Source organism: Brassica napus, chromosome A9 (assembly GCF_020379485.1).
Source record: "Brassica napus cultivar Da-Ae chromosome A9, Da-Ae, whole genome shotgun sequence".
Classification (NCBI taxonomy): Eukaryota; Viridiplantae; Streptophyta; class Magnoliopsida; order Brassicales; family Brassicaceae; genus Brassica; species Brassica napus.
The window spans coordinates 13,549,974-13,659,973 of record NC_063442.1 but is presented as its reverse complement, the minus strand read 5'-3'; the positions used below and the strand labels follow the sequence as shown (position 1 = coordinate 13,659,973).

General features: G+C 35.6%; 14 protein-coding genes and 1 long non-coding RNA gene across 18 annotated transcripts; 10 read left to right on the top strand and 5 right to left on the bottom strand.

Annotated features, from left to right (window-relative positions):
* Positions 1-2,869: 2,869 nt before the first annotated feature.
* LOC106362934 (TIR domain-containing protein-like) lies at positions 2,870-6,056 on the bottom strand. The gene is made up of 2 exons (XM_013802757.3): positions 5,348-6,056; positions 2,870-3,624 (listed from the first exon to the last, which is right to left on the bottom strand). The coding sequence occupies exons 1-2, from the start codon at positions 5,827-5,829 to the stop codon at positions 3,312-3,314; spliced, it is 795 nt and encodes a 264-aa protein (XP_013658211.2). The 5' UTR covers positions 5,830-6,056; the 3' UTR covers positions 2,870-3,311.
* Positions 6,057-8,356: 2,300 nt separating this feature from the next.
* Positions 8,357-9,277, bottom strand: LOC106366685 (nucleoside diphosphate kinase 1). The gene is made up of 3 exons (XM_013806346.3): positions 9,076-9,277; positions 8,937-8,985; positions 8,357-8,834 (listed from the first exon to the last, which is right to left on the bottom strand). Exons 1-3 carry the CDS (start codon positions 9,124-9,126, stop codon positions 8,488-8,490), a joined length of 447 nt encoding a protein of 148 aa, XP_013661800.1. The 5' UTR covers positions 9,127-9,277; the 3' UTR covers positions 8,357-8,487.
* Positions 9,278-10,780: 1,503 nt separating this feature from the next.
* On the top strand, positions 10,781-13,753 carry LOC106363872 (transposon TX1 uncharacterized 149 kDa protein). The gene is made up of 4 exons (XM_048740352.1): positions 10,781-10,919; positions 11,015-11,185; positions 11,263-13,140; positions 13,230-13,753. Exons 1-4 carry the CDS (start codon positions 10,781-10,783, stop codon positions 13,751-13,753), a joined length of 2,712 nt encoding a protein of 903 aa, XP_048596309.1.
* A 96-nt stretch (positions 13,754-13,849) lies between these two features.
* LOC125578065 lies at positions 13,850-14,869 on the top strand. The gene has a single exon (XM_048740351.1). It carries the CDS (start codon positions 13,850-13,852, stop codon positions 14,867-14,869), a length of 1,020 nt encoding a protein of 339 aa, XP_048596308.1.
* A 5,048-nt stretch (positions 14,870-19,917) lies between these two features.
* LOC106364362 (ankyrin repeat-containing protein At5g02620-like) lies at positions 19,918-22,355 on the top strand. Of its 2 annotated transcripts, XM_048740610.1 has the most exons (5): positions 19,919-20,556; positions 20,760-20,909; positions 21,011-21,450; positions 21,580-21,914; positions 21,996-22,355. In XM_048740610.1, the coding sequence occupies exons 1-5, from the start codon at positions 19,923-19,925 to the stop codon at positions 22,195-22,197; spliced, it is 1,761 nt and encodes a 586-aa protein (XP_048596567.1). In that variant the 5' UTR covers positions 19,919-19,922; the 3' UTR covers positions 22,198-22,355. The 2 variants fall into 2 exon arrangements, with proteins under 2 accessions (XP_048596566.1, XP_048596567.1); XM_048740609.1 differs by having other exon boundaries at positions 19,918-20,556; positions 21,580-22,355.
* A 10,521-nt stretch (positions 22,356-32,876) lies between these two features.
* On the top strand, positions 32,877-40,719 carry LOC125578064 (uncharacterized protein At4g15970-like). Its single transcript, XM_048740350.1, has 4 exons — positions 32,877-33,107; positions 33,215-33,583; positions 35,206-35,497; positions 40,459-40,719. The coding sequence occupies exons 1-4, from the start codon at positions 32,877-32,879 to the stop codon at positions 40,587-40,589; spliced, it is 1,023 nt and encodes a 340-aa protein (XP_048596307.1). The 3' UTR covers positions 40,590-40,719.
* Positions 40,720-45,736: 5,017 nt separating this feature from the next.
* Positions 45,737-47,866, top strand: LOC125578063. The gene has a single exon (XM_048740349.1). It carries the CDS (start codon positions 45,737-45,739, stop codon positions 47,864-47,866), a length of 2,130 nt encoding a protein of 709 aa, XP_048596306.1.
* A 3,327-nt stretch (positions 47,867-51,193) lies between these two features.
* LOC125578258 lies at positions 51,194-52,574 on the top strand. Its single transcript, XM_048740623.1, has 4 exons — positions 51,194-51,332; positions 51,515-51,802; positions 51,892-52,110; positions 52,203-52,574. Exons 2-4 carry the CDS (start codon positions 51,587-51,589, stop codon positions 52,560-52,562), a joined length of 795 nt encoding a protein of 264 aa, XP_048596580.1. The 5' UTR covers positions 51,194-51,332; positions 51,515-51,586; the 3' UTR covers positions 52,563-52,574.
* Positions 52,575-56,930: 4,356 nt separating this feature from the next.
* LOC125578259 lies at positions 56,931-58,610 on the bottom strand. 2 transcript variants are annotated; one of them, XR_007316359.1, is made up of 6 exons: positions 58,262-58,610; positions 58,131-58,176; positions 57,867-58,044; positions 57,700-57,732; positions 57,549-57,611; positions 56,931-57,405 (listed from the first exon to the last, which is right to left on the bottom strand). It is a non-coding gene; the product is annotated as an uncharacterized LOC125578259 (long non-coding RNA). The 2 variants fall into 2 exon arrangements; XR_007316358.1 differs by lacking the exon at positions 57,700-57,732 and having other exon boundaries at positions 58,262-58,491.
* A 2,271-nt stretch (positions 58,611-60,881) lies between these two features.
* On the top strand, positions 60,882-63,162 carry LOC106362935 (uncharacterized protein At4g15970-like). The gene is made up of 3 exons (XM_048740622.1): positions 60,882-61,135; positions 61,243-61,611; positions 62,393-63,162. The coding sequence occupies exons 1-3, from the start codon at positions 60,908-60,910 to the stop codon at positions 62,897-62,899; spliced, it is 1,104 nt and encodes a 367-aa protein (XP_048596579.1). The 5' UTR covers positions 60,882-60,907; the 3' UTR covers positions 62,900-63,162.
* Positions 63,163-66,082: 2,920 nt separating this feature from the next.
* LOC106366687 (protein CHROMATIN REMODELING 4) lies at positions 66,083-75,819 on the top strand. Of its 2 annotated transcripts, none has more exons than XM_013806349.3 (11): positions 66,083-66,487; positions 67,042-67,445; positions 67,550-67,651; positions 67,759-68,442; positions 69,013-69,108; positions 69,204-71,816; positions 72,095-72,252; positions 72,397-72,511; positions 72,608-72,684; positions 72,993-73,527; positions 73,636-75,819. In XM_013806349.3, exons 2-11 carry the CDS (start codon positions 67,116-67,118, stop codon positions 75,592-75,594), a joined length of 6,669 nt encoding a protein of 2,222 aa, XP_013661803.2. In that variant the 5' UTR covers positions 66,083-66,487; positions 67,042-67,115; the 3' UTR covers positions 75,595-75,819. The 2 variants fall into 2 exon arrangements, with proteins under 2 accessions (XP_013661803.2, XP_013661804.2); XM_013806350.3 differs by having other exon boundaries at positions 66,107-66,487; positions 67,762-68,442.
* Positions 75,820-76,535: 716 nt separating this feature from the next.
* On the top strand, positions 76,536-81,563 carry LOC106366690 (copper-transporting ATPase RAN1-like). The gene is made up of 9 exons (XM_013806352.3): positions 76,536-77,128; positions 77,752-78,360; positions 78,615-79,044; positions 79,129-79,454; positions 79,534-79,592; positions 79,667-80,009; positions 80,137-80,319; positions 80,575-80,832; positions 80,934-81,563. Exons 1-9 carry the CDS (start codon positions 76,799-76,801, stop codon positions 81,402-81,404), a joined length of 3,009 nt encoding a protein of 1,002 aa, XP_013661806.2. The 5' UTR covers positions 76,536-76,798; the 3' UTR covers positions 81,405-81,563.
* Positions 81,564-81,605: 42 nt separating this feature from the next.
* On the bottom strand, positions 81,606-84,925 carry LOC106366688 (probable LRR receptor-like serine/threonine-protein kinase At3g47570). Its single transcript, XM_048740629.1, has 2 exons — positions 82,195-84,925; positions 81,606-82,099 (listed from the first exon to the last, which is right to left on the bottom strand). The coding sequence occupies exons 1-2, from the start codon at positions 84,923-84,925 to the stop codon at positions 81,738-81,740; spliced, it is 3,093 nt and encodes a 1,030-aa protein (XP_048596586.1). The 3' UTR covers positions 81,606-81,737.
* Positions 84,926-99,067: 14,142 nt separating this feature from the next.
* Positions 99,068-101,697, top strand: LOC125578062. The gene is made up of 9 exons (XM_048740348.1): positions 99,068-99,217; positions 99,294-99,561; positions 100,050-100,140; positions 100,215-100,339; positions 100,624-100,733; positions 100,811-100,863; positions 101,005-101,155; positions 101,249-101,428; positions 101,506-101,697. The coding sequence occupies exons 1-9, from the start codon at positions 99,068-99,070 to the stop codon at positions 101,695-101,697; spliced, it is 1,320 nt and encodes a 439-aa protein (XP_048596305.1).
* A 2,401-nt stretch (positions 101,698-104,098) lies between these two features.
* LOC106364364 (FT-interacting protein 3-like) lies at positions 104,099-106,989 on the bottom strand. Its single transcript, XM_022691763.2, has one exon. It carries the CDS (start codon positions 106,930-106,932, stop codon positions 104,650-104,652), a length of 2,283 nt encoding a protein of 760 aa, XP_022547484.1. The 5' UTR covers positions 106,933-106,989; the 3' UTR covers positions 104,099-104,649.
* Positions 106,990-110,000: the final 3,011 nt, after the last annotated feature.

Below are 110,000 nucleotides of genomic sequence, written 5' to 3'. Positions count from 1 at the left end.
AGGGTTTAGTATTTACCCAAGGGTTTAGGGTTTCGGGTTTAGGGTTTAGAGATTAGGATTTAGGGTTTAGTGTTTTCTTAAAAATATTTTTTTTGTAATTATTACTATTTTTATTTTTTTATCTTTTTATTTTTAAAACATAATATAACTTGACAATATTTTGTTTCCTTCTATAAAAGATATCAAATTTGAAATAACATAATTCTATTGGTTGGTTCTAGGTTCACCCTAGGGGGTGAACCCAAGAATAAGTCTTATATTTAGGGGTAAATATCGGCTTGATTAATACAAATTAACTTATTTACTTGTTTGAATATAATCAATAATAACACAAATTACTAAAAAATAAATTACTTGATTGAAGTTGTCTTTTGTAAGTATTTAACATTCCTTTACTACAGTTTTCACATTGAAATCCTACTATATAAAAGGAGCTATTTTGGAGGCTTCTAAAGTGTGCCACATAGACAGAAAATTCCTGGCCAATAAATCTACCAGCTCATCTCAGACTGGACTGATATCCATGTCAATTACGAAGCCCAAACAATTTATTTAAATCTCAGTCAATACTAAAGTCAGCCCAATATCCGTTTACGATATATGATACCAAGAAACTAAGAAGCTCATTCTATTTTATGAAATTACATGCTTTTGTTTAGTCTTTCGCCACAGTGATCGGATGCGTGTTGAATCACAAAGCTTCTCACGCATCCCATTATTATGCTATTTCAATTGAGGCTCTTAATGTTGTTCTAACTTATATTTAAAAATAAATTTTATTAAATGTTATAGATTTTACTATTATCTTAATAAAATTTAATATAGATTTGATATATATTATATCAAATTGTATAAAACTAATAAAAATGATATAAAATTGTATAATTATCAAACATTTGGCCTAAACAATATTTTTAAAATTTTATAGATATATAAGAAACTAAATATCATACGATTAGATATTTAGATGTTTAAAAATTACCTATTTTTAAAAGCTTTAGTAATACAAATTGTATAATTATATAAAAATAATAATATTACTAAATCTAGAATGTTATATATGAATATATATTTATTTTATAGATGATGCATAAGATATTACCAACATTAAATAAAATTATCCGTCTCATGTTTATTTTTTTAATTGTAGAGATGACATGTAGCAAAATGCCCAAAATGACCCTAATACCTTAGATATATAGAAAATATAAAAAAATTGAAATATAATACAATAATTATTTGTAGATAACTGGTACGTTTAACTTTATGGGACAAGGAGACGTCTAATTTCAGGGAGTTAAATTGCATATTTACCAGGAAAAACCAAATCGTAATCATCACAAGTATCATTCTACGGTTACATGAAGGTAATAAACTAAACATAAAGTTTATGTCAAACTAAATGCTTACAAATATTTCACTTTTTTAGGGAAACTATCACTCACAACCACGCCTGGATCGCGCTTCTACTTTGACAACGATATTAATATCATGCAACGCTTCCAAAAGAGGAATAAATTGCTATCCTAAGCCTCATAGCAAACGACACCAGTCAACTTTTTTAAAATTTACGTTACAGCTTTCTACGTCAATTAAATAGGCACACTCAAATACTATTTTCTCTTACGAATATTAAATTCATCAACATAATTTATTATTCAAACTTACTTTAGTTTATAAAAAAAAGTGATCACCGCTTCCAACGTCTTCGCATTATAAAAGAAACAAAACTTAACTTACACTTTCAGAAACTTTAAAACTTCCAATTTTAATTAAACTGTTCTTTAATTAAACATGTAATCCGTGCGAAGCGCGGACACGGGCTCTAGTTCAATTTAAACACAAAGTCAAGGGAAGATTACTGCATTACTTTTCCCTTTGAATTTTAATATCGTCATCCCTAACCGGAATAACCCTAAAACAACCATAACCGCAACATTTGTATACTTGACGTATGAATGTTTGAATACTGATGTAACATGTTAAGATGAGAGTATAAAAAACAAATGTTATAAATATGTATAAAATTCCACTTCAGTGTTGTAATGCATTATCTTGAGTTATGTGTTCTCTTGTAGGCCGTCCAAGAAAATAAATATGAGGAGCTCTTTATCGTTAATACTTTTTTTTTTTACTTGTACACTAACTATAATCATTCTAAAATATATGTTTGTTAGTGTCGTCGTATGTACACATATATGTCTACATAAGAATATTAAAATTTATCAGACAAATAGGTTATACATTTTTACATAACATATATATATAAGTCCAAAACTCCAATCGGTTTTTTGTATGCAGCTCGTCCAATTTTTTTGGGTAAGTGTAGGAGTACTAATGCTAATATGTTAGTCTATATTTGTGAGTGACATTTTGTGTAATTAGGTCCAATCGGATAAACATGAAGGTTTTCCTAATACGTTAATGTATTTTTAAATTCACATTTATAAAAATTTTACGAAATCTATGAAGATATTATACATATATATATCAATATCTTCATAAATTTTGGAATATATAATATTTATTCATGAAAATCTTCCTAAACTCAAATTGAGGACATATTCAAAAAATTCTTCCTACACTTTTTTTTAAGAAAAAAAAAACAGATCTTTAAAAAAATGTGAATTTTTTTCTAGTTAATTTATTTAATTAGTTTTTTGAACACTTAAAATTCAGCTGTTCCCGGCGACTCGAATATATTTATTTATTTATTTAATTATTTAAATTAAATTTATTTAATTAAATATATTTATAAAGTAGGATAGGGGTATTAAATCTTGTAAAACCGAACTGAAACCGTACCGAAATCTAGATTAAACATTCCTAGTGTAGAACATAATTGTCAATTATCTTTTTAATAAAACTTATTTTAGTTATTTTTATTTTCATGCTCTTTTGTGAGATATTTTTTTTTGCTATCCTATTTTTAGGGTATTTCTCATTTAAAAAAGACTTATGTTAACTATAATTTTTAATTAAACATATACAAAGCCCATAAACAAAAAAATTGCCCAAGGGCCGTGGAATTTTGTAAAGCTAGCCCTGCGTATGTTGACCAAAGAGGTCCAAGATAGATGCAAGAGCTCCCATAGTGAAACTGGTAAAATCCTATCTAGCTTTTGTTTTTTTCAACACGATCATAAACCGAATAAACACTTTATCAAGAGAAAATCAAAACAACAGGGCAACATGCACGCATCTCTTAATTTCCCTAATGCTCAAAATCACACAAACCAATGAAAATGTAACAAAGTAGAGAATAACACACCGATGTACAACAAAACAGCCAACCTCATGATCTCTAGTAATCAAGGATCAGGTGCTCGTCTGTTTTGTTGTGTCAATGCACAATGTAACTGGTATAATACAACAATCGCAATTGGGAAACCTACTAACCACTTTGCAGTGCCGAAAAAGGTCATATCTGTGAAAAGAAGACGAGCTATGAAGAGTCTAAAGAGAAAAGCCACAAGAAAAGCAGAAACAAACACTTCTCCATTCGTCAATTTTGAATGCATATCTTTGTGCAACCCTAAGGGCAAGGAGAATCCCGCATCCGAGGCTATGTTTAGCTCCTTGTTAACCTCCCTAATGATATCCATGGCAATAGAGATACTCGAGCTGCACAAACAAGTCAAAGAAACCGATGAGTACACATGTATGCATTATTAGACAACAAATATTTTAATGATATATACTCCTCCGGTTTTTAATACTCAACATTTTAGGGGAAACTTTTTGTTCCAAATTAAATGATGTTTTTTTAACTTTTAATGTAAATTTTTTAACAGATATATTATATGACCAATGGTCAATCTTTTTTATTATATGTTAAATTGTAGTTAGGTGAATAACTAATGATATTATTGTTTAAAAATATTAAAATTAAATATTTTCTTAATTTTTGTGTTTAATTCTAAAACATCATCTATTAGAAAACGGAAAAAATATTAGCTTAGAAATTTGTTAGGTAACTAGTAGATGATGCTAGTACTAGAACTGATTTGGAGTTTAGTACTTTGTCACATTAATGTTTTTACTATTCCATTTGTTTTGTCACACAAATTAAAAATAGATAAATGTTCAGTTTTGGTTTTATTTAATTATAAAAATTATATATAATTTATTATTTTCTTAATTTAAATAGGGTAAAAGAGTTCAACTAATGAAAAACTGCATTGAAATTATAAAATAATATTTATTTTGTAACAAAAAAATTAAGAGAAATTTTATAGGAAAGCTTTTTTTAGGTTTTTGTCAAAAAAATAGTCATCAATGAAAAAAATGACCAATATAAGTTTTATTAAAGAATAAAAATGTATTTTTATCCTAGGGTTAACTAATCTAGACTTAGAGTTTAGAGTTAAGTGGTGGAGTTTTGGAGATAGGATTTCAAATTTTTAAAAATAAAAAATAAATATTAAAAATTTCAAACTAAAAAAGGTTATTTAGGTCATTTTTTTTAAGACTATTTTTGTGACAAAAACTTAAAAATAGCTATTTCAGAGAATTGCCCAAAATTTAATCTATCATTATATATACTTTTGAGTTTCTTAGGAAGATATATATTATTATATTACATGCATACGATCTTCATGTGGATATAACTTTCATCATAGATTAAACGTACTGATAGCCAATAATAATCATATTAGAGATATTGACTAAAGTGTCACATGAATATTAGAATAGAAATTCTCTATGATAGTCATTTTTAAGTTTTTGTCACAAAAATAACTTTCAACGAAGAAAATGACGAAAATAAGTTTTATTAAAATATAAAAATATATTTTTAACTTAGGGTTAACTAATCTAGACTTAGAGTTTAGAGTTAAGAGATTGGTTTTTCGGGATAAGGATTCAAATTTTTTAAAAAAAAAAATTAAAATAAAAAGATGTTATTTTGATCATTTTCCTTTTTGAAGGCTATTTTTGTGACAAAAATTTAAAAATGACTATTTGAGAGAATTGCTCATATTAGAATAATTGAATAATAAAATAGCAAATAAGCGAATTTATTTATTTTATTTTTAAATTTGTACATATATATATATATATTTAAAAAATCATAAATGTGAATGATTAATAATAGCATAATCTGTTTGAAAAAAAAATAGCATAATCTGTTTTTGAATACATGAAATTATAAAACGTATTACACTGATTATTATGAAGCTTTTTATAAATTATAATAGAATTACAAATCATTATAGAGTTGAGCAAAAGATTGGTTTTAAGAGCAATCAATTGGTCAATGAAAAAGCTGATAAGCATTATAAGTGATGATTCATTGTGTCGGTTTTCCAGCAAAGAAACGATGGTTAATTATAGATTAGTTGTATACCTTTGTGTTTCCCACGTCAAACTGGCCTCCATTCTTGAAATAGTCATCACCGACGTTTCCCATCTTTGAACCCTAAAAGGATCGTATTTGTATTTCGTATATCTTTTTCTCAGCTCCATGAATCGATCTCCAAACTCTCCCTCAAAGTTTCTCACGTCGTTCTTGCTCACGTTAAAGAAGATAGGAATTACCAATAGTTTGTTGTTGTTTGCTCGTTCCTTCATTTTAACAAGCTCGTCCAAGCACCACTCTGTCTCTGGATAAGACGGTGAGAAGATAACGAGCGCGATTGTTGACTCCTCGATGCAGGTAAATATACGGTCTAGGTCTCTTCCCCACCAGTCGTCTCTGTCCATGAAAATGTTGAGTATCCCTAGATCGGTCAAGCCCGACACGAGATGTTTGATGAAATCATCAGGCAACTCGGTTGCGCCTGAATTGAGAAACACTTGAGGTGGTCGTGGTCGTGCTGGATCCACCATTGAGCGTTGGTCAAGGAAATGAGACGATGTTAATTGTGTTTTGGAATTGCTTCTGAATTAAACGGAAAACAAAACTAATAAATATAGTACACGAAGACTTTGGGAACTTATGTGCACCTGAAAATAATACATCAAATATTTTTTTCCGATTATAATTCCTTTTTGTAATTTCCAGCTCATTAGCAATAAAATATCGTAAATGTTGGTATATTGTAAAACCATTCACTGCTGGCAGGGTCTACGCTCCACGTCTTTAAGTGATTTCTCTGTATGAGCCAGTTGTTATCAAATTAACTAACAAAATGATACTTAATTTCTGTGATTTATTTTTAAACTTGTTTTCATTTTATAACATATATTAAAAGTACATTAATTTTTTATTATATATAATTTTTTTTGTGAATAACATTATTTGACAAATTGAAACTATAGTAATTTATTTGTTCTTCGGTCAAAATTATAAAAAAAAAAGTAATTTAACTAACCAAGTGGTGGTAGTTTATTGGCAATCTCTTGGGGTTTGGTGTTACCCACATCAGTTCTGGGTTCGATTCCCACACGAAACTAAATTATTGTCATTTGGCCAGTCTGGACTTGGGCTTCGGTTCAAGAGGTTTACATGGTGGATCATAATAGATGTTCGGTTCACCCCCTGGCATTAGTCGGAAGGTATTTCAAGCTCGGGCCAGACAGTGTGGTATCCAGTCCACTATGTAACACTAAGTGCGTTCCTCCCGAGACCGACCAGGTAGCCGATAAGGTTTAAAAAAAAGGTAATTTAATTGTTCCAAAAAGCTATATAATTTAAACTCAATTATATTTTGAAAATTATAATTATTAATTAGTAAGATTAGATAAAACATCAAAAAATATCTTCTAAAAAAAGGAAAATTTGAATGTATAACCAAAAACAAACTATATTTCACCCAATAACCCTTTCACTCTCACTCTTCCTTCTTCCTATCTCTTTTTATCTTCTTACTACTACAAAACTAATATTTTCCTCCAATATAGTCATTCAGCAAATTGACCCAAAAAAAATTTCAAAACATTATCTCTATGACTGAAAAGAGAGTTCCAAAAAAATATAGAAATGCAAAAAAAGAAAAAAAAAATTGTCTCTGATTCTTTGCGTTTACGTTTGTTTAGTGTCATTATAACATAGAAACGTAAAAGCAAATGCAAGATAGACAATCATATCCTAAATCTATTGTTTACCATTCACCACTCGCTTTCCGCAGCTTGGCTGATTTTGCAATGACTGAACGACCCAACAGAAAAGAACTAGGGGAAACACGACCTCACCAAGAACTACTGTAAGAAGGCAAATCAGACTGAGGGAATGTACAACATATGTAACCAGTCCTTCGGTTATCGCCTCCAAATGATTGCGTTTTACTTCAGCGCAAGTTTTTCCACTCTTGGAGATATCTTATAAAGGTTTCTTAACCTCCTTTCATGATTCAACTTACGAACCTACTCTGATAGCTGTCGTAGTTTTACAACAAGATAAATAAATGGGAAAATGCGTGGAATATATCCAATTAAAGTCCAAATTAGCTGAATGTTCATAATTATGGATAACCCAAAAAAGAGTAATTTTTTGACACTGTACGGACAAAAATACCCTCATACTTTATCGAAAACAAGTAACTCTAGATTTATCAGCTAAATATTTACATAACAGGTAACAATCTACATACCAACTAACATATCAACTAATAATTTCAGTATCATCTAACAATCTATGTATCAAAAAAAAATATTGACTAATAAATCATATATCAGTTAATGAAACTATTAACAATTAATTAGTTATCTATCAAATAGCCCCAAATATACATGTATCGATTAAGAATCTATTAAAATTTAAATAATATCAGGTAAGTAATAAAATACCTACTAACGTATATATTATCTAAAAGTTAATTGTGAGTCGAAATTGAAAACATTGAAATTGGGGTGAGATAATAAGATTAGCATTATGGGTGTCAAAAAAATCAGAATAAAAAAAATAAAGATTTGTGAATTAGAAGATGATTTGAAGAATCTATACGAGAGATAAAGAGATTAGAACACATTAGAAGAAAAAGAGAGAGAGAGATAAGAGTATTACAGTTATAAAAAATATTAAAAGGAAACAAGAGTATATGACAAATTATATGGGCTTTTAAGTGTATTTTTACCAATTTCTCTAAATAAATACCAGATTGCACCAAAAAAGATACATACAAGAAGGCTCTCCATAATTCTGACGGGCATATCAAGCTACTTTTTTATTTGTTCAAAGGGATTAAGGGAAGATCAGGCTACTTATCGGTTACAAATATTGATAAATATAATTTGTTGTTGGTTGGTATATGATATTCACCTAAAACAGAGTAACTTATGTTCCAAGTACACAATTCCTAGTGCAAAATAAAAGATGTCAGCTCAGATATCGATGATACAACTGAAAATGAAAATAGATAGGCTTTCTTGGTCGAAGAGAAAGAGAATAAATGAGATTTTCAAACTTAAAAACAAAGATTCAAGATAGGTTTTCATAGATTGCCACGGAAGAAGACAAGTAACAAAGCTAACAAAAAGAACGGAGAGACATGTTTCGATTCATAACCAAAGGATAAAAAGGGTAACAAACAACCACAAAGGGTAGAATCATTCGTAGATCCAAGAATGAAGGCTGCTCTGCCAGTTGACAGGTCCGTCAGGGAACCACAACGCAGCTTCCTTGTTAGCACTCTCCACTGAGTCGCTCCCATGGATCACGTTCCTGCCAATGTCAATAGCATAATCGCCCCGGATGGTTCCTGGTTCAGAAGCAGCAGGGTTAGTTGCTCCAATGATCTTCCTTCCTGTCAAAACAACGTTCTTCCCCTCCCAGATCATTGCAACGACTGGACCAGAGATGATGTAATCAACAAGGCTACTGAAGAAAGGCTTGGCAGACAAATCTTGGTAGTGTTTCTCAGCAAAAGGACGGTCCACAGTGATCAGCTTTAGACCTGACCATGCCACCAATCAAAACAGCTATCATCGAATACAAACCTAGCCAGAAGATATATTATCTATTCCATTACTAAGCAGAGCTATAGAAAGTTATTTACCTTTCAAAGTAAAACCCTTCTTCTCGAATCTGCAGATGATTTCACCGACCTGAAGATGGAGCAGACATAATGTCAAAAGGTAAAACAAGTTTCTCAAGTTACATAGCAGAAACAATGAAGAAGATTAGTAGAAACGTACCAGACCCCTCTGGACGCCGTCGGGCTTGATCATGATGAAAGTTTGCTCCATTGTCAGATCTTTGTAGCAGTAAACTCGTCGGCGATACCTAGACGCAGTGAAGAGAAGACAGAGATTTATATAGGAGGAACCCTAAATGCAGAGAATATGCGCTCTCGATGCAGAGGGTTGAGCCTGATGGGGGCCTAAAGATATTGTTTATTTTCTACAACTTCATCAATCATTTATTCAAAGGCCCATAAAGCCGAACTTGAAACTAGAACGTTAACATGTTTGGGCCTTTAAACCAAACGCCATTAGAGAAAATTATCAATCAAAAATGCAAATTCATAACAAAACAAAATATTATATTTCAGTTTGAATTAGACATAGGCGTTCGGTGGTCCGTTCGGTTTCGGTCCATATGATTTAGATTTTTGAATTTTCAGTGTTATGCTCATAAGTACCATTCAGTTTTTATTAATTATCGGATCGGGTTCGGTTTCGTTTCTTCCGGATTCGGTTCAGACCGGATTTAACCAATGTTTAAAATCGTACAGAAATATATTTTTAAAAACTTCGAAAATCAACCCAAAAAAATTCAAATTATATAAATTATTTACAAATTTAATTAAAAATTATTTAAACTATCTAAAGTAACTAAAAGTATTCAAAATAACAAATAAAACAAACTACTTAAATATTTTGAATAATCTAAAATATCTAAATCACCTTAATATATATAAAAACATTAACATATTTAACTAATTTCGGATATCTTCGGATTCTAATTCGGATTTCGGTTCGGGTTATAACAAAAGTCCAAAAGTATTAAGTTCATAAGTTCCATTCGGATATTTTTGTAAAACAGTTCGGGTTCAGTTTTGATTTTTCCGATTCGGGTTAAAGTCGGTATACTTCAGGTTGAGTTAAAAACGCCCAGGCCTAGTTTGAACTGTTCACTTTCTTAGGCGAAGGATAATAATCATTAGGCCTAGGAGAACATATGATTTGTGGAGGAGTTAGTGACGTTGTCGCTGTAATTATTCATTTTCCAAACTCTGAAAATTAATACCATATCCATATTCTATAATACTATACCACAATGTTTATCTAAACAGTATAGGATCTGACTGGTGACCATTCGGGAAACAAGAGAAACAAATAAAAAAAAAATGTTCACGAATAAAATAACATGAATAAAAATGAATAGTTGTTCCTTATTAATTTTAACAAGAAATAATTTTGTTTTTTAATTCTCTACAAAAAAAAGGAATGAAAGAGAATGAGAAGAAATTATTATTCCTTGTAAATGGTGACTGTTTTTAAGAATGTTAGAGAATGCATTATTCCTCACCGTTCTCTAGTCACCATTCATACCCATAGTCTTTTGTATTACTGGTTAACGGTGTTTAACACATTCATGACCATTGTCGATTATCAATAATCTAGTATTGATATGTTTTTTCTTGTAATTTCTTAGTCTTGATCAATAAATATAAATTAATTGATTCATAAAAATGAATTAGAACATCAAAATATAATACATGTTCCTTATAGTAAAATCGTATTATATTTCTACATCACTAAATAGAATAGAACACCACAAATATTACATCGTAGAAGAAGAAGAATCACGAAATGAAAAAAGAGATATGATTAGTAGAGAAGATGGTTTAGTCACAAAAAATAAACCACCGCGTAAGATGGAAGAAGAAAAAAAAAGATGGGAGAAGGTAAAGAGATGACGAATGGTGGTGGTGGAAAGAAAATGGTAGTGACGGTGGTGGTAAAAGAAGATGGCGATAATGATGGAAGCATGATAGTGGCGATCAGTGAAACAATCAGTGACGACGGTGATAGAAGTAAGATGGTGGCGATGAATGAAACAATTGATATGGCGGCAGTGGTGGTGATGTTACAGATGCAAGTGATTAAGGCGTGAGTGGTGATGTTACAGATGTTACAAATACTACTCATCCGCGTGATCCGGCGTCTCGGGCATCCTCTGTTTGCTCTGATGCTGAACCTGACTCCTCGGATACTGATTCGTCGGGGTCTGACGAGGAGGAGGGAGAGATTCTGGAGTATGTAAAGGACCCAAGCTTCAAAATGAAGAATCGACATTCGGGTAGAAATAAATCTCGGGGCAAGGCCCCATCAAATCTTTAAGTATGTGTACAGACCTTTTTTGTTGGAACGTGCGAGGGTTTAACAAGTTTAGTCACCGCAACGGTTTCAAGAAATGGATTCGTAAAAATAAACCATTATTCGGAGGTATTATAGAGACCAGAGTCAAGCAACCTAAGATTGGGAAACTTGTAGCTTCGGTGCTCCCTGGCTGGTCTTATGCGGATAACTACTCTTTCTCGGAGCTTGGGAAGATCTGGATTTTATGGCACTCAAGTGTGAAGGTTGTGGTTCTTGCAAAATCTCTGCAACAGATCACTTGTGAGGTCCATCTCCCAGACCTGCCCGAACCTCTTATTGTCACTATTATCTATGCAGCAAATAGTTCCTCTCTTAGGGTTGTGCTCTGGGCTGAAATTGAATTGCTCGCTGTGTCTCCTTTGATTGAGGGTAAGCCGTGGTCTGTTTTAGGGGATTTCAACCAGACGCTGTCACCACAGGAACACTCCGCCCCGAGGTCCCTCAACATCGACAAGCACATGCGTCTTCTTAGCCAATGCTTAATTCACTCCGACTTGGAAGATCTTCATTTCAGAGGTGAGGTTTTCACTTGGTGGAACAAAAGGAAGACATCCCCGATTGCTAAAAAGCTTGATAGAATTTTGGTGAATGATCTTTGGTATGAGTCTTTTTCGGACTCCTTGGCTCACTTTGATAACCCAGACTTCTCTGATCATGCTTGCTCAACCATCTCTCTCAAGCCGAACCTGCTGAGAAAGAAAAAGCCTTTCAAGTTTTATAATTTCTTGCTTCAAAACCCGGATTTCGTTCCCTCTATGACAGAGATGTGGTACTCTTTTAATGTTAGAGGCTCTGCAATGTTTATTCTGTCTGAAAAGCTTAGACTGCTGAAAAAGTTTATCAGAGACTTCAGTAAGGCAAATTACTCAGAGCTGGAAAAAAGGGTCAGTGAGGCTCATGCTCGGCTTCTGCTCAGGCAAGCTGCAACCCTACACGACCCTTCACCTTCTAATGCTGTTTTGGAACTCGATGCACAGTTAAAGTGGCAGGACTTGGCAGCGGCCGAGGCGTCTTTCCTCCTACAGCGATCAAGAATTTTATGGCTGGGCAATGGTGATGCCCCTACGTCTTATTATCATCGTATGGTCAATGCTCGTAAAGCTATTAATCACATCCACTTCCTCACTGATGATAATGGCGTCAGATATGAGAATCATTCGGAGATTGAGAATCATTGTGTGGATTACTTCTCGAATATTATGGGTAGCGACATTGATCAGCGAATGTTTCAGCAAGATGACTTGAACCTCCTATTTGACTTTCGCTGCTCTCCAGAGGATCGACTTAGCTTTACAGTTGAGTTCTCCACTCAGGAAATCAAGGATGTCTTCTTCTCTCTCCCTAGAAATAAAACCAGTGGCCCGGATGGCTACTCAGCCGAGTTCTTCACCGCCTGTTGGCAAGTCATTGGCCCGGAGGTCACTGCTGCTGTGAGGGAATTTTTTAGATCAGGGCAGATGCTTAGACAATGGAATGCAACTACCTTAATTCTCATTCCAAAGGTGAACAACGCATCTTCGGCCACTGAATTTCGTCCTATCTCTTGTCTGAATACCGTCTATAAAGTCATCTCGAAATTGATCTCCATCAGACTTATGGCCGTTCTCCCTAGAGTGATCTCTCAGGCTCAATCAGCTTTCATGCCTTCACGTCTGCTGGCTGAGAATGTTCTTCTGGCTACAGACTTGGTTAAAGGGTATAGTAATTCGAATTCTGAGCCAAAAGCCATGCTAAAAGTGGATCTTAAAAAGGCTTTTGACTCAGTAAGGTGGGATTTTATTATTGGCATCCTCAGAGCCTTATCAATTCCGGAAACGTTCATCAACTGGATTTACCAATCTATCTCGACGGCTACGTTTTCGGTCTCCATCAATGGTGCTTCTGCGGGATTTTTTTTAATAGCACAAGAGGTATAAGGCAAGGAGATCCGATGTCTCCTTACCTGTTTGTTCTTACCATGGAAGGCCTCTCTCGACTACTCTACTCAAGGTATGAATCTGGCTCAATTGGTTACCACCCTAGAACTTCTGAAGTCAAAATCTCGCACTTGATGTTTGCCGATGATGTTATGGTGCTTTTCGATGGCAAAGCGGATTCACTTCATGGTATTACGGAATGTCTCTCTGATTTTGCCTCCTGGTCCGGCCTCTCCATGAATATTAGCAAAACAGAGTTGTATCACTCGGGTCTAACAGTTGCTGAAACAAATGATATCTCGGCGTATGGATTCACTGCTGGGTCTCTTCCGGTTAGATATTTGGGGCTTCCCCTCATGAGCAGGAAACTCCGTATTGCAGAGTATGAACCGCTAATCAATAAACTCCTTGCTCGCTTCCGGTCATGGTCTGTTAAAGCTCTATCTTTCGCTGGAAGGCTGCAATTAATTGCCACTGTCATCTATGGAACGGTCAATTTCTGGATGTCGGTTTTCATCCTTCCTAAGGGTTGTATCAAAAGGATTGAGTCGCTCTGCTCCAGATTCCTGTAGTCCGGTAACACTGATACTAGTGGCAAAGCTAAGATCGCTTGGACTACTGTCTGTCTCCCAAAGGCTGAGGGGGGACTAGGCATTCGAAGTTTAACAATGTGGAACAAAGTGCTCTGCCTCAGATTTCTTTGGCTGCTTTTTTCGGACAGTGAATCGTTGTGGGCAGTATGGAATAGACGTTACAATTTACAAGGTAAGAGTCTCTGGACTTTAGAGATTTCCACTTCGAACTCTTGGACTTGGAATCACTTGCTAAAGTTGAGGGAGCTTGGGATGCAATTTGTTAAACCAATCCTTGGAAATGGCCACAGTGTGAGCTTTTGGTATGATGCTTGGACCCCTTTCGGAAGTCTTATTAATTTCTTAGGTCAGCACGCGCCGCGTCAGCTCCGAGTCCCTCTCCATAGTACTGTGTCTGAAGCGTGTAGTTCATCTGGTTGGAATATCGCCTCGCCGAGATCAAACAGGGCTCTAGAACTTCATACCTATCTCACTACCATCCCTTGCCCGACTTTCTCTGAGGTGCCTGATTCATACACGTGGTGTACAACTTCTAGGGAGGAGCCGAAGTTTAATGCATCAAATACTTGGCAGGATCTCCGGCCAAGGGAGCCGATTCAGACTGCATCAGACCTCATATGGTTCAAGGGAGCAATTCCGAGAAACAGTTTCAACATGTGGGTAGCCAACATGAATAGATTACCAACTAGAGCAAGACTTGCTTCATGGGGCCTTCCTGTCCCTACTGCTTGCTGCCTTTGCTCTGCCTATATGGAAACAAGAGAGCACTTGTTCTTGTCTTGTAGCTACAGTACTTCAGTTTGGGGGCTATGCATTGGGACGCTAAATCCTCCACCTAGGATGTTTAGCACCTGGTCTGAGCTACTCTCCTGGATCAGAGGCAATTCTCCATCGGCTCCTTCTTTGCTAAGGAAGTTAGCGGCTCAATCCATCTTATATCATCTCTGGAAGCAAAGGAATAATGTCCTGCACAACCACATTGTATTACCGCCAGAAGCGATCTTCAGAATCATAGATAAGGAGATGCGAAATACAATTACGGCTAGAAGAGGGAGGAAGCATTTTCTCGATCTAATGGCAAAATGGATGCGTTGAGATGAGATGAAATTTTGGCAATCCTTCCTTGTTACTACCTTGTTTTTTCTTTTTTTTGCCAAGGTGTAACAAATCTTAGATCTTATTTTGTAAAATCTGAACCTTCATTTTAATGATATTTACCTTTTAGCAAAAAAAAAAAAGGCGAATCAAGAAATGGAGTGATAGGAGATGACGCGTAAAGGACAGAAAAACAATGAATACATGATATACGCATTATAGTCTAGCCAATAGTTATAATTAATTTTCTAATTATATTTTTTATGATTATTGATGCCAATTTCTCGTTTTTATAAAATTAAACTACAGTTTTATTTTTGCAAAGTGGAAATATTATTTACACTATAAAAAGGGAGTACAAATAACCAAAATTAGCTAAGCCTGCGGAACATCAAATACATAAAATAAAAAGAGTAGACATTAGTTCTGTTTTTTTTTTAATAGTAGACATTTTTTCGATAAAATATCCAGTAACTGATATTTTTCTATCGATTGACATGTCCATAGGTCAGGAGGTAGAGACCTCCAGTATTTTATATCAAACAGATTGTTCCCAAGCTGGCAAGCTCGATACTCTTTTCTGAAATGTTTATGATTCTTGTAACCAAACATGGCGCCATTCCATGGTCAAACTCTCTGTTGGAGAGCATATAAGAAACCCAACCCATCTGTTTGATCCAAAAATGGTGTTTATCTTTGTGATGTTTGTTGGAATCAATCAAATAAAGAATCTAAAGATAAAAGCTTAGATTCTTGAAGTTTAGGAGAAATCTCAAAAGAATCAAATAAGAAATGAACATCAAAAGAGTTTATTGATTTAAGATTGTATTACATGTAGGATTACAAGTGTAAATAAATCTAAGAATCTATAAACTCTTTGTAAGAAGTGTTCTAAGTCTAAAATGGAGAAGAAGAGAATCTTTTGATAAAGAGAGGTATCTTCTCTATTTATACAAGGAAGAAGCTAGGGCTTCATAGTAAAATGGGTCTAATTTATTGTCTAATGGGCTTGAGGTAGGATGTAAATCCACCCCCAACAATAAGTCCCCCCAAGTTCGTAGAGAGAGATGAAGTCGATCTCTGTGAATTTTACGAATAGGGTTTATTAGACAATAAACTAGACACATTCATGCCTATGATGGTTTAGGCGAGTTTACTTCGAACTTGTGCCTAGTAAAAGGCGAGTTTGCTTTAAACCTGTGCTTAGTGAAAGACAAGTTTACTTGACTCATGCTGAGACAGAGGCGAACTTACTGAGTACTCGTGCCTAGTAGAAGGAGAGTTTCTGTAAACTCATGCCTAGTCAAAGAGGAGTTTTTGTAAACTCGTGTCTAACAATAAGTGAGTCTAATGCAAATTCGTGCCTAATAAAAAGCAAGTTGAATTTAAACTCGTGCCTAGTAAAAAATAAGTTTACCGAACTATTGCCGACCCGAAGTCTCATGTTGAGATAGTGTGTGCCGAGCAAGTTGTTGGCTTGTGTGTTTGTCAGGCTATGATGACGTGAGAAAGCGCCGGCTTGTGCTGCTTCCGACAAACTCGTAGTTGAGAGCCATCTTCCGAAGCATGAGGACATATGGTGGTGGCAACCGTTTGTTGGCTCTGTTTTTCTCTTTGGCTCCGAAGTCTCGTGTTGAGTGTGCCGAGCAAGTTGTTGGCTTGTATGTTGCTGTGACCGAACGTATATCTCGTGCCACTTCGGAGCCTATGAGCTCGTCTTTGAGGTGGAGAAGAAACAAGCATCTGAGGTAAGGATCACGTAACTGCCGAGATTGATCTCAACTTATGCTTGCTCACGGTGGCTTGTCCACAAGAAGGCTCAGTCTTTCACGCTCCATAGTGACAACGAGCTCATCATGAGATCATCAGATTTCCTGTGACCATAAATATAATATGGTCAAAGCGTGATATACATATGTAAAGTGATGTTTAACATGTATATTCACGAGAAGAAAAAGCTAGACAATTAACACGTTATGAGACAAGGCGGAGCTCATAATAAGAGGATGATGATCCAGTGATTATTTAGCAACGTAACTTCTACATAATATATGTAGGTTTTTAAGGTTCGAAAACTTATCTTCGTTTTTTTTTTAATGTGTTGGCAACTTTGAAGAAGATAGCATCGTGACGTTGGAGATGAATTGACTAGCCTTGTTGGAATCACGTCATGCTCAAGACGTCATGCTGTATGTGAGGCAACGTGAAGCTCAATGTTTGACTGCGCATCTCGTTGTTTCTTTCCTCATGACTCCCATCATCCCCTGAGCTTATTCTTGTGTTTGAATAAAACGCCTTTGTATCAGTTGAGATACTGATGCTATGATCTGAGCAGAGTAGAAACTTTGAGAGCAAAGCAGGAGCCCGAGTGTAAACAGAAAGCTCAAGTGCTCAGCTTCTTGTGATGGAGACGTGATGACGTTGGGGCTTTCTCATATCACGCCTTGATCCCAGCAGGTCGCAAGCTTGGTCGCAAGATGAGGCCATAAATGTTCCAAGGAGGAGGAGATCGTATGAATCCGAGATCAAGCACAGGCTGAGTTCGGCGGGTGATTAAACTCGAGATGTGGCGGTGGAGACTGAAGCATCACGAGGTCGCAAGGTCAAGCTCGTGAGCTTCGCCAAGAACAAGTCTTGAGCTTTGTTGCAATCTATCAGGATCCAAAGACAATCATGTTCTTGTTCAATCTCGTTATGGTATGAACAGCAAAGCTTCGCCTTTATCCAAAAACCACTATGGTCTCTGTTGTAACTTGCGGGGAGCTTGGTGTCGGCATGATCATGACCAATTGATGCTTCTCCTCGTCATGGAGGAACTCTCCTCCTATTCTATCGCTCGTGCCAAGCAAGTGATGACCGTCCCGAGTACTGGACGTAGATAGAAGCCATCTCGGAATCCTCCATCAAAGCCTCTTCCATTACTGGGCACGAGCTTCCTTGTCGGCAATGTCTCACCATTTCCATCTCGTTTTTGTTCTTGTGAAGATTGCGCCGGTTGCGGCATGCTCGCAAGTAACAAAGTCTTGCTGTCCCCGAGCTTATCTTGGTGTGAACTGTGCTTCACTTAACTCCCAAAACATGTAGAACTCGGTAGTGAGATGGAAATGGTGAGATCATGTCTTGAGCTCGTTGCAATCTTAACTCGCGACAGTTGATGCGTCTCGTTTCCATCCGAGTGATGATCAGAAGCTAAGCTCTTTACCTCCGAGTGTACTCAATCACAAGTTAAGACACGTCTTGGGACAGACATCAAGCGTGGACCTGCTGAATTCAACTCGAGCAAGCTTTTGAAAGACAGGTCGTTATCTAGACGTCTTCCTCCGTCTCCGGAGTCGTAGCCGATCATCACTTGACCGATGCGAGAAAGCAGAGACGGCGAGTCCCGAGTCGTAGCCGACCATCTCTTCTCCTAAAGTCAAAAATATAATTTTTTTTTTATTATTCTCATTCCTCTCACAGATTAAGCATGTGTATGTTATTGCTATGATTATAAATCGAGATTTAATAATGAGATGAGATTGTGAAACTTATCTTTTCAAAGATGATTTCAATACTCGGCTCTTGATGAGAGTCCCGTCCCCCACAAAAACAAAGCTTTCATGAGAAAGCTTCATCCTTTATCTTGAGATGATGAAATTAGATCTAGGATTCTCTCAAATTTGATATATTTTGAAGAAAATTTTCCTTTCCCTCTCTTTCTAGCGCCAATTGTTTAATCAAAAAATAGATTTACATCCTACCTCAAGCCCATTAGACAATAAATTAGACCCATTTTACTATAAAGCCCTAACTTCTTCCTTGTATAAATAAAGAGATACCTCTCTTTATCAAAAGATTCTCTCCTTCTTCATTTTAGACTGAGAACACTTCTTACAAAGAGTTTATAGATTCTTAGATTTATTTACACTTGAGATTTCTCCTAAACCTCAAGAATCTAAGTTTTTATCTTTAGATTCTTTATTTGATTGATTCCAACAAACATCACAAAGATAAACACCATTTTTGGATCAAACATCATCTGCTTCTAAAATCGATGTTGCCCCTGAACCTTTCCCATACCTGAAGCAATATTAAGACGCCGTTATCATATATACCTCATTATCCAACCAACTCCCGTCTCCTCTCAGGCTCTCACTCACTTCGACTATGTGCCTTTAAAGAGCAGCATTCAGATGGACAACAATGACATTTGAATCATTAGTTAGTTGTTCAAAGGAGAAGAAGAATAAACGGGTTTTGCAGTTTGTCATTGTAATTTTTGTAATTTTTTGTTTCTTTGTTATATAGCTTTGCACATCTTAATTAATTTGGGGAATAGGCTGATATTGCAAATGTTTCTTTTCCTTGTAAGTCCATAGTGTTTTGTTCCAAATTGGTAGTAATGAAATAAAAATTGTTACTAGACAATTCCTTTAACTTTATTACTTATTTTGCATTGCATCTGAATATGATCCTTTGGAGAAACAACTGTAGTTTTTTTTTTCTGAAACGGGTTTCTCTAGGATATTATATTTCGAGTTCAAATGGGATTAAATTGCTTTAGACTTGTTCTTGTTACACGATATTTCTGGTAGACAAGAAACCATTGACTTTCTTCCTGCCTTACTACTTTCTGGTTTTATATTCCATGGTACCTGATCTTTCTGGAGCCATATTATTATCTTTCTTAGAAATTCCTAAAGAAAAAGTCAGCTAGCTAGCATGCGCCAGGTTGTGGAATGGAATTATTCCTTTATAGTGTATGATTATTAATTTCCTACAGTGTCAATGTAAGTAACGAGCGTCCCACTCCCTCATTGTTGACTTAGTTGCTTATTTAGCAACCATGGAGGAGATAGCCTGAGACGGTTTTTGAAGGTAGGTAGCCAGTGAGTATTATGCATTTTATCTTTAGCTTGACACTCAATTAATAGGGAGAGCTGAAGAATTCTATGTTCTAACTTGGCTAATTCTAGACTTCTGATTTTTGATTGGTGAGTTTCTTGACTTCTTTTTTTTTTTTTTTGGTGCTGCCAGAACACTTGTAGATCCTTACTGAGTTCGGCCATTAGAGATGAACAATTTGGAAAGAATCGATCCATCTCAAGAAATTGAAGGACCACGTCCAGGTGACTCAACTGAACCTATAACAACGAACATTCAGGGAGCTGTGAGAGTGGACATTCACATTGCACTACCAAACACATCATCACCCAGTCAAATTTTCACCCCTGGAAGAGAGGATTATCTGAATCTCTGTGTTCCTCTGTATCAAGCTGCTCTGAAAGGTAAATGGAAAGATGCCAAAGTAATAATTGATAAGAACAACCATATTGTACGTGCAGCAGTTACTCGTAATCAGGAGACGACTCTTCACATTGCTGCTGCTACAAAGCACAAGACATTTGTGAAACATCTGCTTAAAGAAATGAGTAAAAGTGATTTGGCCCTGAAGAACAAAGATGACAACACAGCGATTTGTTTTGCCGCTGCCGCGGGAACTAAGAAGATTGCTGAAATGATGGTCGATAAAAATGAAGATCTTCCAATGATTCGAGGCAATGGAAAAGTGACTCCACTTTACATGGCTGCTTTGTTTGGACATAGGGAGATGGTTTTGTACCTTTATGACAAGACAGACTTTGAAAGACTAGGTGCTTCCGAGCTTGTTGATCTCTTTCATGCAATCATAGGAGCTGATATCTATGGTAACTCTTTTTTTTCTTTTTCTTTTTTCTCATTGTGTTGATTTATTTTATTTTATCTTGTCTTTTTGTTAAACAACCTCTGTTCGTATCATGCAGTATTAGGCTTAGAGTATTAGCATTTAAAGATATTTTTGTTCAATACTTCTAATCCCTTTTTACTGTCCTGTGAGATATATGACACATGTGTGATTTCTCTTAAACAGATGTTGCTCTGAGGATGTTTGAGTGGAAGCAGTCGTTAGCCACTTCGCAAAATAGTAGTAGAGAGATTGCTTTGCACTTAATGGCCCGGAAACCTACAGCAATTGGCCGTGAGAGACAGCTCAATATCTTTAAGAGACTAGCAAACTCCAGTAAGTACATAAATTTGTAATACCCCTGCCGATATAAACACATTTAGTATAGGAAATAATCACACATGCTCTTTTGAACTGCTCACATTTCACTTATCTAGTTTTTGAAGGTCTCTTCTTTGAGGATAAAATGATGGCTTTAGCTCATCAACTGGTCGAGAGAATGTGGAAATTGGTTGTGAAGGAACCTGAGCCCATAGTCTCAGAATTACTTAGGACACCAACGAGGTTACTCTTCGATGCTGCATCATCAGGGAACGTTGAGTTTCTAGTGATTCTAATCCGTGCATATCCTGATCTTCTATGGAAAGTAGATGAGAAGAACCAGAGCCTGTTTCACATTGCTGCACTAAACCGTCATGAAAGCATCTTTAATATCATTTACGAACTTGGTTCCATCAAGGATTTGATAGCGGCATATAAGGAGGTTTCAACTAGAAACAATATGTTGCACCTCGTAGCTAGCTTGCCTCCTCCAGGTCGTTTGCAAATAGTGTCCGGGGCAGCACTTCAAATGCAAAGAGAACTTCTTTGGTTCAAGGTAATATTAATATACAGAATTTCATGTTTCAAACAAAAAAATAATAATAAAAAAAATACAGAATATCTCAAGTTTTGGTTTAGCGTATCTTACAAAACAAATAAAGGTATCTTCTCTCTTGCATTGTAGGCTGTGAAAAAGATTGTCCCTCATTCATACATCAAGGCTAAAAACAGCAAAGGAGAAGTGGCACAAGATCTCTTTACAGAGCAACACAAAGAACTGCGAAAAGAAGGAGAGAAATGGATGAAAGATACTGCAACCTCATGCATGCTCGTCTCAACTTTGATAGCCACTGTGGTTTTTGCTGCGCCTTTTACAGTACCAGGCGGGATTAATGACACAACCGGGTTCCCCATCTTTAAGAATAAGCTGTGGTTCAATGTTTTCCTATTGTCAGATGCAGTTGCTCTTTTTTCTTCATCAATTTCAATAGTGATTTTCCTCTCTATCCTCACTTCAAGGTACGCTGAAGATGATTTTCTGGTATCGCTACCCTCGAGACTAATGTTAGGGCTGTTAGCCTTGTTTGTCTCCATAAACAGTATGGTCATATCCTTCAGTGCTACACTGTTCTTGATCCCAGACTGGAGTTTTGCATGGAACCTTACTCTCCTCATCTGCCTTGCTTTCATCATCTCTCTGTCATTTGCTCTGCTACACGTTAAGCTTTGGTTCGACACTCTTCGCTCCGCCTATTGGTCCAAGTACCTTTTTCAGTCACGAAGCCGGAGATTATATCTTTGAAAGGTCTTGCCTTTACTTTCCTTGAAAGGGCATATATGGCTTTCTAGAATTTCAGTTTTATTTGGTTCAAGATAAAAGTCTATTAAGACGTGGTTCCATACAAGACCTGGTCCTGATTATGAATATGGCAACTTGACTGATTCATTTTCTGTTTTGCTTTTCTTCTCTTGGACGTAATTTCCATGTTCTCTCGTCTCTAATAAATAAATCATGTTCTTAAACTTATACTCGTCCCTGGACGGCAACTCTTAACAAAGTCAGAACAAGCTAAAGAATGGAAAGTAACTTGGCTCCCATCTTGATGAAAATAATAAAAACACATCAATGTATTACATAGAGCATCAATGCTTTTTTTTTTTTGACTAAATAGAGCATCAATCATCAATGTATCGAAGGTTCCTTGCTTTTTTTTTCTGTTGCAACGCACTACTCGGATGTGTTCGTCCTTGACTCGTTGTCAAGGTGCAGTATCAATGAAGAAAAAAGCATGTCTTTGGATGAATAATAACATGTATGAACAGTAGAGGAGATGAAAAGTAAAATATTTACTTTTTTTTTATTATGTAAGCTGATCCCCTAGAAGTCTTTCCCACGGGAAATTTCAAAAGAATTAACACCATGAAGTTTATTAAGTCACAGTTATTTTATAGCTGATCCCCTAGTAGTCTTTGGCTTTCCTATAAAGTTAAAACTATTTTATAAACTATTGGAACCACAGTTATAAACATGAGGGGAATTAAGTTTCTCTCTCTATTTTCTCTTTCCAATATTTTCCTAGTCATCCCTTATATATTAAAAGATAAACATTATAATAAATGTGTTCACACTAAAACTTCCTCTCCTTTCTAAATGTAATAACCATATAATTTACCCATTTAATGTCATGTAGTAATGGAAAATCTAATTAATGGGTATACTTGGACAATAATCCAAGTAAAATAAATGCCACTAATAACGATATATGAGTATACTTAGAAAATAATCTTATTACAGTAGAACATCTATAAATTAATACTCGATAAATTAATAATTTCTATAAATTAATAAATTTTACTGGTCCAAACTTGAGCTGGTTCAAGATTTAACACAAATCGATAAAATAATAAGATAATAATTTTTATAAAAATTCTATGTAAATATATGGTCTCATTAAAAATATAAATTAATAATTATATGTATACATATTTTATATAGTAAAAACCAATTATTATATTATTATTTTTTATATCCACAATGGAAGTATTTTTTATATTCTCTTAACACTTAATATATTTTTGATAAGATTTAGTAGTATTATATCTAAAACCACATTTAAGATCTATGCAATATATATTATATACTCCAAATAATATAATAAAATTAATATAAATGTCCAATTTCAAAAAATAACAATTAATTTCTACACACTAAAATCAAATATTTTTCTTATCTTAGAATAAACATATCTTAAAATAAAAAATCTAAATAAAGAAACTTTTATAAATTAATATCTCTATAAATTTATAAAATTTCAAAGTCTCAACATTATTAATTTATAGAGTCTCAATATTATTAATTTATAGAGGTTCTACTGTACTATAAATGCCTTCAACTTTAAACTGTAATATTATTTTCTCAAGATGATTTGGTAAATCAGTTATTGCTCGACGTTATTTATTGCTGGACGATTAGGGGATGCACGTTATTTATTTCTCGGCGTTTTTAATTTTTAATTATGTTATAGAAAGCTTAATAATGACAAGAGAGGTCCATTGTAACAAAAAATGTAATCCTCTAAATATTAATTGATGAACATTTGAAAAGATGTAACCTCAATTTTGTAATAATTAAAAAATACCTCTTGCTTATTTGTCAATCAATTAGGTAGTTAATTAGTCATACGTGTCAGCCGCACATTGAAATTGAAAAACATGTTGGTCCAATTCAATTTTTATATCTCACTATAAACATTTAATACCAACTATATGATATTATATGATATTAACTAAAGAAATGTGTTTATTTATTATATATAAAAGTTACATAATTATCTAATGTGATTATGATATATATATAGTAATTAATAATTTTAAATAATGAAGATTTGCTAATAATTTGTATGCATTCTATCATTTTTGTTTAATTCTTGATTATTAAAATAAATTACAAAATTACATTAATCATATATTAAAATTTTTTATTCTTTTGTATATGTTATATTTTGAATTTTTCAAAGCGAGTATAAATTACTAAAACTGTTAAAAGTCTCACATAAAATTTTGTGATCAATGTTTAAATTATTTTCTATAATAAGATACAATGATAATAAAATCATATAAATAAATAATTTTATTTTAATAGGTGTTTATGTTAATATATATATATATACTTCATATCGTTTAAATTTAATTATATATCATATACGATAGATAAGAATGATTGTTTTGATTTATTTATTCTAAAATGATTGCGAATAAACAAGAGCGGTCATTTGATTTATATGTGCAAGCCAATTTATTACATAATAGTAACTGATTTCTTAGTTATTTAATATATAATTATTATTTTATTATTTCATAATATACAGAAAAATATAAATAAGTATTTACTCTGCACAAGGTGCAGATCTTAACCTAAGTATGTATCTCTTTAATAATTTTGAATCTTAAACATTTTCTAAATCTCATGCCAAAATAAAAGAAAGAAATGAGAATAAACTCAAAAGTCAATATTTATATCGAGCAATAACCAAAATGATACAAAAAGGAGAAAACTATCGAAGATAGATAGGATTGGCACGTGAACGTAAACTTCTCATAACTATAATTAACTTTTAAATTGCTAAATCATGATATAAAACCGAGCTGATATAGTTTCATTGTAACCAAATAGTAGGCATGAGATTCTTCGGCCTAAACGTTAGGTTTTTATGCGATAAATAATGTTTTGACCTAAAATATTTTTAAAAATGGGATCAGTTCATTGATATACAAATTATGTAATTAACAAAAAAGGTTTCAAAAAATTGTTTAAGAGCCAAATATATTATTTTGATCAATAATATGATTTTTTTTCCATACGATATTTCTTAAATAATTTTCATATAAATTTATCCCGCGTAAGGCACAAATCTTATCCTAGTTTCTCTAGTAAGGTATAAATTTTTTAGTTTCAGTCTGTGAGAAGCTCTGTGGAGATGACACCTCTGCACTGATTACAAAATCATAACTTAAAAATATTTCTCTTTTAATATATAGGAGATATTTTGAATAAGTCCAAAAATGTAATATAACATAGTAGAATAAATTTTAGGTCTAAAAGACTAAAACAAAAATTAATTAATAGAATAAATTGAACCATTTCATATTTAAATGACAACTTTTATAGAGATAAAATTAGTACTCTAAATTAATAAGATAGATATTCAACGCTTGAACATGAATGTGTTCAAGCTCTGACCTCTAATAAGATAGACAAGTTAAAAGTCTATTAAGACGTGGTGTCATACAAGACCTGGTTATGGATTTGCCTATGGCATCGGGACTGGTTCAGTTTTTTTTTTGTTTTGTATTTCTTTTCTCTTGGACATAATTTCCATGTTCTCTCGTCTCTTTTAATGTCTGTCACTAAATAAATAAATAAATCATGTAGTTATATTTATACTCAGGCAACTCTTAACAAAGTCAGAACAAGGTAAAGAATGGAAAGTAACTTGGCTACCATCGTTGAAGTTCTTGAAGAAATCAATGAAAACACATCAGATCATGATCCATCTCTTCCTTCGGGAGGAAATACTTCCAGAAACGTATCACGTAGACGTAGAGCATCATTGTTTCGGAGGTTCCTTGCTTTTTTCTGCTGCAGTGCTACCACGATGTCCATGTCGAGGAGGTGCAGTATCCAAATTGTTCATTCTGAGTCGTCTTCCCCACCATCAAATGAATCCAGCCCTAATGCCCAGGTAGGTCCAATAAGTGTTATTTCTCTCAGTGACGAATTGTACTTGTCAGCATCTGGTGAATCAATTTCAGAGCAAGACAAAAGAAGCATTCAAATCCCCGCTTCTAAAGGGTCTGATTCCATACAAGCTGAAGACTCAACACCACAGAGTTATAAACCCGCAGATAAGTCGAGTTTCGATGAAACAATTTTAGAACAAGACAAAAGTAGCCTTCATTACCCTGACTCTGAAGGATCTGATTTCATGCAAAGTGAAGACTCAACACAACAGAGATCTGTACTCTCAAATGAGCGTGAAACAATTTTAGATCAAGACAGAAGAAACATTCAAAGCCATGCTTCTGAAGGATCTGATTCGATGCAAAGTGAAGATTTAACATCACAAAGCTATGTAACCTCATATGAACTGAGTTTAGGCGATACAGTTTCAGAAAACATATCAGGTCCCGGTTCTGAAGAATCTGATACCACAGAAAGTGAAGATTCAACATCACAAGGCTATGTAACGGCAGATGAACTGAGTTTAGTTGAAACAGTTTCAGAACAGAACAGAGGAAACATTCCAACCCCTGCTTATGAAGGATATGATTTCATTGAATATGGAGATTCAGCATCAGTTATCTATGTAACTGCAAATGGATTGACAGAAGACAGCTTCCGTCAATTCCCCTCTTCTCCACAATCAATTGAATCAACATTCCCTCCGCAAAATTCAGCTCCAGGAACTATTAGGAGAGATCGCGGACTTAGAAATGTTTGCACTAACATATGAAGACATTAAGCCTCTGGTTGTTCGCTCATCTGGAAATTCAATGCTGTATTTGGATAATGTCTTTGAGTAGTTTTTTTTTTCTTTTTTTTTTCTATTTTTGATTGTGAATCTGGACAATGCAACTTACTTTCTTTTGGTTAATCTTTACAATTTATTTTATCACTTTCATCAAAACTATTTTACTTTCATCAGTTTATGGTTTATCGTGTTTTTAAATCTAATGTAAAATAATATGAAGAATTACATCCTACATCCATCAAACAAATTATAATTCATCTACTAACTAAAAACTCTGTTTTTTCAATATACACTGTACACATTATAGATTATTGCCATATTACCTTTGCAACCAACCGGTGAAACCTGCTGACAAAAATAATTAAAAAATATATAAAAACTTTTAGCCACATCTTCTAATCCATCACCACTACTTCCACGTCTCTACTCCACCATCTCTTTCCAGTGTCTCTCTTTCTTCTTCAGATTATCAAAAAAATCATACATTTTCTTCTGTCACATAATTTTTCTCTTTCAATACTTCACCAAAAAAACAATCAATTCTAAAGAAGAGACAACGATGAAGTCATAGACGGTGAGCACACACAACAACTCTTTCATTTTTTTAAAATCAATTGATTCTCTCAATTATGCTTTTGTTTTCATACTCTGTTTTCGTTTCTGTTTTTGTTTTAAAGATCCAGTGGTAAAGAACAAACAGCGATGAAAGCGTAGACGGTGCACACACAAAAACTTCATTTTTCTCCTTTTTTTTTTCTTAAATCAATTGATTCTCACAATCATGATTTTGTTTATATATTCTTTTTTCTTTTATGTTTTTGTTTACAGATCTAGTGGTGAAGAACAACGACGGCGAATCGGTTAAAGCATCATCGTGTCAGGAAAAAGAGAGGAGATAAAGATGATCTCTATATATGGTGGTGAACGAAATGAATATGTATCAGCCTATCTAAAAAAAAAAAGAATTGAAGAAGATGAATTCGCCGTCTATACTATATTTGATGAAATGAATAGTATAGTATATATTTTTAAGTATAGCTACTTATGTACAGTTACCATACTATTTGAGACATATTTCTATACTACTCCTTAAAAATGTAATAATATGTCATGTTTTTAAATTTGATAGGTCTCTTCTTTGTCAATTTGTGTGATTGATTGTAATATGAAATTCATTTTTCGAGTGTAGGACAAATTTGATTATTTGGAACATTCGTTTACTATACTACTTAGAATATATGGAATATAAGATATGTAATATGCTAACCAAGTAAATGTGATTTCAAGTGTTAAATATTGGAAAACAATTTATAGATTGTATTTGGGTTTATAGGTTTCTGCCTAGAGTTTAGATTTACTAAGTAAACGTTTCGGTATAGTAAACTATATTATATACATTCTGTTTGGGTTTATACTTCCTTGATTAGGGTTTAGCTTAATCTATTTATTTAGGTTTAGGGTTTAGGGTATATTTGGATTAGGGTTTAGTGACTAGAATGTAAGGTTTAGTATTTAGATGGTGAGGGGGTATGGTTGGGGTGTGCATTAACTTCTTTCATGCAATCATAGATATTTTATAATTTCACCAATATGTACTATGTTATTTATTTTGTTCTATTCTATTTGAGTTTTGTGTTTATATTTGGGTTTAGGGTTTATATTTGAGTTAGGGTTTAGTGATTAGAGTTTAGGGTTTAAATTTACTAAGTAAGGGTTTAGGTATAGTAAACCATATTATATATATTCTATTTGGGTTTATATTTTCTTGATTAGGGTTTAGCTTAATCTATTTATTTCAAGTAAATGTGCTTTCAAGTGTTTAATATTGGAAAACAATTTATAGATTGTATTTGGGTTTATATGTTCCTGCCTAGGGTTTAGATTTACTAAGTAAGGTTTGGGTATAGTAAACCATATTATATACATTCTATTTGGGTTTATATTTGGGTATATAGTAAACCATATTATAAACATAATGTACTATATCCACCATATAGTATAGTGGTATGAACCTGGGTACACTTGATATTTGAAAACGTGAGAAACTGTTTATATCTTGGATGTAGGTTGACATATCCAGATTAGATTAGGGATATTCAGTCCTTAAAGAATAGTACGCAAGACATTGTAACTTTACCATATTACATCATCTACACATTTGTCAACGTTTCTTTTTTAGTGGAGAACGACATCATTATATTTACACAAATGAATGGATTACACCATTTATCAAACTATTGTTTTTCTATTATCCTCTACATATTTACTGAAACAATAAAACATATGTGGTTTGTATGTGTATGATGTGACTTCATTTAATTTGGGTGATGTGGTTTGTATGTGTGTGATGTGGTTTCATTATTAGTCATATTTAATTTAAGTGATGTGGCATTACCTTCTTACTTTTATTTGCTACTTGTATGAGAGAGAGTTATAACCGGATGAAAAGAGACATAATTGTTACTTATTTAATTATGTCAAAATCATAAGCATGTACTTAGTTTCACTTATGATTTAGGTTATTCAACAAATAAGCCCAAATAATATTGTGTAAAATTTATTTTAAAATGTCTTAGAACTTCTTGTCTGTACCAGGAAAAAAAAGAAAAGAAAAGAAAATTACTATGATTTAGTTCTTTCAAATCAAGTTGGCATCGGTTACTTTTATTACTATCCAAGATAATAAACATTACAATTCGGTTAATATTACACTATTGTAATATTTTCTAAGGTTAAATCAAGAAAAATATGGATCACATTCTCTTCTTAACACCAAAATTGACTGTCAATTAATTTGGGTACGATTAGTAGCTCCACGATCATAATCAACATTATGTTTAGAACATAAAAACTAAAAACGATTAGTAGCTTTTGATTTTTCAGATTATTAAGCAATGTTATTTAAATGGTGTAGCAATAAATGGCTGTATAGTATAATTTTGTCTCTTTAATGCTAAACAAATCTCACATATTTCGCTCCTAGGTCATCTAAGTAATCAACATTATAATGAGGAGGTTTCCATGCTTCTCAGCACCCCACGTCACTATTTGTAGACTCCACTTTTAAAAAAAGTGAACAAATGACAAGCTCATGGTTTAAACTCAGGTTATTGACGTATAAACACCAACATTTATACCACTAAACTAAAAGATACTTTGTATATTGATGACCGAAACTAATATATATTTATGAAGGTCGAAAACCCTTGCTTCTTCGGCTTCCTCTGAGGGTCGGGCCTACAAGTATATTATTGGTTTATTTTTAAATGAGATTCATCACGTTATATGAAAAAAATCTCAACTTTGCAACAATTATAGTTTTCCCATATTGTAAATTGTCGTCGTTTAACATGAGTTATGATTCTTTTCATCATTGTCTTAGACAAGTCTGAGTTACAAAATTACGCCGTGTGTCTGTTCGTAATCTATTTTTTCCTGGTGAACTCTTCATCTTCCCATCTTAAATTGCTTGATCATAAATGTTTCTGATTTGTACCCCTCTGTAAACCCTATATATATGATTCTCATCTTTGATGAACACAATCTGCATCTCCACAAAACTCATTGATTCCTCTTATCTTTAACCATCTTCTAGAAAATGTCTCTCTCTGCCTCTCCAGTTCCTCAAACCGGCGTCCCCAGCGTCTATCACTCAACCTTCGAGTCTATCCGTCTTGGTAGTAGTAGTAGTCAGAACACAGTCTTTGGCCTCCTCCGCTTTTGGAATTCCCTAAACTTTAAGAAAGACAAGGAGTTTATGGGAATCAAAGTTCTCTTCCTTGATGAAAAGGTACGTTAATTTTTGATCTATCACACTTATTTAACATAATTGTTTTTAATTGATTTCCTCATTCTTTTTTGAATAATATTATTTGTAGATTCTGTGATTTATGGTTTTATTCCCGCTAGACGTACTAATCATTACATGTCATCTTTGAAAGCCTGTTCCATTGTGAAAGTCGATCGTTTTGAGGTTGCTAGGTGCTCAGGCATGTACAAGATAACTGATCATCCATTCCTCATTCGTTTCATCTCACCAACCATTATTGATGAAGTTATCGCGGGTGCTCCTCAGACAATCTCCAGTCATAGTTAGATTGTTCGACAATCTCCAAGTGATTGCAAACACAAACCTAAAACTCTCATGTATATTATCATATTGCATATGAGTTTATATTATGTTTCGATATCATAACTGATATTTAAACTCGCAGATATGGTTTGGCAACACCGAAGAAACAACTCGAGTCGTTATATGGCTCCTCATTGATCTGTAAGAAACAATCAACACACAATTCTCTTTATATTACTGTATATATTGTGTTAACATCAATAATCAAAAATATTTTCTACCCAAGATATGTGTCGTCTATTTATCTCCCTTACTTATCAAATTAATTTTACACAAACTTTTATTTTACAACTTAAAAGAAACCACAACAACCCAAACAATCAAAACACCAAAAACTAGAATCCCAAAAAGACGAATCATTAAGGATCACCTATTTTTTTTGTCTAAACTTACAAATAAACTTCAAAACAACATACCAAACCAATCATCTTAACTAAAGCTCAACGACACAATACATTGAGTCAGCTAAACAAATACAAACTACACGGCCAGCTATTTAACAATTTACAAACTTACTTTCATAGATGCTTACGAAGAAAATGAAGATGACAACCAAAATCAGTGAAATTACCTAAACAAAAAAGTAGAGTAAATTACAAACTCTGATAAATACAACTAACAATGATTAATTTTTGTTTACATATTACCCATCAAATAAAAGAAAAACAAACACAACCACACCGGGAGATACAAGAGACAATCCCGACATATACAAAGGCGACAACAACATCTCCAACTGCTCACTCCTCTGGTCTTATGAAAATAGCTTACATGCCCAGTCTCAATAGGTCAATGTTATTGTCTTCTTATGAGAAATACATATATTCGTTAAAAACCCATTAAAGCTCAAATACTCAGAATTATCAGTCATTTTATAGTTATTTCTATAAGTCTTCATGTATTTGTTTAAATGTCGGGTAAAAGAAACAAATTTAAAAAAAAACATATAACAAACATAATAAGGATAGTAAAAATTACTTCCTCCATTCCTAAAAGATCCATGTTATAGTTTTTTCACACTTATTAAGAAAATATTTAAAATTGTATTTTCCAATACATTGTTTTTTTAATTAACTATTCTCAATAACTTTTAACCAATGAAATTTTATTAAACACAATTGTATTTTTTGAAAAATACAATTTTTCATTAACTAATGTCTTGAAAATGTAAAAAATGTATCTTTTTGAAACAAATTCTTTTTCTAAAAAAATGGATCTATAAGAAACAGAGGGAGTATTACTTAATATACACAATCTACACAACTAAACTGGAGAAAAAATATCCAGAAACAAAAGGTACTCTCAACAACCTTATTATAATTTATGTACTCTCAACAGTATAAAAAACAAATTAAAAAGACAAACAAACAATAAGTCTCAGTGACATAACAAGCAACACCACGAACTATATCAATCACATTACTAACACAGTTTAATCTTTCATAAGTGGAGAACAATGCATACACATTCATCATCACAACTCTAACCCAATAACAATAAAAAACTTGAAAACAATGATCAACCCAAAACGCAAAATTCACAACTACAATAACCCTATCAAATACAAAAACTCTGTTCATAATTCCGCGCTTGCGCGGAGGCAATTCCCCTAATGTTCACAATGAGCTACCGAGACTTCTGACCAATATCATATTTATCAGTCACTATAATTATCTCAACCATTAAAACAATGACTTGACTTATTTTTTTTAAAACATTAAAAGAGTGAATGAGAGGAGGAACGTATTATATAAAGGAGGTGTTGTAAAGCTAAAGAGAACATAATAACAAATTGAAAAGATATTAAGAAACAAGAGAATGGAAAATACAAGCTCTGAATTGCGTTCTGCTTCCACTGATGATAGAGACGGCGACATAACCAAACCGCCTTCAAACGGATCACAAAGAGATGTGATGACACTCGTGTTGCTCTTCACCATCGTGACGATTTATTGTATTTTGGTCTATAATTCTTCTAATAATCCTCTAATGGTTTTGTCTCCATTGAAGATGAACTGGTTTTCACAAAACAAAACTTCCTTCAAAACGGTGAGTAATCAAATACAGTTAACTGCTTATATGTTTTCGTTTGTATTTAGATGTTAATAGAATGTATTTAGTGATTCACGCCATATTGCATTTGGTGGATACAATAGAGAGAACCAGCTTCAGAACTTGAAAGAGTTTTGATGAACGCGGCAATGGAGGACAAGACGGTGATTATAACAGCATTAAACAAGGCATGGGTGGCTCCAAACTCCATGTTCGACTTGTTTCTTGAGAGTTTCCATATCGGAATCGGGACCGAAAAGTATCTCAAACATGTGATTGGGGTTTGCCTGGACAACAAGGCATATGAACAGTGTTTGCATCTTCATCCTCATTGCTACTTGATCAACGCCACCGATTATGACCAACTCTCTGGTCCGAACAACTACATGACTCCCGGCTACTTGAAACTCGTTTGGAGGCGAATGGAGTTTCTAATGGAAGTTCTTGCCCTAGGCTACAACTTCCTCTTCACGGTTTGCAATATTCTTGCTTACTCTTTGTTTGATATTTTCTTTTAATTATTTAGTTACAAAAGGTTTTATCTTATGAAAAAAATGTTTTCACTTATGATTAACAAATTAAAATTTAGTATATAGATTTTAGATTATATTTAGTCTAGCTACCTTATTACTATAATCTATAAATACTAATATTAAGATGTACTTCTTCAAAAGTAACAGAATGGTTACATTTCCTATACATACGTAGGCGGTAGGACGAGACTTGGGGTATTAGATTTAGAAATTTGATATTAAATTCCACTGTTATTCAATTATTGATTTAATCAATTCTTTTAAATTCTTGTTGTTATTCAATATTTGATAGATTTTAATTTGTACTAATGTTATTTGATAACAATTTAATGGAATATGTTCTATAGAAATGTAAAGAACCAATTCTTTGCTTCTATGGAGAGATTTGTTGTGCTCAGTAGGAATCTGTATTTCACGAACTCATGTTCTATCATTTTTCACTATGCATTTCATGAACTCACGTAAAAACAAAATAACTTTTCGATGGTTTCTTATTTTGAAAAAGGCTAACCTTTTTCTTATGTTTTCATAAAATCCCTACAAACTAGCATTTAATATAGAACACTAGTTACAAAACTTCAAATTGTTGTTGACAATATATTCTAATCAAATAATATAATGTAACCATCTCAACAAAATAGTACTTACCATTTTTTAAAACGTTTTTATGGAAAATTACCAAAAATACCACATTTATAATACAATTTTTCCTGTTTACCTTGACTATTTATACCTTCATTTTTAAAAAGAGAAAAAGAAAGGAATTTTTTTATAACCTAGAGTTAACTAATTTAGACTTAGGGTTTAGAGTTAAAAGGAATGTAGGATTTTTGGAATGTGGAGTTTAGGATTCAAATAAATAATTAAAAAAATTAAATATTTTTTTTTAAAAACAGTTTCATAAATAATTATCTAATTTCAAAAAGAAGAATTGAAAAAAGAAAAAAAATCGAAAAAAATCGAAAAAAGTTTGAATTTGAAAAAAATAAAATTGGAAAAATAAAAAAAAATATATATATAATTATTGGTGGTAAACTTGAATAACGGTACCAACAATGTGATAAACATGAAAATTTCTTCTTTTATTAGATCTATCTCTCATATGAATCCTACTCAACCATATAGCATCGAATCCCTATAAAGATAAGATGATCTATAGATTTTATTTATTTGTATTATTATTTTGCAATAAAATTGCTACAATCAATAAACTATTGTAGTACTAATTATTATTTATCTTTCAGTTTAAAGATTAAATAATTTTCGTTCACTTTTTTACAAAGATTCAAAAATTTCATAGAATTTAGAGGAATTAGTATTCTATCAAATTTATGTATATTCCTTTAAATCCATCATAAAAAGAATTGAATAAATGCATTAAAATCTCATCAAATCGTTTAAAATACTGCAAAAGTTCTTACTTATGAATTCTTTCAAATTCAATTACATTTCTGGATTCAATATGTTATAGCATTTTTTGTGCTAAAAATGATGTTATATAACATTACTCTGATAGTTTTATTTCGATTCATTTCACCGTGTCTACTGTCGATTGCTTTTAGGATGCCGATATCTTGTGGTTTCGCGATCCATTTCCTCAATTTCTTCCAGACGTGGATTTTCAGATCGCGTGCGACCATTACAAGGGAAACTCCTCAAGCAAGAGCAACTGGGTGAACTCCGGATTCACATACGTCAAGGCCAACAACAAAACCATTAAGTTCTATGAGTTTTGGTGTGGTTCGAGGTGGAGATTCCGTGGTAGAAGAAAGCACGACCAAGAAGTGTTCAACCTCATAAAAAGAGATCCTTTTGTTGATCAAATCGGAATCAAAATGAGGTTTCTGGACACTCTTCATGAAACACCCGCCCTTTCCCCATTTCCAACCGGGGTTCCTGGACGCGGAGTTGAGGACACACATGTCTACTTTCCCGACATCTCCGTGTGTCTCGTTACTGGTCCCATGAGTTTCAGGTGCGTTTCCTTTCTTACCATCGATACTTCCACTTATAGTTCTGCAAAAAGAGAGGGAAAAGAAGGGTGGGTATGAATACTCAGTGAAGCGATTCTAGACCAGTCTCTCCCATGAGCCTCTATACTGCTCAATGCGAATAAAGAACCGACTAGTCACTACACCCAATTCGATGCAACTTACTTAACTAAATATTAAAGTTTCATTTCACAAAATCAAGTAATGTAATGAACTCAGTCACCACTCAATTCACATAATTTGGTTGTTTTAAGACTCCAATCATCCTAGAACTTTAGGACCTACACAGCTCAAACGGACCATTCCTCCCCTTTTCTTGCTGCGTTCCTGTGGAGCCGCCTGCCATGGTACACTCGACATCCGGTTCCTTGGATGCAGTCTACTCCTTGCAGTGTATTACGATCCCTTCCCGCCAAGACTCGGCGTGACTCAATCTTACCGGCGCCTCTATTCTTACCCTGCCGTTTTTGAACGCTACGACCGCCGCGTTTCCCACACTCCCCACCAGTCCCTCGGTGGTTCGTATTTCATTCAATTAACTTTTCCTTTTTCCTTATATTTCCTTTATCATTATCATTTCATTTTTCTTTATCATTTCCATTTCCTTTTTCCTTAGACTCTTTCTTACTTTCCTTTTTAGACGCCACCCGTTCTCGGTGTCACACTCAATTCATTTAACAAACATTCACAGATGTCTACCATTCATCTACCAGACCAGTTAGCTGTACTCTAAGATCCTACGTTTAATTCTTTCTAAACATCCTAGCTGTCAATCGCAAACAAACAGATCTTCAACCAATCAATCAATCATTCAATTATCATTACAACCAGTTCATTTGAAGTCTTAAATCAGTATGAGAGTTCTGATGAAATATAGTCTATCAACCTAACAACAAACAAGATATACTCAATCCTAGATTCCCATTCAACAATGTAGAAGAACATGAAATATATCTGGGTAGAACACCTCACTTTAGCCTAGAACTAGATCTGGATCTGAAAATAAGAGGGTAAGAGAAACGGGATCTGAGATCTACGACACTACGCGGCCACCACCACCACTCGCGGCTGCTCACGGTAAGGAGAGAGAGAGTCGGCCGGGAGAGAGATCGTGAGGAGAGAGAGATGAGAGAGACACGGTGAGGAGAGAGAAAAGAAGGAGAGGCAGCGCGGGGAGAGATAAAGATCGTCGACAGCTAGGGCTTCCAGTCTCCGGGATTTCTCTGTAGATCTTCGCTTCAAAGTTTCTGATGGAAGACTAAGGGGTGGAGGCTTTGTATTTATAGGAGAAGGCAAGGAAAACCTAGGGTTTTAATCTTAATGGGCTGCAGAGCGGGCCTTTCTTTTTAAACTAAAACAACTTTTTGGACTTGAGTTTTGGGGTGTTACAATTCTCCCCCTATTAATCAGAATTCGCCCTGAATTCCAATCTTCAGGCTTTAAACATTAACATCCCGAAACCCGAGGTGAGTTCAAACACATTCAAGGGAGGCACACAATATTTTCTTAAGGATCTTCTTTCTAAACACTCCCAAGTAAATAAGGAAGAACATAATTCCTACTCATACGGGATGTTCCCAAAATCTTATCTACTCTCTACAAAGTGGAGAAGCGCATTTCTGCCTCGAATCATAACCAAACACTCGGACACCTCTAGCTGACGGTTCCAGATAATCCTCCTATTGTTAATCTTCCGATGGCATCTCTTTTCGTTCAGCACTTGTGACATAAATTACATGTTTAACAGTCACGCCTTTGCTGCCATCGCCTTCCTTGCCATCCTCACCACTAAGGCAAATTCCATGGCTCCATTCAGCTCTCCTCGAATGTCCCTACGGAGTCTCGCCTTATAACACCGGCACTACCCCTCCGCAGGCTTCGACTTGCATTTCTCGGTCATGTCTAAGAACTCCTTAGTGTACTCTTGGACCAGGCGAGGCTTATGCACTTTCTGAACAAGGATCTCACACTTGCACGGCTCGGTACATTCTCCCGAGGTTCTTTCATCCATAATCGATCTCTTCCGCAGATCCTCTTCCACTTCCACTTCTTCCTTAGAGCTCGAGATGGCGACGACCCGACGGTAAGTGTCCTTTCTGCCTCCATTGCCTGACCGGCTATCCAGTTCACCAAAGCGAATTTCCATGGTTCCAACACACTAAGCAGCTTGCCCTGAATTTTACCACCGGCACCAATCCTCCGCTGACTTTTGCTTGCATCTTTTGGTTGTCTCCAGAAATTCGTCGGTGTACTCCCAAACTGATTGTGTTCCTTGCTTGGCTTGCATCAGTGTCCCACACCGACATACCCCGGTTACGCTCCTCAAGCGGTCTGCATCAATATTAGGAATCATCCTCGGACGTCCACGCTTCCTCGTTGGCACACTGTCTTCCATCCTAAACAGTCCAAGACCTTCCCGATCAATCCTGACTTCCTTGGGTGCCCACAACCCATCTTGGGTGGCGTCATTTCGTCTTCAGGCGCGATCTGGAAAGTCACATGGCCTTGGTACATCCGCCTACACTCTGCAGATCTCTGGAACTAGGGCATCAGCACCTGACGCCTCACGGTCGTCTCTCGGCCGTGGGCGTTCTGCTGCTCCATGAACCCCATTTCCTCCTCATCCTTGTTAGCATCAACCTTTTTGCTCCATAGTGATCTTCCATCATCCTTTTTACCCCAAGATGATCCTTAGCTTAGCCACCGCAATCTGAAATCGGGTTTCTCCTTTTGTCCAGCCCCCCATTGGCCGCCTCGGTTTTGCTCCTTCCCTCGCTGGTGGGCCCACGCCAATGTGGTGGGGCCCGCACCCATGTCTCCCTTTTTTTTAAATATATATGGGAACGAGTTTGACTGTAATATCAGAATGACGCATCGCTATTTCCTGCAGAGATATCTCTTCCGTGGAGCTACACATGCCTCGTCCTTACGTCCGGCCCTCGTCCCCCGGCCTTCCCTGGCCGGCGTGGGGTGGTTCTGCCGGCGAGACGTATCACCTCAAGCTTGTATGTCTGACCTTCCATTCCTCTTTAGCTTGTCGCGCTAGGCAACGGATCCCTTTGTATACTTGACTTACAACTCCTTGTTAATCCCTTCCTGGGCCTCTAAAACTCCACCTCACCGCGGTTCGAAGACTTTTTGTTGTTATGATCACGGCCGAAGACTCTGAGCTGTTCAAATTCTCTTTCAACACTAACTACAATGGGTCTAACAAAACCATAAGGGGAGAATGAACAATGGCGGAAACGCTGATCCCTTAAGTTAGTATTAAGGGACCTTAACCTGGCTCTGATACCAATTGAAACACCCGCCCCTTCCCCATTTCCAACCGGGGTTCCTGGGCGCGGGGTTGAGGACACACATGTCTACTTTCCCGACATCTCTGTGTGTCCCGTTACTGGTCCCATGAGTTTCAAGTGCGTTTCCTTTCTTATCATCGATACTTCCACTTATAGTTCTGCAAAAAGAGAGGGAAAAGAGGGGTGAGTATGAATACTCAGTGAAGCGATTCTAGACCAGTCTCTCCCATGAGCCTCTATACTGCTCAATGCGCATCGAGAACCGACTAGTGACTACACCCAATTCGATGCAACTTCCTTAACTTGTTATTAAAGTTTCATTTCACAAAATCAAGTAATGTAATGAACTCACTCACCACTCAATTCACATAATTTGGTTGTTTTAAGACTCCAATCATCCTAGAACTTTAGGACCTACACAGCTCAAGCGGACCATTCCTCCCCTTTTCTTGCTTCGTTCCTGTGGAGCCGTCTGCCCTGGTACACTCGACATCCGGTTCCTTGGATGCAGTCTACCCCTTGCAGTGTATTACGACCCCTTCCCGCCAAGACTCGGCGTGACTCAATCTTACCGGCGCCTCTATTCTTACCCTGCCGTTTTTGAACGCTACGGCCACCGCGTTTCCCACACTCCCCACCAGTCCCTCGGTGGTTCGTATTTCATTCAATTAACTTTTCCTTTTTCCTTATATTTCCTTTATCCTTATCATTTCCTTTTCCTTTATCATTTCCTTTTCCTTTTTCCCTAGACTCTTTCTTACTTTCCTTTTTAGACGCCACCCGTTCTCGGTGTTACACTCAATTCATTTAACAAACATTCACATATGTCTACCATTCATCTACCAGACCGTTTAGCTGTACTCTAAGATCCTACATTTAATTCTTTCTAAACATCCTAGCTCTCAATCACAAACAAACAGATCTTCAACCAATCAATCAATCATTCAATCATCATTACAACTAGTTCATTTGAAGTCTTAAATCAGTATGAGAGTTCTGATGCAATATGGTCTATCAACCTAACAACAAACAGGATTTACTCAATCCTAGATCCCCATTCAACAGTATAGAAGAACATGAAAGAGATCTGGGTAGAACACCTCACTTTAGTCTAGATCTGGATCTGGATCTGAAAATAGGGGGTAAGAGAAACGGGATCTGAGATCTACGACACTACGCGGCCACCACCACCACTCGCGGCTGCTCACGGCAAGGAGAGAGAGAGTCGGCCGGGAGAGAGATCGTGAGGAGAGAGAGAGGAGAGAGACGCGGTGAGGAGAGAGAAAAGAAGGAGAGGCAGCGCAGGGAGAGAGAAAGATCATCGATGGCTAGGGCTTCCGGTCTCCGGGATTTCTCTGCAGAGCTTCGCTTCAAAGTTTCTGATGGAAGACTAAGGGGTGGAGGCTTTGTATTTATAGGAGAAGGTAAGGAAACTCTAGGGTTTTAATCTTAATGGGCTGCAGAGCGGACTTTTTTTTTTAAACCAAAACAATTTTTTGGGCTTGAGTTTTGGGGTGTTATACATTTCATATCGGTACTTTTTGCGAGCCGAGCAAAGACGTCAATGTAGTCAATACAATGCATGCCAATTGTTGTAAAGGTTTAAACAACAAAGTTAACTATCTGAACGCGGTTCTTCGCGATTGGAAGCAATAATTTTCGGAGAGTTTTTTGAGGAACACGAAGAAGGCAGAGGCTAGATGGAGACGTCGTCATAGGTGTGGTCGTAGAGTGAGGTAGTAGCGAAACGGCGTTCCACATATGTTATATGTACACAAAATTTGTTAATATAAGTAAAAGGATCCGATTAGTCGAAATGTATATAGGATATGGATTAAAGATACGTTTATGCTTTGTTCTGTAAAAGACTAAAAGTACTGAAACTGGAGAAAATATATTTGAAAGTTTATAGAGAATTTTTTATAGCTAAGGTACTTTGATTACGAAAGAGCTCGTAGAAACTTATAATAATAAAAAGGAAAGTTTACTAGAATGACAAAAATTAATTGTATTATTACTAGAATGACTCATCTTTTTTGAAAACTATTAGAATATTTTTTTGGTCAAAACTGCACTTACCCATAGTTATAACAAAAAAACATTACCAACGTACCCTTAACATTTGATTGACGGCAGATTTATTTTCGAAAAAATAAATTTGTCAAGTAATAAGTTTATTTATAAAATCTGTATATAAAAAGGTTTTATCGTTAAAGTGATGACAAATTTTTATTCTTAGAAATGTCAGATTTGTTTTCACAACAAACTTAATTGTCCAATTTAAATAAAAAAAAATATTTTTAAGAATACGTCTGTCGAATGAGGTGGCAGACTTGTTATAAATGGTAGATTTTGTGGCCGACTTATTTTCTTATGTACCGATTTATTTTCTTATGTTCGACTTATTTTTTTACGGTAAAATTATATATCCGGCTTTAATTATTAGTAGACTTTTTGTTTATGTGGTGGCAGACTTTTTAAATTATGTCGTGGCAGATTTATTGACGAAAATCTGAGTTTATGTAAACCAAACTTAATTTAGTGTTCAACTTTGATCCGGTTTACATTAATTTCAAATCTGATTTATTTTTAGAATAATTGAGATTAGAATTAGGTAAATTTCTGGTAACTGTAATGAGCTCTTTCATCCATCTTTTCTTCCTTATCAAGTTGTCTTTTTTTCATGGTGGTTTAATCACTGGGATGTACGATCTTCACGATTTGTTAGATGTGAGATATTACAACCTTAATGGTTCATACCATTATTCTTCTGGCTCACCATTGAGATAAGTTGAGAACATAAACAAATTAAGTCAAATCCCAAGAGTTGATTTGGTTCATACTCTTGTCTTTCTTGTGGACGAAAGAATCGTTCTAAGTTTATGAAAGTGGCCAAATACAAATAGAAAGGAACAATTCTTCTACCAGTGTAGAAAATAAATAAGTGATGACAACAACTTCAAAATATAAAACATGTTTATTTATGAGGCAGGTAGCTACGTACAGATTTATATATAGTTTATAACTAAACTCTACTCAAAGTCTCAAGTCACCAAGCCCTCCATTATTGCCGGCATAGATCATAACTCACGCGCAACACTTCTCAGTAAGATCTGTTAGGATCTTTTAATCCAAAACCACCAAAGCTGCTCTTTCCACTTGACTGTGAACGGCCTGAACCAAATCTCCCAAAACCTGATGAACGATTGAACCTCCTGAAACAAAGCCCCCCGTAACTGGAAGAACGGTCTGAATCGCCAGAATAACGGTTGTCTGATCCTCCTAAACGATCACCAGCATATCTACCACTACCACCACCACCATAACCACCTGAACGACAATGAATTTTCCTCCTTTACCATGAGTCTGAAAAGGAAAAAAATGTACTATAAAACCTTGCAATACATAAACATGACTGATAAATAGCAAAAAGAAATCACAGCAAAAAGTAATATGTTCACAAGAAGGTATGAGATTACTCACGAGATCAATTGTCAAAGAATTATTCAGGTACCTTTTAATCAAGGAAACCACAAACCCGTGTTTAGGTTATATGAAATTGGGAATTAGGGTTCCAAAATTTCATCATGCTATCAATTAATATATGATAACAACAACTCGAATAGCACAGATTAAAGACTCACATATTAGAGTAACTTGCAATTGAATCCAGATGTGACTGAGGTGAAATCGATTTCGGGTGTGTCGAGAAACAGAGAGACGAAGGTGAGTTATCCTGGAGGATGCTGGAGAGAAAGTTGAGTTACGGTAGAGGTGATGGAGACGAAGCTGGTTTTGACGGAAAAGGGACGGTCGGAGATGGAGGTGACGAGACGACAAAGGTCCGAATGGTAACTAGCTTCCCGCCCTGCCCCGCAGTTAACAGTAACAAAAATCTCTATATATACCCTATATCTATACATTTTTATAACTGTTAGAACCACACCGCAGTTAAACCGCTTGTCCCGCACCGCTCAACCCGCAGTCACCATTCGGAGCCAAAGAGTGTTTCCTAGCCCGGTGGAGAAACCCGTCAAAGATAAAGTGTTCCACCTTTTTTCCTTTTTTAACATTAAAATGTGTTTCTTTTTAATTAGGGTTTAATTATTCGTAATGGCAAAATAGTAAATTTGTATGTTTAAAAGTTAGTCTAGTAATTTCAAAATTATATGAGTTAATCTAGTCATTTTATGATTAATTAGAATCATTTTAAGTAATTTCTCTAATAAAAAAAGTTTTTGTTTGCTCTCAAACATGTGTTTGTGAAAGTGATCTATTTAATTATTAGCATTCATTCCTATAATTGTTTTTTGTTTAATGGAAACACTTCCGCATCATAACCTTATGTGTCTGACTATTTTGTCAAACACAATTGTTGAAATTGGACTAATGTGTCAATTTTCATAAACAAACTTATATACACTTTGTCGATTCTGCATCCATGTGAACGATAAATGATGGTTGATTACTTGCATTTTGTGTGAGCTTGTCCGTCGTTATATTATGTGTTCTTGAGATATGGATGATCAGCGAGTGTGTGAAACTTGACTTGAGATTCTTGATTTCTTCTAGATAGGTTGCAAAGGCTGGCTAATCATGTGGTTCCAAAACCATATTCAACAGTTGAGAACAATTCGTTGCAAAAGTTACATGAAACTGCGTTAAATTCTTCATACATTTCATTGCTCATATAAAAGACTCTAATTAATTCCAAATGTAGAGGTGATAGACTAGGTCTGGTATTTCTTGCTCCCATCAAACCATCACTCCTCATATCTCATTTCTTATGCCCTAAAACAATATATCTTTCACTTTTTCTCTATATTTATCCAAAAAATCTAAGATTTTGATTCTAAACTTTTTAAGATTCAGAGAGCCATTCAAGCTCATTATTCTTCGTCATTAACAAGTGGGTCGTTTTGGTGTTTAAGTTTGTGTGGTTGGAGAAGATAAGCAAGTTATCTCACCGGTTGAAGCTACAAATCAAATTTTTTTTTTCAGATCTTTGAGTTAGAAGACTTACGTGTAAGTTTTACTGGTCAATGCATAGGTTAGTTTTGCAATTGACTTTATGTGTGTCTTTTTAGAAACGACTTCTTTAGGAATTTTCCAACTTTTCTTTGTTAACAAAAAAATCTCAAAAATACCAAAAAAGATTTTCCGGTAAGTCGAGTTTTTTTTTAACGCTGATTTATTATGACATTACAATTATAAGAAATATTACATAGACGATTTAACAACCGACAATACTACCTGCCTTATGAGGATCTACGTCTAACTACATCACCTGAGCCGTCCTACGAAGATCCACGCCTGACTGGATTTACTTGCACCATGTTGAAGATCCCTTGTAAGTCTTTCTTCCGTAGTCTGCAGTAATAAATCGCTCTTTCCGGGACTTGAAACCTGAATTTCCTGTATTCTGCAATAAATTGCATAGTTTAGGATTCGAACCCCAGACCTGGGTGTAGAAGCCTTTAAACCTTAACCATTAGGCTACGGTGCTTCCACAATAAATCGCCTAAAATAAAATGTTAGTTTTGCAAATGTCAGAAATTTGACTTTTTCTAAACGACTTACAGAAAAAACTTCAGCTCTCTCACACCGTTGTCGGGACTAGACTCAGCCTAACAAATCCAATAGATAAAAGACTTCAGCTCTCTCACACTCTGAGAGAGGATGTACATAACCGGTCTTAGACCATCAAATTATTTAGCTCAATCTTCTTAAACCGGAGTCTTGATTGCTTGAAACACTCTGTATACATGAGAGTATTTGAACACATTATTCTGTTTTCATGTTCAAGCTCTGACCTCAAATATGTTTGACTCCAAGTTAAAAGTCTATTAAGACGTGGTTTCATACAAGTCCTGGCCCTGGTTATGGATTTGGCTATGGCATCTGGACTGGTTGAATTTATTTTATTTTGTTTTTTCTTTTCTCTTGGACGTAATTTCCAAGTTCTCTCGTCTCTTTTATTGTCTGTCACTAAATAAATAAATCATGTAGTTATATTTATGCTCAGGCAAACTCTTAACAAAGTCAGAACAAGCTAAAGAATGGAAAGTAACTTGGCTACCATCGTTGAAGTTCTTGAAGAAATCAATGAAAACACATCAGATCATGATCCATCTCTTCCTTCGGGAGGAAATACTTCCAGAAACGTATCACGTAGACGTAGAGCATCATTGTTTCGGAGGTTCCTTGCTTTTTTCTGCTGCAGTGCTACCACGATGTCCATGTCGAGGAGGTGCAGTATCCAAATTGTTCATTCTGAGTCGTCTTCCCCACCATCAAATGAATCCAGCCACTACAAGAAAACACGTTTTTGCCGACTGATTTTACCGACTGATTATGTAGTCGCTAAATATACCGACTGATTCACGACTGATTAGCGACTATGCTACGACCGAAATAAAACAGTAGGTAATCAGTCGCCAAATAACGACTACAGAATTCAGTAGAAACCTAGTCGTTTATTAGCGACTGACTACAGACTAATGTGTAGTCGGTAAGCATCGGTCGGTAATTAGTCGGGAAATATAGTGACTGTTTAGCGACTGATATATATTAGGTGAAACCGTCACATTTCGGTCGTCAAAAACCGGTATAAAACACGTGAATGTCGTTACTAGTTTGGTGTAACAACCTTTTACGACCAAATATATCAGTCGGCAAATTCAGTCGTAAATCAGTAGGAAAACAGTCGGAAACATTTTCTATATATACACCCAACCGAGTCATTTTTTCTTCGTGCGATGCTTGAAAGAATAAAAAAGTCAGAAAAAACGTTCAGTCACATAATGGGAGGTAATTACAACTACACTAACTTTCGAGATTGGATGTACAAGAGGATCGATGAAGAAACGGGGAATTTCTCGGAAGAGTTCACAACGGGAGTAGAGCAATTCATGGCATTTGCAAACAGTCAGCCTCTAACACAGGATAATAATGGTAAATTCTTTTGTCCTTGCAGTGTTTGCAAGAATGAGAAATTTCTCCCGGGACATCGAATTTTGAAACATATATATAGTAAAGGGTTTATGCTCGACTATTATGTGTGGTACAAGCATGGAGAAGAACTCGATATGGCTTTAGGAACAAGTTATGCTAATCCGACGCATTTAAGTGGTAGTGAAGATCACATTGGTAATGCAGTAGAAGATAGATATGTGGAAATGGTGAATGATGCATTTCGAGATAATGTGAGTTTTGATAACTATCAACATGGTGATAGTTATCAAAATGCAGTAGATCCGGAATGCAATCACTCGAAGAAATTCTACGACTTGTTAGAAGGAGCGAAAAATCCTTTATATGATGGTTGCCGAGAAGGTCACTCGCAATTATCATTGGCTTCTAGGATCATGCAAAATAAGGTGGATTATAATTTGAGTGAAAAGTGCGTTGATTCGGTATGTGAAATGTTGACAGACTATTTACCAGCTGGAAACCAATCAACCGGTTCACATTACGAGACAGAAAGATTGATGCGCAATTTGGGTCTCCCGTACTATAAAATTGATGTGTGTGTTAACAATTGTATGATCTTCTGGAAAGAGGATGAAAGGTGGGATAAGTGTCAGTTTTGTGATGCACCAAGATGGAAGCCTAGAAGCGAACGACGTAGAACCAAAGTGCCATATAGTCGTATGTGGTATCTACCTATTGCTGACAGATTGAAGAGAATGTATCAGAGCAAGAAGACAGCAGCAGCAATGAGATGGCATGCAGAGCACCAAGCAAAGGAGGGTGAAATGTCTCATCCGTCAGATGCAGCAGAGTGGAAACACTTTCAAGATCAACATCCCCGGTTTGCAGAGGAACCCCGTAATGTTTATCTCGGCTTATCTACGGATGGATTCAATCCATTTGGGATGTCTAATAATCATTCGTTGTGGCCAGTGATCTTGACTCCATATAATCTACCTCCTGGTATGTGCATGAATCCAGAGTACTTGTTTCTCACAATTTTGAATTCTGGGCCAAATCACCCACGAGCTAGTCTAGATATCTTCCTCAAACCTCTAATTGCGGAGTTAAAAGAGCTGTGGTCTACTGGAGTTGAAGCATACGATGTCTCTTTGAATCAAAATTTTAATCTTAAGGCTGTGCTTCTTTGGACGATAAGCGACTTTCCGGCATATGGGATGCTATCAGGATGGACGACTCATGGTAGGTTGTCTTGTCCAATTTGTATGGAAGATACAAAGGCTTTTTATCTGAAGAATGGAAGGAAGACGTGTTGGTTTGATTGTCATCGAAGATTTCTTCCTCGTGGCCATCCATTGAGGAAGAACAGAAAGGACTTCTTGAAGGGAAAACATGCTATGAATGAAGTTCCACCTGAATCTTTGAGTGGTGAGCAAGTTTATTCTGAGCGGTTAAAAGGTGTCAATCCACCAAAAACGTCCCAGTGCGGTGGAAATGGTCACGATAAGAAGAAACCCGGATATGGGAAGGAACATAACTGGCACAAGGAAAGCATATTCTGGGAGTTGCCGTACTGGAGGGACCTAAATCTTCGACATAATCTTGATGTTATGCATATTGAGAAGAATTTTTTCGACAACATCATGAATACTCTTATGAGTGTGAAGGGTAAGTCGAAAGACACAATCAAGTCAAGATTGGATATAGAACTTCTCTGTGATCGGCAACACTTACATGTTGATAGTCGTGGTCAAGCTCCTTTTCCTCCCTACACACTGGGAGAGAGCGCAAGAAAAAGTTTATTGGAATGTGTGAAAGTTGGGGTAAAATTTCCAGACGGTTATGCTTCCGACTTAGCTAACTGTGTTGATATAGAGAAGCGCAAGTTTTCAGGCATGAAGAGTCATGACTGCCATGTGTTTATGGAGAGGCTACTTCCATTTATATGTGCAGAACTCCTAGACGAGAACGTCCATCTTGCTTTATCAGGTACAAATTAATTAATTAATTATAGTTTCATGGTATATTACATTTCGAAGAGTGTTTATAAATTGGGTTATTAACGATTTTAAATTTGTTTATATATTGCAGGGATTGGTTTATTTTTCCGTAACCTTTGCTCGAGAACTTTGCAAAAAAATCGCTTAAAAAAACTTAAACAAAATATTGTTTTGATACTATGCAATTTGGAAAAGATCTTTCCACCATCTTTTTTTGACGTGATGGAGCACTTGACTATACATCTCCCCTATGAAGCTGAACTAGGAGGCCCCGTGCAATATAGGTGGATGTATCTTTTCGAAAGATATTTTAAGAAGTTGAAAGCGAACGCAACGAACAAAAGCCATGCAGCAGGGTCGATAGTTGAAGCATATATCAATGCTGAGATTGCTTATTTCTCAGAACACTACTTCGCTGACAGTATACAAACGAAATCGAGGTAAATGTTATAATTAGTTACATGTTCGCCTTTTCATGTGTATTTATATGTTTTCTTCTAAAATGTGGATCTCTTGTCCTAATATGGTAGGTTTACAAGATTTGAAGTAGGTGAAGTCCCTGTATATCATGTTGAAGGAGTACCAGATATATTTATTCAGGTAGGTCGTCCAAGCGGGGAAATGCAAGAAATTTGGCTTTCCGAAAAAGATTATCTATGCGCACATGCTTATGTTTTGCGAAATTGTGATTATTTTCAGCCATTTGAGAGGTATATATAATTTGACAAATTAAATCCATACCTTATATTTCTCACACTAATCTAACAAATGCATACCTTCTCATATTTTAATTTTGTTGCTCTAATATAGCATGTTCGAAGATTTTCTTTCTGTAAAATATCCAGACCTTTCTGAAAGAGATCTCTCCACGAAGAGAGCTGAGGAATATCATATATGGGTGAAAGATTATGTACGTCTCAGTTATACTATTATAATACTTAATTTTACATAGTGTTAATCTTGTGTATATATATTTACAGGTTACTCACTGGAGCGAAACACATCCTTTTCCTGCTTGGGTTAAAGAGTTTGTACAAGGACCCGTGAATAAAGCCAAAACCTGGCCAATTTATTTCACTCGAGGTTTTCTGTTTCATACCCAAACGCATGGTGAGGGACGAAAGACTTGCAACTATGGAGTATGTGCTAAAGGAGAGAGTTATACAAATGCAGCTGATGAATCTCAGTACTATGGGATCTTAACAGATATCATACAAATCAATTACGAGGGTATAGTCGATTTGAAAATTACACTTTTTAAGTGTAAGTGGTATGACCCTGTTATTGGTAGAGGCACTCGGCGGAAAAATGGCGGAATAGTGGATGTTCTCTCATCGAGAAAATACTACAAATATGATCCATTTATTCTAGGTACGTTTGTATATATATACTTATTGTTTATATTTTTATTAACTATATTTATTTTTGTTTAACAGCATCTCAAGCAGATCAAGTTTGTTATATTCCATATCCATATGTAAGAAAACCGAAGCAGTCTTGGCTCAATGTTCTAAAAGTGAATCCTAGGAGAATCATTTTTGGAGAATATGAAGACAAAGATCCGGTGACTTTGCAACAAGAAAACGATGATGCTGTTTTGATGACCACAGTTGAAGACCTTGAAGTCGACCATTTGGTACATGCTCCTGGAGAACCGATCAATATTGATTTCGATGTGGCAGATGCAGAACCTAATGATGAATTCCGATGTAATTTATCATCTTCAGATGATGATGAAGATGGAGATGAAGATGAACCGTACTAAGTTGCTTAATTAAGTGCTCATATGTATAATATTATCCTGTAATATGATGTTCTAAACTTCGGTTTCCATGTATAATATTATCTTGTAATATGATGTTCTAAACTTCGGTTTCCATGTATAATATTATCTTGTAATATGATGTTCTAAACTTCGGTTTCCATGTATAATATTATCTTGTAATATGATGAACTTCGGTTACCATGTATAATATTATGTTTCATATATATGTTATAAACTTTATTTGTCGTATTTAATATATTATGTTGTAATACAATGTTATTTTGGATTTAGGGATTAGGGTTTCGATTTAGGGGTTAGGATTAAGGTTTATTATGTACATTTTTATTTGGCTCCAAAAGTTCTTAAATCGCAAAAAACATTTAAAATATATGTTGTAATATTTAATTATGTATATTTGTATTTTCAAATTTATTTTCAAATTTATTTGCAAATTTAACGACTGATTACCTACTTATTACCGACTATTAAGCCAAAAATTTGGTTTTGCCTCCAAAAAATTATTGAACCGCGAAAATATTTGGTTATAATTTGATATTGAATTTCAATTTAATTTTCATTTTAAAAAATAATGACTGAATTCCGACTGATTGGCGACTGATGATCTAAACCGGGAAAACCCAAAATTTTTAGACTTAAAGCCCGCGTTAACAAAGCCCAAAATTTTATTTCATCTCTTCTAATTTCGCGGAAGAAGAAACAGAACCAACAAGAAAACCCTAATCTCACTCTCAATCTCGAGCCACTCTCTCACGATCTCAATCTCCATCTCCATCTCGATCTCAATCTCTCCCACAGATCTCGACGGCCACTCTCTCCCACCGGTCTCGATCGCGATCTCTCCCACCGAGCTCGATCTCGATCTCTCCCACCGGTCACAATCTCGATCTCTCCCGCCGATCCCGATCTCTCCAGCATCTGTCTCCGAAGATGGGTGGAAAGAGGAAGCGAAATACCGTCAAACCCAACTCCTCTCGGGTTACACAACGCCCAGCTACTTTACCAGCTCAGTATGACTTCGTACCGAGGGATCCATCTCCATCGATCCCACCCGTTCTCCCTAAGAACAAACCTCTCCCTAAGAACAATCCTCTCCCATCTGTTCGCGATTATCCTCCTCCGAGAAAGCTGTTTCCGGAAACGAACTTCCCACCTTCTCAATCAGCTCCGTCGCCTCTCACTCCAGCTGCTGCGACGTCTCAACCTCAACAGCGACAAACTCAGTCGACTGAACGTATGAACACACTTCCTCCAAGTCAACCGGCTCCAGTTCGAGCATCTCAATCGCCTCACAGTTCTGAAGCACAAAATTCTCGTTTTCCAGAAGAGGAGGAGGAGGATATGTCCGATGTAGAGGCTCCGGTTCAACCTAATCTCGCCTCTGACCATATGGATCTTTTGAACTCCCTCCTAAACCAGCCAGGTCGAGCAAAGAACACAATTGTCCTGTCTCGCAACCTTGAGCCTGGAACCACATGGTCAGTTATATTTTTTGCTTGTCTTCTTTTAGAAATTTAATTTAAAAATTTGTATTGATTATTATATGTTTGTAGGTTTGGGTATGACAAGTCGAGCTTGTCTAGGAAGATTACCAAGATTTTAAAGAACAAGTTTAATAAGCCTTTCTACAGCTGGACTCGTGTGCCTAGAGACAGACAAGAACGCTACTTTCTGGAATTTGCCGTAAGTTTCTCTGTCTCCTCTCTGTCTTTGAGTTATTATAGTTATTAAGTAAGTGGTGTTGACTGGTGTTGTGCAACTCACCATCCATGTTAACTTGTCTTTTTTGAACAAGTTTATTACACACTGTTTTTTAATTCTTTGGTTTTTGATGGCTAACTAGTATCTTCTATGTTCATTTGTAGAAAACTCACACATGGGATCCATCATTGACTGGTGTTGTGCAAGAACATTTCGAGGCCATTGCTCTTCTACGAATGAAAGACATGGTCAGCGAAGTAAGGACATCTCGGCAGCAGCCTAATTGGATAGGCGACACACTCTGGAAACTAATGACCGACTATTGGGACACTGACGCTGCGGTTGCAAAGAGTGCTACAGCATCAGCATCTAGAATGTCTGACCGTCAAGGTCTTGGCTTTCACACACATAACTCTGGCCAGAAGTCTTATATGCAGCTCCACCAAGAGATGGTGAGTCCCTACTTCTTATCTGTTCATTGTGATACGTCTGTTTGGTTTTTAAACATTTTATACTGATCTTTTCTTCCATTTTACTTCAGGTTGTTGAATTGGGAAGACCAGTGAGCTTTGGTGAAGTATTCATCAGAGCTCATACAAAGTCAGATGGAACCTTTAGTGATTTCAAAGCTAAACAAGTTATTGAGGCTTTCAAGAAGCAAAAAGAAGCTAAGTTGGCCACCCTTGAGACTGATGATCACACCGAGACTGGGCAGCATCCACCACTATCAATAGAAGAGGAGAATGAGCTGTTTATTCAGGTTGGGTTTCTTACTCAACATTTTCTTTTTTGCATTCATAATAGTCTCTCACTTGTTATTGATATAGTCTTGCTTGTTATTGCTTGTTATAGGCCACTTTCACCAATGACAGGGGGCAAATTTATGGCCTTGGAAGCTTGAAGAACCAACTTAATGAAGTGGCATATGACCCAAGAAGCTTGTCCTCTTTCATCCAAATGCAACAGCAACTTGAAGAAGCTCAACGTCAAATCAAAGAACAAGCTGCTCTTCTTGCAAAGGCTGAGGAAGATCGTGCCCAAGCTGCTGCTGCTGCGGCAATGGTTGAGGAAGAGCGTTCCAGAGTTATAGCTACTCAGCAAGCTACGATCGATGAGTTGTTAATGGTTCGGAAGTACATCGCCACCACAGACCAGAGATTCTTGGACTTCATCTCCAAAGAAACAGCTTCATCTGATCCCCATCATGTTTAGGTCTTTCCCTTCTCCTATGTGAAAAACTAGCTTTTGGATGTGTGAAACTTGTAAAACTCTTTGGAGTTCTTTCTGTTTGAAACTTGAATACTCCTAACTTATGGAGTTCTTTTGTTTGTGTATGGTATTTAAAACTTTTATGATTTCAAAATCGTTTTTAGTAGTACTAATAGCAGATTTAAATAACAAATCATGGACAAGAAAAACAATACACCAAAATCATATATTTAACAGCCAAAAAAATATGGTAATTTGTCGCATATCAGTCGCGAAATCAGTCGTAAATTTTAAGCATTTCAGTCGCTAATCAGTCGTGATTCAGTAGCAGTAATATACCGACTGTTTTCCTACAGAGATAATTAGTCACTAAGTCAGTCGTGTAATCAGTCGCTAAATGCAGTCGTTAAACTCAGTCGTTAAATTCAGTCGCTAAACGTAGTCGTTAAATTCAGTCAGTAAGCCGTCGTTGAATAGTCACTAAATAAGTCGTAAATCAGTCGCCAAATGCCCTACTAATTACCGACTGAAGTTACGACTGATCATAATAGTCGTCAAACAGTCGCTAAATACCGACTGTTTTACGACTAAAATATTTAGCGACGAGGTATATTACGACGACTCTTATCAGTCGTTAATCAGTCGGAAATGATCATTTACCGACTGAATACCGACTAATACCGTAGTCGGAAACGACCTGTTTTCTTGTAGTGAGCCCTAATGCCCAGGTAGGTCCAATAAGTGTTATTTCTCTCAGTGACGAATTGTAATTATTAAGGGATATGTATCCCACATTGGAAAATCAATGGGACATTAAGTAATATATAAAAGGGTTAGGGTCAATCCACTAATTGCCAATTGGTTTTGAGTTGGAAGCCCATAATAAACCCGAATCTAACATGGTATCAGAGCCCATATCCTAATAAGTTAAACCCCTAATTAATATTAACCCTACCCGACCGGGTATATAGGTCGTAATTGACTCGCTCGACCGAGTATAACTGTCTTAAAAAGTTTCCGAGATTTCTGGGCGATAAGAGCCATCATCTCGAGGAGGGGTATTAAGGGATATGTATCCCACATTGGAAAATCAATGGGACATTAAGTAATATATAAAGCGTTAGAGCCAATCCACTAATTGCCAATTGGTTTTGAGTTGGAAGCACATAATAAATCCGAATCTAACATGGTATCAGTTAGTACTTGTCAGCATCTGGTGAATCAATTTCAGAGCAAGACAAAAGAAGCATTCAAACCCCCGCTTCTAAAGGGTCTGATTCCATACAAGCTGAAGACTCAACACCACAGAGTTATAAACCCGCAGATAAGTCGAGTTTCGATGAAACAATTTTAGAACAAGACAAAAGTAGCCTTCATTACCCTGACTCTGAAGGATCTGATTTCATGCAAAGTGAAGACTCAACACAACAGAGATCTGTACTCTCAAATGAGCGTGAAACAATTTTAGATCAAGACAGAAGAAACATTCAAAGCCATGCTTCTGAAGGATCTGATTCGATGCAAAGTGAAGATTTAACATCACAAAGCTATGTAACCTCAGATGAACTGAGTTTAGGCGATACAGTTTCAGAAAACATATCAGGTCCCGGTTCTGAAGAATCTGATACCACAGAAAGTGAAGATTCAACATCACAAGGCTATGTAACGGCAGATGAACTGAGTTTAGTTGAAACAGTTTCAGAACAGAACAGAGGAAACATTCCAACCCCTGCTTATGAAGGATATGATTTCATTGAAAATGGAGATTCAGCATCAGTTATCTATGTAACTGCAAATGAATTGACAGAAGACAGCTTCTGTCAACTCCCCTCTTCTCCACAATCAATTGAATCAACATTCCCTCCGCAAAATTCAGCTCCAGGAACTATTAAGGGCAAATCTCCAAAATAGCACATTTCTAAGTTTATATCACAAAAATAGCACTCAAAAACTAAAATGACCAAAATAGCATTTTATCTTTTGAAACATTTAAAACTTTTTTATTTTTCAAAATTTGAAATCTTATCCTTAAAATCCCAATTCTCAACTCTAAACCCTAAAACCTAAACTCTAAACCCTAAACCCTAAACTCTAAACCCTAAACCCTAAATCCTAAACTCTACCTCTTAACTCTAAACCCTAATGTCTACACTAATTTACCATAGTGGTATAAATATTTATTTATTTATTTTGATAAAACATTAAGTGCTATTTTGTGACTTTTAACCTTGAGTGCTAGTTTGGGAACAAAAACTTGATTTAGTGCTATTTCTGTCTTTTTCTCAACTATTAAAGCCTCTGGTTGTTCGCTCATCTGGAAATTCAGTGGTGTATTTGGATAATGTCTTTGAGTAGTTTTTTTCCTGTTTCTATTTTTTTATTGTGAATTTGGATAATGCAACTTACTTTCTTTTGGTTAATCTTTATAATTTATTTTATCAGTTTCATCAAAACTATTTTACTTTCATCACTTTATGGGTTTATCATGTTTTTAAATATAGTGTACAATAATATTTGTGCAATATTTATTTTACAATTTCTTAGAACTTCTTGTCTCTACCAAGAAAATTACTGTGATTTAGTTCTTTCAAATCATGTTGGTATCGGTTACTTTATTACTATCCAAGATAATAAACATTGCAATTCGGTTATAAAGCTGTTCAAATTAAGTCATGATGGTCTGGGTTAATCAGGCCGTTGTATGACGTCTATTAGGCATGGGCCTTCCGCTCGGATCGGATTTCCGGGTATCTCAATATTGAGGTCTAAAATCCGTTATGAGTATTTTTATATATCAGATTGGGTTCGGATATTTTTAGTTTGAGTTTAGTTATTTGGGTGGTTTCGGATATTTAAGATACCTTGTACTTCAAAGTTGACCATTAACTTAATTTATTTTATAATTTATAATATATTGGACGATTAATGGGTACGAGGATAAAACTTTGAAAATGGATCCAGTTGTTGTTTTTAGATTTTTTTTCTTATAAAAAAAAATAAATCTAAAAACAACAACCAGATTTAGATGCAAATTTTAGTAATGCATGAAATTAGAAGAATAACATGTATTTAAGGGGGTGTTAGTGGGAGTTATATTTATGATGATTGTTAGAATTTATAGAATCTAGTGTTATTGGTTTACACATTCTCACATTCTCATTAAAATCTAGTGTTATTGGTTTTATGATTTAGTAATTCCATACACAATCTTTTGTTATTCAAAAAGTTTAGATTTTAATGATTCTTTAAATCTATTAAAGTTTGTGTTATTGGAAGTTGTATTCTTCACCATTTAACTCATAACACAAGATTTTGAGAATACTACTTATATACCTTAGATTCTTAGAATCATTATATCAATGTGTTTTCATAGAATTTCACAATACACAAAACTCTCTACAACTCTTTCCAAATTTAATAAATCTTTCAACTTTTAAAATCAACAAATTCTATATAAATCTTACTCCCACTAACACCCCCTAAGTGAGTAACAAATCACTTTATCCGCAATTATATATATTTTACTAGGGTCGGCCCGCCCTACGGGCGGGATGTGATTCTTAAAATAATTTCAACAGTTGGAGTATATGTTTAATAAACAGTATTTGTGTTATTTTTTATATTTTTTCTACATTTGTTTCTTGAGTTATCTTTTGATTCAATTTGGAATATGATAAGTAGGTGATAATGTCTTGATTGTGATGGTGTTGTGAGTTGTCTGTGTTTGTTCGAGATGACAGAATTTTTTTGTTTCTGTAGAATATTAATGGAAGCGATGGACATGTTTTTTTTTTTGGTTACGTATAATTGTTTTTGATATTAATATACTTAGCCTTTCATGTTTCTATTCCTAAACAGAAACCTGGTAGGAGGATTAAATTCATGAAGGAGTAATAATGTTTTCATCACTTCGATCTTGTCTTCTTATGTGAATTGATGGAACTTGCTTTGTAGAAGTCCTCATTTTTTGACATACTTGTTTCACTGAGGTCTTTAGGATGATGCTGAACCCATGGTTTATGAAATTTGTTGTTGCTATCAACCGTTTTAGTTTTTCTAGTTAGTTGTGTACACCATATGAATTTGGAAATCTGGATATTGAATTATTTACGTGTTTGGTACTGTTTGTGAATCGTATTTGTGACTTAGTGCGTGAGAATAGAGCAACGATCTGTTGTTAATAGTGATTCTTACTAACATGAACGTGAATAACCGGAAGTGTCAGGATTGATAAACCATGAAAAATCCCATTGTGTGTGATATACAATCACTGTCGTATGAATGTGTTTGCTTAGTTTTTGTCCATGTTCTTTTAAAACTGGTGTATTTAATAATCACTATCAAATGTTAAAATTCTCAAAAAGAAGCAAATAAGTTGTTAAAAATAAACTCTCTTCTCATTTCGAAAATAAAGTTTTGAAGATCTATATAGTCAAATACATATTAGCGCTCAAATTCTATCGACAACAAATAGGAAAAATGAAAAACATAAAGATTAATATGTCTGCACTAAATTAACATATAGCTTAGTGTGGCCAGCTGAAAAGTATCATAAGCACCATCTATGTAATGCGGGCATCAAGACCTAGGCACTGTCACCATAAACATGTAATTTTGATCAACCTCAGATACATAATGTGAAGGGGACAGATGAATCAAGAACATAACCTTAAGTTAGTCTAGTGGCCAGTGGACATGAATTGAATATGCAAGAAAAATAAAATGTGAAGAAACTTTCTGAACAAAGAACACCATGAATTCCTCAGTAGTGTGTTGATGAAATTACTCAGTAGTGTTTGTAATCCATGAATTCAACCGCACAAAGAACGCCATGAATTCCTGAACACTTGAGAAAACCAAGAGACATCAATTAAACAGTGTATTTAAACTTGATTTACAAAGAAAACTAAGCTAGGAATTACAAAGTACATGCTCATGGAGCTCTGTTGGCAACAGATTCATAGCTAAAAATGTATAGTACAGACTTACATTAATTATTTTTTCAGTCTTCAGATCTTTCCGCTCAAATAGCCAAATATGGATTCGAAGTTTCTGTGTGACAAATACAAACCAGAAGATAAATCAGAAAACCCATTGATAACTTACATTGTTATGGAAAATCCATTGTTATGGAGCTTACACTTTGAAAACCCCTAAAACTCAAGTTATGGAGCTGCTTCGAAACCACCAGAAAATAAAGCAATTTTTTTTTTTGAAAAAAAAAACATAGCAAAATTCAATCAAAGAAAACAGAGAAAGTAGTCATAACAACACATATGAAGGAGAAAATATCCAAGGAAAATATACCATTGGCTGGATCATAATCCTCTGGAATTTGGTGGTTGCCATGGCTGTCGAGATTTTGAGATCTCTCTAAAGCTTTAGGAAAGTTGTGGAGATAGCAGAGAGATGAGTAGCAGAGAGATGTGGAGATAGCAAAAAGTAATGATTAGAGATATATCATGGTCGCTTGCATCATGGCCGACTGAAACATGATTAGAGATATATCAGTATCAAGAAACAGGGAGAAGATCCAGATACACAAATATGAAAATCTGGAAACTAACTTACATTCACATCCACCATCAGCATATCGACCCAGATCGGAGAAAAAACCCTAGTATTAACCATGTTGAAAGTGCTGAGTATGAGATTTTAGTGTTACGAAGATAAGATGAGATCAAAGGGAGGATTACTCTCACATATTTATACGGAGATCGCCGCATATCATATCGAAACGTAGCATTGAAGACGACGTAGTGGGAGAGCGAATCAATGTGATTAATCTCGAAGCTTTTACGTAAAACGTTTCAGATGGTGGAAGAATCAGAAAAGTTTTAGGGTCGCCGTCGCAGGAGAAGGGAGACATCTTCTCTTTGCGGCACTTCTCTTTGCGTCGGGCCTGAAGTCTGACCAAGTCCTTAAGCCCAGTAACGTAAAACGACAGAAACCCACCACGCCAAGACTTAATGAAACGCAGAGCATCATTTACCTGACACGTGTCGCCGTATCCTGCGTCGACTTATCTACCTGGATGCTGAGGTGGCGGGCTGAGAGGAGAGAAAATCCTTTTTATAGTAATAGATTTGATTTTGAACCATATGCGGCATCTATATAAACATTTTAAATAAAATAAGAAAAGTAAACTAGGAATATAAAGTTAAGTATAATATTTTCGGTTATCTTCAGATATCCATTCTGGTGGATATCCATAATTAGATGAATCAAGCCTTGGTGACTTTGTCATAGGCGTCCCTTCTTGATACGACTCCATCAAGACCAGTTTCCAAATTCTATCGTACTTCCTGACGCAGTTTTTGTCCTCACCTTTGTTCTACTCAAAACTAGACTTAAACTCTATCAAACTCCGTTCTGATACCAATTGTAAGTGCGGATAAGTCATAAATAAATAAAACAGAAAGTAAATGATACACATAGTTTGTTAACGAACTTCATTTCCTAATCCTCAAGACCTCGTCCAGAATTTGAATCCACTACAATGACAAAGCAAATTACAACCAATTCGCAAACGCGTAATACAAGCACAACCCTCTTGAATCACCGCTCTCTTCTATAACATAAACTTTTCAAGGTAAACAAACTTTGAGCTAAACTCCCACAGAGTTCAGACTTTCTCATGATAACCTAATCTTCAGGTACACTCCCCCTGAGTCTAGACTTCAAACTCCAAATCTCTGAAGGTACGTCACCAAATATTTCACCAAGTACGTACGTCACTGAGTACGTCAACACCTAACGCACATCAAGAATACCATCGAGCACGTCAACACCAACGTACAACTTGATCATCACAGCACAACGGACAACCCGCCACATGCAACATCAGCACCAACGTCACAACACTAAGTACAACGGAACACTCCGTCATACATTACGTCAGCACCAATGTCAACACTCAACAAGAATACAAAGAAAACTCTCTGCCACTTTAATTTCTGGATACTTGTCTTCTCATTAGGCATGTCCCTGCTTATATAATAAACCATAAACTTGTTCTCCAGATTCATTAAATGCACTTTAATGAACATATATTTCCATGTAAAAAAACTTCTTATTCAAATGCAAGTAACACTTCTTCTCTAAGTAAAACTAATTAGTTTAATGAAAAATGTTATTTATCTTCAACAAGATATTTTCTTTCTATTTCCAAATTCAACTTACACATGCAATCACAGTATGCAATTTCAATAATTCAACATCTTGACATATATCTTAAACTACCTCGTGTACTACGTCACGAACCGATAACACCTTAAGAAATTGCATCTTCGTTATTCTAAATATTGTGTTCCGTCACATATGGAAAGAAGATCAACCAACAATAAGAAATCAAAATCGCATCACGATATCGAAAACCAAGATTCTTCTGTTCAAAATCACAAGAAAGGGGTAAGAGTTTGAAAGGACAATACCTTTCAAACTAATAAAAGAACTCTAAAATTTTATTGGTTGATTCTGTTTATATGGTTTATGCCTTTTCGACCCCTTCACCCCCTGTTACAAACACTTGAAGAAAACACTGTTTTCAGTAATCTAAAGTTGCAGCTATACCTTAAAAAAAAAACAAAAAGCTACTATACTTTCGAAAATTAATATTACACTATTGTAATATTTTGTATGATAGAAACAAGAAAAAATATGAATCACGTTCTCTTCAGTACAATTATAGTTCGGGTGCCGATTAATTTCGTTATTTAAAATTTAGACGTAATGGAAGATTGCTCCTCGATCATAATCAACATTATGTTTAGAACATAAAACGGTTGGTAGCTTTTGGCTTTTCAGATTGTTAAGCAATGTTATTTAAATTTTTTTTTTTTTTTCAACAAAGAAACAAAACTAAACTAAGTGGATTCCTGAGCCGAGAACCATCTCGGAGGAACGGAGTCAACATAAACCATAGCAGAAGGCTGAGTCCTAGCACCTCGTGCTAGCTTATCCGCCATCGTGTTTTGTGCCCTTGGAATATGCTGAATAGTGAAAGTAGAGAAGTATTCCTTACATCGTAGAAACTCTTCAGCAATGTTATTTAAATGGTGTAGCAATAAATGGTTGTATAGTATTATATTACCTCAGCTTTAATGCTAAACAAACCTCACATATTTCGTTCCTATGTTGTCTAAGTAAGTTTCATAATGATCTAAAGACTTGTGACCAAATATCATAACAATCACTATAATTATCTCAACTATTAAAACAATGATTTGACTTATTTAAAAAATAAATAAAAATAAAAGAGTGAGTGAGAGTAACTTATTATATAAAGGAGGTGTTGTAAAGCTAAAGAGAACATAAGAACAAATTAAAAGATATTAAGAAACAAGAGAATGAATACAAGCTCTGAATTGCCTTCTTCTTCCACCGGTGATAGAGACGGCGACATAGCCAAGCCGTCTTCAAACGGATCACAAAGAGATGTGATGCCACTCGTGTTGCTCTTCATCACCGTGACAATTTCTTGTATATTGGTCTATAATTCTTCTAATAATCCTCTAATGGTTTTGTCTCCATGGAAGATCAACTGGTTTTCACAAAACCAAACTTCCTTCAAAACGGTGAGCAATCAAATATAGCTAACTGCTTATATATTCTCATTTGTATTGAGATGTTAATAGAATGTATTTAGTGATTCACGCCAAATTGCATTTGGTGGATACAATAGAGAGAACCAGCTTCAGAACTTGAAAGAGTATTGATGAACGCGGCAATGGAGGACAAGACGGTGATTATAACAGCATTAAACGAGGCATGGGTGGCTCCAAACTCCATGTTCGACTTGTTTCTTGAGAGTTTCCATATCGGAATCGGGACAGAAAAGTATCTCAAACATGTGATTGGGGTTTGCGTGGACAACAAGGCATATGAACGGTGTTTGCATCTTCATCCTCATTGCTACTTGATCAACGCCACCGATTATGACCAACTCTCTGGTCCGAACAACTACATGACTCCCGGCTACTTGAAACTCGTTTGGAGGCGAATGGAGTTTCTAAGGGAAGTTCTTGCCCTAGGTTACAACTTCCTCTTCACAGTATGCAATATTCTAGCTTACTCTCTGTTTGATATGTTTATTTTAAAAACTATTTAGTTAGAAAAGGTTTCACTTATAACTTAACAAAACTAACATCTTTTTAGTATTTTAGATTCAAAATACACATGGACGTTCGGATATTCATTTTTGGTTAGGATATTTGTGAGTTCGGTTGGGTTCAAGTACTCATCTATGTTACCTTAAAATATTTTGAATAAAAATTGATCTAAAAACTCATAAATTGAAAAGCAATTTATTATACAACATATAAATTTGAAAACTATGCCCAATACAAAAATATATGCTAACTGAGTATTTGCGTTATATATAAATATTTAGATGCGTTTTTATATATTCATTGAGATCTTTGCATATTTTTAAGTATTTAGCCAGACTGAGTTTGGGTTTGATATGTCTTTAATGGGGGTTTTTATACTAGTTTAGACTCGAGTTTGAGTTAGGTTTAGATACTATTCAAAACCGAAAATTTTGTAGACAAGACTCATTTAGATATTTATACCAGGTTCGATTCAGATTTTTTTTCCGGATCAGTTCGGTTTGGATTTCCGGGTTCGTTTTTAACCCACATTTAGCCTACCATGTCCTTGTTATTAAGCTATTCATAATAATATTAAGATGTACTTCTTCAAAAGCAATATTATGGTTACATTTTCTACACATACGTATGGTGTAATAATTGTAATTCAAAATATAATAAACTATAACAATACTCTGATAGTTTTCGCTAGATTAACTGTGTCTACTCTCAATTGCTTTTTAGGATGCCGATATCTTGTGGTTTCGCGATCCATTTCCTCGATTCTTTCCAGACGTAGATTTTCAGATCGCGTGCGACCATTACAAGGGAAACTCCTCAAGTAAGAGCAACTGGGTGAACTCCGGATTCACATACGTCAAGGCCAACAACAAAACCATTAAGTTCTATGAGTTTTGGTGTGGTTCGAGGTGGAGATTCCGTGGTAGAGGAAAGCACGACCAAGAAGTGTTCAACCTCATAAAAAGAGATCCTTTTGTTGATCAAATCGGAATCAAAATGAGGTTTCTGGACACTCTTCATATCGGAACTTTTTGCGAGCCGAGCAAAGACGTCAATGTAGTCAATACAATGCATGCCGATTGTTGTAAGGGTTTAAACAACAAAGTTAGCTATCTGAACGCGGTTCTCCGCGATTGGAAGCAATATTTGTCTGAGAGTTTTTTGGGGAATACGAAGAAGGCAGAGGCTAGATGGAGACGTCGTCATAGGTGTGGTCTTAGAGTGAGGTAGTAGCGACACGGTGTTCCACATATGTTATATTTATACGAAATTTGTTAATATAAGTAAAAGGATTAGTAGAAATATATATATCGGATATGGATTAAAGATATGTTTATGATTGGTTAAGTAAAAGTACTGAAACTGGAGGAAAAAAAAAACAAACTGGAGAAAATATATTTGAAAGTTTAGAGAATTTATAGCCAAGTTACTTTGATTACGAAAGAGCTCTTAGAAACTTATAATAATAAAAAGGCTATTATTGTTTTGGTTTATTAGTGTAATTTTTTGGTGACGCCGACGGTGTCGTGTGTCAATCCAATATTTGTCATGGGGGGATAATCTAAAGCTTAAGAAAATAGCATGGGTTATAAGATTTTGAGTGGAGCATACATCCGCCACTTGCCAGAATCAGTCCAGGAACTTCACTAGCAACAAAGGAAGCGAATTCTCAAGTTTAGAGAAGCTCGCGATGTTTACAAGAATGATAAGACCATGATTAAAGGTGAAACCCAAATGGTCTTTTTTTTGTCTGAATAAAAAAAAATTAAAAACCAATCAATCGCAGACCGCCACGTATCAGTGGGGCATGCGAACATTGCAAGAAACCATCGAATAACGGTTTTTATTCTGGCTATTCTGCAACCGGTTTTTGCTTTTTTGTGGACCCCTTCTTAAGAAACCCACTAAGCACCTCCTTTCCCCTCCTCCGATAATCCTGTCCTAAAAATCAAGTAAAAAACTTGGTTAATTTATTATTTTAACAGAGGTTTATCCGCGCTTGCGGAAAATTATATTTACCTAATCTTAAATTTGAGATTGACATATTTTGGGTTTTGTTTGCTCTCAAACATGTTTTGTGAAAGTGATCTATTTAATTATTATCATTCATTCCTATAATTGTTACTAGATTTTTCACCCGCACATCCGTGCGGGGAGATATTTATTTTATAAATATATAACAGATACCTTCGCAAAACTTTCAAAGATATAATTTACATTTTAGTGTTATATATTGTGTAAATCTATAATGTTATTAGTTATGTTTCTTATTCGATATTATTAATGTATAATGATTTGTTTTATACATTTTACTTTATTATTAATTGTTATTATATATTAATATATTTTCAAGTTTGGTAAAATAAATTCATAGTATGAAATAAGCAAATTGAGAATCTCTTTTATTTTTTCCTAATTTTTACAGACTGAATACAACACATTTTAAAATTTTATTTAGTTATTATAGAACTGATATTTTCTTAGCATAATTTATATTTCTATGTTATTTATTTTAGTATATTGTGGAATTTTATAACTAAATAGAGTATAATAATACTTTATTATTAATTATGAAATCAATCGCTGCATTAATTTAAAAATATTTTAAAATTTTATTAAGATTTTGTTAGATTTTTTCCAACATATTTTGTTATAAGTAAAAATAAAATTTAAATTTACAGTTAAAATTTATTTATTAATATCTATATAATTTATAAGATTTTTTAGAAATGTTATATATTAAATATATTAACTTAAATAATCAAATAGATGTAATTGATGATATAGATCTAGTATGAATTTTTATGGTATTTCTTTTAATAAAAAAATATAGAATATAATTATAAAATTTGAAAAATAGCATACACTTTTATTTTTTTTTATAGTAAAATATTATTTAAATTAATGTATAATAGTATATATTATTAATTACGAAATTAATCAATGGTATTAATTTAAATAAAATATTTTAAATTTTTAAAATGATTTTGTTAGATTTTTTCAACAACATTTTGTTATAAATAAAGATAAAATTTAAATTTACAGTTAAAATTTATTTATTATTAATATCTTTATATATTTAATAGATTAATGTAAATAATTAAATAAATGTAATTAATAAAATGGATCTAATAAAATTAGTATGATTTTTTTATGGTAGATAAAAATGGTACTTCTCTTTTAATAGAGAAGATTTGTTTAATGGAAACACTTCCGCATCTTAAGTTCTTTAATGTGTGTGTGTGTTTTTTTTTGATTTTATTTAACCGTATTTCTCATTGTTTTTTATCCATGTGGCTTCATACATACTGCATATCTCGTTCGTAATGCATAATTATTAGAAAATTAGTACTACGGGTTAGTGAGCAATATAAAACATCTTAAATTTTAAATGAGCATTTGAAAATGTTTAGTTTACTCTCATTCTAAAATGAAGTTAATTTTCACAATTTATGGTTTGTTATTCTTATTTCAGATTATATACTTATCCTACCATCAAAAAAATTTTCATGCATATATAATTTTAAAACATTATTCAAGGTTTGTTTTACTTCAATTATGATAATAAGTAGAATGAAGTATCTTAAACACACAAACTATTAATTATTTCTGGTCATATACATGTGCTTCTTGAATATATTGATATTTTATTTCCTCTTATACATTTTCTCATTAAATTTCATATATATATATATATATCTATAATATTTTTAATTATTATGTAAAATATTATTCTAATTAATATATGTGAAATAACCAAAAGAGAAAAAACTAATTATACTTATATGTGAAATATTATTATAATTAATTATCACAAAACGACCAACTGGACTATCAAACTATGTCATAAGTTTTCATACTCAAGATGCAAAACAGAACACCCAGTTCGAATAAAATTAGTTTTTTCTCCAACAAAGTAAAAATCACTGTATATTTATAAGAAAAAAGATTTTATATGACAGTTCTAACTTTCAAAGGCCTCAAAATGGGTCCCAAATGACGGTCAACACAGGTAACCTAAGCAGCCCAAAAAACCTGATGGTCCATTTTACATTTGTCATTAACTCTTTTTATTTCCAGAATAAAGACGATAACGGAAAAAATTTACCAACGATTTTTTTTTGAATTCTAGTTAAAATGATTCTAGGGAATGGTTTTCGGCGGCGTATTAAAAACAGAAGATTTCATTTTGAACATTATTTAATTAAAAAGTAATGTAATCAATATATAAAAGATAAAGCTCGTCGTATCTAAAAAACGAATTTAACTATAAACAAGCTACAAACCGAAAAACAGTTTAAAAACACTAAAACATCAAAAGTAGAAACCGAAGATCTCTAGTGAACAACTTTGAAAAAAGTAAAGGAAAGAATGATCCATGGCTGGCTCACTTGGACCCGATTGCACAGTAGTGACACCAAAACACGGACGAAGAAAGCAAAAGAGAAAAAAAAAAAGAGAGAGAGGGACACGTGGCGTGTAGATAGGTGACAGTGAGGTCTCCGGTTGTGTCTCGTGTGAGGTGCGTGCCATGTCAGAGTCCGTTCCCCTATGAGCCCGGCGAATCCGAATCATGTGGCCCCCCTTCCTCTCTCTCTCTCTAGACTTTCTCTCTCTCTCTACTTATTTATCGTTTCGCGTGTCGCGTCTCTATCTTTCCTTTCCTTTCGTATCGCAACCTCTCTCTCTCTCTCTCTCTCTCTATTGTCGAGGCCGTGCCCTAGAAGCGCCCCCTTTCCTCTCCGCGACCTCAATCCCTAGCTTCCGTCGCCCTTCGATCATCTGAATTAACTTCTTATCACCCCCGATTCGAGATTCGTAAGCTCTTTTCTCCTCGTCGTTGATTTCAATTCCGTGATTTTTCCGATGTTGATTTGCTGAGGTTATGGTTTAATTGGGGTTTATCATCAATGAACCCTTTTGGTTTGTGCCAATGTGTGTCGTAGGATGCTCGTGACTTGCTTTGCTTCACCTTTTTTTTCTCCAGTGATTTTGGTTGGCTTGATCTCTTTAATGTGATTGCCATTTTGAGTAGTGAGGGATCAAGTCGTTTAACTATGTTTAGATTCGTTACTAGGTTTGTGTTTTCGATCTTTAATGATGACCCGTTGTAATTGAGTATGTTAAATAATGTTATAATCTACCACTAACGTGTTTAGTGCGTATATCATTTAGTTTTCTTAGCTTCTTTATTTCTGTTTGATGTGCACAACCTTTTGAATCAGGAAAGAGTTCAGCTCTTCATTTTTCATTTTATATGAATACTAATTTGAGTGATACTCTGTTTTACCTTGGCACTATTTTTTTGTTTCAGTCTCTCTCTCTCTTGATCTTAGACTAACATTTTTGTTTTTTTTTCTTTGTAATTATAGTGTGGAAGCAAAGTTCTTCATGAAGGTCTGTCCATTACTATGTGAGGCAGATGCTATGAAACCACAGGTAGAATATGACAGATTCTGGCAGTGAAATGCTTGATAGAGATTGGGTCATGAAGCAGAAACGAAGAAAGCTTCCGTCTATTCTGGATTCGTTAGACCAAAAAGAGGATTCTTCTGCGGCGGCTATTGATTCTCCTGATAAACCAACTAAGCATCAGCTTAAGGCTGGTCCAACTCCTGAACGGACCTCGAAAAGAAAGGGACAGTCCCTTCCTGAAAATAATTCTTTGGCTTTTGGTTCTCCGGAACACACTTCTTCTGATAAGCTAACTAATCAGCAGCCTAGCGTTGATTTGACTCCTGAAGGAAATTCCTCTAAAAGGAAGGGACATGACGGGGTAACCTCATTTTCCCTTACTAGTGTTTTGTTTCAGATTTTCTCTGTATTTTATATATGCTTGTTGTTCTAGTAATGACTTCCTTTTTTTTTTGCTGGTTACAGAATTATTTTGAATGTGTGATCTGTGACCTTGGTGGTGATTTGCTGTGCTGTGATAGTTGTCCTCGGACCTATCATACCGATTGCCTCACTCCTCCTCTTAAGGTAAAGCTATTTTCCTTCTGTATATTTGTCATTCCGGAATGGTAGACGTAGATTCGCTATACTCAAATTGGGAAAACTTATCTTACTCCTTATCTCTTTCCCTCTAGCGGATTCCAAATGGCAAGTGGATCTGCCCAAAGTGTTCTCCAGACAGCGGTGCGCTAAAGCCTACCACACGTCTAGATGCCATTTCAAAGCGGGCAAGAACAAAAACCTCGAAAAGAAATTCACAAGACAGGCCAAAGAGCGAGAGAGCTTCACAGATATATTGCAGTTCTCTTGTTTCTGGAGAACCATCTTCAGAGAAAGGAAAAAGTATTTCGGCTGGGGAGAGCAAATCCATAGGAAAGGAAGTGATGGATGGGTGTTCTGCTGAGCTTGGTCATGTATCTGCGGATGACCAACCCGATTCACCTGTCATACCCACTGCATATCCGCCCTCCTCCGAAGATCTCCCCGAATCTAAACTATCAAATACCGGAAAAAGTCATGAAGCACCCGTGGAGAGAGTTCCACATGCTTGCAGTGAGATGGTGGTAAACGATACGATTGGTGAAGCAGAGACTGGAAAAGGTAAAAGGAAAAAACGGAAGCGTGAACCTAATGATGGGGAAACTGTTAAAGAGTGCAAGGCTGACAAGAAACGTACAAAGAAAAGTTTGTCCAAAGTGGGTTCTCCGAAAACCAAAACATCGGAGTCTTCGAAGAAGAAGAAGAAAAAGAAAAATCGAGTGACTTTAAAATCTTTGTCCAAAACTCAGTCCAAGGTGGAAGTACCAGAGAAAGTGAAGGTATGTTTTCTTAATTATCGTACGTTCTGTAGACATTCTTTCTGTGTTTATATTGGGGAATATATTAAACCTTAAAATGTTGCATCCACGCGTTTGTCTCTAGTGTGTTGTAGCATAAAAGATATCACATTTTTAGAGATCGTAGATCAGATATCGTTAATAAAGTTTACGAATTCAGAATTGTTGTCTGACCTTCTGTATTTAATGTTGAATATCTTGTGCATTAGTGTATCTTGGGTCAATACTGCACATAATGTTCCTGTTCTGTCCTGGAGATTGTGCTCTTGTGAATAATTATTCTAGTTTCTTATTAATCAGCGTGACATTTTTGTTCTGCTTAACATTTTTTAACATCTGTATATTTTTTAGTCTCCATGCCCATCTCTTTTCAACTGGAAATAGTTTGTCGTATATTCATTAGGATTCTTAAAAGCAATTTTAAATACAGTTGAGATATCTAACGAACCTTGTTTAATTGTCTTATTGGCTACATTTTTTTCGCAGTTGATCTTGTATCATCTTTTTCATTTAGTATATGTTCTTATCCAATTATATGTGTTAATAATGCAGAAGCTTTCCAAGGAGGAACGTCGTGCAATACGTGACGCAGATAAATCTTCTAGTTATTTGGATGTCAAAAACTCTATTCCTCCTACAAATCTACAGGTAATCAATCCTTGTGTCACTGCCATCAGAAATTTTCTTGCTGTGTTACTCATGGTTGTTAATATTGATTTCTTTTTGTTTGTGGTTCCTATCAGGTGGATCGTGTTTTAGGATGCCGAGTCCAAGATCCTAATAAGACCTCGCTGTATGGTGCTCTTTCAGATGACTTATGTTCTGATAATTTACAAGATAATGACCAGCGAGATAGCACAGTGAAAGATACTAATGCTGATACAGTGGTTACCGAGGACAGAACAGATTCCTCTTCTGAGACAGGTAAAAGTTCCAGAAATTCACGTCTGAAGGATAGAGATATGGATGAATCTGCTGTAGGTACTGAGTGTTTGGTTGATGAGAAAGAAGATATGGTTTCAGAAGACACTTTTGATGCCACAGTTAGTAGACATGTGGATAATGAAGATAAAAAAGCTAGTGAAGCACCTGTCTCTGTTGATGCACATCACGAAATGGGGGGAAAGATCCCTGTGGCAGGGGAAGAAGTTGAGGAGCCTGTTGCCGCTAAAGCTGCAGATCTTATTGGAGAAACTGTTTCATATGAGTTTCTTGTTAAATGGGTGGGAAAATCTAATATCCATAACAGTTGGATTTCTGAGGCGGACCTCAAAAGTCTCGCTAGAAGAAAACTAGAAAACTACAAATCAAAGTACGGAACAGCTGTTATAAATATCTGTGAAGATAAATGGAAGCAGCCTCAGCGAATAATTGCTCTCCGGGTTTCAAAAGAAGGTCATCAAGAAGCTTATGTAAAATGGACTGGTCTAGCTTATGATGAATGCACATGGGAGAGCTTGGAGGAGCCTATTATTAAGGAATCACCCCATTTGATGGATCTCTTTCAGAAGTATGAGCGGAAGACATTGGAAAGGGATATAAGTAAGGGTATTTCCCCAAGGACAAGAGGTGAAGGTCAGCAAAGTGAAGTCATTACCCTCACAGAACAGCCTTCAGAACTCAGGGGAGGCGCCCTATTTCCGCATCAGCTTGAGGCCCTGAATTGGTTGCGTAGATGCTGGCATAAATCGAAAAATGTAATACTTGCTGATGAGATGGGGCTTGGAAAAACAGTGTCCGCCAGTGCGTTTCTCTCCTCACTTTATTTTGAATTTGGAGTTGCAAGACCTTGTTTGGTTTTGGTTCCACTTTCAACAATGCCGAACTGGCTATCCGAGTTTTCTCTTTGGGCTCCACTCCTTAATGTTGTGGAATATCACGGTGGCGCAAAAGCCAGAGCCATAATTCGAGAGTTTGAGTGGCATGCTAAGAGCTCTACTGAGACGACCAAGAAGATGAAGCCCTACAAATTTAATGTCCTCTTAACTACTTATGAAATGGTTCTGGCCGACTCATCTCATTTGCGTGGAGTTCCATGGGAAGTTCTTGTGGTTGATGAAGGGCATCGTCTAAAGAATTCAGAAAGTAAGCTGTTTAGCTTGCTCAACACATTCTCTTTTCAACACCGTGTACTTTTGACTGGGACCCCTCTTCAAAATAACATTGGTGAGATGTATAATCTGCTCAACTTCTTGCAACCATCTTCATTCCCTTCTTTGTCTTCTTTTGAGGAGAAGTTTCATGATCTGACAAGTGCTGAGAAAGTAGAGGAACTGAAGAAACTTGTTGCTCCTCATATGCTTCGACGGCTTAAAAAAGATGCCATGCAGAATATTCCTCCAAAGACAGAGAGGATGGTCCCTGTTGAGTTGTCATCAATCCAGGCTGAATATTATCGTGCAATGTTAACTAAGAACTATCAGATACTACGAAATATCGGGAAAGGGGTAGCACAACAATCAATGTTGAACATAGTGATGCAGTTGAGAAAGGTGTGCAATCACCCATATCTGATACCAGGCACGGAGCCTGAGTCTGGGTCTTTGGAGTTTCTTCATGATATGAGAATAAAAGCATCAGCTAAGTTGACTCTGTTGCACTCCATGCTCAAGGTGCTTCATAAGGAAGGCCACAGAGTTCTGATATTTTCACAGATGACAAAGCTTTTAGACATTCTGGAGGACTACTTGAATGTAGAATTTGGGCCTAAAACATTTGAAAGGGTGGATGGTTCTGTTGCTGTTGCTGATCGTCAAGCAGCTATTGCACGTTTCAACCAAGACAAAAATCGGTTTGTTTTTCTGTTATCTACACGTGCATGTGGTCTTGGTATCAATCTGGCGACAGCTGATACTGTCATTATCTATGACTCTGATTTCAACCCCCATGCTGATATTCAAGCCATGAATAGAGCTCATCGAATTGGACAATCCAAACAACTTCTGGTTTATAGACTTGTCGTCCGTGCCAGTGTAGAAGAGCGTATTCTGCAGCTGGCCAAGAAGAAATTGATGCTCGATCAGCTATTTGTAAACAAGTCCGGATCTCAGAAGGAATTTGAAGATATCCTGCGCTGGGGGACTGAAGAACTTTTCAATGACTCTGCTGGTGCGAACAAGAAAGATACATCTGAAAGTAATGGCAACTTAGATGTAATCATGGATTTAGAAAGCAAGAGCCGGAAAAAGGGTGGTGGCCTCGGAGATGTTTACCAGGACAAATGTACAGATGGAAATGGGAAGATTGTTTGGGACGAGACTGCAATAATGAAGCTGCTTGATCGGACAAATATTCAATCACCCTCCACAGATGGCGCTGATACCGAGTTGGAGAATGATATGCTCGGCTCCGTAAAGGTGAGAAATCATGTTTTGTCTTGCTAAATGACATGTTCATATGCACTGCTATAATATGGTTTCTAGATGCAAGATTTTCTTTTGAATTTTGTGCTCATGTTGCAGAAAAAATTCCATCTGAAATTGGTAGCTTATTAACTGAAATGACCATTGTTTTACCTGAAGAATACTTTTGGTTGCTTTAAGATACATAGTTGAATTCGTTATTATGTTTTTTGTCCACAATGATAATTATATTGCTTCTGTTGTCGATGGTTTATATATTTCTTCTTAATCAGCCTGTGGAATGGAATGAGGAAACAGCTGAAGAACAAGTTGGAGCCGAATCACCTCCTCTGGTGGCTGATGATACTGATGAACATAGTTCAGAAAGGAAAGATGATGATGTAGTTACTTTTACGGAAGAAAATGACTGGGACAGGCTTCTGCGTATGAGGTTCGGCTTCCCTCTTACTCTTAGTTCAGCTACTTGCCTATGTTTATTTGCTTCAGTCTAAACGAAATTCGCAGCTTATGTTCTTGCTTTCACTACTTGTTATTACTTATTTGCTGATTTTCATACTGACAATTGTACTTATAGATGGAAGAGATATCAGAGCGAGGAAGAAGCAACGCTTGGTAGAGGAAAACGTTTGAGAAAGGCTGTTTCATACAGGGAAGCATATGCCCCAAATACCAGTGGAGCTGTAGTCGAGGTAACGGTTTTACTCTACAGACAAGAGCATCTTTTTGTGGCTATGAATACCTTTGCCATGTCAGTTACTAGTTTTCCTATCATATAACTATTGCAGGATGGCGGTGAAGATGAGAAAGAACCAGAACTTAAAAAGGAATATACACCTGCAGGCCGAGCCCTAAAAGACAAGTTGTAAGTTTAAGTTCTAAATCTATTGGTTGTTTGCCATTTGCTAGGTTGATAATAGTGAATTGTAAAATTTTGCTCCATTTGCAAGTTTTAGATAAAATCATGCCTCCTTTCCAGATATTTTTTTGCATAGACTGAGATTCTGATTTCTCCTGATGGGAAGATGAAATAAGATTCTGTAGCAGTATCAATTTGCGTATAATTTGTTTAGAGGATATTGGATTTTTCATATTAAGTTGCTGCTCTGTAACTCCTTTTCATGCTTTTTTTCAAGATCTGGAATAACGGTATCTTTGTTTTCTGCAAAACAGCACAAAGCTGCGAGAAAGGCAAAAAAATCGGCTTGCAAAAAGGAATGCTGTTGAAGACTCAATTCCTAATGGCAATGTGGATCAGGTAACTGAAGCAGCTAATCAAGACGAAGAAAGCCCTGTAATGATGGACGTGGACGATAGCCAACAATGTGATGCACAGAAAAGAAAATCCAGACCGCTAAGGCTAGACGGTTCTTCAGATCCTACACCAGATCTTCCAAGTCAACATCTTAATGGCGCAGAATGTCCACCATCTTTACCCCCAAACAACCTGCCGGTTCTTGGACTGTGTGCTCCTAATTTTACGCAACCAGAACCCTCCCGGAGAAATTATTCTCGTCCAAGTAGTAGACAGAACAGGACCATACCAGGACCTCATTTTCCTTTCAGTCTACCCCAAAGATCGGGTTCGGTTGAGAGGGAAGTAAACAACCAGGAGCCTTCTATGGGTAATCTAAAACCACATAATGTAAAGGAGGAACCTTCTCAGCAGCCTCTTAGTAATATGGATGGTTGGCTTCCAGTTCGTCCGGTATTTCCCTCTCTCCTCTACCTCCTAACACATCTACTTCCCATACACACACGCATAAAAAATAAACGTATACTTATATCTGTGTTAAATCTTATATGCACATTGCAGTTTCCTCCGTCAGGGGATTTTGAGCGTCCCCGAAGTTCTGGTGCTGCTTTGGCTGAGTTCCAGGAGAAGTTTCCGCTACTTAACCTACCATTTGATGATAAGCTGCTTCCTCGATTTCCATTTCAGCAGAGAAACATGGGAACTTCGCATCAGGAAATCATGGCTAATCTTTCTCTGAGGAAAAGATTTGAAGGAAGTGGTCATTCTATGCAAGACCTATTTTCCATGCCACCGATGCCGTTTCTACCAAATATGAAAGTCCCTCCTGTGGACCCACCTGTGTTCAGCCAACAAGAGGAGTTACCGCCTCTGGGTTTGGATCAGTTTTCATCAGCTCTTTCATCTATTCCGGAGAACCATCGAAAGGTTCTTGAGAACATAATGCTGAGAACAGGCTCTGGACTTGGGCACTTGCAGAAAAAGAAAACAAGAGTAGACGCATGGTCCGAGGATGAACTAGATTCTCTCTGGATTGGGATTCGCAGACATGGGTATGGAAACTGGGAGACAATTCTCAGAGATCCAAGGCTAAAATTTTCCAAATTCAAATCTCCAGAGTACTTGGCAGCGAGGTGGGAAGAAGAGCAACGTAAATTCTTGGATAGTCTTTCTTCTCTTCCATCTAAGTCAAGCAGGACAGATAAGTCCACCAAAACTCCCTTGTTTCCTGGTCTTCCTCAAGGTATAATGAACCGGGCTTTACATGGAACTAAATATGCTACTCCTCCAAGGTTCCAGTCCCACCTCACAGACATAAAGCTCGGATTCAACGATCTAGCATCTACCCTTCCGTTGTTTGAGTCCTCTAATCACTTGGGATTGCGAAGTGAGCCTTTTCCTCCTCTGGACCTTTCTGGTGATCCTTCTGCTGGACCATCAAATACTCCCAGTGACAAGCCTTTTCCACTCAACTCTCTTGGAATGGGAAACTTAGGTTCGCTGGGTTTGGATAGTTTAAGCTCCTTAAACACACAGAGAACTGATGAAAGACGTGATGCCATTAAGCGCGGAAAACTGCCTTTGTTTCTAGATATGCAGTTACCTCCAATGCTTGATTCAAGCAACAATGTGTTCTTGGGAAGATCAGCCAATCCATCTCTCCTTGATCCAAACCGAGTGATGAATCTCTCCAATCCGATGGGGAAAGACGTATTGGGAGGTACTAGCTCTTCAGAGAACAAGTTACCTCATTGGTTACGGGATGCTGTGACTGTTCCCGCTGCAAAGTCACCTGAACCACCCACCTTACCTCCAACCGTCTCAGCTATAGCTCAATCAGTCCGAGTTTTATATGGTAAAGATTCTACTACCATTCCACCGTTTGTGATACCAGAGCCGCCACCTCCTGTTCCAAGAGATCCAAGACACAGTCTGAGAAAGAAAAAGAAACGTAAATCACGTCCATCAAGCCAAATGACTACAGGCATTGCTAGTAGCAGCCACAATGTAGCAGAAAGCAGCTCTCAAGGCAATCCACCAACTCCTCCTTTGCTTCCACCATCGCTGTCAGGTGAACCTTCTGGGTCCTCTCAAGCCAATTTGCCACATCAGAACCTAAACATCACAGAACCATCTTCCTCCGAGCCAATCAGAGTTCAAGCTCCTCAAGAAGATTATGTGGTAGCAGCAGAACCATCTGAAGTACCAAAGCCAAGTCTAGAGGAAGTCACTGGTACGTCAAGATCTGTATCGCCAGAGCACAAAATCTCTGAACCTAAATCTACCAACGAGGATGGAGACTCAGATTTAGAAACTTGTGAGAAAAATGAGGCTGATCAACTTATGATTCATTCAGACGATAAGCATTTGGACGTGAAGCAAGAGAACCAACAGTCTGAGAATGCCTCAAACAAGCAATGTGAGCCCACAGAGGCTGAAACTCCAAACACCGACACAGAACAAGAAGATAATGAAGAATCCATAAAGATGGTGATTGATATTTCTCCAGGTGACGATTGAAGTCTACAATTGAAAATATACCAGTGTTGCTTTGTTTAGGTCCTTGCGATCAAAGTGGGTACTAAATGGCTATTAAGTTTTGTAGGTATGACGCAACTCAGTGAAGAAGCAGTATATGTACTGGGACTTTTACCATTTTTATCTTTTTAAATTCTTCTCGATTGTAAAACATGTGTAAGAGAATGACGAAGCTTATTTTATAATGATCTAACTGGTTTGTTTGGATTGTGTAATACCAGAAAATGTAGATTGTAGAATGCTTCAGTTAGAAAATCGTCTTAATATTGGCCATGTATGCCTTACCGAACTATTAAATACCGATATCAATCAGTCGTCAGTTGTATTGCTCTGGATTTTCTACAGACAGGGTGGACGATGCATTCATTATGGGAAAAGAAGTTTGAAAGACTCTGAACAGTCTAGCAAGTTCCATTCTCTTCTGACATTTAAAATGCTTTAGAAATTGACACCCAAACACTAACCAACTCTCCTTAGTCCGGCTGAAGTTATGTTCAACTAAATATCATTGGTCTCAGAATTACAAAATTACCTCTGGCCAGATTCAACGACTTCACTTTTCTTCTCATTGTTTGCGTTTAGTTTAGGGTTGCCGTCAACTACACGTTTCCACAATTAAAACATTCGCTCATGTGAGAAACCTCCCAAAGTTGTGCAAGTCATCATCATTCATCAATTGTCCATACGAAGTAAATAACTCAAATTAATCCTATAAAACAAATAAAATCAGATTAACTTCGTTTTATCCGGCTTTTACGAAACTATGATTACTCCATAGTCATATAACCTGAATTCATTTATAATAACAAAATAGGATGTCCTCTTCTCGTGATAATATATAGTTCAAAAGTTATGAATATATCATAAGAATGGTATGTAAACATTAAAGCCGTCTTAGCCCAATCGTAGAGTGCGTCACTTCATTTTCCTTATTTTTCCTCGAAACCAAAAAGGTATCCTATATATATCACTTGGGTAAATAGATTCTGCCAGTAAAAAAATAGATTGTTTTTTTTCTCCATCTCACAAAAAAGTAATACTATTTTTTTTATACTTTAAAAGAAAACAAATGAGTCTCAGAAATTCAAACATCAATCGTGGAAGAAGTTCTCTCCTCTTTCACCTTCTTCATCAATTTGATCCATTTTCTCCGTCTGCTTGACGTCGGAATCTCACAAACGTAAAAATGGCGCCGAGTAGACGAGATATACAGCTTACACGGATCACCGGACACAGCCTTGGTTCTTCGGATGCGGAGAACGAAGAGATGGAGGGAGTTCGTCTTCTTGATTCCTATGATGACGACGAAGAGAACGCTCATTTTCTGAGTAAGATAGAGGGTGGAAGCGGAGATTCCGTTTTGAAGAAGATTCAGGTCGGAATAACCGGTATGACTTGTGCTGCTTGTTCTAATGCCGTCGAAGGAGCTTTGATGAGCGTTAATGGTGTCTTCAAAGCCTCTGTCGCTTTACTACAGAACAGGGCCGACGTCGTTTTCGACCCTAATTTAATCAAGGTTTCTCTCTTTTTAATTAATTGTTTTAGTTCTTGTCAAAAAAAAATATTAATCGTTTCCATTCTTAGGCATGAACACTTTTTAAGTGAACCCAAAATCCAAACAGAACCCTGAACCTAACTTCGTATTTGAGATCTATAAAATACATTAATAGATTTTGTAAGAAGGTATTTCGGATATGGATATTATTGAACCCAACTCAAAGTTGAAAGGGGACATTCAAAACACTCGAATATTAGAAAAACTTAAAATAGCAAATCGAAATATTTGAACTAGTATACGAAAAATTCAAATTCTAAATAAATAATTTAAATACTTAGTTTAATATTATTTTGATAGTTTATTTAAAAATATCAGAAAATAAGTATTATTAACCGAGCTCATAAAAAATTAGAACCAATATATATATTTTACTGAAGTATAACATCTAACTAAATTTAACCAAATCTGACCTGAACATATACATAATCCGAAAAGGCTTAGAGACTAAATCCGAAATCCAAAAACCCAAAAACTCAATCCAAACTCCAACAACCTGAAGCCCATGCCTATTCTTTTAATTAATAGTTTTCATTTTTGTTTATTTCTCGACGATTTCATCTTTATTTATTTTTCTGTTGTAGGAAGAGGACATTAAAGAGGCTATAGAGGATGCCGGATTTGAGGCAGAGATTCTAGCAGATCCTGTTACTGCCGGGACGAAGACAACTTTAGTGGGACAGTTTACTATTGGAGGCATGACATGCGCAGCTTGTGTTAACTCAGTTGAAGGCATTCTAAAAGACCTTCCTGGCGTTAAAAGAGCAGTGGTTGCTTTAGCTACATCGTTAGGAGAAGTTGAGTACGATCCTAACCTAATCAACAAAGATGATATTATAACCGCGATCGAAGATGCTGGCTTCGAGGGGTCCCTTGTGCAGAGCAATCAGCAGGACAAACTCCTTTTAAGAGTTGATGGTGTGCTAAACGAGCTTGACGCTCAGGTTCTTGAAGGTATACTTACCAGATTGAACGGGGTTAGACAGTTTCGCGTTGACAGTTTATCAGGAGAGCTTGATGTGGTGTTTGATCCGGAAGTTGTGAATTCGAGAACGTTGGTTGATGATATTGAAGGAGAAGGTTACGGGAAGTTCAAGTTGCGTGTCATGAGCCCTTATGAAAGGTTGACTTCCAAAGATACTGGAGAGGCTTCGAAAATGTTTCGTCGTTTTATCTGCAGTCTTTCTCTTGCTGTGAGTTTTTTATATGCTAATGGACACACCATTTATGATGCATTCACTAAGACCGGATTTGGACAAAAATTTAGTAAAACATCCACTTATTTTAAATTTTATATACATAGATATAACCCTCTAAATTATATAATTTTTTTTATTAAAGTTTTTAGTAAATGTTTATGGACCCAAAATCTTAGAGCCGGTCCGGGAATTTACTGGTCTTAAATCTGTTATCTTATGTCATTTAATACAATTTTTTTTTGATCCAGATTCCTCTCTTCTGTATCCAAGTAATCTGCCCCTACATTGCTGCTTTGAATAACGTACTGGTATGGAGATGTGGACCTTTCATGATGAGTGATTGGTTTAAATGGGGCTTGGTAAGTATTATTCAGTTTGTTATTGGTAAGCGCTTCTACGTTGCTGCATGGAGAGCTCTTCGAAATGGTTCAACTAACATGGATGTGCTGGTCGCTCTGGGCACGTCCGCGTCATACTTCTACTCTGTTGGGGCTCTTTTATATGGTGCGGTCACTGGGTTTTGGTCACCAACGTACTTTGACGCAAGCGCTATGTTGATTACATTTGTCTTACTTGGAAAGTATCTGGAATCTCTTGCAAAGGGGAAAACTTCAGATGCTATGAAGAAACTAGTACAACTTACTCCAGCAACAGCGGTTTTACTAATTGAAGGCAAAGGTAGTATTTACGTGTCCTAATCCTATCTTTACTTAGTATTTAACTTTTTAATGTTTATTTCCATTTATTTCTTCTATTTTATAGGAGAGAAGTTTGTAGGGGAAAGGGAGATAGATGCATTGCTGATTCAGCCTGGTGATTCATTAAAAGTTGTTCCTGGTGGAAAGATCCCTGCAGATGGTGTTGTTGTGTGGGGCTCAAGTTACGTCAATGAAAGTATGGTGACTGGTGAATCAGTTCCTGTTTCTAAAGAGGTTGGTTCACCAGTAATCGGAGGTACTATTAACACGCATGGTGCTCTTCACATTAAAGCTACAAAAGTGGGATCTGATGCAGTTCTAAGCCAGATCATAAGTTTGGTCGAGACGGCACAAATGTCTAAAGCTCCTATCCAGCAATTTGCAGATTATGTGAGTAGTTGTGTCATCTGTTAGTTTGTGATATAATTATTAACAAGCATAAAATATATTATGTCTTTCTCATGTGTAGGTTGCAAGTATCTTTGTTCCGGTAGTGGTTACTTTGTCGTTGATCACCTTAGTGGGATGGTGAGATTCAGTACCTTAGCTTTTACCAATCTCTCTTAGTTTGTTCTCATTTCTAGAATCAAATGATTTTGTAGGTCAATTGCTGGAGCTGTTGGAGGTTACCCAGAAGAATGGATACCGGAAAACGGAACTCACTTTGTGTTCTCGCTTATGTTCTCAATATCTGTTGTCGTAATTGCTTGTCCTTGTGCACTTGGCTTGGCAACACCCACCGCTGTTATGGTGGCAACAGGAGTTGGTGCAACCAATGGTGTACTGATCAAAGGAGGTGATGCATTGGAGAAAGCTCACAAACTGAAATATATAATCTTTGACAAAACAGGCACTTTAACTCAAGGGAAAGCTACCGTTACAACCGCAAAAGTGTTCTCAGAGATGGACCGTGGAGAATTCCTTACACTTGTTGCTTCTGCTGAGGTAAGTTAAATCTTCTTTACTAGCTTCTTAGTTTCTCAGTGAATAGTTAATTTCATCGTCAACTACGTGAGACTTTTATTCATTAACAATTTAACATCATTTCACTTGTGTCTCTTGATTTCCTTAGGCTAGCAGTGAACATCCCTTGGCAAAAGCTATAGTGGACTACGCTAGCCAGTTCCACTCCACTGATGAATCAGCTGAAGACGGCAGAGAGTCTCAAAACTCTGGATGGTTACTCGATACATCAGATTTCTCTGCTCTTCCCGGAAAAGGGATTCAGTGCTTAGTCAACAACAGGATGATTCTGGTTTGGATTAATAGAGATATTTTTTTCTTTAACGCGTAGGAGGGTTTTGAGCTTTTAGTCATGTACATCTTATGGGACTGGTCTAAACCATATATCATATCAACTTCCTTTTCTGGAACACCAAAAAAAAAAGTTGATATAATATATGGTTTGGACCAAGTCCTATAAGATGTAGGTACATGACTAAGAGCTCAAATTCTTTTGCTTTTGTTTATGTGTTAATTAACTGAAAGAAAATATTTTTTCTTGGGTTAGGTGGGAAACCGTAAACTTATGTCGGAGAACTCCATAACCATCCCCGACCACGTTGACAAGTTTGTTGGGGAGCTTGAAGAAAGCGCAAGGACGGGAGTTATTGTAGCCTATAACAGCGAACTAGTTGGCGTGATGGGAATCGCTGATCCACTAAAGAGAGAAGCCCCTATGGTCGTGGAGCTTCTCCGTAGAATGGGCGTTCGATCCATAATGGTTACCGGTGATAACTGGAGAACAGCAAGAGCAGTGGCTAAAGAGGTTAGAATCATTTCATTTCTTTGTGGGTTGGCTCCTGTTTGGTTTGGTTATTGTAGTTTTATATCTCGGTTAGCTTTTTTTTTTGTATGTGGCATGAGTAGGTTGGTATCGAAGACGTGAGAGCGGAAGTAATGCCAGCAGGGAAAGCAGAAGTGGTCCGTTCACTGCAAAAAGACGGAAGCACGGTGGGGATGGTTGGAGATGGAATCAATGACTCGCCGGCTCTAGCCGCTGCTGACGTGGGAATGGCAATCGGTGCGGGGACTGATGTAGCGATAGAAGCAGCGGATTACGTTCTGATGAGAAACAACTTGGAAGATGTTATTATAGCCATCGATCTCTCAAGGAAAACTTTAACAAGAATCCGAATGAATTACGTTTTCGCCATGGCTTACAACGTAGTGTCGATCCCGATAGCAGCAGGAGTGTTCTTCCCGCTTTTGCGAGTGCAACTGCCGCCATGGGCCGCCGGAGCATGCATGGCACTCTCTTCGGTTAGTGTAGTTTGCTCTTCTTTGCTTCTTAGGAGATACAAGAAGCCAAGTCTTAACACTATTATGGCAAATGAGTAAATAATTTTTATTTACTTTTTGTTTTTGTTTATTTTGGTTGTTATTGTAATCATGTAACCACGAATATATTGGTCTTGAGATGGTTCTTATCTGTATTTAAGAGAATGTCTCGGCCTTTGTTGTAAAAATACGGTTCTTTACTTTGTATTTTGAAACACAGCTGAATGTGAAATGCAAGAAATTTAAAAAAAAAAAAAACTTGTCAAACAACATTCGTCCACTGTCAGCAAATTACACAGCAAGATAGCATACATTCAAAACCTTCAAGCATAATATGCATAAGACAATTATATCAAATAAGTCTTCAAGTTTGTGGAGGGAAGGACAAACACCTCAACGCCCAGCTCTTCTTCTGGATCTGAAGAAACTCTCTCTGATTGAGATCAATTCTTTTACAGCCTCACTCATTGCCAACCGGCTCATTGGAGATTCTTCACAACACCTCAGTCCCACCTCAAAAACCAGTGTCAAGCACTTGGCTGCAGGGAAGCCGATTCTAAGGCCGCTGTGAAGAATAAATTCATCTGCAACTTCCAATACTCGCTCTGGCAATGCAGATTTGACATAGCTACATAGGGTAAAGTTTTCTCCGAACACCTCATTGGTTGGTCGTTTCCCACTGAACATTTCCAGAACAAGAATCCCAAAGCTATACACATCTCCGTGTGTTGATATCTGCCCTCCTAGTCCATATTCTGTACCATAATTCATATAATCAAAAATAATAGCAATCAAGGAATTTATAATATTTTTTAATAATTAAAACATTACAGACATGGAATAGTTTTACCTGGTGCAGCATAGCCGATGGTTCCTCTGACTCCAGCAGAGCTGAGTTGATTGAGAAAGTATTCCTGGTCCAATTTAAGGAGGATCCGAGCTAGACCAAAGTCACTAACATGCGCAGTTAGATCATTGTCTAGAAGGACGTTGCTTGGCTTAAGATCACAATGAACTATAGCTTCATGACAATGAACATGAAGATAATCCAGAACAGAAGCAACATCTATCGCTATGCGAAGCCTTTCAAGAAGTGTCAAATTTCTTGATGGCCTATGAATCTCTTCCACTTCTTCCGGATGCAACCACATATCCAAGCTTCCATTTGGCATGAACTCATAGATCAGAGCTCTGAATTGATTTCCTTGGTAATCAATACTTGAACAAGCTGTCAACAGTTTCACAAGATTACGATGCCTTACGTCTTTCAAGGATTCACATTCTGCCATAAAGCTCTTCATTGCTCCACGTCGCTGCATGTTTAAAACTTTCACTGCAACAACCTTGTTTTGTGCTGGAAGCAATGCTTTAAACACTGCACCAAAGCTGCCTGACCCAATCAAACTACTTGAAGAGAAACCATCTGTTGCGTTTCGAAGATCTCCATAGCTTATTTGTTCAAGGAAAATCCCAAAGGTGGACGGAGTTGCTGCATTTGTTTTGTTCTTCTTTCTGTTTTTGAACCAACAAAGAGAAACTGAAGCTATGAACAATATTATAAATATAGATCCACCTATGCATACTCCAATCACAACTTTTTTTGAAAGAGATGAGTGTTTCGCCCTTTTCTCAAGTTCTTGTGATAAGCATGAACTTAGTTTCAATTCCAAGACGCCTCCACATAGGTTTTTGTTTCCAAATACTGAAACAATAGTAGCATTCTTGAACTTTCCTTCTGTTGGCACTTTTCCCTCAAAGTTGTTAATAGATAGATTGAGATGCTCCAACGAGTTAAAGTTTGCCAAATATCTTGGTATACTTCCGGAGAGATTATTGTTGGAGAAATCAACCTCTTTAACACCCACCAACCCACTTATGTCTGGAATGGTTCCATCAAAAGAATTCACTTGCAGATAAAGTTGTTCCATCAAGAGACACTTCCCCAAAGTCTGTGGCAGTTCCCCTGATAATTTATTATATGCAACAGACAGTGTACCAAGATGTTCAAGGCTTCCAACATCTTTTGGTAAAGAGCCAGTCAAATAATTGTTTGACATGGTTAGAAAAACAAGAGGTGAAATTTGCATAATCTCTCGAGGTATAGTTCCAGTCAACGTGTTATGATCCATCCTTAAACGAAGCATATAGCTACAATTCCCAAGACTCGGAGGAATGGTTCCTTCAAAACTATTCTTGTCCAAATAAAGTTTTTCTAACCGGGTGATATTTCCTATAGAAAAGGGTATCTCTCCAGACATTCTATTTGAAGAGACACTTAATAGGCCTAGATTTGAAAGTTTCCCAAGAGAGGCTGGGAGTCTTCCTGACAGTAGATTATTTGCCAACAAAAGTGTTTGTAAGTTGATTATATTACCAATGTCATGCGGAATGCTTCCAGAGATGAGATTCCACCCAAGGCTTAATTCCGTAACATATATGGAGATATTGGCAATAGAGGTAGGCAAGATACCCCCAAGCACATTTTCTGACACAGTTAAGACATCTAGTTGCGTGCAGTTGGTTAAAGCACCAAGAAAATCAAGATCTCCAGCTGAGTAGCTTCCCAAAGAATTATTATTAAGTTCTAAGGTTTGCAAATATTGTACGTTTCCAAAGCTGGAAGGAATACTTCCTGTGAGACTATTAAATTCCATTCCCAACATTTGAAGGTTTGAGATATTGGGAAGTGTTGTTGGAATGAGTCCCGTGAGATGATTACTTCCCACATACAACTCTCGAATGTTTGGTAGTAAATTACCAAAATCAGGCCTTAAGCTCCCAGAGAAACCATTACCAAAGATGTTGAAAGACTCAAGTAATGACAAATTGTAAATTCCAGGAGGAAAAACACCAGAAAAGTGGTTCATAGATAAATCAAGATACAGTACTTGGGTCAATCGAGATATATCATTAGGGATTCCTCCTTTGATATAGTTACTTCCAAAGCTAAGATACTTGAGGGATGTCAAGTTTCCTAGAGATGCAGGGATCTTTCCTTTTAGGTTGTTTTTACCAAGTTCTAAATAAGCAAGTTTGGTCAGTGAACCTAGCTCTGAAGGAACATCTTGTGTAAAAGAATTTGAAAATAATTCAAACTCGAACAATCTAGAGCAGTTATAAAGACTTGTTGGAATCCCTCCTTCCAGAAAATTTAACGACATAAGCAAGTGTTGAATTCTAAACAAGTTTCCCACTTCTTGAGGGATGGTTCCACCAAAAGAGTTATTTTCAAGATTAAGTGATGTGAGAAACGAAAGATTACCAATAGATGGTGATATCGTCCCACCCAATTGCAGCCCTCCCAGGTCCAAACCAGTAACCCTTTTGTGTTTCCGGCCACATTTAACCCCTGTCCAGTTGCAGAGAGGGGATGAATTGTTCCATGAGGACAAGACAGATCTTCTTCCTTCAGATACTTTAGACTTGAACTCGAGCAGTGCTTGCTTATCAGTTTCATCATTAAACTTGTATGCTTCAACTAACATTAGCGCAGTGAAAGAAAGTAAAAGAAAGAGTCTCATGCTTCTCATATTTTGCAGAGAAGGAATACCAAGAGAAGAACAAATTACAAAATCAAACATGTTTTTGCCTTGTGCCTTTTTAACTTAACCTCGAAAAGGAAACTACAAAGACTTTTCAAAAGTCAAGTAGTCAATTAATTATCTAGAAGACAAAAAACATTTCTCTAGCCATAACATCATTTCGACGTGTATGATGGGTTTTCTTTTAGTTGCGTCAGATATCTGGTTTCCCTCTACGCACAAACTCACAGTCACATTTATCAGTAGTAATAATTTGTTATTGATCTATAAATCGGATAATCTAACTCTTTATGAATTGTGTGGCTTAAAAGTTCATTTTTCCATTTGTGGGTCTGTTAGATTTGGATTGAATTTTGGGAATTTTGATTGATTTGATGATTGAATGTGAATGTGATTTGTTAACAGATGGTATATTCCAATGGGAATTGCTAAAAATAATAACCTCACAGTGAGATCACCAAACAGAGCAACATTTAGAATGAAGTTTCTTTTGTCTAACATTTACATACAGTATATGGCTCAATAGTATGATTCTGTTCGGCCATTTTCAGTCGCAGCAGAGTATTGAAAGAACACAAAATATAAGAGAGAAGAACAAGAATAAAGCACATCAACAAGCATATCAAAATGCATGGCTTCCTTGTATAAATTACAAAATTATCTATTCTAGTAAATATGAGGTCAATTCTCTCAAATATAAATTTTTAAGTTTTTGTCACAAAAATAACTCTCGAGTAAGAAAATGACTAAAATAGTCTCTTTTTGTTTTGAAATTTTTAACATTTATTTTTTTATTTTAAAATTTAAAATCATATCCTCAAAAACTCAGCATTTAATTCTAAACTCTAAGTCGATATTAGTAAACCCTAAGATTCTTTTAATAAAACTTATTTTACTCATTTTCTTCGTTAAATGCTATTTCCGTGAAACTAAACTAAAAATGTCTATCGTAGAGAATTTTTCTAAATTATAATCCAAAAGATATTATCAATTTCAAACTCTAATCCTTTTTATCTTTTTCATTTTCTTCACCAAATTTAGAATCCACAAACTATTTAACATACTCAGCTTAAAATATTTCAGAAGCAACAACTTACATAACCCAACATCTACAGAGGTAAATAATTAACACAGGGGCGGATCTACAGTACCTGGAACGGGGCACGTGCCCCCTACTACTTTTTCAGTTTTATTTAGTTACCTTTGTTACTTTTGATCTTTGTGGAACAGTTGGTAAAACTGTCCCCTCTTACGTTGACTCATTACATGGTTCGAAGCCATTCGCGTTACTTTTTTTCCTTGGTTTTATTTTTATCTCTTAACTCTTAAGTGTATACAGTTAATGTTTTATCTGACACGTCTACTATTACAATGGGGGTGATTGGTTGGGTTTTATCTCCATACTTTAGCTTTATTTATTTTTAAATCACTAAATTTTACCAATCATGCTTTAGCTTTACTTTTAAAAATTAATGTCTACATCAAGTTTTTATTTAATTTTACCAATCATGCTTTAGCTTTATTTTTAAAGCTACAGCAAAAAAAATAAAGCAAAACTTTTTATTATGTATTTTAGGAAAAAATGCTACATCATATTTTTATAAGCTGTAGAATCTGTAAAATGTAAAAAAAGATATCTATAATATCAAATAAATTATATAATCATAATAAAAACTTTTATAAATATTTTAATTTTGAATTTGAGTGTTTTTTTAATTATTAAGATATTTAAATAATATAAATATTATTTACATATCACTTTTAAAATTACAACAAATTTTGATAATTTATAAACAAAAATATTAATATAAATTATTCTTTAGCTTTACTTTTAAAAATTAATGTCTACATCAAGTTTTTATTTAATTTTACCAATCATGCTTTATTTTTAAAGCTACAGCAAAAAAAATAAAGAAAAACTTTTTATTATGTATTTTAGGCAAAAATGCTACATCATATTTTTATAAGCTGTAGAATCTGTAAAATGTAAAAAAAGATATCTATAATATCAAATAAATTATATAATCATAATAAAAACTTTTATAAATATTTTAATTTTGAATTTGAGTGTTTTTTAATTATTAAGATATTTAAATAATATAAATATTATTTACAATCACTTTTAAAATTACAACAAATTTTGATAATTTATAAACAAAAATATTAATATAAATTATTTTAATTCATATAAAATAATAATTATATATATACAACACATATTTCATATATTTTATTTTAAAATATCTACGGCCTATAACTTACAGCTACAACAAATTTAACTACAGTAAAAGTCTCTGCAGAAAAAGTCTACAGTAACAACTTTACAGCTACAACCAATTTATCTACAGCTAAACATCTACAGTTAAATTTTTTAAGCCACAGTCGAACCAATCATCACCAATATCTTTCTTCGCAGCGATTATTTAGTGAGATTTTTCCTACTTTTGTTTTGCTGTTAATATTATTATTTTTGTGTTAGCATATATTTGTCTTTCTTTATATGTATTTTAATAGTACTTTCTTTGATAATATTTATTTCATTTTTATATTTCAACTTTTCGGCACATTTTAAGTCCATTCTTTTAATAATAGACATTAGCAATTGCTAATAGAAAAAAATCTAATTAGTCCATTAATTCGTTGTTATTTAATATTTTAGTGTTTAGTTCTTTATGATATGATTAATTGATTATAAACAAGTTCTGTAAGATATTGATATAATGTATATGTGTAAATTTGAAGACTACTTTTTATATTTTTTTGTCAACTAAGACCACTTTTTATATATATTCAAATTAATTTTAATTGTAACAGTATGCTATTGTGATTAGTTACATAGAAATTTTTCTATAAATGTTTTTTATAAATTCTGTTCTGAGTTGGACAAAATTAAATTTTATTATTTTCTTGCAGTTTTTAATTAATTATTAATGATTAATAGTTTACAATAATATTTTAAATATAATTTATTTACTTTATATGATTAATTTAATATTATTTAATATATGTATTAGTTATGTGCCCTCATCAAATATTTGGTCTGGATCCGCCACCGTTAACACTAGCTAGAATCCGTTGTACTCTTTGATAATCAAACATTTTTTAGTCAAAACGTGCATCGTGGGTTTAATTATTATGAAGAAATAAATCAGAGGGTAAGGCGTCAGTACGAATTGGGAACTATGTTACATGGAAACGAAAGCGGGTACGTGGAAGCGGAAGCGTAATGAAGCGCAGAAGCGAGATTTTTTAAAATATTAGGAAGCGGATACGTGTTGGAAGCGTATATCCATATATAAATATATATATATATGTAAATTTTTTTAAAAAAATTAGGACTAAATATTATATGATTTAAATTTGAAATAAAACATTTATTCATTTATAATAATTTTGAAATGATTTTATATTAAAACTGTAAAATACACATAAATTAAGTTTACAAAAAATATTATATTAATTATTTTTAATACTTCATAAATAATTGACACAATATGTTTCAATATGTGCTATATCTTTAATAAAAAATCTCAATGTATAAAGATAATTTATAGTATTATTTTTGATATTTGTATATTTATAACTCAATATTCATTACTATTAATTTTTTATTTTATATAAATTAAAACTATGGTTTTATATTTATTGATATACATTGTATTTTTTTTTAAACGGAAGCGTGATTCCAAAACGGAATCGTAAGCTTCCAACAGGTTTTTAAAGATAATATTTTAGAAACGTTTTGGAAGCGAGATTCCGCAAGCTTCCACAAGGTTCCGATTATGATTCCGGTTCCGAAGCGGGAAGCGGACCTCCGATGAAGCTTCCGTGCAACGTAGATTGGGAACATGCTTGGTGTTTTTCTCAATCAATGCTCTCGAAGACTATGGAAAAACTGCTATTTATTTTTCTTTTCCTTTTTTGACATTGATTGCCACTCCAATCAGGGTTTGTGATTCTCTATGAATTATTCTTGGGTTTACTTCTAGAAATATAATTTTGTTATTTTATATTCGATATCTTTAAAAAAAAAATAGAATATTGTCAAATTATATTATATTTTTAAAATAAAAAAATTAATCTACTAATAATAGCAATTTTAATTAATGTTGAAAATTTGTGTTGTTTCATAAAAAAAACTGAAATCTATTAGTTTTAAAATTGTATTTTCATTATAAAAAACTGTATATTTTCATAAAAACTAAATATTATTAATTTTAAAAATTGTGTCTTTTCATTATTATTATTTTTTTTAATTTTTAACAACTATTTTATTTAATTAAAATGTAAAGTTACAATAAAAATATAAAAATAATAGAATTACAATTAAATACAAAACTAAGATCATAAAACATTAAAACACAAAGATTAAGATCTGAAGAAGCTTTCTTCTGAACAATCTTCTCTCTCCTAATGTAACACCATCTGCTCTTTGTAGATTTCTTTGTTGTATAACATTGACCAGATTCCAAATAGGAACTATAAATATTTTTCTAGAAGAAATCCAATCTATTGATTCTCTCAAAAAAAATAGTAAAACAAACTGTCAATTTTCAACGATTATAAGAACATCGCCATAAAACAAAGAGATCAATCGTCACCTTGATGTTGTCGTGTCTTCCATGATGTGATCGGTGATTTTAGCGTTATACTTTGATACCAAATATATTGTATTAAAATATAAATTCTGGAAAATTCATTCTCGAACAACATCAAACTTCTTACTTCAGTGTCTAGAGCCTCTTCTCCATCGCAAATCCAGGCGGCTTTTCTGGTGGACGTTTTCTCCACAACAAATCGCTTGATTTGAAAGTCAATACAAATTGATTGGTCATCTTTTCATCTATCATGGCAATAAAATCCATGTGGGGAACTGCAACATCGTATTGAAAGGAAGAGAGACTATCCTTGAATCCCAATGTAAATAAAGTTCTTCTTCAGTAAAGAGAAGAATAAGAGACACATAATCATTGAAAGTCTGATCAAATTGATCATAACTATGGAGTGGGCAATCCAAAGAAGACACTGGCCTTTTGCATCGCCACAAAACTGATATGTCATCACTTTTTAAAGGAAAAAGGTAAGTCCGAATTGATTGAATTTAATGATATAAAAAACAAAACTGTGGTACGTTGCATCTTTTCACCGAATCGTCTCCATCTCAAAACAATACAACTCTTAGATGAAACATCCCTTATCAATCTATATATGTGTGTGTTTTTAAAGACTCATTTCTGTTATCGTTTTCCATCTCCTCTCTAATTATTTTTTTCACCCAAAATCTCAGAATTGATTTATTTGTTTGGCTCTCTAAAGCATGTTTACAATGAATTTTCACTGTTATTGTTCATCATAATCCCATATTTTTTTCTCAAAAACCACTATCAACGTCTTTTCCTTTGAACAAATTTGGGGTTTCCATCATTTAATTTTTTAAATATTTGCAACATCTATATTATTAAAACAGAAACATTGTGTTGGACCTAACATTTATTTTATAAGTTTTTAAATTAAATACATCTTCCTACTTTATAGTTAAATTACATTAAATCACTAATATTCATTTCTTTATACTACTATCAATGTTCCAAACAATATAGTCATTTCTTTATACTACTATCCATTTTCCCAAACAACACTATAATTAATCTTATGTCCAAACAATATAAAATATTAGAACTTATCTTTTTAATAACCAAATATTTAAATAAATCAAATAATTAAAAAATATTCAAAAATTTATAAAAAATGAAAATAAATAAAACTTAATTTTACAGGTTTAAATACTACAAAAACATTTCAATCAATGATAAATCAATTAAATTAACATATTATTTTATTTATATTTACTACATAACGGTTCTATCATTTATCTATTATTTTTTCTATCAAAACTTTGTAGAAATGTCATAATTTAATAAAATTGTAAAACAATAAACTTTAAAATTTGGATTAAAAGGTGAAAAATTATGAAACTATAGCAATTTAAATCAAATTGGATATGTTAAGATATCGGGCATCCATCGGTTCAATTGGTTAGTCTCAGATATAGTGATTTTTATAAATATAAATATTTTTAAAACCTAAATTGAATTATCAAATCATCGGATTAACCGATTTGACCGCGGATTTGGGTCAAATTTAAAAGCATTGATTTAAATGCAAAAAAATTCAAATAAACAAAATTCTTACAAATTAACAAAATATTTATTCATTATTAGTAAAAAATTTCATCATAAAATAATCTGCGCTTGCAAAGCGCGGATCATGATCTAGTATCTAATTTATATGTGTTGTTGTTCTTGCGATTTGTTAGAGTCTAAGATTAATGCTTTCCAAATTAAGATGTACAGAAAAAGGAGTTGTCTGTCATTCAGTAAATTTATTAAAGGAAAACCGGTCGGTGATTACAGTCATGAGTTGATCAAACAATGTGTTTCTCAATTGGAAAGTTTTATTCTGGTGGGAATTATCATCAATTTCTTTTCAATGGGGATGGATTAATTCCACTGGAATATTTAAATCTGCATTGGCGTCACATTTTAAACACAAGAATCCCCCATGTCAATATAATTGTTCACAAAAAAAATAAAATTGTTCACTCTTTTTTTTTGTCACGGAAAATTGTTCACTCAAGAACTGTAAATTTACATTGTTTTCTACTGCCTGATTTGGAGATGTGCGAACTACTGAGATTATAAAACTCATTAAAATATCTTTTTATTTATATATTATTTCTCGGAAACATATCCGATTGTTGGTTAGAGACAAGTAAATATGATGTAGAAGTCTAGAGTTTTAAATATATTCAATTCTTAACGAAAACTAAAGGCAAACACACATCTTACGATTTTTTTTACAACAAACATATCTTACAATTTTTTTCTTTATTCTAAGTTATTTACATCTATATATATTTTCGTTAATGACCATTTATTTATCAAAAGTAGCATCTTTTATCACTTGTGTCGTTTCATATATATAGGAAATTAACAGTTTAAATTTAAACTTTTTTCCAAGATATTTAGCGAACATAAGTAGTTGACTTTTATTAATCTTGTCTAGCATTCAATTAAATTTAAATAGCTATTTACTGGTTTACACATCTGTTAACTAGAAGTTTCAAGATCAAAACTATTATAGGTTGAAATTCTTAGGGTCCGAATGGTGACGGCGGATTTGATAATAAAAGTGGTACGAAATTAAAGTGAGGTACGGTACAACTGCGGTTTAAGCGGAATTAAAGTGCGGTACGGTACAACTGCGGTTTTATGTAAAAAGCGGTGGAAAATATTGTTTGATTGGTGACATGTATTTGCGGTATTGGATAATTATTTAATTTATAAAATAATAATAGTATAGAATATAAAATATAGTTAAGTATTATAAATAATATATCAATATGATAAATTTATTTTAAAATTAATTTTTCTTAAATATTTATATTTTAAAAGTGAAAACAAAATTATATTGGTTTAAAAGAAATTGTTAAAATGTATAAGGATGTGTTTTTTCATCCTAATATTTTTCATTTGTTAAAAAAAGTTATCAAAACGTCTAAAGATATCGCTGCAACTGTTGGTGACAATAATTTTAGCGAAGAACCAATGCAATCTTTGGTGATAAATCACTGCAACTGTTAGTGATTGTAGTATTTGGTAATAAACCATTGTAAATTCTAATGTTAATTATTGCAACTATTAACTAACTATTGCAATGTTTGATATCAACCATTGTAACTTTTAGTCATCTATATAAGTGATATACCATGGATTTTACCTACTTTCAGCCATGGTATATAAGTTTTTTAAGATATAATTATTATCTTTTGGAGTCTTTTTAGAGTATTTACAAGTTCAGGTACGTTCTGGAGATATATGGTGAGTTTGGAGTTTTTTGAGGTGCAGACCTGCACATACGTGTCATATGTTTATCTATGTATGGAGACCTTCCCACCGTTATATTGAGCCCGTCGTTAAACACAATATAGAGCTTTGCGTTAGCTTTCCAATTCCGCCAGTTTGAGGTCAGTCAGCATCCTGTAGCAGAAGTTATGCACGTTTTATTGAATATTGGTCAGTCTACCTCGCGAGAGGAAGTTGTCGAGGAGATGAATGACTGTCGATCGATGAAACAGCATTGGCATCGGTCGACGGTGATGCCAGAACGTGGGCCAATCATTATTTCGAGAGCGACTGAAGCCCATAAGCCACAGGAAATTACCAAAATACCCATGGACGAACATAAATCCTATTTATGTTATTTATAAGGCATTGTTGACGGTTACGCTACCTAACCTTTCTTTAATTCATAGTTCTTAGTTATGAAAGAAAGGAAGAACTCCTTCAGAGTCCTCCCGCAACTCCTTTGATTTTATTATTGCTTTTATCTATTCTATTATATCTATTCATCTATGATTTATGTGACAAACTTCATGTCTGAATAGAACCACCTGTTAGGTTTAAGGTTCAGATAGTCATGAGGAATTTGTCCAAAATATATAACTGCTAAGTTGTTAGAATATGAATCAATGGAATTGTTCTTAATGCATGTGTTCTAGTATAGCTAACTAGGACCTTGCCTATAGATATTAAGGCGTAAGCGGAAGCTTGGTTCTCTGTCTGAACTAATTTACACTGTGCTAGGATTGCTAGAAACAAGCGAAAGCTGATTTAGGAATCCTAGTAAACTTATCAAACCTGTTTACCTGTTCGCTAAAGCTTGCTAGAAGGGTCGTCGATCGACGACTCGGTAGTTGTATCGATCGACAGTCTGAAAGATGTATCGATCGACAGCTCGTTGATAGTGTCGATTGACACTTTCTCAAGATCAATATGCTAGAGTTGAGATCTTAAATCTAGTAATAGATAATCTAAACATGCGAGAGTTGATAGATTATTGCTTAGTTTGAGTTCTAGAATATCCAATCTTAGTCTCTATACTACTATAATCCTGATTGCCTGAATAGAAACCCTAAGCCTAGCAAATCATCCTTCCATCAAACCACAAATCAATCAATCGAGCAATTAACTTGCTCACAAAATTTGCAACTTTACATTTAATCATTAAATCAACCTAGCTTAATCAATCTGATTAGATTTATTTGGTTCTCTAGCTCCATGTGGATTCAATTCCTAAGTACTACAACTCGACCTCTTATTTCAGAGAGTATAAATTACTCTTTAGGGTAATTTGAGTGATATCAAATTTGGCGCCGTTGCCGAGAAGCTTTGATCGCCATTAGATCTTGTTTAGTTTGATTTAGTCTAAGTTTTACTACTGTTAAAAAAACATTAAATTTTTTTTTTTTCAGGTACATACATCTTAGCTAAATGACTATAACAAAGCGTTGAATGGGAGACAACCCACTATTAAGTAATTTCATTCAGTTTATGTTAGATTGTTACTGTTTTTTGTTTTTATTTTTATTTTTATGCAGGTCAAAAAATAAAAATGAACAGTAACGACGGTACTGTAGCAGCGCCGAGCGACATTGTAACAAGAAAATCGAGCGACACTGTAGCAAGAAAATCGAACGACACTGTAGCAAGATCATCGACCGACACTTTAACAGAAAATCAGGAGTTACTGTAGTTGCGATACTGTAGCAGGGCTACTGTAGCAGTCACTGTTCATCGAAAAAAAATTGAATTCGTTTTATTAGTTATCTATTACTAACTTTTAGTGTTTTAGTTATGTTAGGTAAAAAGAAAAGTTCCAAGGAAGAAGAGATTGCACGAGGATCGACGATGGCTGTGCATCATCGATCGACAGAGATCACTAGAATCGATCGATCGCCACTTAACTGTGTCGATCGACAGAGCTTCAAGAGTATTGGTCGCCACTTAACTGTGTTGGTCGGCACTCACATCAAAGTTAGGTATACCGTTTTTCCTTGTTAAATATTGTTCTTATAATTTATTTCCCCACCAATCTTAGATTGCATAACATTAGAGATAATGTTGTTTAATTTTAGGAGAGGTTCAACTAATATTGTGTTTTAATTAGATATATTAGAAAAAAAACAGATCCGAGTAGACGATTCCTCATCACATCGACCGATGAGATCAGCTCAATATCGATCGACAACACTTGAGATCTAACGATCGATTGTGTCTTCATTGTGTCGAATGATTGCTCTAGCCATCAGCCGATGAGACCATCTCGCTATCAGTCGACATCACTTCATCAACAACGATCGATTGTCACTTCATTATGTCGATCGACATTGAGCAGGTCATCGTTCTTACTTGTTAAATTATGTACTTATGATTATTTCTTACCATTACTCCGACTAGATATACACTGGGGACAGTGTAATTTAAGTTTGGGGGTATGTTTTATTATATTAGTGTGTTCATGAATCTTATCAAAATGTTTTCAAAAGAGTTTTATTGAGTCAAGAAGGGGATAATGAACTTATTAGATTTTTGCTTGTTATTTAACCACTCTTTCGCACCATTCTAGATTTACTGATTGCAGATAGTACTAAAGATACTAAAGTTGATTAACCTTTCAACTATTCACACTTGCTGAGATTGTTTGAAGGAACCAAAGCTGACCTCCAACACTAAACCTGACACAACTGCTTGTCTTGGGGCTTGGTATACATGAGATCAAATTCTTCAAACAATTCTAGAAGGTAAAAGCTTCGTGTAGATTTATCACATTTTCTCTCTCTATTTCGACCCTAGATTTATAGGTAGGAATATTTATTTTCAAAAAAAAAAACAAAGAAAGAAAAAAAAATATATATATATATATATATATGTGTTAGTTAGGTGGGATCCGAACAAGACTTGGTGGCTACAACCATTAAGGCTTGCTTCATAAGGATTTCAACAAAAAGAATTCGAACGGGACTTGATGACGGTAATCATCAAGGTTTGATTCACATGAATTCTTGGATATAGGTCAAAAAGAAGTAAATACGACTTGGTGGCAACCACCATTAAAGATTGATTCATGGAAGTCTGTCCAATCTTGGTCAATGATCCTGCAATAGAAGCAGACTTTGACTAAAGAGAGAAATTAGTAGAGAAAAAAGATAGGAACTAACTTTTACCTGCAGATCCAGATACTTGTTTGAAAATCCTCGCATCATGTGATCGATGCTCCCAAGGTAAAGCCTGCATTTTTATTTATGTTAAGAAATAAGGTTGGTATAGGAGAATGTCAGACATGATTTGCTAAGTTGTTGGCTAGGTGAATTTGGTTGTTAAACTAGGATATAGTATAATGTGCTTTTGTGATTAAGACTTCTTAGATGTGGATTGTAATGTTGCAGAGGTTATGATTCTAAGTTTTAAATCATGTGAGTCCCTGCTGTTTTCAAACCTCTTTCAGAGAGACTACCCGTCTGTTTTACTTGAAGACAAACAAAAGGGTAAGTCTGGGGGAGTTGATATACCATGGATTTTATCCACTTTCAGTCATGTATAAGTGTTTTAAGATATAATTATTATGTTTTGGAGTCTTTTTAGAGTATTTACAGGTCCAGGTACGTTTTGGAGAAATATGGTGATTTGGGAGCCTTTTGAGGTGCAGAACTGCACAAACGCGTCATATGTTTATCTATGTATGGAGACCTTTCCACCGTTATATTGAGCCCATCGTTTAACACAAGATAGATCTTTGCGTTAGCTTTCCATTTCCGCCAGTTTGAGGTCAATCAGCATAATGTAGCAGAAGTTATGCACGTTTTATTGAATATTGGCCAGTATGCCTCGCAAAAGGAAGCTGTCGAGGAGATGAATGATTGTCGATCGATGAAACATAATTGGCGTCGGTCGACGATGATGCCAGAACGTGGGCCAATCATTATTTCGAGACCGACTGAAGCCCAGAAGCCACACAAAGTTACCAAAATACCCATGGACGAACATAAACCCTATTTATGTTATTTATAAGCCATTGTTGACGGCTACGCTGTCTAAGCTTTCTTTAGCTCATAGTTCTTAGTAACGAGAGAAAGGAGGAACTCTTTCAGAGTCCTCCTGGAACTCCTTTGGTTTTATCATTGCTTTTATCTATTCTATTATATCTATTCATCTATGATTTATGTGACAAACTTCATGTCTGAATAGATCCACCTGTTAGGTTTAGGGTTCAGATAGTCATGAGGGATTAGCCCAAAATATAGAACTGCTAAGTTGTTAGAAGATGGATTTCGCAAGCATGTGTTTTGAAGAGGTTTATGGACATGAAAACTTGGAAGGTATAGAAATGTATGATTCTTTGATCAGTGTGTTGCGCAGCATGTTCAAGGAGTACATTGACATATATGGGAAGAGTCAAGAAGAGCAATCTGATCACTCTAAAAAGTCCAAGGCTCAAGCCTTTCGGTGTGCTGAAACGGAGTCATCGCTTAGTATAGATTTGGTTGAAGATGATTTCGGTTATAAGAGGATTGACCGAAGGTATAAGCATAAGTTGAATGAAGGAGTGAAAGACAAGCGAGATGAGCTTGAAATTTATTTGAAAGAAGATGTTGAGAATCCAAACTTGATGGTTGGTGTATAGTATGATGTTCTATCATATTGGAAGAGAAACTGTACCAAGTTTCCGATTTTTGACTAATGGCAAAAGATGTCTTGGCCATTGCAAGTCTCCTCTGTAGCATCCCAGAGTGCTTTTAGTACAGGTGGAAGGATTCTTGAGCCATCTCAGAGCTGCCTTACTTACTTCATGACCGAGGTGTTGATGTGTATCGAGCAATAGCTAAAACAAGACATTCGATGTGATTCAATAGTGCTTACTAATGCACAAGTCCTTGAGGATATTAAAGAGCAAGAAAAGATTGAGAGAGGTATGTTTGTTTATTTTTTGTTTCATAAATATGTTTCTTTATATGATCTATTTCTTACTTGCTTTTGTGTTTGCATCAGAATTAACTGGTTCAGTTGGTCCGCTATAAGTGTAAAGTAAAACCTCTAGTCTTTGCTTTATGTTCTTGTCTTAGCAATCGGTTATGCTATTGGTCTATGGCTCGAGTTGATGTCATTTTGTTTCGCAGGAGTAGAAGATGGTCAAATGCTCACTTGGTTGTGGTCGTGCTCTCACAAGAAGCTTTAATCTATGTTTTGTTCTTAAAATTTGGTGTTTTTATGTTGTTATGAAACTTGTAGTCTTATTTTTCTGGTGTGTTTGAACGATGGATGTTGTTTTTTTATTTGGGATTGAACTAAGGAATGTTTTTTTCGGTTTTATTGAACTATGAATTGTTGTTTTCGGATTTATTAAACTATGGAGTGTTGTTTTGCTATTTTATTGAGATTTTCATTTCAGTTTGAGTATTATGTTTCATATATTTTGTTTCATAAATTTGAATTTTACTTCAGTATAACCCGAACCGAACCAAAAAATCTGAAACCGATTAATATTTGATTACTTTATGGATTTTACAATGCAATACAATATTTAACCAAGCCTGAAGTGATATTATCCCAAACTGGCCCGTTTTAAATAAATTTTAGAATGGGACCTTTGAGCCGAAAACCCAAAAAACCTGACCCGAACCGGAACCGGTATCCGAACGTCCATGCCTAACTCCTCCTGCATATTTCTGAAAAAAAAAATCAAATCGAAGTGAAAACCTTTAGGCAAACAATATTTAAAGAAATAGAAATAGAAATAAAATTCCTTTAAATATACAAAATGGTATTTTTTTTATTTTGAAAAGTGAAAATAGAGAAAGGTTGAAGCGAATCTATATATATAAAGGGGAGTTTTCTCTCACCTCCTTGCACCACATCAGTATGGAGGGAAGAGCTTTTGCCGACACGTGTCGCTCAGCCAGTGCCCCGCTTCGTGTTTTTTTTTTTTGTGTTTTAATGAGAACTGGGCTTTTGGTTATTTCAATTGTTTTGGCCCGTGCTTTTTGGCCCGTTATACCCAAAGGCGTTTAGGGTTCATCGGCTTCTTCTTCCAGGAGCGACTTCTTCGATGTAACACGCGAAACCAAACCGTCGCTCCGATCTCCGTAACGCCTCCCACTCCATAAATCCTTTCTTTACTTTGAGTTTTCCTCAATTAATCCACTCCGCCCATGTTAATCAAACAACTCTTCTTTTTCCATCTTAACTGGTTCGAGCTTCTCCTATAAATGTCTTTCATTTCTTCGATGATGAGTACAACCCAAACAATTTACAGAAGCGATTATTTCCATAGCAAGCAATTCCGATGGCGTCTACGTACACGCTACTTGCCGACCTGAGAGCCAGGCGATGCTCTAACACCGCGGAGGTCCGTCTGTTGAGATTTTGGGAGGCAAGAAACATCAACAAAGGCGGGGAGCTTATGAGCGTTGATATGTTGCTCCTCGATGAAAACGTAAACACAATTGTCTTATACTAAGCCTCTAACAATGTTCAATTTTTATCGAGTTTTGGTTTTTTTATCCTCTCAGTCAACGCTGGTGCACGGATCTGTTTCGGCACTTCGCCAGCTCAGGTTCAGACAACGTCTCACCGAAGGCTCTGTCTACAATCTAAGCGGATTCGACGTGGCCTGGAACAGCCCCAAATTTCGATTATCTGATGGGCCTGTCTCAATTTGTTTCAATGAAGAAACAGCTTTTGAGAAAACGAGTGTAAGGAACATACCTACCGAACACTTCCGCTTCCGGTCATACGACCAGATACTGGAGCTAGCAAATACCGGCAAACAACTCCCGGGTATTTTTTAAAATAACATACTGGCGATTAATTACCTATAGAGCACGCTTACATAGCTAGGCAACATCTTTGCTTGCATAGCTAGGCAACATCTTAGCTTTTTACCAGAGGATAAATCTTATATAAGATTCTGTTTTATTATATGATGATATGTCGTTTAGAGTTAACATGCATACATGTCTAAAGTTATATAACTCGTATTAATTTATGTTATACTCGCTTGGTAATAACTAGATGAGACGCTATTTTGAACTATCATAAGTTTTGTGTTCGAGTAAACTACAAATCAAATTTTATGAAAGGTTCCCAATTTGTTCATGACCGGTAGTTCATTCAACTTATTTGTTATTATCTTATTTTTTTGTAATCTGAAGCTTTGTGGATTCTAATCGTTAGATGCTAGGGAAAATGATTCGGTTTATTGTATTGCATTTCATAAGTTTTGTGAAAGATGTTGCTTTAACGTGATCCTAATTGCTAAATCTTAGATGTAATGGGAGAGCTTTGTGCAATTAGGAGCACAATAACCGACCGGATACCTGGAGCACAGCGTGTTATGCTTACCTTGCGTCTCGAAAGGTGGGGTCGTTCCTCTAAGCTCCATTTTGTACAACTTTGAAATTGTCTGACTTTGTAACAACGATTGTGTGCAGGGATTCAACCATCCGTGTTAGTCTGTTTGATTCTTTGGCACTTGCCTTCCATAGCAAGCTCGACTGTTACGGGAGAGAGCCAAGAATTGTTATCGCCACTGGCATCAATCCTAAGATGGTTGCAGGTAAGAGATATTAGAATCCAAACATATAGTTAACATATCCATTTGTCCGGTTCACGGTAAATTAAGTAACTCCCTTACTGTTTTTGCAGGAAAATTATATCTCAATGGCACTTCTGCCACACGTCTTTAATTTGATTCTGAGTCTGTTGTCGGAAAAGCTGAGTTTGACCGGCGAGTTCTCAAACTCTATTTCGATAGCCACTTTGTCTATTTTAGATTTATTCATTGACGGTCCATTGTGTGGTGAGCGGCATTTAAATACTAATCTCCTTGCAGCTTGCCAGGTGGTGGGACAGATCAGTCAGCGTCTTCATCAAAAGTAGTTCAGGCACAGAAGACTGAGCCCATACACGTTTGTGAGCTTAACCAATTTGTTGTCACTGCTGAACCTCAGGTAAATTCTGATATATATAGATTAAGTACCCTACCAAGAACGTACTTCAGACTTGTATGTTTGTCTTATCTTGACAGATCATTGAGTTCCTCTGCACGGCTAAGGTGACTGAGATTCAGATAAGTGAGGGGTGGTGTTATATTGGCTGTTCGAATTGTTCAAAAAAAAAAACTCACTTGAGAGGAGACTTCATTCACGCGTCTCCCATGCAATGAAACCAATGCCGTGGCTGAACTCCGGTAAGTATTTTTAGATCTGTGGTTCTGTGTAGCTGGAGCAGAACCGAATCTTCAATCCACTGCGGTAGGTACCGTGTGATAGTCTCTCTTTCTGATGGCACTGGCACAGCGGCTTTCCTTGGGTTTGATACAGAAGTCGCTAAACTGACTCATGTTCTAGCTTCTGAGGCTGCACAAATCGTGGTAGAGCCAATACTTGGATCTATCTCCGTGTTCTGTAGTTGGTGCAATCAGAGTGAAGAAATTTAACATACAATATATTTTCAATGCTTTCAGGGTGTAGGTGCTACTGCTCAGGTCGATGTTGATCTGCCTTGCTCACTCGCTGATATTGTGGGAAATACCTATACTTTCCAGCTCAAGTTGAAGTACTTCAATTTTTTTGCAAACCACCAAACTTTTACCATTTCTCGCATATTCCCTGCGCAGGAGCTTGCGCCCATTCCAACTTTAGAGGTGAGTGTTGCTAGCTTTCTTATTGTGAGTTTGATGATTAGAAATATCTGATTACATGCTTTAAGTGTTGCAAACAGGAAGGTGCAGATGTTACCGAGCCAGCGCTTCTTCAGAATGTTGCAGCAGCACCAGAAGGTATAGCTGCAATCACGTCCAGCGTTGCAGCGCCTTCCCCCGAGGCTGATGGTACTTTTTCCCAGCGTGAGGAACTAGCTGCGGAGGAAGCTGATCTGGCAGGGAATGCCAGTAAGAAAGCACGTGTGGAATGAGTAACGCACTGGCGCCCAAACAACCACGATTAGTCTAAATAGTTTTCTGTTTCCTGCATCTTTCACCTACGCTATGTTGTTTTTTTAAATTTTCCCCTAAAAACCTATTAGATCGTGGTTGTTGTTATTTCTATTATCAATGCAAAACCTTTCTTTATGCTTATTTCCAATTGATAAATATAGTATTAATTATAATACAACTAAAAACAATATATAGATTAGAGACGAGAGCAAGTTCCACGTCTTCTCTTTTTTTATGGGCAACAAGTTGCCTGTCCTTTTACAACACGAGAGTCGCAATATGTTTCGCTTGGGTTCCAAGTGATCTCTTAAAGAATACAATAGCACTTAACTGCTTTTATTTGTGTTGTAAACTAAAGTGGTATTAAACCATTAAATCATACATGTTTTCTGGTTATATATGCCGTCATCATGCTTAAAACTATTACCACAATATTAAAATTACGGATGCTTTGTGTATCACATATTCACATCTAAGAGAACAAATATTTTTGGTCGTATAGTCAGAAAGAAAACACAAAATCATAAAATCAAATTGGAATGTCTAATTTACCAAACTTCCATTCAAGCTCAGGGGTAGATCAGAGCACACATTCTCTTCCCAACAGACGGTCAAGGAACCGCAAACGCTTTCGTTGAACTATACTTCGACGGTCATCTCATGATGATGAGCAATCTAAACGCTTTCTCCTTTTGAGTTTCTTCTTCAACATCTCAGATCCATCTCGACTTCACTATCTCACTCTTGAAGCTCAGGCTTATAGTCACAACAGACCTACTTATGGCCGTTCCTTCCGTAGCAAGGTATCTCTCCCAGTTACCTCTTTTGTTCCTCATTCTAATGATGTTGTTCTTCACTTCCCCCATGGAGAACCGTGGGATTTCCTCTCCTGTAAGAGGCGAGATTGGTTTGAAAGTTTACATACCCAACGAAGCATCTTTGAAATCCTATGCTGCTGCACCCACTCACCCAGATAACCTAGATCCGGCACAACCAACAAGTACATATTAACCTCAGCTTTATGGTTTACATATCCTTTTTGAAGATAGCTAACAGCTATAGTGATTGTTTACTCTGAATATGTTAGCTTTTTTTGGATTCTAAACCGTGAAAAAACCTAGCAAAATTGGTATGGTTTAGCAAAACTCGGCTCTTTTTGTATTATTCTTTGATTACAAAAATTGAAAACAAAATTTACAACCCACATTTCATCTTTAGGATTTTTAGTCTTTATAATTTACATATTTATTAGTTTTATTTAGTTTAGAAGAAAACGACTTCATCCGCAAAAGAGCAAAAAACATAACATAACATCCCAACTAATACTATGAATATCTCTTACAAATAAACACAACATGAAAATAATACAATTTCTAGATTAAAACGAAACTATAACATGTAAAAAAAGTCAATACAACGCAAACAAATAAAGCTAATATCCTTATAAAGTGCCCAACCAAAACTTCAATTACTCAATAATATATTATACTTACTAACCCTTTTCTTTCTGTTACCATGCAATCTCCGCTGATCAAACAATAACTTTCAATCCAAGCTCCAACAGGTCCAATAATAACTTACAAACCAAGCTTCGACAAATTACGATATTCATCTTTTGCCTCGACAATTACAAAAGAGTCAAATATATTACTATCACCAACCAATACAAAATGAATCAACAAATACTTAACAACTTATTAGACGACTAAACACTAAAGGTACGAATCCGGCGCGTAGCGCCGGAATACCCCTAGTTTAACTCTAAAATAGAGTTTAAGAATAAATAGGAATAACTGGAGAAGCTCTTACATGTAAGTGTTGTGTAACACGGAGTCATTATTTTCCAACGAACATGCTTTATCAACATGACAACATGCATGAAACCACACAAACCACTGAAATGGAATTATGAAAGCCAATAAATTCCAAATAAAACACACAGAGGAAGCAGAACATTAATCGTTTCTCTAAAGAACATAACAACACAACATTTGATAAAATCACACATAACCAATCCTCTGTTCTGAGAATTGTTCGAATCAGACTCATAAATAGATCACTGAAGCTCGGAAGAATAGGTTCTATCAGACTGAACTCCATTGTGAACTCTTGTAGAGTTGAAATATTAAAGATGTTCAATTGCTCAAAGACCAAAGTAAGGAAAAATTGTAACTGGCAGGAGGAAAAACACCAGAAAAATGGTTCGTTGACAAATCAAATTATAATACTTGAGAGTTGAGTCAGTCGAGCTACGACGTTAGAAACTTTTCCTCCTATACAAAAACAACAACAACAATCTAGAGCAGTTTGACAATGGCTGTAATAGAAAATTGAAGCTAATATCAAGTTTTTAATTCTGAACAAGTTTTCCATCTCGTGGGGGATGATACCACAAAAACAAGTTATATGTGAGAGATGAGAAACGAAAGAGATTATATAAGTCCTTTTACACTTAGTTTTTGTGTTCTTCACTGACAATATCAGATCACGAAGCTGATTAACAACAATGGGAGACTAAGGAAGATCAAAACTTTATGGAGCACAAAGAGTAGAAGACAAAACAAATTTTATTTAAGGATGATGATGATCCTGAAGGGATCTTTTTCTTTGTTTACCTTCGGTTTTTGACAAAATTGTCTTGACTGACTTTGAAAATCATGCATCCATTCAGAAACGCCAGTCACAACTTGGAACGCTAGCTGATATCTGAGCGACTCTAGTTTGCACAAACATTTGCAAGGTGATATTAACAACAACAAAAATCCTACGTATTCGAATGACACAAATATCAAAGGTCTACAGAATTAAAAAAAGAAAAGTAAACAATTTCAAAGAAATCACTATAACCAAAATTATAAAATGATGAATATCAATGAAACGTCTCAAAATTAAAAGAAATCAAAGCATAATAAAAATGAAACAAAAAAAGATCACAACATACTATCAGCTCTTGAAGGCAATCTCCTAAAGAAGTTTTGAGGAACCGAAGGAATATCAAAAATCCTGAGCCTAGGGTGTCTCATGACGTAGAAGGCAAGCAAAGTCATCAGCAGTTTCATGGAGATTAAGAAGATCACTCCACAAGCAACCAAACAAAACATCGAAAACAGAAACGTTGCCCTAGGATCTCTCCAGCTCAACAGATTCTTAACTCTCTCTCCCTGAGTAGCCAAGTCTCCTAAAACCATCATCATCCTCCCTGCGATTCCTCTTAACCTATCATACCTTTTCTTCACCAAATCTGCAGATTTCCCACTCGGGAACCCATCAAACTCCTCGTCTAGCTCATCAGGTAAAGCCGAATCCGCTTTAGACAGCTTTATATCCATGTGAGGAGGATGCCTCGGTCTCAACCGATACCGATAAAACCCAATCACAAAGCAGTACAGCAGCAGAGAGGTGACACAATACTTAGGGAGAAACACAATGAACAAGAAGATAAAATGTGCAAGAATCGTTGTTACCGGACTCTTCCATTTGCAAACCGAATCAAACCAAACCCAAGCATCAAGAAACGCAGTGAAGAATGTCACAAGACGTTCGAAATTCGCTCTTCCTCTTCTGATACTCCAAATGTTGGATCCGAAATCAAGCATATACTCAACCACATCTCTCCCTAGCGGCGGCTCGGTCCGGCCTAGGTTCATACAAAGTATATGAGTTGCTTGATGCCTAAGACTGTCTAGCTGGTAGATTGACAATGGAGTTAAGTAGTGCATCATAGGCAGCAACGGCTCTGAGTATTTCTGAAGCATATCGATCGTTGAAGTACATGAGAATCGAACCGCGAGCTGAATTTCACCCATTTTCTTCACACCGTCTGGTTTCAAAACAATGAGTGGATACGAATGCGTGTAGATCCGTTCCGTTTCGAGCGTGGACAAACGTATCCGTATCTTACCGATTCTTGAATCTCTAGGACCATTCGTGTTTCCTGGTACTAATAGATGCATGTTGTCGAAAACCCCAATGGTGATAACGGTGTAAGGATCATAAACCTCCCAAGTATACTGCTCGTTCCATTTCGGGCTAAAAGTATCGACAATCGTCCTCGTTCTCACCCACTTCTGCCCGTACTTGGCCACACAATACGCATCAGTGGTTCCTCGGCCCTCACGTGACTTCATAGGCATCAAACCAGACGCACTGATGACACCAAGCTCCAACACACCGATCGCTGGAGTCCATAAAATTTTCGCAGAAGCTCTATAATCGCTGCTATACTGAATAGACTCGTCAAGAACATGGTAACCTCCGTCCAACGAAACCCGCAAATGAATCCTCCCCGCGAATCCCTGTACCACTGAGTCCACGACGCGTTCCAAGTTGTACCACATAGCCGGCACAGTATCCGGCATTACCCTTCTCTCAACTTGAGATAACTTTATCTCACATTTCCCTAAACACTCTTCGTTTTGACCTAACTTGCATTCCAAGCTAAGTATCAAGCTGTCTTCAAAAGGCTCAACCGCAACAAACATCATATCCTCGTTCCAAACCGGACTCAAGGTTCGTGTCTGAGACACCCGACTCCTCACGACAATGTTCCCTAAAAACCCTTTCACTAAAATCTCCGGATTGGTTCTGTTTCCTTGTAACGGAACCAAATCTTGAGCCTCGATGATGTTCACACGCAGATACCAAAGCCTCGGAGATAGATAAACTTTAGACCGTGCGATCACTGCGTTGTCTCCATTCACGGTAACGCAATCTGAATGCCAAGCTTCAGGGAACACTTCATCAGCTTGTGTCCCCATCCAAACAGACAGCATAACCTCTCCTCCGAACCTGTTCCCGTTGATGTCTTCTAATCTATACCACTGAGGAGCCAATGGACTGTCCGGAGGGACACGCGTCGGAATCTCAGCAACTTCGAACTTGCACTTACCAATAATCACTTCTTCGTTGGCCTTCACAGCAACGTCCAAGACGTTTCCTTGGAGACGATCCTTGTTAAAGGCGAAGACTTCGTGGAACTCAGGGTTAGGGTTAGGGTTTGTGTTGTTCTTCGTTCTTCCTTTGTAGCTTCCGATGGTGACTTCGATGAATGAGTCGTTGGAAGGTAAGGCTCGAGCCTTGACGACTCGGATGTAGAGAAATGTCATTCGCTCCACGAGGTCGAACGATGACGTTTGCATTTCGCCGCCGGGAGTTGATCTTCCACCGCCGATTTTCGGACATGTCTCTTTAAGTGAGAAGTCGTTTTCTGCCATTGTTGTTGTTTTTCTGAAGTTTTATGTTCTTTGAGAGAGAGAAAATAGATTATACGTTTGAAGAGAGATTTTCTTGTTGTAGATATTCAAAAGACACGAGCATTTTACCTTCTAAGTTTATAACATTTATTTCCTTATTAGATGAAATGAATTAAATGGCTTTACTAATCGTTTTAAATGCGTAAGATTCTATGCAAATCATTTGTGAGAAAATTTCGGATTTTATTTTGAAAAGACGTTACCAGACATTGATCTCATATCAGGAGATTTCATTTTTTTTTAAATAGTTAGTAAGAAGATAATAATTCAAACTTCAACGTATTGCTAGACCATAATTAAAAATAATATACGTTTTTGTCGGCAAATATTTTCCACTGTGATTTTGGGTAGGAAACAAAAACAATCTCTGGTCTTTTGGATATATAAATTTTACATCCATCTAGGAACAGGTGAAGTTTGAATTTAGTTTGGGTTTGATTCCTTTACGTGCTAGGTCACAGTTTGGGTTTTACTTTTGAGAATCGTTAAATACCCAAAAATTTTAGATGATTTGTCGAATGATCTAAAATCTATACTATACTAAAAGGGGAATATGAAGCCCTATTAGCTATGCCACGTCATTTAATTAAATCAACCAATGAGAAATTTTTATTCTGCCATGTCATCCATGCTTTAGTCTAAATGGATATTTGTGGGCTGATAATAAATCTAAGTGGCCCATATCAAGTCCACATTTCTTCTAACCTTAAAGATCGAACGTCACATTATCCCTTATCGTTTCGTGTAAATCGACGTTATCACCACTTTTGAAGTTTTGTCTCTTGCCGTTTAAGCACTTCTGATCCGTTACAAATCCATGGCTTCACCACCTTCTCCAATTATCGTCCTCATTTACTACTTTCTTCAACTTAAAAAAACACATATAAAAACCTCCTCACCTTCTCCCCTCTTCCATCTACCGAGAAAGTAGCAATATAAATCCAAAAAATACCTTCTCAATCTACTCATACTGTGAAGAAGAGAGGCCTCTATCCCAAACTCAACATCGATTCTACAGAACTATCAATTATCACGAGGTTATCAACCGCTTTCCTGATTGTTTTGATTTTTGTGAACCAAAAACAATCTCATCTGATTTTAGGGTTGTGAAACAAAGATTGATTGGAATTAATATTTTCTGAATCAATTTTGATTGTGCTTTCTTTTAAGGGAAATATAGTAGAATAAAGGATGAGACTCAGTGTTGCAAAGCGTCCTGGAGCTGAGATAACATTCTCATTTTGACAATTAGAGAGAGAAAGACAAGCGATAGAGAGAATGAGGCTGAGCTTTTGTTTCTGGATTTTGGTTTCTGGTCAGAGAAGCATACGCAAAAGAAGCACCCATTGTTTTTGTTCAGGTCATTCTTGCTCTTAAATATTTCTCAGATTTTGTTTTCTCAGAAGGTGGTATCTCTGCTATGTTTCCATTTACATTGACATCACTTGCCTTAAGTATTGACTTGATGTTTTGGGGTCTCTGGAGTCAATTAGAGTCATGTTATGTAGTGATCTATATTGTCTTCCCCTGACTATTTGAGTATTACAAAATGATTACCATACAAGATGAACACAAGTATCCCCTATCTTTTTTGTTTTTTTCTTTAACATCCATGACTACATGAGAGTGTTTAAGGTATATTACTTCTGTCAAGTTTGTGCTTTAATCAACACAGTGAGATGCCATTTAGAGATGTATATTTTATATAGTTGTGCTCGATATGGGTTACTAATACATGATGCAGAAGCTGGCAAAAGAGCTTAGTGTAGTGATACATGTTAGCTTCCTTGAGGAAGCAAATAATGTACATACAACTCAACTTCTATTATTGACGCTGATGAAGTGACCTCAGGATTTATAGAAAGTTGCATCTTTCTGAAAGACCAGGTGAGTCAAGTTTGGAGTTGGAAAGAGCTCGACCTCCCTTTGCTGATACTTTATTGACTTCAGGTTAATCATGGTAGCACTGGCTTTAAGGTAGTTTTGAGTAGAAGTTCTCCAAATTAAACATTTTTCGTACTTAATCAAGATATTTGGTTAACATATTCAATACTTCTCTGTGGTTATCAATAGGTTTTTCAGGAAATGTTTGCAAAAATTGAAGTAGGTAGGTTAGTCGAGATTTCCTGTGTACTTTTCGTATGATTTATAACCTGATGAAATCATAACTGAAGAACTATTGGTGCAATGTCTTAGTCCGCTATATGTTGGGATCAAATGGTTTCCCAAGGCAGCTCGAGCTATGGTTCTACATGGCATTGAATACTGTTTTATCTCACTGCCACTGGCTCTGAACCTCAAGACCAGCTATTGGCTTCGCGTTATCATCGGAGTAGAGTCATGCAAGGCCATGCTGGAGCTAATCTGGTGAAATGTTAGGTTTTATCACTGTCCATTTTCAAATTCTCTTAGTGTCCTGTTTTAGAATTTTTTTGTGTATAACTTCTGTATGTAAACGTTTTTACAGGGACAAGAGCAATAGATGAAATGTATGTCGATAGCAGTCACAGCCGCAGACTATTTATCAAAACTTCAATAGTATGTGTTAGTTTTAACAAGGCCTTCTCTATAACCGGATTCTTATCAATGGGAACAATGATAGCTCTTTCGATAGGTAAGGTAGTGTTCAAGTTCGTGGAATGTGAAGTTTTTTTACAATAGTAGTTATGTGTGGCTTGAGTTGAGGTAGTTAGGGCTTCTTCCCTGAGCGCGCGTGAGGTCACTTCATTGAGGAAGCAAATAATGTACATTCCAGATTCTTATACATGTAAGGTAGTGTTCAAGTTTGATGTAGTTATGCGTGGCTTGAGTTGTTTTCTGTGTGTTTGAGTTTGCGTTTGGCAGTATGTTTGTGTTCTATTTATTTTATGTGTGTTTAAATAGCTTTGATAATGTTGCGTCTTAGATTATGCTTTTGGATGGTGACAAGATACAAAAACAGAAATAGTTGGCAGGCTCAACCTGCTGATCAAGCCAGAGGACTGGCTTATCCAGTTTGAAGTAAGAGAAAGCAGAGAAAGGTACATCGC

What these genes read in the sequence shown, in the direction of transcription:
- LOC106362934 (XM_013802757.3), bottom strand. Translation starts at nt 5,829, where the DNA reads ATGGTGGATCCAGCACGACCACGACCACCTCAAGTGTTTCTCAATTCA. An exon ending in TTGACGTGGGAAACACAAAG is followed by an intron (nt 3,625 to 5,347) that starts GTATACAACTAA and finishes TTGTTTGTGCAG; the next exon opens with CTCGAGTATCTCTATTGCCA.
- LOC106366685 (XM_013806346.3), bottom strand. Translation starts at nt 9,126, where the DNA reads ATGGAGCAAACTTTCATCATGATCAAGCCCGACGGCGTCCAGAGGGGT. An exon ending in ACGGCGTCCAGAGGGGTCTG is followed by an intron (nt 8,986 to 9,075) that starts GTACGTTTCTAC and finishes CTCCATCTTCAG; the next exon opens with GTCGGTGAAATCATCTGCAG. An exon ending in GAAGGGTTTTACTTTGAAAG is followed by an intron (nt 8,835 to 8,936) that starts GTAAATAACTTT and finishes TGGCATGGTCAG; the next exon opens with GTCTAAAGCTGATCACTGTG.
- LOC106363872 (XM_048740352.1), top strand. Translation starts at nt 10,781, where the DNA reads ATGGGAGAAGGTAAAGAGATGACGAATGGTGGTGGTGGAAAGAAAATG. An exon ending in AATGAAGAATCGACATTCGG is followed by an intron (nt 11,186 to 11,262) that starts GTAGAAATAAAT and finishes GGAACGTGCGAG; the next exon opens with GGTTTAACAAGTTTAGTCAC. An exon ending in GTTTTCGGTCTCCATCAATG is followed by an intron (nt 13,141 to 13,229) that starts GTGCTTCTGCGG and finishes TTACCATGGAAG; the next exon opens with GCCTCTCTCGACTACTCTAC.
- LOC125578065 (XM_048740351.1), top strand. Translation starts at nt 13,850, where the DNA reads ATGTGGAACAAAGTGCTCTGCCTCAGATTTCTTTGGCTGCTTTTTTCG.
- LOC106364362 (XM_048740609.1), top strand. Translation starts at nt 19,923, where the DNA reads ATGAACAATTTGGAAAGAATCGATCCATCTCAAGAAATTGAAGGACCA. An exon ending in TAAGAGACTAGCAAACTCCA is followed by an intron (nt 20,910 to 21,010) that starts GTAAGTACATAA and finishes TCACTTATCTAG; the next exon opens with TTTTTGAAGGTCTCTTCTTT. An exon ending in GAGAACTTCTTTGGTTCAAG is followed by an intron (nt 21,451 to 21,579) that starts GTAATATTAATA and finishes CTTGCATTGTAG; the next exon opens with GCTGTGAAAAAGATTGTCCC.
- LOC125578064 (XM_048740350.1), top strand. Translation starts at nt 32,877, where the DNA reads ATGGAAAATACAAGCTCTGAATTGCGTTCTGCTTCCACTGATGATAGA. An exon ending in ACAAAACTTCCTTCAAAACG is followed by an intron (nt 33,108 to 33,214) that starts GTGAGTAATCAA and finishes TGGATACAATAG; the next exon opens with AGAGAACCAGCTTCAGAACT. An exon ending in AATGAGGTTTCTGGACACTC is followed by an intron (nt 35,498 to 40,458) that starts TTCATGAAACAC and finishes GGTGTTATACAT; the next exon opens with TTCATATCGGTACTTTTTGC.
- LOC125578063 (XM_048740349.1), top strand. Translation starts at nt 45,737, where the DNA reads ATGGGAGGTAATTACAACTACACTAACTTTCGAGATTGGATGTACAAG.
- LOC125578258 (XM_048740623.1), top strand. Translation starts at nt 51,587, where the DNA reads ATGAAAGACATGGTCAGCGAAGTAAGGACATCTCGGCAGCAGCCTAAT. An exon ending in TGCAGCTCCACCAAGAGATG is followed by an intron (nt 51,803 to 51,891) that starts GTGAGTCCCTAC and finishes ATTTTACTTCAG; the next exon opens with GTTGTTGAATTGGGAAGACC. An exon ending in AGAATGAGCTGTTTATTCAG is followed by an intron (nt 52,111 to 52,202) that starts GTTGGGTTTCTT and finishes TGCTTGTTATAG; the next exon opens with GCCACTTTCACCAATGACAG.
- LOC106362935 (XM_048740622.1), top strand. Translation starts at nt 60,908, where the DNA reads ATGAATACAAGCTCTGAATTGCCTTCTTCTTCCACCGGTGATAGAGAC. An exon ending in ACCAAACTTCCTTCAAAACG is followed by an intron (nt 61,136 to 61,242) that starts GTGAGCAATCAA and finishes TGGATACAATAG; the next exon opens with AGAGAACCAGCTTCAGAACT. An exon ending in GTTACAACTTCCTCTTCACA is followed by an intron (nt 61,612 to 62,392) that starts GTATGCAATATT and finishes ATTGCTTTTTAG; the next exon opens with GATGCCGATATCTTGTGGTT.
- LOC106366687 (XM_013806349.3), top strand. Translation starts at nt 67,116, where the DNA reads ATGACAGATTCTGGCAGTGAAATGCTTGATAGAGATTGGGTCATGAAG. An exon ending in GACAGGCTTCTGCGTATGAG is followed by an intron (nt 72,253 to 72,396) that starts GTTCGGCTTCCC and finishes TTGTACTTATAG; the next exon opens with ATGGAAGAGATATCAGAGCG. An exon ending in CCAGTGGAGCTGTAGTCGAG is followed by an intron (nt 72,512 to 72,607) that starts GTAACGGTTTTA and finishes TAACTATTGCAG; the next exon opens with GATGGCGGTGAAGATGAGAA.
- LOC106366690 (XM_013806352.3), top strand. Translation starts at nt 76,799, where the DNA reads ATGGCGCCGAGTAGACGAGATATACAGCTTACACGGATCACCGGACAC. An exon ending in TCTGCAGTCTTTCTCTTGCT is followed by an intron (nt 78,361 to 78,614) that starts GTGAGTTTTTTA and finishes TTTTTGATCCAG; the next exon opens with ATTCCTCTCTTCTGTATCCA. An exon ending in CACTTGTTGCTTCTGCTGAG is followed by an intron (nt 80,010 to 80,136) that starts GTAAGTTAAATC and finishes TGATTTCCTTAG; the next exon opens with GCTAGCAGTGAACATCCCTT.
- LOC106366688 (XM_048740629.1), bottom strand. Translation starts at nt 84,925, where the DNA reads ATGTTTGATTTTGTAATTTGTTCTTCTCTTGGTATTCCTTCTCTGCAA. An exon ending in CATCGGCTATGCTGCACCAG is followed by an intron (nt 82,100 to 82,194) that starts GTAAAACTATTC and finishes ATTATGGTACAG; the next exon opens with AATATGGACTAGGAGGGCAG.
- LOC125578062 (XM_048740348.1), top strand. Translation starts at nt 99,068, where the DNA reads ATGGCGTCTACGTACACGCTACTTGCCGACCTGAGAGCCAGGCGATGC. An exon ending in TGTTGCTCCTCGATGAAAAC is followed by an intron (nt 99,218 to 99,293) that starts GTAAACACAATT and finishes TTATCCTCTCAG; the next exon opens with TCAACGCTGGTGCACGGATC. An exon ending in CTGAGGCTGCACAAATCGTG is followed by an intron (nt 101,156 to 101,248) that starts GTAGAGCCAATA and finishes CAATGCTTTCAG; the next exon opens with GGTGTAGGTGCTACTGCTCA.
- LOC106364364 (XM_022691763.2), bottom strand. Translation starts at nt 106,932, where the DNA reads ATGGCAGAAAACGACTTCTCACTTAAAGAGACATGTCCGAAAATCGGC.